General features: G+C 38.9%; 1 protein-coding gene and 1 long non-coding RNA gene across 4 annotated transcripts; both read right to left on the bottom strand.

The window, feature by feature from the left end:
* Nucleotides 1–60,363: 60,363 nt before the first annotated feature.
* Nucleotides 60,364–111,150, bottom strand: PPM1A (protein phosphatase, Mg2+/Mn2+ dependent 1A). Of its 3 annotated transcripts, XM_042943408.1 has the most exons (7): nucleotides 110,831–111,150; nucleotides 109,244–109,333; nucleotides 76,216–77,069; nucleotides 73,893–74,010; nucleotides 69,661–69,769; nucleotides 68,220–68,277; nucleotides 60,364–67,265 (listed from the first exon to the last, which is right to left on the bottom strand). In XM_042943408.1, the coding sequence occupies exons 1-7, from the start codon at nucleotides 111,120–111,122 to the stop codon at nucleotides 67,236–67,238; spliced, it is 1,551 nt and encodes a 516-aa protein (XP_042799342.1). In that variant the 5' UTR covers nucleotides 111,123–111,150; the 3' UTR covers nucleotides 60,364–67,235. The 3 variants fall into 3 exon arrangements, with proteins under 3 accessions (XP_042799342.1, XP_042799343.1, XP_042799344.1); XM_042943409.1 differs by lacking the exon at nucleotides 109,244–109,333; XM_042943410.1 differs by lacking the exons at nucleotides 109,244–109,333; nucleotides 110,831–111,150 and adding an exon at nucleotides 107,332–107,407.
* A 19,640-nt stretch (nucleotides 111,151–130,790) lies between these two features.
* Nucleotides 130,791–141,952, bottom strand: LOC122221354. Its single transcript, XR_006203164.1, has 4 exons — nucleotides 141,853–141,952; nucleotides 140,440–140,512; nucleotides 135,185–135,247; nucleotides 130,791–132,372 (listed from the first exon to the last, which is right to left on the bottom strand). It is a non-coding gene; the product is annotated as an uncharacterized LOC122221354 (long non-coding RNA).
* Between the last annotated feature and the right edge of the window lie 2,227 nt (nucleotides 141,953–144,179).

The following is a 144,179-nucleotide window of genomic DNA, read 5'->3' as shown; positions in this document are numbered from 1 at the left end:
TATTTCTCTAAAAAATCAGTCAAGGAACTCACAAAATAAAAGGATGTAAAGTATGACAACACAAACCAAAAATGTGGGGAGGAGAGGAGTAAAGAATGGGTTCAAACTTAAACAACCATCAACTTAATATAAACTGCTGTATGCAAAAGAGGTTATAAATAAGAATGAAATCTTGCCACTTGCAACAACATGGATGGAGCCAGAGAGTATAATGCAAAGCGAAAGAAGTCAGAGAAAACAAATACCATATGATTTCATTCATATGTGGAATTTAAGAAACAAAACAAATGAGCAAAGGGGGAAAATGAGAGAGACAAATTAAGAAACAGACTGTTAATTATAGAGAACAAACTGATGGTTACCAGAGGGGAGGGTAGTGGGGGGAGGGGGTTAAATAGGTGATGGAGATTAAGGAGTGCACTTGTGATGAGCACCAGGTGGTGTATGGAATTGTTGAATTGCTATATTGTACACCTGAAACTAATATAATTAACTGGAATTAAAAAGTTTAAAGAAGTCACTATGATTTTTCAGGGGCTTAAAACAAGCAATGGAAACTAGTCTTCAAGGTAATTTCTAAATTATCTCCTTTATGTCATTTTTCTGTATCGACCTAGTCAATAATGATGGCTTCCATTCAGAGGCAGATTTTTGGAAAACCTACCAAAACTTAAGCAGTTCTTTGACCCCTTCTGATGTTATGCTTTTGGAAAATTTGTAAGACTAAGGTATTTAACTGTAATCAGTTAAGGCCACCTGTGTGAAGTGGTGATGGAGTAGCCAGTGGCATGTTGGGGATTCAGATGAAGGACAAATGAAAGGAGGTACATCTTTTTTGAGTTTAATGGGGTCTATATAGGTAGCTTGCAGTTACTTGCATGTCTATTTAAGGCATTGTTAGATGTCAGAATAGTGTTGGAATGGCTTTCAGTATGCTCTCATGGCCCACTGAGCCTGCTTAGCCAGCAGCGTGACAGGAAGGTATAAGGCCAGAGTCCACAGTACCATATGAAGTTGTCCTATGGTGCTGTGACAGGCAGCTTATAGAATGATGCAACCTGGTATTCACACCCTGTGTAATTACTTTCTCTCGAGTGTGGGTGGGTCCTAGGGATTCCTTCCAACTGAATGGTGAAGGGATGACATTTCTGTGATTAGGTTACAAGAGACTGGCTTCTTGCTAGCTTGTTCTCTCTTGCTGCTGTGCTCTCTCTTGCCCTCTTGCCTGCATGCACTTCCTCTTGCATTGCTAATTGCCATGTTGTGAGATACTCAATGTAGACACATGCATGGAAAGGAACATTTTTTTTATAGTAACCACGTGAAATAGAATTTGTCAGACTCCTGTGTTTGTAACAAGCCTATAAGAAATGTACAAGCAACAAATACATTAAAAAAATTTTTTTTAATGCTTATTTGTGAGAGAGAGTGAGAGAGACAGAGCATGAGCAGGGGAGGGGTGGAGAGAAAAAGAGACACAGAATTCAAAGCAGGCTCCAGTCTCTAAGGTGTCATCACAGAGCTTGAACAAATACATCTTTTATAGCTGGTATTGGAAAGAAATTTGAAAGGAATTTTCAAAAATTTTCCTATAAAAATACTGGGTAAAATGTATTATACAGGCTTCTTAGGCAATTAATTAAAAAATTAACTTTTCTAGATTTTGTGATATTTGCAGTAGATATCTGTACTTTATTGTTAATTCCTCATTCTAAACATTCATTTTCTCACTTAAAAAAAAGTTTAAAAATTTGATACTCTGCCAAGGAATTTCGTTATTACATGTATTGTATCCAAAAATGGAATTACCACTTTTTTGAATGTTTTGGAAGAAGAGACATGAAAACAATAAATTTATTTCTTAAAAGAGATCCTCAGGAAAAAATATGAAGAGGCTCCTTTCTATTTAGAGAGAAACCTCAGAATTCAACACACCTGGCACAAATATTTGTGAGGGAGGAAGGTAAAAAATGAATGAATTATACTATCTGCACAGGACCACAATCTGTTTTATATCACACTAGATGCTTCATTATCACTACACTTTGTCTAACACAGTTAACACAGCACGTTGAGGAGTAAACAAAAAAGAAAATTTTAAAAGTTACTTTATTTGAATCTATTGATCAACATGCAAGGTTTTCTAAGAATTTTTGAGAAATTAGTAAAGTCTTTTAGGTATGAAATACCATCACACAAACAGAAAGAAAACAGAATTATACCTTTTAAAAATAACTTTCCAAAAGAAGCATTTTTACCAAGAGCAATTGAACTTTTGATTTGATTAGATGCTAGCATTTATGTACTGAAGGCTATAGAACAAGTTGGCATATCATTCTATTTGTAAAAAAGCTACATGAAGTCCCTTAATGCTGCACATATTCTTTTGAGTTGATATACCATTTGGTGAATCTAATTTGTTCAGTGATTTTCAAGTACTTTTAAAATTACATTGATTTACACCAAATCCTAGTGACTAGTGTTCATACTATAAGATGACATTAATCTAATTATAAGATATATTCCTTTTTAAAATGAAGACCATTATAAAACATCTTTCCTATTGACTGAAGTTTTTGTATTTAAACAATCTTTACCTATTAGGCATGGAATCACATTAATATTATAAGGTTAATACAAAACAGACACATAATGTGGGGAAAATAGCAAAATAGAAAGCTTATTCCACACAAATATTCATAAATTTCTGAAAAAACTGCAAAGAATTATTGCAGAAAAATAATAATTAGTGTTAGGTTTTTAACAGATGCAAAAGGAACATTAATATAAACATATTAGTGCATAGCTTTCATTATGCATACTTATGTCATTTAGCAGAACTTATTAACTAAGTTGAGTTTTTAGCACTCTGTGAAAAACAGACTCACTACTGCAAAATCAGAGATAATCACCAAATGTCAAAGTTTATTAATGAACTTTATTTGATGATAATTTTCTTTAACTATATTAGAATGACAAGCTAATTTAATAATGGCTCCTGATACATAAATATAACTATTTATTACATTTCTTAAAAAATTCATTAGATGGGGGGCCCCTGGATGGCTTAGTCAGTGTCTGGCTCTTGGTTTCTGCTCAGGTCATGATCTCGCGGCTTTGTGGCTTCAAGTCCTGCGTTGGTCTCTGTGCTGGCAGCGTGGGGCCTGCTTGGGATTCTCACTCTCTCCTCTCTCTCTGCCCCTCCCCCATGCACACTATCTTTCTCTCAAAATGGATAAATAAACTTAAAAAAATTCACTGGATGGAAAAGGAAAAGATATATAATTCCCATACTTTCAAATTTAAAATTTGAGCTTTTTATCCATTTTAAATTGTCACAACTCCCTAAATATTAGAGAGTAAGACTAAAATTATTTTATTATTTTTTACAATGTTTATTTATTTATGTTGAAAGAGAGAGCACAAGTGGGGTGGGGAGGGGCAGAGAGGACAGAAAGAGAGAGAGAGAGAGAGACAGAGACAGAGAGTCCCAAGCAGGCTCCATGCTGCCCAGCACAGAGCTGGACTTAGGGCCTGATCCCATGAACCATGAGATATGACCTGAGCTGAAGACAAGAATTGGACACTTAATCAACTGAGCCACCCAGGCGCCCCTAAAATTTTTTATTTTAAACATTTCAAAATTATAGTCACTTCTCAGGAAAAGGCAAAAGACAAAAAGGCTCTAAAATTACCTTTTTAATTTTTTCCATCTTTTTGGGGATATAGAAAAATTAAAATGATACACCATTGCTGAACTCATTTTACTCCATAATTTTAAACCAGTGACTAAGTCTACACACTCCACTGAAAAGCCAAGAATTTATTAAAAGGAGCAGAACAGGAATCAAAATGAGAACATTAAGTCAAGTTTAAAGTTCAAATTCATTTTAAAGGTTAGATTTTAATCATTTAAAAAAAACTGGGGAAACAATGAATTCCAGGCACTGAATGGTGGACACTAGCTTCTCCTTTTAAGTATATTTAAGTAATTCATTTGTTCACCAACTTATTGTTCAACAGATATGATACAAATATCTGCTATGTACTGAGCACTGTGTTAAATGCTGGGGATATAGTGGTGAACCCAGAGGACATGATCCCTGCCCTCATGGAGCTTCAGTTTCCAGGGATGCTTTATCTAGCAAACTAAGAAACTTGCTATGGAGCCTCAAATTGATTGCTGTTTTAAAGATAATTTTGTTGTTTTGGAGGGAAAATCTTATAAAAGTGTCAAAACTTGAAACAATTCTATACGTTCAATTATGATCATCATTTAGCCTTTTTGTAAAACAAGAAGAGGAACAACTTATTATTCTACCTACACCATATTTGAATCAGCAAAGACTAGCAGAGAAGCCACATGGAGCATAGCCTAAAGGAAAATGTATCTATGCTTCATTGCATTCCTGCTATAGACTCACTGAATGATCTTGGGCAGCTAAGTCTACACCTGGGCTTATGTTTTCTCATGTATGAAATGGGATCATCTAGGGGGCATCTGGGTGGCTAGTCGATTGAGTGTCCAACTTCGGCTCAGGTCAGTCAGTGGGTTCAAGTCCTGCATCAGGCTTTGTGCTGACAGTGCAGAGCCTGCTTTGGATTCTCTGTCTCCCTTTCTCTCTGCCCCCACCCATTCTCTCTGTCTCAAACATAAATAAACATTTTTTAAAAATGTTTTAAAAATGGGTTTATCTGTGAATATTTTTAAGATAAGTGAGATCATATATGAGTGCTCAGATGAGCCACTACTTGAAACTGTTATTGTACATTACAATACATTATCATTGATGGTCAAAAGGAAAGATGAGGAAGCAATATCCTGAAATAAAGTCAAATTCATTGTGTTGTGTAGGTTCAGGAACCCTTCATAAGAGACTGAAGCTTTTAGCTCACTCTCAAATATCAGAAATAAAAGTTTTCTAGCTGCCCCATTGTGTTTGGTGATGATCGAGAGTGCTGGTCTGGGCCTACTTTCCCCAACAATCTGATCTCATCTCCATCATCACACATGCAGGCAGCCACATTTCATAGACATGTATTAAAGAGAGTCAAAGGCAGAGAATTAACACCTGCATAAAGGATGCAAACTAGGCCATCACATTAAAGAGCATAAATTGATTAAATGAAAATGTAGTAAATGACATCCTAATGGTCCTTATTCTGGCTTCCTAATTCTCTGTGCACAAGATGCTTTTATGCACCACTGAAGTAGAGCCATCACAACTTCCAACTAGCCCTAGTTAGTCTAATTACAGCCTAATGCTCTCCAAATATGTCTGGCATAAAAGCCTCATAACCTGCCTTTTCTTAATTTAGAAGGGTCAGATTGAGCACTTTTTGAATCTGAACTATAGTATAACCCGATAGTACACACAAAATAAGCATTGTCTTTTTTTTCCAAAATATACATTCTTAAGGAAAATGTGCATTTAAACTATCTTTGGTAACCTGTCTCTGTACACAGATTGAGAATTTGTGAAACTGGAGGAGTTTGGGAGATCATGTGATTAAATTGCTATGAAAACCCTACAAGGCACCATGTCTTAATATTTTTATTCACTGTGGACATGCAGTTTTGTCTTAATTAGACATGTAAAATTAAATCATTGTTTTATCATATAATCAATATAATAATAATAGCTAATAAGTACTAATTGCTTTATAAGGGTTAATTCATTTAATCCTATAATAACCCTAATCAAAAGGTACTGTTATTATCACTATTTTAAAGATGAGAAAACCAAAGCATAGAGAGGTTAAGTTATCTCAGGCCACATGATCTGTACATGGTGGACCTGGGATTTGAACCCAGGCAGTCAGTCTGTCTCTAGGTCAGCTCTTTTAACTATTATAACAGAATGCCTATATGGGTGTAGAAATACAAGTCAAAGTCTATTGTATCAGGCAGGGTATCTTAGCTCACAGAATGTCCAGGAGGGTCATAGAGCCAGGTGTGGGGCCATCTGGTTTGGAACAGTACTGAAAATCATACCATTGACTTGGTTTCTTAAAACCACCTTAGTTCTCCTTCGGCACACAAGATCACACTTGAACCACGAACATCAGTCAAGCTGAATTCTGGGTGCTGCTGCCAGAATCTATTATAGCATCCCCCAGACAGTGGACATAGCCACCACTTCACCAGAATGACTGCCAAGTCCCCACTTCTTTGCATTCCTAGGTCCTGTTTCCAAGTCCAGGCTCTATGGCTGATGATAACTACAGAGAATACATCCTGCAAAGACATTGGAGGCAACACACTGTTTCAGTTGAAACAGTTATGTAAACCTTTGAGAAAGAAAGCAATTTTTAACTGTTGATACGTGTCACCATTGAGAGGAATTTAAAGTCACCAAGAACATTTCCATTAATTAGGCAGTCATCAGTAGAGATAATGGAAAACAGGAGTGTTTCCTCAAGAATGTATTTTCCATTTAGATTAGTAAAAAGTATCTGTGAAAATCCTTAGAGGAAGTGAGTAATCACACACAGTATCTACTGAGTCTGCATCTTTTTTGCCTGTAGAATGTTTCACCTCATATGACGCTAATGGAGAAAAAATAGTTTGTTGTTCGAGTGTAAAGACTAAATAATGATAAATTAGTTGCCTGAAGTGCAGTAAAAAAGAAACAAATGGATGTGTGGCATTAACAGAGTTAATTATAGATGCAGATTAAAAGGTAAGATTAAGTAGTGGAAGAAAAGCAGAGAGTCACCTTCGGCCCAGACCCGCCAAGCAGTAGCGGTCAGTCACCTAGCAACAAGTTTCCTATCCCTGCTGTGCTCTTTAATTCAGCAAATCTGCTCAGGATGGCAGGCTGTTCTCCTGACAAAACGCATTATGTAGGAGACGGAGGGATACAAAAATCCACTGTACACAGCACTCTGCTCCCTATTGACCACTGATCCTTTCTCTCAATCCACAAAAGAGGTTCACATAATGCCCTGAAAGGAGAAGAGTCTCCACAGAGAAAACATTTGCTTGTAATTGAGATTGACTACATAATGAAAATGATGTTCTTTTTAAAATTCTGCTTGTTGAGGCCACACTTTTGTCTCCTGGCACTCAAAACACATCCCTGCTGGGAAAAGGGGCAAACATTGTAAAAACTCAAAACTGTGATTTTTTTTTCTTTTCTTTGCATTGAAAATACCCATTCTATAACAAAATGGCCAGGTCTCTCTCTTAGAACTTAAACAAGTGATAAGAAGGTAAACAGGAAAACTTCTATTCAGAGTTGCTGTCACAAATGCTTGCTTTGCTGAAGGCACACAGGCAATGCATGCTCATTCATTTGCAAAACAACTGGACAAAAATAGAATTTTGATTTCTTGATCGTGCCCTCTGTGCAGACCCATTAAAATTTTAACCTGGCCCAGAGATAGGAGCAGAGACAAGCAGAGAGCAGAATAGCTCATCTTCTTAATCTAGAGGACACCATTAAAGTGACCTGTGTAGGGCTTAGGTTGATTTCCTATTAAAAGATTACATTGGGATCTTTAAGAGGACTGATCCAGCATAGTCACAGTTGTTTTAAAACCAGATCATTAAATTAATTAATTTTGAAATAATACTGAAATTATTTTAAAATAGATTAGTAAACATTAATATATCTGGCTTCCTATACTTCAAAGATTTTATCATGCAAAATATATAACTTTTACAAAACATAAATGATTTCCCACACATTAAAATGCTTTCACCAAAACATGCATTCAACAGACTTTTATAAAACACCTACCTAATGCCAGGCACTGTTCTAGATGCTGGGGTTTTAGACATGAAAAATACAGAGTACTAGCCTTCAAGAGAAACTGAGGAGTATTGTACAATTACAGCACGGTGTGAAGGATGTTGGGGTAGAGTTTGGCATGTAAGAGAATACCTTGAGTGATATATGGCCCAGAATGTAGGGTAATGTTGTCCATACTGGTTAGATATTCTGGAAGAATGATACCTATCCTAGATATTTATATAAGTGAAATCATACACTATTTGTCCATTTGTATTTGGCTTATTTCATTTAGCATAATGCTTCCAAGTTCCATCCATGTTCTAAGATGTATCAGAATTTCATTCCTGTTTACAGCTATTATCCCAACAATGCACATGCCACCGTTTGTTTACCCATTTGCCCATTGATGCACAGGGGTTTTCCACCTTTTGGCTACTGTGCATAATGCTGCTATGAACATAGGTATATACAAATTTGAGTCCCTGTTTTCAATTCTTTTTTTTAAATTTTTATTTATTTTTTTAATTTACATTTAAGTTAGCATATAGTGCAACAATGATTTCAGTGGTAGATTCCTTAATTCCCCTTACCCATTTAGCCCATTCCCCCTCCCACAATCCCTCTGGCAACTCTCTGTTCTCTGTATTTAAAAGTCTCTTATGTTTTGTCCCCTCCCTGTTTTTTTATTGTTTTTGCTTCCCTTCCCTTATATTTATCTGTTTAGTATCTTAAATTCCTCATATAAGTGAAGTCATATGATATTAGTCTTTCTCTGATTGTCTAATTTCACTTAGCATAATACCCTCCAGTTCCATCCACGTAGTTGCAAATGGCAAGATTTCATTCTTTTTGATTGCCAAGTAATACTTCATTATATATGTATATACCCCATCTTCTTTATCTATTCATCCATCAGTGGACATTGGGGCTCTTTCCATACTTTGGCTATTGTTGATAGTGCTGCTAAAAACATCGGGGTGCATGTGCCCCTTTGAAACAGCATACCTGTATCCCTTGGGTAAATACCTAGTAGTGCAATTGCTGGGTCGAGGGTAGTTCTATTTTTAATTTTTTGAGGAACCTCCATACTGTTTTCCAGAGTGGCTGCACCGGTTTGCATTCCCAGGTGTTAATTTTTCTTTAAATGTTTGCCAGAATTCACCAGTGAAGCCATCTGGTCCTGGGCTTTTCTTTTTGGGGAAACTTTTGATTACTAATTCAATTTCCTTACTAGTAATTGCTCTATTCAGATTTTCTGTATCTTCCTGTTCAGTCTTTGTAAGTTGTAGAATTTTGTCATTTCTTCTAGATTGTCCAGAAGTTGGTTGTTGGCGAATAGGTTGTTCATTATAACCTCTATGATACTTTGAATTTCTGTGGTATGGATGTAATGTCTCCTTTTTCATTTATAATTTTGTTGATTTGGGTCCTTTCTCTTTTTTTCCTTGGTTAGTCTAGTTAAGAGTTTGTCAACTTTTATCTTTTAAAAGAACCAACTCTGAGTTTGATTAATCTTTTGTTTTTCTGTTCTCTATTTCATTTATTTCTGCTCTGATCTTTACTATTTCTTTTCTTCTGCAAACTTTGGGCTCAGTTTGTTCCTCTTTTTTCTACTTCCTTAACACATAGAGTTAGGTCATTTATTTGAGTTCTTTCTTGCTTCTGAATGTAGGCATTTATTGCTATGAACTTCCCTCTTGGAATTGCTTTTGCTATATCCCATAAGTTCTGGTACATTACATTTCAGTTTTAATTTGTTTCAAGAAACTTTATTTCCCCTTTAATTTCTTTTTGATCCATTGGTTGTACAGGAAAATATTGTTTAATTTCCATATGTTCATGAATTTTCCAGTTTTCCTTTTGCTGTTGGTTTCTAGTTGTATGCCATTGTGGTCAGAGAAGATATTTGGTATGATTTCAATCATCTTGAATTTTCTAAGGCTCATTTTGTGGACTAACATATGGCCTATCCTAGAAAATGTTTTGTGTGCACTTGAGAAGAATGTATATTCTCCTGTTCTGTATATGTCTGTTAGATCCATTTAATCTATAATGTTATTCAAATCCACTGTTTCCTTATTGATTCTCTGTCTGGGTAACCTGTCCATTGCTGAGAGTAAGGTTATTAAAGTTTCCAATTATTATTGTATTACTGTTTATTTCTTTCTCCTTTTGGCGCTGTTAGTTTTAAATTTATATATTTTAGATGGTCCAATATTAAGCACATCAATATTTATAATTATATCTTAATTATTGACCCTTTTGTTATTATATAATGACCTTTGTCTTTTTATCAATTTTAGTTTAAAGTCTATTTTGTCTTAAGTATAGCTACTCTGGCTTTTTGTTTGTTTGTTTTGGTTACCATTTACTTGAAATCTGTTTTTCCCCCTTTACTCCCAGTGTATGTGTGTTTTCAAGGCTACCATGGGTCTCTTGTAGGCAGTGTATTGTTGGATCTTGGTTTTTTATCTATTCAACCATTCTGTGTCTTTTGATTGGAGAATTTAATCCATTTATGTTTAAAGTAATTATTAATAGGTAAGGACTTACTATTACCATTTTGTTAATTATTTTCTTATTTTGTAGGTGTTTTGTTCCTTGTTTCTCGTCCAGCTGTCTTTTCCTGTGCTTTGATGTGTTTTGGTATCAGTATGCTTTGACTTCTTTATCTTGTTCTTTTGTGTGTAATTACTATAAGATTTTCCCTTGTGGTTACCATGAGATTTACATAAAATATTTTAAATTTATAACACCCTATTTTAAACTGATAACAACTTAACTTCAATAGAATTTGTATATTTAATACTTTTACTTCTCACATTTTAGGTCATAGCTGTTACAGTTTATATGATTTTAATTGTGCAATAACCTAATAACAGGTTACCTCATTTATACTTATTTTTGATATATCCTTTTCTTTTAACTTTTAAACTACAATTGTGCGTTCAACACCACTATTACCATATTGTAGAATCTAACTATGAGTATGTATTTACCATTACCAGTGAGATTTACTCCACCTGTTTGTGTTTTTATGATGTTAATTAACATTCTTTTACTTCCACTTAGAGAACTCTCTTTAGCATTTATTGTAAGGCAGGTTTGATGGTAATGAACTGCCTCAGCTTTTGTTTTTTCAGGAAAGTATTTATTCCTCCTTTGTTTCTGAATGACAGCTTTGTCAGGTATAGAATTCTTGGTTGACAGTTATATTCTTTCAATATTCTGAATATGTCATCCCATTCTCTACTGGCATGAAAAGTGTCTGTTGAGAAACCTATTGATAGTATCATGGGGTTTCCCTTAAATGTAACTTCTTTTTTCTCTGGCTGCTCTTAAAATTCTTTCTTTGTCTTTGACTTTTGACAGATTTATTTAAAGTGCCTTGGTATGGCTTTGTTCAGGTTCAGCCCATTTTGAATACTTTGGGCCTCATGGATCTGGATATTCATTTCTTTTCCCAGGTTTCAGAAGTTTTCAACCTTTATTGCTTTAAATATACTCTCTGTCTCGTTCTCTTTCTTTCCCCCTTCTGGAATTCCTATTGGTTCCTCTCATTGTGTCCTGTAATTCCTGTTGATTTTCTTCACTCTTTCTTATTTTGTCTTTTTGGTTCTCTAACTGGGTAATTTCAATGTCCTATCCTCCAGATTACTGATTCTTTCTTCTGCATGGTCAAGTCTACTTTTCAAAATCTCTATTGAATTCTTCAGTTTAGTTATCACATTCTTCAACTCTAGGATTTCTTGGGTTTTTGTTTTTGATGATTGCTATTTCCTTGTCAAACTTCTTGTTTTATTTGTCTGTTTTTTTCTTAATTTCATTTAATTGTCTGTGTTTTCTTGTAGTACACTAAACTTCCTTAAGAGGATTATTCTGAATTCTTTGCCTGACAGTTCACAGATCTCCATTTCTTTAGGGCCAGTTATGATTAGCTTTATTAGTTTCCTTTGATGGTGTCATATTTTACCTGATTCTTTGTGATCTTTGATTCTTTACACTGTTATCTGTACATTTGGATAATGGGGCTCTTCTTAAAGGTTTGCTTTAGCAGAGATAGTTCTTCACTGGCCAGCTCAGTTTGGGTTTCTTGTTATGTCTGCTGATAATCTTTGGGCAGTTAAGACCCAGTATTATAGTCTACTTTTAGGTATGGCAATTGTTTGAACTTTGAGGACAGGGAACAGGGGTGTGCCACTGGCACAGAACAGTAGGAATGAACTGCAGGCTTGTTCCCTACTACTCAAATGAAGCTGTAGGATGGGCTCCACAGTTGTCTGAATTCTCTGGTCAGGCTTACTAGATGATCAGGACTGGGTACTATATTCAATAGTATGTAGGGCTATAAATTAGTTTCCCTGCCTGGCAGGGCAGCAGATGAGAGCCCAGGGCCTATAGAACTCATTGTTTAGGGGCCTGAAGCAGGCCTAACTATGCCCTGAATTCCCTGGTCTGGTGAAGTTTTGCTCTGCAGACAGGGGAATCCACAGACTGTGCTAGCTATTCAAGTGCTATTATGTGGAGAGCTGTTGAATGAGCTACACAGCTTCCTATGTGCTCTGGCTAGGTCTCCTGGTCAGACAGGCTCCAGCTATATTCAGCAATGAGCAGGGCTACAAATTAGACTCCTTGCTCAGATGCAACAGCAGAAGCAGCTCTAAAGCTTTTTGTTACTTTAACTCAAGCTGACCCACATCCCAAATTTTCTGGCCATACAGGACCATTGGCTCTGCCCTGCAAACTATCACTTCTGTCTGTACTTTTCTTAGCTGGAACACCACTAGGCCACATAGGTCCCAAGAGTTGTCACCAACCCTTCTAGTCAGATAAGACTAGAATACACTCCACAGAGAGTGGGGCTATGTTTCAGCCCTCTTTCCTGGGCAGAATGGATGGGGAATGTTGTAGGCCACTCTCGATTTCCCAAATAGGCTCTCCAGTTGGAAGGGACTAGGAGCTATCTTTAGCTTTGGCTAAGAATTGATCCCTCTGCCTGTTTTATAGCATTGGAAGCCTGCATTTTCAATATTGGCTTGGCTCTGGGGGTGATTAGCTATGCCCATCAACCTCTCAGCTCAAGCACCACTGGGCCACACAGCTTCCAGGAGTTGTTACCAACTTTCTGGTTAGATGGGGCTAGAAGAGACTCTTAACAGTAGATGGATCTGTGACTCAACATCTTGCTTGGGTGTGGACAAACTCTAGGGCCAGCAAAACTTCACATCTGAGGATCTCAAGCAGGCATATCTGTATCCCACTGAGTTCCTTGGTCAGAGTGTGCTCATTCCTGACTTGGTTCTGCAGATGAGCAAAGCTTCTGGTTGGGATTAATTCTTGGGCACTGCAGGTATGAATGCAGTCAGCGAAGATCCATGTGCTACTTATTGCAAGCCCCTTCTTGTCTCTGTCTCACAGTCAGATGCCCAGTAGCTTGGCCCCACAGATTTTCCTGCCATCCCCATATGTGAGATCAGAGTAGGGACTCCCACAAAGTGACCCACAAGGCTGGGAGAGGTTAGCTGTACCCCTGATTCTCTTTTCCCCTTGGAGGAACTAGTGCCTCAGGGGAGGCCTCTCCATGTGGTGCTGTGCTATTCTGAGGTAGAGGCAATGTGGTGTACATGTAGTCATTTTTCTTACCCTTTTAATGCAGTCTCTCTTGGTCTCTAAGGTGCAGGGGATTCCTTAGCCTCACCTTCATGTTCTAGAATTACATCAGCAGTGTCTTGTTCCTGAATAGGTGTTAGTTCTTGTGAGGGGGAGTGAGGTCAGGAATGACCTATGTTGCTATCTTGGAGATGTCACTCTCAGGACTTTTCTTGAAGGGAGTGAGGAAATACTGATAGACCTTAGTATGACTAGATTTGCAGTGACATAACCGGTGATTTTTATTTCCTCTTCCTGAGGAAAGCTCCCAGGTAATAAAAGAATGTATATCCCTCATTATAAGTTACCATTTAACTTAGATGGTAGAGTTCAGATTTTGCTGAAAACGCTAATGGAAAAAGAGGATTGTTGGTTTTATTGAGTGGTGAAAAATAATATTTCAATTTTCAGGGCATAATGAAGTTGTGAGTTCTTGATATTACTGAGGCTGCACCAAATTGGCACAGAGTGAAACAAAGCAAATTATGGTTGAGGCATTTGTGCATCGTTATTTTGCTGATTAATAAAATTGTGGTAGTGCCTAAATATGAATAATGCAACAAATAGGCTATTTTCTGACTTTCTAGCCTTAAGTGTATATACTATGCATCCGGGCAGGAAAATGGAAGATTATATGAAACACAAAACAGATCCCATCAGACCAGTATATTATCTAAACAGAGACATGATTAAAAACATGTCAATACAAAGTATAGCAATTGTCTAGTAGTTGTCATAGGAAGGTAGTACTATACTGTCTATAATCATGAACACCTGCCTGCCCTTTCTACCACATTTTCTCTTTCCACACCCTCAGAGTACAGATTTTTCTAGACAGGGCACAAGAGGGAGGGTCCAGTATTTATATCAGAACCAAATACGAACCAGTTCCAAATGATGACTTCATGTCTCTGCTAGATGGCACATTCCCATATTTTCCAGATTGCTGATGGCACCCAGTTTGAGGCCTTAGCACAAAGCAGTCCAAGCACAGCACTTCTTGGTTGGATGATTACCTAATTTTAAAAAGTCATCTCGGAACTCAAGAGGTAAAGAGATTATGAAAGGTGACAAAACTGAAATAGTGCTGTAAGGACAGGAACTACATTAACAATAGACCCGGGGCCCTTCTATTTTGCAGCACTTGTTAAACTGATGGCTGATAGGCTTAGCACACTTTAGTATTCCCTTCATCCTTCTCCCAAAGCATATCTTTGCCAAAGTTTCATAGTGGGTATTTCAAGGGTTACTTCACAGTAGCTTTCTTCTTTACTAAGCGGAATCTGTTGGGAAAATAGTATCACAATAATGCTGATCAGTTCTCTATAAAAGGTGACTTTAAACTCTCAAGTGAAAATGGGCCATATCAAGTCTGCATGATGAGCCACAGAGGATTTATGAGAATGTTGTCAAAGGTTGTGAAAATATAAGAGTTAGGGAGTCTCACTCCAATAGTTTCTTTCAGAGAACATGCTTAATAACTTTGCAAATATTACCTTCTCACATTTATGTCTAATCAGTTAAACCACATTATCTACCTTCTTAGCTTTCTCATAGAAGATTATCTGACATTTAGCATTCACCAGTTTTTCTGAAAAGGTTAATAGTTCACCAGCCAAAGTTAGAACTAAACAGAATTGATCATTCCTAAAACTCTTGGTTGAAATGTGAGGGCTTTGTGTTGACAGCCAAGGGATTGTAATGAGTCTTTCGTACATTCTTAAAGCTTGTTTCATTTGCCTTGTGAATGGAGAGAGTAAAATTATAGTCTCTAGGTGTTTTCCATGGTTCTTTCACATGCAGGCTTCCCGACACCAATTAAAGAGATTATGTCATCAAGTGAAAGGAAAGCTATAACTTGTATGTTAATGCTGTGATTACTTGAGACAGGGTCACAGGACCCAACAGCATAGCAGCTGACCTTCAAAAAATTAACTTTGAGCTCAATTCCTAATTAACCTTTTTCAATGTAAGAAAGTATAATTTCAGGCCATTGGCCCTCTAAAATACTCTTATACATGAATGTGTTACGAAAATCAGTTAGTAATTATCAAGATATTTTTTTTCCTTAATGATGTTATCTTTGAGGATGAATTTTTATTTCCACTCAAAGTATTCTATTTTCTCCATTAATAAAACTGCAAGAAACACACTTAAACCTACAAAAAATTTAGTGTTAAAATAAGTTCATGCTGATGCACAAAATGTCAAATAAGTATTGTATTCTGCCACTGCAGCAACAATGTGAGATTATCATCATTTGGACGTATGGAAAGATAGGTAAATTTAAAAAGTTATGTTGGATTCCAAAAATTTCCTCATTTTGAATTAATGTTCCCTGTAATTCTTAAAACCTTGCTCTACTATATAGTGTGTATTTTATTCCAGAAATTACTCTCTGATAAAGTACTCCAATTATATTAACTCTTATTTAGTCAGACTGAAGTTAATAGCTGGTGGACTTCACATTTCTTATAATCTCTGGTATCCTCTGGCTGAACAAAAGAGAAAGTTACTTTTAAAGTAGTGCTACATAATGGTTGAAAGGTTTGGTTCTGATATTCATGATTTGCCTCTGGAGATTATAAGGGTTCTCTGAATAAATAATTTTTACATCATTTGGTAATTATTCTCTTGTGATCTCCATATTAAAGTAGGATTTATCAAATTTAAGATCAAAATTAGCATTTTTGTGTTATAGATTTAGAAAATGCTTTAAATGTAACTTGAAATGTGGGTTCTACTAGCTCACTCCTTTGACTGCTTTGAATCCAGATTGTATATAATGCAGGCCAAAATATTGTTTTAGTAATAAATTATCAGAAACTATCCTAACAACATCTGTATTTTTCTATTTTGCATTTCCCCTAGTTTTGCCATAGCAGCATATTTTACTTGTAGAGTAGTGGACAATGCTCTACAAATTTCTGCAATATTATAATCAAAAGAATTAATAATTATTACCTTTCTGGTCAAAAGACCCCAGAGTTTAGATCTGAAGTGGCATTGTGGTAGAAATAGAGCAATAGACTTTTTTAAAGGGCCCCACAAAATGCCCTGAAATACACTGGCAAATATGAATTTCCCACTTACTCTTTGCCTCATGAACAATGTACAAAAGAATATACTGCTGTTTTGTTTATCAGTTGTATTTCTCTTGGAGCATTTATATATACCAGAATTGAAAAGAAGAGCTAGGACCAGTAATGAGATGCAATTAATGTCTTGCATAGGTTTCACTCAAATCAGAAAAATGACACCAAGAACACAGTAGTGAGCACAATAGAAAACAGTTGGAGCACAGCTGGAGAAGTTGCCTTGATATCTAAGTATGCAATTGGCATTGATCCTTAGGCTTTTAAGATGAAACAGGAAAAAAAATCTTCTAACTCGCAACCCAATCTGCAAAATAAAGAAACACATAATGTTGGAAACGCAAACAAAACATGTACATTCTTAAAGCAGATTTTATGTAGGTTTAGCATTGTTCCAAAATTAAAAAATAACCCTGGAGAGGAGAGTTCAGGATTCTTGTAAAATGTGTGTGTGTGTGTGTGTGTGTGTGTGTGTGTGTGTGTGTGTGTGTTTATCTATGTGCTTGGCATAGAAGGAGTTTAACATGGTTATGAAATAGAATTTTCCATTTCAGGGAAAGGCAAAGTGACTTATGAAGTCACCATCAACACATTTGTTCTACTCCTAATGGATTCTTTTGTTCTGTTTGATTCTCTTGAATTAATTTTAAAATGACAGGATTTGGGGTGTCTTGGTGGCTCACTCGGTTAAGCGTCCCACTTTGGCTGAGGTCATGATCTAGCAGCTCGTGAGTTCAAGCCCCATGTTGGGCTCTGCTGACAGCTCGGAGCCTGGAGCCTGCTTTGGATTCTGTGCCTCCCTCTGTCTCTGCCCCTCTCCCACTTGCGTTCTGTCTCTTTCTCTCTCTCAAAAGTAAATAAACATTAAAATAATTTTTTTAATGATAGGATATGAGGTATACTAAATAAGCCCCATTCTTCAATTGGTGACTAAAGTGACTTAGAGCACAACAAGTACATGGCTAATGCTGACTATTAATATTTACCTTTATTTGGTCAGCTTAAATACATATTAACTCACAGAAGGTATTGCGTAATTATAGAAAGGTCAGTTATTAATAAATTTTAATAGATCTTGGCAGATAAATATATTAAAATATTTGTAACACAAATGAAATAGTTACTGAATTTTTTTCCTCAGCTAGAATTATCTCCTTGATACATAAAGATAAAATGGAAGGATTCCTGTATTCTTTTTCCAGCCCTCATGGAACTCTATTTCATTCTCTAAAATGCTCTGGAATTGGGAGGAAGACCATTGCTCTCAAGTTTCCAAAGAGACTGCTTTCTTTTAAATATCCAGTAACAAGTATCACCATCAACAACTGTGCCTGCCCTCCACCAGCTATAGGTGCCACAAACATATACATTTCTACCTCTTCTCAAAAGTCTTTCTATTTTCTTGATTCCTGTAACAGCTGCTCACCTATTCACCAACACATCTTTTAAAGTCTCACTGAATTATTCTGCATCTTATTTAATTCACAAATGTTTAATGAACACCTCCTATCCCAGTCCCTTTTCAATATCTGGTTAGCTCTATGCCTTTGAGCAAAGCCCTTAACCATCCTTGGCTTTTCATCCTTAAGACAAAATCTCTAGTCCCTAGTGATTCTCTATGAACTCTCATATAACTCTGTAAGTCCTTTTGAAATCTTTTCTTCTGAAAAAAAAAAAAAGACAAAGCATATATAAATAGGTATTAACATGTGTATTTTCAATCTGCACTTTCTTGAATCAATTTGTACATCTGGCAAATCTCATGTAAAAAAATAAACTGCAGACAAAATATCTTCGAGTTCCCAAGTTATACATGATAGGAAGTAGGTGGTATCAGTCCCTATCACTTATAACCTAGTTCCTTTCATTTAGATAAAACATAGTTGAGGCATCAAAATTCCAATATGGGGAGTTGGGTAATCCAATGAAATTCACTGTGATGAGATCTGATATTTATACAAATATAAGCATATGTCTACATATGTGTGCAAGGGTAAATGCATGTATGTGTGGAAATGAGAATGTGTATGGGTACAGTACTTACATATGATTGTGTTTTATTCCTGAAAATGTTTGGATGTAAACCCCTTTTAATCATTATTGGTGCTTGCCAATAGTGATGAAAGCAGCTGAGGAAACTTCTTGACAAAGGAGTTTGGGGACTATGTGTGTTTTCAGCGTTTACAAGCCTTAGAATCATAGCACTATGGGGAAGACATTATGAAGGAGAGGAAGGCTCTGGTGGGGAGAGAGGCTTCTTCAATTCACCTGCCTGTGAGCAGCTCAGGATGCAGACAGGAGTGTAATGTAATTCTAGAAGTTCGTGTAGGCTAGGCTCCCATAGTGCCAGGGTAGGGGGAGCTGGGAAATGAGTGGTTAACAGTGAACACTTAATAAAGACATTCTTAAACCTAGACAGAGCTGTACTGTTTGGGAGAATCATGTCACATTTAGATAACCATATATAGATCTCTTAACACAGAAAATAAACTCGTATGAGTAATAAGCCATCATTTCTCTCCAACTCAGTAAGTAGTACAGTGAGAGGGAAGGAAAGAATTGTAATTTTTTAAAATGACTTTGCAATATGTTACAATGCTAAGGGAAAAAAATACCAGTGTCAGCATTTAGCTTGACAGTGGACTTAAGTATTTAGATTAAGTATTTTTATTGCTGTAATTTTAATGGAACCTTGAATGCTACATTTATTTGAGCTGGTATTGAATTTTTAATCCGTTAATTTTCAAATAACTTAAACATTGCTGGAATAGATTTGGGAACAGGGTTTACTCCGCCACCTGCTGGCCATTTAAAAATACTGCTGCTCTCAGGAGTTTGCCACATGAACAAGGAGACTAAACCCTGGTTTGTGAAAATGCTGTGCTATAGGGGAGAAGACTTCCTCTAGCCTGGGTGGTGATAGAAATAGCACTGGGGGGCAGGGGGGCACCGAGGTAGCGGGGGTGGTGCGTCTCATTTTTATCACTTATTCTATGGCCAGCTGCCTAAGGCTCCCTGAATAATAAGAGCTGCTCTCTTTCCCTCTCCATGGAAGGCCCTACCCATCCCTTTAATTTCCTCCTGCCTGGGATAGGTGTCATGAGACCCACCTTACATACCTCAAGTGGAAAAATGCTTTTAAAACTTTAAGGCATTATATAAATAAATGTATTGGTCAGAAGTAGGGGTTGAATTAACAGTATGCAGTAGTCCCTTGGCTTCCTATAATCTGTATGTCATGTGGACATTGTCAGAAAACTTTTAACATCCAACATCTAACTGAAGTCACTTTAAATCATATTTAGAAAAATGGAAAGTATAAATGTGTATGCATATTTCTATGTATACCAAACTAGTTTCCAACTTCAACAGATCCCTTACCTGTATCATCCCTCCATCTTCCAAAAATATCTATTCCAATTAAAATGCTAAAAGTTTCCAAAATTTGTGCTTCAAACAGAGATAGTACAATAATCATAAAAACAAAATTGCCTTCACGATCTTTTCTAGTTATGCCAAATAGTATTCAAGGATAGCCTTAATGGCACTCAAGGAAACAAAACCAAGATACACAAACCATAAAGGCCAAAATTGAATTGATTCAAATTGCCAAAATGAATTTTCTTTTTTTCCCCTAACAATCTCTTGATTTCCTAGCTATGGACAATTCCATTTTTTAAAGCCCCAATAAAATTCCCACAATTTATCTTTGTGAGGAACTCTGTGGTTGAGATTTAATATAAATTTGCAGGTATTCACAAAAGGCAGGTCAGGCAACATCACATCCTCCCCAATTGCTTTATTTCTTCACATAAATATCCCTTAAAATAGGCTTTTTCATGCTCCTGAACAGCATTGCAATCACCCTCACAAAACAAACATAGAATTCTGAACCTAAGCAAGCCACTTAGTCTGCTTGAGGGAGACAATGTCTTTCTTGTCACTTGATTTTGTTCGTTTTTTTTTTTTTTTTTTAAGAAGAGGAAAGTTTTTTCCCCTCCTGTTTTCAGACCACCCATGAATCTTTTTATTTTTCTCTTTTAATCTGAGAAAGGGGAGAAAAGGAGACTTGTTGCCCTTAGCAGTTCTTGGGCTTTTCTGCCAGTGGGGTAAGTTAATTATTTTAACCTACTGATGAGGGGTGGCCAGGGCAGTCAGCATGGGAGGGAGGGGGAAACAGGTGTTTCAAACACCTGCATTTCTAGGCTTAATTGCTGAAATCTTGTAGGCTCTCAACTGCATTCTCCTTTCTTTACAGAGGCTCAGGGGGAAGGTTTCATTTGTGGAGTTCTTAACTAATTGTAGCATAAATATGCAACCACTTTTGGCTGAACAAATTATTTTCTTTAAAATGAACTCCAGGTAAATTTAATTAGGAAAAAGGTGATTGACAGGTATTACTCTGAATGCAAGGATTAAAAGTCCTGTTGTTAAAAGCAAAAGTCAGAGTCAATTGCCAGCCATATTCTAGTTGTTTTCTTCTCACCGCAATAAGTTCAGGTAAAGAAAACGCAAATCAGTGATTCTGGAAATCTCCATGTCGTGTGGCATAACCACCACAATTAAGTACCAAGAAGTATTTTTTTTCACTGAGTGCATGGAAAAATCAGCTTTTAAAATATGTTGGGATAACCTATGCACCCAAATGAGTGTTTAATGTGGTATTTTACATTCAGCTTGAATGTTTTCATAAACACAGCTTATCATAATTGAGTGCTTACCACATGACAAACATTCTTTTTTCTATGTGTTGTCTTATTTAACCCACACACCAACCCTGGGAGAGATTACCTAGTATTTGCCTCATTTTACAGGTGCAGAAGCTGAGGCATTAGGAAATTAATTAACTTATCCAAAACCAGGTATTAAATGGTTGAGTAGGGATTCCAACTCAAGCAGCAAGGTCCAGAGTCTGCAGCTCCCACGAATTCATTAATTCACAAGAAGTCAATAGTTAGTAAGTCTCCCTACACTGAAGTGTTCTCTAGGAAATTTTCTTCATGATTCCTGAGGGTGGTAGAGGTAATATAGGGATTGGAACTTTCAATGCTGAGCAAAAAATTCAAGGAGTTCTGTTGCTGAGCCCTAAGTCATCAGAAGAGTCCTGGTCACACATAGTATTATTTAATAAATGGTATGGGAAGATTCTATAAAAGTACAGGACTCCAGGATAGCCTGGGTAGTCTGAAAGCAGGTAGTTTTTGAAAACCAATTATTTTGGAACTAATCCCCCTGCTCAATAAGTAATCTGTGGTCCAGAGAAATTAAGGGAGATTTCGTCAAGCTTTCACAGCAGGGCCAGAGTCTGGTGCAAGATTATAATCCAGAAATACTGCCTTACAGCCAGTACCCTTTTATTCCCATTTACGGATTTTTCTTCCTTAGGTGAGGATAATTAGACCAATCAATTAGACCAACAATTTAATGACCTAGCCATGTGACTTCTTGTGTATTGGTGAAAAGGCCACTGAAATGGAAATACAGTCTGTTACTGACTTAATGGTTCTCATCAGGCAGCAGCTAACACAGGCTCACTTGGCACAGGAAATCAGGTGTCAACACTGGCTGATTCTGGCCAGTAAATATGCTAGCCCCAGACAAGGGAGCCTTAGTTCTTTCTTCCACCTTCCCTTCTGCCTGCCCATTTTCACCTATGGGTTTTCAGGATGTGGAGGTGTGGAAATAGGAAAGCAAGAGATTCCTCGTTGGGAACTGCCTAAAACTCTCTGCTTCCTGATAAATCCCAGACACAGCCTTCCATTAGCCCTGAGTCTGCCTCTCCTTTCCCAGCCTCGTTTAAGTCACCTTTAAATGGAGGTCAGTGAGACATGTTAGCAGGAGACCTTGTTAAAGGTTCTGATGCAGGAGGGTTCAGGTGGGGCTGAGAGTCGGCATTTCTGGCCAATTCTTAGGGAACGTTCATGCTGCTGGTCTGTTGATCCTACTTTTGAGTAGCAAGGTGATAGAGTAAATTCAGCTCATTTAAGAAGGGCATTCTATTCCATTTTTTATGAATAAATTTACACTTTTAGGGAAGGTAGTTTAAAAAAATAATCACACTTTTGTGGATCAGTGAGTTCTGCTATCACAGTGTGGTCTGACCTGTGTTTTTCAGATATGTGAACAAGTTAAGAGAATTTCAAGTACACAATTGATAAGGGTAACTTACATGCTTAGGAATTTCTTGTTGATTTTGATGCTTAATTTTACATTTTAGATATTTGAAGTGTTTGAGAGAATCAGATATGCTGAATTTATAATCGTACTTTGAAATAGCTAAGGGAATTTGAATAACTATGTAAATGTTATTACAACTATATAAAAGTTGAGGGAAATTCGATCTTTTAAATTGAAATTAATTGACTGTTCATCAAAGAATAAGATAAAGGAAGAAACATACCTAATTCATGGATCAATAAAGAAATTATAATGAAAATGAGAAAATATTGAGGATGGAATAATAACAAAATACTAACAAAACTTTGGGGAAAAAACTAAATTGATAGTTAAAGAAAAAATCAGGTTTTTTAAAATTTACTTTGAGAGAAAGAGAGAGAGCACCAGCGGAGGAGGAAAGAGAGACAGAGAGAGAGAGAGAATCCCAAGCAGGCTTTGCACTGCCAGCACAGAGCCCCATGCGGGGCTTGAACTCATGAACCATGAGATCATGACCTAAGCCAAAATCCAGAGTTGGATACTTAAACAACTAAGCCACTCAGGCTCCCCCTGCAAAAATTCAGTTTTTAATACTTACATTAAAAAAGAAGAAAGGCTAAACATTAGAAATTACAAAAAAAAATTGTAGAAAAGATAAATTGAGAAAGAAGAGTAAGAAAATGATTAAGAGCATAAATTCGTGAAGTAGAAAATAGAGAATCAACAAAGTCCTAAATTAGCTATTTGAAAAGACATAAGTTACAAATTTACATAAAGATTGATCAAGTAAAAAGTAGAGGACATATATAAACCAAATCAGGAATGAAAAGGAAGCACAACTATAGATGCAGCAGAGATTTTTTTAAATTATAAGGATATTATGAACAACAGGTTGCAAATACATTTGAAAATTTAGAAGAAATGGACAGATTCTTTTTTTTAATGTTTATTTATTTTTGAGAGGGAGACAGACAGAGCATGAGCAGGGGAGGGGCAGAGAGAGAAGGAGACAGGATCTGGATCCCAAGCAGGATCCAGGCTCTGAGCTGTCAGCACAGAGCCCGAAGTGGAGCTCGAACCTATGAACTGTGAGATCATGACCTGAGCCGAAGTTGGACGTTTAACGACTGAGCCACCAAGGCACCCCTGGGCAAATTCTAAAAATATATCTATAAATCTTAAAACTGACTCAAGAAATAATAGGAAACCTGCATGGTTTTATAACCATTAAAGGAATTGAATTTAGTAGTTAAAAAATGTCACAGAGATTAAACACCAAACTCTTTCACTTTTAACAGTTTAACAAACATGGAAAGGAGCATAGGGGGGAAAAAAAGAAAACTCCCAAACACAGATCTAAATGGAAATTCCAGGTGGATTACAGACTTGAATGTGAAAGACAAAACTATCATGCTTTAAGAAGATGAATATATTTGTGGCCCGATAATGGAGAGCTATTTCTTAAGCCACTAAAAGCACAAACTGTGGAGGAAAAGACCAACAATAAAAAATGTCAGAATAACAGAACATTTGAGATAACATTTCATACTCCTCAAATCAGCAAAAATTTTAAAGTATGACCAAATCAAGTGTTGGAAAAAATGTGGAGGAAGAGAAACTCTTCTACACTGCTGGTGGGAGTGTAAATTATTACAATCACTTGGGAAAACAATTTGGCCTTATCTAAAAAACTTGAAGACATCCCTGCCATATGATGCAACCATTAACTATACATACCAGGAAACATGTACAAGAATATTCATAGCTGCAAAATTCATAATAGTCAAAAACCTGGAAATAACCCAAATCTTATCCATGTGAGAATAGATAAATAAATTGTGATACTAGTCATACAATAGAATATTATACAATATTGAAAATGAATGAACTAAAATGGCACACAACAACATAGATGAATGTCAGGAACACAGTGTCACAGAAGAATATAAAAGCAGCAAGAAGCTTTATATGCATTCCTCTGCCTGGCACTCATAGCATTCTATAATCCATAAAGCCCATTTAATCTATCCAATCTCATAACCTTCCCCAAAGCACATTAAGTCATTGAATCTGCTAGGCACTACTTCTTTCATAGTGCCTCATGTAGACCATGATCCTTCCTCCTCCCTTGTTTTCACTTACATTATCACCACTTCTAGCTCCACCCCTACAGGAGGCCATTTGAGACGGTTCAACCTCTATCTTCCAAATTTCCACTGAATTTACTATCAGGACTGTGACATTTCGTGATAAGTTGTTCTCCAGGTAAAGTTGATTTAACAGGTACATAGTGAGCCCCCATTATGTGATTCAGCCTGTGGGATGTGCTGCAAGAGGCACAGAGATGATAGTCCCCAGTCCCCAGTTCTAAGGAGTGATCTATCAAAACTGGATGGGAAGTTAGGCAAAACTTTACAGCCTCTCAAGAGGCTGCTCTTGAGAAAGTTGTGAAGCAGCAGGTGGTGAAGTGGTTTGAGCATGGAATTCACAGACCTGCCTTTGACTCCTGGCTCCATCGCATGCACTAGTGGTATGACTTGAAGCAAGTCATTTTACTTTTCATGTTTTAGATTCAGGTATTGTGTTATTACTCACTTCCTGGGTTGTGTTGGGGATTACCCCAGATGATGCACTATGGTGTGCTGAGGGCATTATCTGGAACATCATAAGCACAGGGAAAACAGTGCCTAGTAGCAATGAAGATGGCTAGGATTTCAACAGGTAGAGATGATGTAGACAGGAAAAGTTGCTTCTTGTGAGTAGTCCAGTTTGCTGGAGTACAAAGTTCAGGCAAGAGGAGTCCAGGTAAAGGGAATGGTTCGGATATGTTGTACAGAAAGTAGCTGCAGTTGAGAGTTGTGTGCTTAATCCTGTGGGAAAAGGTACTGGGGAAGTTGACCAAGAAGGCCATGCTTGTTTCTAAGAAGGCCCTGTGGAGAGGGTAGAAGCAGGGAAACTGATCAAAACCTTGCAAACTTTTACTGTTTGGGCTGTAGTACAAAAATAATAATGTCATTAATAGTTGAAAATTGTAATAATATTGAGTTTATATTTTGCTTCTGTGGAAACAGAAGAGAGTAAATAAAAAATGATATAGACTTTTACTCTATAGCTTAAATTTAATTCCATTACCACTTTCAAATGTTCCAATAAGGTTGATAATGATTTTTGTTGCTACAACTCTACTCTACAAACATACGAAAGATTTTTATCACCAAGGACACCATGAGAGTGACTCAGTGCTATCACTGGCAAATCTGGTTAGCGTTTCACGAACTCTCATCTATTCTGGGAGGTAGGCAGGGGGTTGGAAGCAGTTTTAAACAAGGGCTTGAGATGCTGCCTTGAATTGATAATTAGTTTTATTTTTAAATTATCATGGCAAATAGTTATCATGTAACAAATTATGGTTGTCCTCTAACAAAAACATAGGAAATTGATTTAAAAAGTGAGCTAAATCTTTCATAGTCTTTGCAAAATCTTTGAAATCTCTGAAACTCACCCAATCCACTTTTGTGCCCACACTAAACTAGAAAACCCCTAAAAGATCCTCTTAGCCTTATCAGTCAAAAAAGTAGAAGGATCTTTTTTCCATCCGATGTACTTTACTCTGGGCCTTTGAGTCGTTTTGTGACCCTGCCAAAAATAAAAATAATTAGAAATAAATATCATGAAATTTGTTTCCTTTGTTATTTTCTAGCAAGTGACATGGAGACCCCAAAGTTTCAATTCATGGCAGATTTGGTGGCAGATTCTTCATGCTGCGAATATAGGCAGTGGAGATGGAGGATTGTCTTTTTCATAACTAAGAAGTAAAAAGTCTATTCTCCCTTTCTCTGAATACCTGACTTTCCCTGCCAGCAATTCCCAAGATTATGGCTAAGTCTCCCTCACTGAATTTACCAGTCAAAAAATTTAGAAAGTGGATTGAATTATTCATTATGACCTAACCCACTTACAAATTAATTATAAAAGAGTAAATCTCTGTATAAGAAAGCCAACATTTTTCTTGCATTCTATTTCTGTGGACTACTTTTTAAAAAATATGTTTATTTTACTCCACTATAAGTTTGTTTTGAAAATCTGAAAGACTGAATTTTGGTAAATACGGATCTTGCTTATTTCCATTTCCTAGCTATTACCCAGAGAATGTACAAAGGAATATTTGTAGTTCATCAGTAAATGCTAGAAAACATGCCATGCCAGGAAGTCTGCAATAACATAAGGTATATAGCTTCACTGACAAAAAAAAATCCCTTCTTAAAAATGAGTTTCAAAAAAGAGTTCTTACTTTTACAATGCACCATAATGCTATAAAAAATAATCACCATGGTTTCCTTTCTTTAAAAGAAATAATTTATAGGCATTTCAATTTTCACCATCAACTGCCACAGCTTATGAGGTAGATCAAAATGCTATATGCAATTACCTGACTTCCACAAATGCTCCCTTGAAGTGGAAATAATGGGAGTTGATCATATTTCCTACTGAGGCAGGACTCCCAATGCCATAGATAGCAGCTGTCATGTGTATTTGAGAAGTGGGAGCCTAACAGGACCGTAGACAATGTGGAGACAGACCATTTGAGAAAGGCTCTATTACTTATGGCAGATACACTATTTGTTGCGTTAGCTTTAAAAAGCAGACACATATTACGAGCATATAAATGTATTATGAACCATGTAGTCAGTTAACAAGAATAGCGAGCATTTATTGGGAGTGTGCCTGGCACTGTTCTGAGTACTTTATGTGTTACAACTTTTCTCACTTCATCACAACAACCTGATAAAGGTGGTACTATCATCTCCACTTTACAGATGAAGAAACTGAGTCCTATGCAAGAGCATTGTCCAAGGTCACACAGTGCATAAGAGGCTCACTTAGGGGGGATCGAACCCAGGTTTGCTTCTCTGAGACCCGGACTCCTAAATACTGTGCAGCCTCACATCCTTGAAAGTTCAGGTGCAGTGACCTCTGCTATTGCCTATCATGGGCCTGAGGTGGGCCTTTGCCTACGGTGATGACCCAATGTCCGTGCGGGAGAACAAGACAAGCTCATTCCAGCCTGCTCCTCATTCTAGAGACACGAGGCACAAAACCGTGAAGTGGTGGAGGTAGGGCTCCATCTCCTGCTTTCCTCTCTGCCACACTCTGCTGTGTACCACACTCTTCTCACTTTTCACAAACTTGCTGGTTTTATGTGCAGCTATTCTAGCAGTTTTCCTATTGGCAAAGCTATTGTAAGGGGAGCTTTACTATTTAGTTGCAATAATAGGGCTTCCTAAGTCCAAGTCCCTCTATGTCAAGTATTATGTCTGTTTTCACAGTCAGGATTATCACACCACGATTAAGTAGCTGACAGACCTCCTGTTTTGCAGAACAAGATTGCATCACCAACCAGTTTCTCTGTCACTGATATTACTGTTGGGGACAAAGTGAATTGAATCATTTGGTAAAATGGTTCAGATTGGCCATATCACAGTTTGGTCAGTTTGAATATGACTTAGCCCAAAAGAAAATATCCTGCCCACATAGCTATTTCTCTCCTGTTTACCTTAGACACAGAAGGCTTCTGGAGAGTGGAGCTAAGCCATACTCAACAAATGCCAGTGATGTCTCTGTTGAAGTTGCTGGCCTCTTCATAGTTATAATCCCCTCCCTCACAGAATTAAGTCTTCCAGGGGAGAGACAATCAAACATGCAACTACAGTAAAGTGTAATAAGGGAAAGTTGGGAGGTTTCTGTGATAACAGTGGAAGGGCACCCAGTTCAGAATTTGGGGGCCTGGGGTCAATGAAGCTTTCATAGAGGAAAGATGTCAGACCCGAAGGAAGACTAGGAATTACTCAGAATGAGTGGCCTGAGAAAGGAGAGAGGAATAGGGAAAAGAGATAAAGGGAATAGCAAAGGCTGGGAATTTGGAGGGAATATGGCACATCCCTCGAACTGGCAGGGGTTCCCAGCACTATTTTTTATTTACTGATTTACATAAGGGCCAAGGAACCCCCTATAAAAAGATTTTATCCTTGTTTGCCTGGGGTTTGGAAATATGCAGCCATAATCAAAACCAAATAGTGGGAAATGCTTGCAGAAAATGAGGTGAGAGTCAGCTCTATTTACATCCCATGTCATAAGATGTAGGGTTCTGTGTGTGCACAGGAGGGGCTGTGACACTGTAGGTCTCAAGTTGACTTGCGGTAGAACATATTCCCCTCTACCCACAAACTGACTACAATCCAGAAGGTGCATTCTTCTTACTGTTCCTGAGTGATAACGTGGATCTGTGGCCTTATGGTATAACCCCACCTTGAAGGTCTATCAGTCTCAAGGAGACCACAGTCCTGTTCTGCTTGCATTGAGCCAATGAGGGTTTTCTGCTCTGTCCACATCCAGGCAGTGGTGACAGCAAAGAATGAGAATAAGTAACACTCGGGCAGCACCTCTGTGGAACCCTAGAGGCTGGAGGCAGCCGAGTCCTGAAACAGGCAGCAAAAGAAAGAAGGTAACACTCTGTACCTAATACTTGGGAGCTCAAGCAATCTTGCTTTGGGACTCCAAGTGGGCAAAAGTAAAAACAGATTCTTCTGGCTTCATGAGAACAGTGATGCCCCCCTGGTATTGGGGCATACCACATTTTCAGCCCTACTGTCACCTGGTGGAGGCAATGGCAACAAGTGCAGGTACCAGCCTATAGATTTGTTGATCCTGAGACTCAGTTGTGATTTGGCCTCCACCAGCAACAAGTGATGACTGGGACTATTTATGGATTCCTGTAAGGACCTTGGGAGTTTCTAGAAATACTTTAGTAAGAGGGGACTACATAAAAGGTGAGAGCGCCTGGCTGGCTCAGTCAGTAGAGGATGTGACTCTTGATCTCGGGGTTGAGCCTCATGTTGGGTGTAGAGATTAATTTACAAAAAAGCAAAGAAAAAATTAAAAACAAAAAGAAGGTGTTTTCTGTGGCCAAGTAGGGAGCATGGGATTTAAGGCCCCTAAAATTTGGGCATGAATGGGTTTACATCCCTCCTCACCAACTGGGGAGGTTGAGAGATGTGGGTCACATCCAGAAGACATCACTAGCATAGCTAAACGTGAAGTTTCATAGAAGTAACGTGTGGTTGAATCCCCTGTAGCACTTACTACATATCTTGCACATAATAAAATTTCATAAATACTTGACAATCTAATGACTGACTGCATGTTTTTCTACTGGATCTTTCTGGAAGGAAAACCTGTAACCATGAAGGCATAAGGATTATGGTGACACAGAATGAGGATGTGTGCCCCTAGGCATGTGCTTGGAGAGAAACGTGGTGAATACTCAGTGGCACACTGATTTTTCTAAAGAGTTTTTGGACAAACACTAAATGTTTGAACTGGTAAGTAATTTAAAACATTTTGTATTAAAACAGGCATGGCCATATTCAGGAATAGCATATTAAAAAGCACATTGAATCTGTTCTTGCTGTATAAGTGATGTTTGAAATAGAATATCAAACAAAGATAAAATAAGTGATTTCAAACAAACACCAGCCTTGCCTTAGACACTTAGAACCTCCTCCCTCCACCTTCCTCCCTGGAGTCTTCTGCATCTTCACTGCCTTTGGCCAATAGAGATACTTGAATAGAAAAGTCTGCAAAGCACTGCTAGGTGGAAGTGTGGGATGGTGATCAGGAGATACAAGTTTTAACTTTCTGCTTAATAAAAATAATAATCCATTTTTTACTTATTAATAGTAATAACAATAGTAGCAACAGGCTAGTGTTCGGCAAATGCTTACTAAGTGCCAAGTACTTTTAATGCCTTATTTCATTTAAAACACACACACACACACACACACACACACACACACACACACACATATCTTTTGAGGTCTGTACTATTAATGTGTCAATTTATGAGGCACAGACAGCTGAAGTGACACAGGCTATGGGATGGAGCTGGCTTTCAAACCCAGGAGTGGGTCTTCCAAATCTAATTAAGCAATGGAACCTCAAGATGCCCACTAGCTGTGCTGCCCCCAGCTGGGGACACAGGCTGCTGGTCCTAAGCCAAAGCAGTCAGCTTTGCGTTTCACCCGTGGCCTGTGGGGTAGCCGGACAAGAAAATATGGCCCCAAAGGCATGCCTGAGATTGTGATGTCCAATGATCCCATTTGTATTTTCTTGAGAAAAGTGTGAAGGTAAGACAATCACAAAGAGCGCACCAGGGCCAGAAGCAATAAAGGGGAAGCAAAGCAGGAAGAGAGGCAGAGGGTGATGCAGTTAGAAAGAGGCTGTGTCCCAGTGGCCTGAGTCCCTGGGAGAGATGACATGGTGGCCAAATCCCTCGAGCTTCCCTTGAAAAGCTATGTCTGCTCAATCTGTAACAGTGAGAAAACTTTGCTCTGCCTTTCTGTGGGGCCTGGTGAGCAACTTCCTGACATGTTTCCTAGGTTTCCTCACCTCCTGTGTAAACTTTCAGTCATCCTTCAGCATCCGAGGCCGAGTTTCTTCTTTTCAGTCTGGCAGCCCAACACAGTTCCAATTCAGTGTGGGTTCCAGGCAGGTCCCTTCTTCCTCCTGGGTCTCTGGTTTCGCTTCAGTCAGTTAGGCAGTTGTGTGCTTAAGTGAGGACGGTACTGCCCCACTGAGGACACTTGGGATGTGTGTGTATAGAGGGGGCAGTTTTGAAGGTCAAAAAAAGATGGAGGGGCATTTAGCACCCAGGAACCATCAATGCTAAACACTCTGCCAGGCCATTAGTACCCACGCTGAGAAACACTGGGTGATCTGGAATCTTTACAGTGGCTTCTTCCTATAGAAATATAAGTAAAGCCATTTTAAGTTTTGAAGTTCTGTTAAATGGGCTTCTTAGAGTTGAAAGTTAAAATGTTAAAGGGAAGTGAAAAATAGCTCATTATTTAGATGGAGATTTCCAAACAGACTTTTAAATACTGGGTGATTTTCTAAAGGAAACAGCTTTGCTGTGACTGGAGGATTTCTGGCATGTTTCTAATGCCCTTGAGCTCTAAAGATCTAAAGCCATGATCACATGAAACACAGATGTCCTATGAGCCAGAAGGTGTTCTGTTGATAAACTTTCATAGCAGAATTTCCTTAAATTGCAGGAAAAAAACCCCACCGTTTTTTTTTTTAAAGCCATTTGTACCTGATTTTATTTGTCTGCTAGTGAGGAATAATGGAATGTTTGGCAAAGTCAAACTGGAGCATACTTTGTTAAGGGACCTTTCTTTCTTTCTTTCTTTTTTAATGTTTATTTATTTTGAGAGAGAGCGAGAGAGCTGGGGAGGGGCAGAGAGAGAGGGAGACAGAGAATCCCAACCAGACTCCCTGCTGTCAGTGCAGAGCCTGATGTGGAGCTCGAACTCATGAACTGTGAGATCATGATGTGAGATGAAATTAAGAGCTGGATGCTTAACCGACTGAGCCACCCAGGTGCCCCAAGGGCCCTTTCTTTAGGGCCATGTGCAGTTGCCTTTTTTGGTCCTCCTAGATCATATATAAACCTATGACTTAAATATTTTAGGTGTTCCTTACTGCTTATGTTATTTTTGTTGTATCTGATTACCATGTGTTATAATTAACTGAATATTTTTTATCAGCTCACTTTTTAAAAACTTGTATTCATCCTAAGTAATTTCTGTGAGACAATGCTTTGATAAGCCATTTATATTTTTTTAATATACCCTAAAATGTACACATAACTTAAGAATTGTTTAAGTTCACGGGCACCTTGGTGGCTCAGTCGGCTAAGCGTCTGACTTGGGCTCAGGTCATGATCTCGCGGTCTATGAGTTTGAGCCCTGCCTTGGGCTCTGTGCTGACAGCTCAGAGCTTGGAGCCTGCTTCAGATTCTGTGTTTCCCTCTCTCTCTGCCCCTCCCCCACTCATGCTCTGTCTCTCTGTCTCTCTCTCTCAAAAATAAATAAATATTAAAAAAATATTTTTTTTTAATTTTTTTTTTCAACGTTTTTTATTTATTTTTGGGACAGAGAGAGACAGAGCATGAACGGGGGAGGGGCAGAGAGAGAGGGAGACACAGAATCGGAAACAGGCTCCAGGCTCCAAGCCATCAGCCCAGAGCCTGATGCAGGGCTCGAACTCACGGACCGCGAGATCGTGACCTGGCTGAAGTCGGACGTTTAACCGACTGCGCCACCCAGGCGCCCCTAAAAAATTTTTTTAAATAAAAAAATTGTCTAAGTTCATTCCATATATTACCTTAAATCACCTCCAGTAAGTATAACTATAGCCATAGCCATAACCTACACAATAGTACAGAGGAGCTTTAAAAATCCAGATCCTATATAGAAAACACAGGGATTAACAGAGAATAAATAAACCCATGTTTGTAACATGAGTACATATAAGTTTATGATAGAGCTGACTTAAGCATGAGTTGGAATGTGTGAGTGTGTGTGTGAGTGCAATCAGTTATATCTAATATTTTTTGTGGCCTTAAGTTGCACCCTGGTATTACCTTCCAAATACTCCTTAATAGGTAACTGGTAAAATAGTCAGTGTTACCACAATGAATTAAAAATGCTGTAGCCAAAAGCAAAGAAATTTGACATGTATGTTAGTCTGTCCTGGCTTTATGTAGGGTGGACATACAATATCTTTTGAGCTTTGGAAACCATTGAAACAGAACCTATGGCAGACACAAGGGAAAAGATATAATGCGTGATCATGGAATTGAAGGTGGGGTAGGAGGGAAATGAAGACAGGAAGAAGGGAGGGAGAGAAAGTTAAAACAGATGAATAGATCATGTCCCCTAAAGTTAGGTATCAACTTCACCAAATTCATAAGAAGGAATTAGACCTCTTTTCTATTCTTTAAAACATATGGATTCCTCCATCAGCGATGCCTTTTTCTTTGAAATCATTCAATAATCACAGTGATAGCTTCACATGAATGGAGGATGTTCAGTGTGTCAAAATTCTCACTAAGTCAAAAGGAAGGATTCTATTTATGGGAAATTAGTGCCACACCATTGTCAGTTTGATATTGTCCATAGATTTTATCAATTTCTCTAGTGTCTTGCCAGCTCCACGCTGACCAAGTTTCTTACCTGTTTTGTTCAGAGTCTGAGCATCTGGGCTCAACACATAGAAGGCACTTGAACAACATTTGTTGAATGAATGAATGAAACTTGGTCTTTCCCAGCTTCCGTGAAAAGCACTGCGGGCAACTGAGAAGAAAATAAGAAAGCCTCGTCCCTGACATTTGTTGATGGAGGAGACAAAAAGTCCATGAGGATTGAGGTGAGGAGGCTTTTCCATGCCACATGGGCCTGAGTGAAAGGCAGGAAATGCACCATGACCTCATTGGTCCTTCCTGAAGCCCATTTCAGACACTTAGAACCTTAGCTAGAAAGCTCAGTAGTTCCTCTGCTCCCTCACTGGGGACAGTTCCCACTTATTTAGAGATAAACTGTCTGATGGATACAATTCGTCTGACTTCAATTTTCAATGGTCTTTGCAGCTTGAAAATTATAGTGGTGCATGGCTATTCAGCCCTCAGAACTCTTAAATCCCTTTCCTTTTGCTCAGCACTCCCCCACCCCAGCGGTAACTCAGAAGCCCAACTCTCCTTCCCTGTGTTTCAGAAATCATCCCCAACTGCTAGTGCTGTCCAATTTTATCGTTTTCAATTAAAATATTTTTAATGTATCTCTAAAAGCAATTTAACTTGCCTAGCTTTGTAAGATTTTCCCCATCTGAATATCCAAGTCATAGAAAAAAGTCATTTGGGGCATCTGGGTGGCTCAGTCTGTTAAGGATTGGACTTTGGCTCGGGTAACGATCTCACGATTCCTGGGTTGGAGCCCCAGGTCAGGCTCTGTGCTGACAGCTCAGAGCCTGGAGCCTGCTTAGGATTCTGTGTCTCCCTCTCTCTCTGCCCCTCGCTTTCTCTCTCAAAAATAAATAAACATTAAAAAAAAATTTTAAGTCATTGACAGATATAAAGGGTAGCATATGGATGATTTGGGGTTTATGGATGATCGACTTGGGTTTGGAAAATAGGCTTACCACCTGGAAACCATGGCTATGACACTTTCACACAAAACTAACTCTCTCTCAGGCGTGGTTCAGTATCATCTTTAGTGTGTGCGTGCCAGCTACTTTACCAGCCACAGCCTGGCTTTTAAGGTTACACGAGGGCGACCATGTCTTTGCTCATCTGCACACACCTCCCAGGCGAGGAGCACCCGCAGGCCTGGATAAATGCTTGTACGCTTCATTAACATCCCCCTGAGAGCTGGAGCTGGGGGTATCCGTATCGGGGCGGGCGAGCCACCTGAGCGCCGCCTGAGGCCGGGCGCCCGCAGGTGCAGAGGGCAGATGAAGCCACGGAGAGGCCTCGCCTGGCCGGCGCAGCCCCCAGCCCAGGAGTTAGACCAAACTTGTAGTGTCTCAGAGTCGGGAGCCACGCTCAGCCCACTCCTGGGGCCTCGCGGACGGCGACCTCCTCCCGGGTGCTCCGCGGGCAGCGCCCTCTGAGCCTGGCGGCAGCTGCACCACGCCCGCCGCCCCCCTCGCGCAGCCGTGAGCGCAGTGGGGCCGTCCCGGGGATTTGTCAGTGCGCCCTAGATAGCCGCAGACAGCTGCCATCTGTTATGTTTAGTAACAACCCCACGCCGCTCCCCCTTCCCGGTGAATAAGCCTGCCTCGGTCATTAAGCCGGGAAGTTATTTTTTAACGGCTCCCACTCCCTCTCGCAAGCAGGTTTTGCCCATTAGGCAGCGGCTGCGGCTGTCTTCAGCGCCGCCGAATCCTCCTTTCTCCCCGCCTCCGGCTCAGGCCGGAGGCCGTTTTCACTGTCAGCCTAGGCCTACGGGCAGGTGCTTCACTGCAAAGGCGGAGAGAGCACCTCCCTCCACGAGTTCACTGAAGAGAAAAATCTGTGATGTGTGCACCATTTTAATGCATCGCATTTCAGGTCTGCAAATGCGAAGTGTAAATTGGACTAGAGTATGATTGTGAATCAGACCAGACGTCATGATTAATTTATCACCGTGCTCCAGATACATCAGCTAAAATAATATGAATTTCAAGTAACGGTTCCTCTTGCCTTTGTGTTGGCTGGTGAACTCTAAAGAATAGATCACTAAAGCAAGAAAGGAATTCACTTTCTTCTGGTATTGGCAAGGCATGGATGTAATTAAACATTCCCAACCAGGTTCCTAACACCACTTGAAACTGAATTTGCCCGTTGACATTTTATATCAGCCTATATCCAACTCTCAGTGATACACCCTAAGCGGCTGGAAAACACTGAAGTGGAGATGAGCTCTTTCATATTTCAGGCAATGTTTGAAATGCCTAAGGTTCTGGTTCTCCAACTGGCTGATTATTAGAATGTTTTAGGGCATTGCCACTCAGAGTGTGGTCCATGAAGCAGCAGCACCCCATCCCTTTCAAGATTATTAGTATGCAAAATCTCAGGCCCTACCTCAGACCTGTGGAGGCAGGTCCTGAGAATCTAACTTTTTAACAAGACCTCATATTAAAGTTTGAGAAGAAATGATTTAGTTTTTTTAAAACCACAAATATTTGCCCAAACGTCTAGATGCATTTAGTAAGCAGCCCAGATGATTCTTATAAGTAGAGTGGTTAGGTTTTGGAGGTCACTGTCACGAAAGTCTAAGGTTCAGGTGACTTTTATGCTCATGACATCAGCCGAATATTTGAATCAGTAGAACTGTCTTAAAGTTTGGCGCAAGTGGGTTTATCTCTTTGGGCATCCATGAATTACAAATGCAGTAAAGCTTATGAATTTTTTTTGGTTAAATCACAACACATTTATTGCTCCATTAGGAAAGCTCAAAACTGAGAAGGTGGGTTTTCTCCTTACATAACTGGCTTATTCACTTCCAGACTGAATGTAGGCATCAGAAAATCTTTTGCTTGGCCATTAAAACTGCCCCCTCCCCATCCAAATGGTCTGACTTTAGTTATAACGGTACCTTTCATTCAGAGGGACACAAGAAGTCCTTTATGCTGATGCTCAGTGCTGTTTAGGGTTATACTGGAAGACTGTGTCTCATTCTGGACTTTACAATAAAAGAAGGACGTGGAGACCTTGGCAAAGGGTTCAGAAGAAATTCCTAAAGATTATTTTTAAAATTCAAAGTGAATCTTCAAGTTGCACAGCATTTCTAGAAAGTAGACATCCATCCATTCACTGATATAAACAACATGAAATGAACTGTCACTGCAGCTTGAGAGCTTTTCACTTTTAGAGAAATTAATATTGTAGGAATAAGTAGAGGAAGAGGTAGGAATGTCTCTGGCACACCAGTTCTCCCCCTTGGTCGCACATTGCAATCACCTGGGGAGGTTTTAAAACTCCCAGTGCCAATTAAGTGGATGGTAAGGAGGCTTCAGTAGTGTCTAAAGTTCTCTAGGTGTTTCTGATTTGCAGCTAAAAACGAGAAGAGAGCAGTGCTTCTCCAACAGTAGCACACATCAGCACCACCTGGGGATTTTGTTAAAATGCAGATTCTGATGGAGCAGGTCTGGGGTGGGACTTCTGCGGCTCTAACAAGTGCTCAGGTGATGTCAAAGCTCCGGTCTGTACCCCAGGCTTGAGTGGCAAGGGGCTAGAGGCCTTTGATAGTAGACAAATCTCTCTCCCAGAAAGAGTTCAGGATCTTATTTTAGGACTATACCAAACTCCCTGTGGCTTTATTACATTTGTTAACAAGAAAAAGACATCCCTTCAGGCATCACCTAAACCAATGGAAAGAAAAAAGCAACATCAGGAACACTGCTTTGGATGAAAATATTTAACAATGATCAGTATCTCCTTGAATGGAGAAGTATTTACAGAATTTAAAGGACAGAGATATTCCTGGATTTTGGGGACAATATTGCCATCCCTAATATCATGCTACTCTTTCCTCAGAATGGTTTTATTTAGTAGCAGAGTCATCACAATGGTATCTGGTCAAGTTTAGGGGCAGCTGGGGGCGGGTGCTGCCACATCTATGTTGGGAACATCTGGTCCATCTCAGAACCGAGAGGATCCTCTGAGTTCTTGGCATAGGAGAGCCGGCCACTTTGTCATGAGACTCCATTCAGCTGTCAACATGGTGGGGCAATTAACTAAACACAGTTTTAAAAACTTCAAATTTAAACGTGTCCACAGTGAAAGGAATGGCTAGCCTAGATGACATGGCTTTAAGTGTGCTATCTCATTTAGATTCTCAACAACCTTATGGGGTGATTACTATTATTATCCATATTTTACAAATAACAGAGCTTAGAAACGATGAGAGACTTGTCCAAGACCACACAACTAGAAAGTAGCAGAACCAAGGTTGGACCCCACTTCCATTTGGCTCCAAAATTGCCACACTAAGCTCATCCGTGTGACAATAAATCTAGCTTGCTGTTTAGAGTTTTCTATGGCTATTTCTGCTGCTATAAGCAGTGTGTTCATGTTTTCCCTAGGCTGTGGTCTAAATATTTTTTAAAAAGCAGCCTTTTAATTTTTTAATTAGCCGGGTTCCCCAAAGATAAGGCTCTTTAAAGGTCAGATGTTAACTTAATCCTCTTTGGGTTATCATTGAAAAAGATCAGCTGTATTGACCTTGACAAAACCGCCTCAGAGGCTTGGGGACAGACAGGCCCTTCAGTATCAGTGAACACAGACAACTGCTGTTATGGGAAGGGGCATCTTCTGTGCTTTTGATAGCAGGCAGATTTGTTTTTCTTGACAAGACCCTGAGTAAAAAGACTTAATATCCATCTTCAGTGTGAATTGAATCGTGTCCTGCTGACATTAGATCCTCAGCCCCAAGGAACACCAGGCTGGCCACTGAGGGGCTGCGCTAGGCAGACTCAATGACCGCGAGAAGAAACAGAGCGTGACAGGGGCTGAATTGCATTGCCAAAAAGGGCAGGCTTGTCACATGCTTATCAGGCTGCCTCCACCGCAAAGCCTGACCAATGACACAAGACAACAGTGGCCCACAGCTTGTGGAACACTTTCCTAAGGAGAGTCAGGACTTCTAAGATATCAGCCTAAAATGCAGAGTTTGCCTGAAAAGAGAAAAACTCTATCAGCTTTGAGTCAACATGGTAACAGCTCTTCTACGTGACAGCCGTAACAAAGCATTGCTATCCTGGGTGTGTGCTGGGATAAAGATGGGGGCACGCTGACCCACCCCAAGCCTGCACAAGGCTAGAGGGGGAACCGCTAGGACCAGCATTGGCAGTTGAGACAATTGGAGTCCTTCCCTGGGATTGTTTAAACTGTAAGTAAAAGAAGGAATCTTCACCCTTCCAGGGGCAGCGGCGGAGGGATCAAAGTTTAGGAGTTGGCAGCAGCCTTTCTGGAGGCGCTGGTCTAACCTAGAGGAGGCAACTGGTCTAACCTAGAAGGTAAGAAAGGCTACAGAGAAAGCAGGGAGGGCCCTCAGGCTCCTGGGCCCAGTTGTTCCTGAGGCTCAGCTCCTCCTGACCAGCCACAATGTAGTTGTTCAACAGTAGATACTACAAAGTAATAAATTCCCTTTTTGCCTAACCTAGTTAAATTTCTATCAGTTGTCGGCAAGAAAGCCCTGACTCCTACAGAGGAAGTATGAAATGTGATCTTAGAAAATCTGCACTTCATTTTCAGTGTCCTCTCCTCTGAAGTGGACAAGCAGTGCATTCCTGCAGGGGACACTGTTTTTTCCCATTTCATAACCAGCAGGCTGATGGCCCCTTCCCAGAGGATCTGGCCATCGGCTTTCTGCCATGTGGTTTTAAAAAAAAGCTGAGAATTTCAAAATGTCTCCTCTGGGGTTTCTCTAAGAATGGAAGAAGGAATGCACTTTGGTAAGCTGAGGAGTGCAGGTACTTTAGGAGAGCAGGTCTCCCAGCTGGTGTTCACATGACATCATAATGTCAGAAATGGAAAGGGATGTGCATTTATGGAACGTGCCTCGCAACATATAAGGCACATTTTATAAAATAATCATTACATCACAGATAAGAACTGCTAGTCCATTTTGTAATGTAGCCGAAAATATTATGATTTTAACTACTTTCTAACCCCTTACCCATATCCTCTCTCTTATCATTCAAACATCCTTGGGGACTTTCTATATGGATAGGACTAAAATGCTAGCAGAAAAAAATTCTTGCTGTTTTAGTTCAAAGGTAGATTTTTAAAAAAAAATTTATAGCAGATACCAGATTTTCAAATGTAAGAGCCAAGCTCTTGAATAATTTTTGTCTTTTTAATTCTAAAATCTTGTTTCCAAATACTAAGGGCCAAAGATAAAAGGACCTAGAGTCTGGACTTTATTCTATAAACCAGGGGTCAGCAAGCTATGGCCTTCAGGGGTAAAGCTTTTGTAAATAAAGTTTTATGGAAATAGTCACACCCATTTCTTTATGAATTGTCTATAGCTACTTTTGCCCTAGAACAGCAGAGCTGGGTGGTTGCAACAGAGACTGTATGGAATGTAAAGCCTAAAATAGTTACTTACTATCTGGCCCTTTTCAGAAAGCTTGCTGACCTCTGCATAAATCATAGGAAGGAGGAAGTATATAATAAGAGGTGGTGTTTTCTTCCCCCAAAAGGGATAAGGGTTTGACCTGCAAGAGAGAGAAATTTAAGGATGGGTGACTAAAGCTTAGAGACTTCTGAGCTCTGAAGAATAGACATAGAGCCCACCATCCTGAACTAAGTCTAAAAGAGAGAGTGAGAAATAAAAACCACAGATTGACTTGGAAGTAGAGAGTAGAGAAACTTTTGCCTACAGGTGACCCTGTGAAGGGTCTAGGGGCAGCCTCAATACAGAGTGTTCTGTAGGAGTTTCCAGAAGATTCCTATGTCCCCTAATTGGGGCGCCTGGGTGGCGCAGTCGGTTAAGCGTCCGACTTCAGCTCAGGTCACGATCTCGCGGTCCGTGAGTTCGAGCCCCGCGTCAGGCTCTGGGCTGATGGCTCAGAGCCTGAAGCCTGCTTCCGATTCTGTGTCTCCCTCTCTCTCTGCCCCTCCCCCATTCATGCTCTGTCTCTCTCTGTCTCAAAAATAAATAAACATTTAAAAAAAAAAAAAAAAAAAAAAAGGACTGGAGGTGACTTAAAGGGCTGAAAGCCTGGATGAAGTCTCTCAGTTATGACGTGGGACTGCCACCAACAAATGAGCTGGACCATACATGTTGGAGACCCCAGAAGGACAAAAGCAGCATTAGAGAATGAGCCACTATCCAAAATGCTATCGAGGGCAGGGGATGTTACATGTCCTGGATGCCTCATTCCTAATGCCAGGATAAACTCTTGGAGCCCCTGATTCACCCTCAGAACTCCAATTACTCCTTGGACAGAAAGAGATAAAATATGGGATCCTTGTCTAAGTGGTTCCCAAAAAGTGCTGAGCAGGCTTCCTGGAAGATAGTGTGGTCTCACTGTTAGCAGTATCTTTTAGCTTATCCTTCAAAAGTTCCACCCCAATGAAGTGTCATCAGCATTAGGACAATAATATTGGTGTCTGAAACAGCACTGTCCACAGAACTTTCTGCTGGGGTGGAAATGTTCTATATCTTCACTGTTCAATATGGCATCCACTAACTGCATGTGGCTATTGTGCTTGAAGTATGGCTGTGCAACTGAAGGACTGATTTTTTTCACTTGCATTTAATCTTTATTAACTTATGTTATAATTTAAATAGCTACAGTACAGGTCTAAGAGATTAGATTATTTTCCAGGTAAAAATGAAAAGAAGTAACTGAAGAAATCCAGTTTGAGAGCTAGTGGACCTTGTGACATCTGTTTTGTAGTCTCTTCAGTTTTGTCTCCGGATTAAATTCCTAGAGTGTTCCTGGAATGTTCTCACACATATTACAGATTAGAGAACCCAAATGAAGAAGCAAAACACAGATCGTTTGACATGAGGATGCCTCAAGAACTTTTCTTTTGATCCCCGCAGGCCATCTGGAGCTAATGGACAAAGAGGTCTGAGATGAGGGGAAAAACACAGATCACAAAAGAAACCCAAGGTGAGGGGGCATCTGGGTGGCTCAGTCAGTTAAGCATCCAACTTCAGCTCAGGTCATGATCTCACGGTTCGTGGGTTCCAGCCCTGCGTCAGGCTCTGCGCTGCCAGCTCAGAGCCTGGAGCCTGCTTCGGATTTTGTGTCTCCCACTCTCTCTGCCCCTCCCCAACTTGTGTTCTATCTCTGTTTCTCAAAAATAAATAAACGTTAAAATTTTATTTATTTATTTATTTATTTATTTATTTATTTATTTATTTATGAGAGAGAGAGAGAGAGAGAGAGAGAGAGACAGAGAGAGAGACAGAGAGAGAGAGAGAGAGAAAGTGCGCGAGCGCCGAGCATGAGCAGGGGAGGGGCAGAGAGAGAGAGGGGGCCGGAGGATCCGAAGCAGGCTCCGTGCCGATAGGCTGACAGCAACTGCAAGCCGGATGTGGGGCTTGAACTCACAAACCGCGAGATCACGACCTGAGCCCAAGTCGGACGCTCAACCGACTGAGCCAGCCAGGCGCCCCTGCATTAAAAAATGTTGAAAGAAGAAAAGAAAGAAAGAAAGAAAGAAAGAAAGAAAGAAAGAAAGAGAGAGAGAGAGAGAGAGAGAGAGAAAGAAAGAAAGAAAGAAAGAAAGAAAGAAAGAAAGAAAGAAAGAAAGAAAGAAAGAAAGAAAAGAAAAGAAAGAAAGAAACCCAAGGTAAGAAGAGAAGGTGGAGGGGCACGGTTGGGGCGGGAGATGATGTAACTTCCTCAGCTGCCTGGTTTCTCATCCCCCAGTACTGTCAAAACCCCTCCTGAACCAGTCTCCACACCCAGCTGTATTTGGTCTGCTCTTATCCCTTCTTTCCTCCGTGTCCAAGCCTGTAATTATTGACACCAGGTGCACTGCTAACACTCATCTCCTGTGACTTTATCATTCACAGAACTGTGAGTGGTAATTTGCCAACTTCCATGGAAATTTCTTTTTAAAGGCAGAAAACGCTGGGTATAATGTTACATCACTAAAGAACCCTTAGACAATAGAAAAGGAAATGGAATTTATCCAGGGAACAAAGGAGTCTGCAGCTCACTTCTCTTCAGCTCTAGACAACACTGTGGAATTGACTGCAGGGCTCTGGGAGAACAGAGACGGTGCTCAGGACAGGAAGCGGCTTGTGGCAGGAGAAGCTCCTGGGTTTGGTGCTTAGTAACTCCAAGTGGGGCATTTGCCCTAATGTCAAGCTGAGATTGAAGTGAGGAAGCAAAAGACTGGTTTATCCACTCAATAGGTTGCCAGGGAAGACCACAAACTAGTTAGGAGGTTTTGAAGGCAGGCTTCCTGGTTTCAGACCCGGGCTTAACCAGTTAGTAGTGGTGCACCCCTGTACAAGTCAGGCACCCTTTCTAAGCCTCAGTTGTTCATCTGAGTAATAGGACAATTATCATGCCTAGGTCAGGGTGGTGTTTGAAGGATTTAAAGAAGATGCTGTGTGGAAAGCACTCAACCAACTACCTGACACAATACACACAGTGTCAACCGTGTGGCAGTGCTGGTTTGCTTTGCTTTGCTTTGCCCAGCCATGTGCAAAGTGGTCATAAGACAGAGTAACCGTGTACTTTGGGGCATACACCTGCAAATCTGTCATGTTTGGTATCTTTGGAAGAAGAATGTTCCATCTGCAGCTGGTTTTGTGTGTCTCTTGCTTCTGTTGGCCTCTGTGCAAGACTCTTTCCTTAGAAAGGCAGACTGACAAAGACTCCTTCCTCCCTTCAGGCCTTTACTTGGCTCAGGAGACCTACGGCTCCAGACTGAGAGGTTCGGAAGTCCCCTCCAGTGAGCTAAGAGATAAGAAGAGAGTAATTAGTAAATAACTTTCACCTTGGATGACAGACGGATGAACAAATTACACATTGTGACTCAAATACAGGGGACTCTAAACTATGTGTTCAGCGTGTCTCCCAGCTTTGGGGTTTCTCAGGGGTGGGAAAATGAGGTCCAAATCCCAAGGGTCCCTGGTAGGTTCTTCAGTCTCTTCAAGACCAGTGCAGTTTCTAAGGAGCCAGTTCTGGAGGATTTAAAATCTTATCTTAGTAACCAGATTTCCTTGCCACTCCTCCCCATCAGCTCTTCTGTGGACTACATTGCTGCTGAGGAATTTGTGTGAACGCCAGTTCCCCAGTCATGCTCCTTTCTCCGAGAGAGACTGAGGAAGAATTTAGCAAAGCAAGGAGTTAGGAATAAGGTGGAGTGATGATACGGGACACCTGGGAAGGAGAGGCCATGAGGAAGGATCAGACACCTGCCCACAGATGAGAAGCATGATGATAATTCCCCACAACCCCCTTCCTGAACTTGTCTGTGAGACTTCATCTTAACCCCTGGCAACAGGTGAAAACACTGCCTACCCTCCATTTAGAGAACAAATAATCGTGGTTCACAAGTTAGAAATTAGGCCAAATTTAGTCATAGGGATACAACCAATATTCACAGCCCTTGAAAAACTGCCCTGGCCATGGGGACAGGCACTTTGGATGGCCTCCAGCCCCCCTCCCCTTGCCCGTCAGGGCAGGAGACCACAGTGCTTGCTTCTGTGCTTCCCAAAGGCTGAGAGCCTGCCTGAAGATATCTCAAAGGTGAGTTTTTGAAAGTCATACTCATGGTGATCTTGACTTTTTGTGGTGAAAAGATTAATTGGCCAATTTGAATTTAAGACCCAAATGGACTTGACAGGCAGTGTCTGCAGTGCTGCATAAAATATTTTCTTGTTATTCATTCAGCTCAACTCACCCTGACCTTGAATATGGGGGAAGCATACATCTGAAACCAAGAGCTCACCCTGCTTGCAGAGTGGTGGGTGGGAGCCCCCATGGGAGCCTTCTTCCTGCCAATGGGGAACCACAAGCCTGACTCTGTAGGGGCAGTGGACACCCAGGGAAACAGTCACTTCCTGTTCAGAAGGAACCTCTAGTCTACTACTGTAGCTCATGGCCTTGAGGAAGTTGAAGGGGCCCCCAAAAACCTAGCAAAAATCTATCTGAATACACAAACTCCAAGACAGACTTCAGAGCTGTGCCCACAAAAGATGGTGCCAGCTCACCTGCTGACAAGCCAGGGGTAGGGTGTGGGGACTCAGGAACAGGGTGCACTCAAAATGACATATCAGAGAAAGGGTTAGTATCCAAAATCTATAAAGAGCTTATCAAAATCAACACCCAAAAAACAACCCAGTGAAGAAATGGGCAGAAGACAAGAACAGACATCCAGATGGCTAACAGACAGATGAAAAAAATGCTCAACATCACTCATCATCAGGGAAATACAAATCAAACCACAATGAGATACCACCTCATACCTGACAGAATGGCTAAAATGAACAACTCAGGCAACAACAGATGTTGGCAAGGATGTGGAGGAGAAACACTTTTGCACTGTTGGGAATGCAAACTGGTTCAGTTGCTCTGGAAAATGGTATGGAGGTTCCTCAAAAAATTAAAAATAGAGCTATCCTATGACCCAGTGATTGCACTACTAGGTATTTATCCAAAGGATACAGAAGTGCAGTTTCGAAGGGGCACATTTCACCCCAATGTTTTTGGTAGCACTATCAACAATAGCCAAAGTATGGAAAGAGCCCAAATGTCCATCAACTCGTGAATGGATAAAGAAGATGTGGCATATACATACACAATGGAATATTATTTGGCAATCAAAAAGAGTGAAATCTCGCCATTTGCAACAGTGTGGAAGGAACTAGAGTGTATTATGCTCAGCGAGATAAATCAATCAGAGAAAAACAAATATATGACTTCACTCATATGTGAAATTTAAGATACAAAAGAGATGAACATAAGGGAAGGAAAGCAAAAAGTATAAAAAGAAACAGGGAGATAAACCATAAGAGATTCTTAAATACAGAGAACAAACTGAGGATTGCTGGAGGGGTGTTGGGTGTGGGGGGGGGATGAGCTAAATGGGCAAGAGGCATTAAGGATGGCACTTGTTGAGATAAGCACTGGGTGTTATATGTAAGTGATGAATCACTAAATTCTATTCCTGAAATCATCATTACACTATATGTTAACTAACTTGGATTTAAATTAAAAAAGAACGCGGTACACTCAGAACTTAAGTCCCAGGTGAGCACCTCCCATTAGCCCCATCCAGGTGCCCCTTCCCCACCTCAGGGCAGCTCTGAAACAACAGGTAGGAGCTTTTCGGAATGACAGTGGCAGCCCGTGTGGTCTCTGCTCCCGTTCTGCTCTCTCCTGTTTGCAAAAGCAGCTGTACCACTACAGACTGGCTGTGCCTGCACCCCAGACTTTCTTGGTCTAGCAGAACTGGCACAAGCACATGCCTGGGAGGCTCCAGGATGGGGCTTTATCTGCTGTCTCCATAGCAACAACTATCACTTACTGAGTTGTTATTAGGGAGCGTCCCTGAGTTAAGCAATTGACCTACATGCTTGACTCAGGGGGCTGACATTCTGCATCAGCTGAATGCTGCCATTCTTCCACTCCCCTGTTCATTCACTGGCTTGTCTCATAAATGTGAACAGCATCTGTCACTGTTTCTCAAAGACCGGAATCCAGTCTTTCCCACATCTTCATCTCCTACAGAGAATTAGCTCAGGGGCTTGCATGTACTGTTGGAAATGTGAAGGAAAATCCTCCATGTATGTACTGGATGTCATCGACTGAATGCCTGCCATGCTCACAATTGATCTTGCCTTATCCCACGTGACTTTCCTGCCCTACGTCAGAGGTTGGCACCTGAGCTTCAGGCTCCTGTCTCAGGCTGGATGTGGTCTGTGAGATGGCTGGTCCAGAGAGGGAGCACCGTCGAATGAGACTCTTGAGAATGGATGTTGACTAGCCAGGCAATCAGATTCTCTCCCTTGGGGAATTTTGATTAAAGGCCTATGGAAGGAGTTCATCAGTTGGTGGCAGCAAAAGTAGAAGAAATAAGTTGAGTCACACATATGGTGGAATCCTGAAAGTGAACAGCAATGTCTGCCCACATATAAGAGGCTAGAGCCCTTATATCCTTGAATGATGTAACCCTGAGGCTCTATTTGTCTAACTAAAATTAAGTGCTATATTTAGGAACATGTTTCCTCTTCTACAGCCATCATCCAAATGTATAAATGCTGTAAAAGAATTTGGGAACATAAACCAAAATGAAAAACAGCCAAAGGGTTTCTCTTTGCTGAGCCCATTGTTTTCAAATTCAGGACAAGGCCAAGCACTGTCCATTGCCTGCACCTGCTTTCTTCCTCCCCTTCTTCAGCCGATTCCATGGTCTCACATGGCTAACTGGAATGGGGTCTCTGGCCACGCAGGCTGCTATACCTAGACAATGGGTCACTGCCGTGTTCTCCAGATGGTCTGTGGGTTGGGAAATCAGACTCTGCCTGACTGTTGTATTTCTGGTTGGCCAGGGAGGGGCATTCTCTGGACATGGTAGATCTAGCATGTGGTCTACTGTTCCCTGTAGTGCCAAATGGTAGGTGCTTTTTGTCAATTTCTAGGTAATTTAATTTTTTTCAGTGTACATTGTCTTTTTCTATCCTCATTATAGTTTGTCTCCAGATAATGGGGAATTGAGTATTCTCAGTAAATCTGCGTATCTCCATACAGAGCCATATAAGATGCAAACATGTTTACATGATGGGTATTGCCAGCAAATGTGACATGATAACCAAAAATAACTATACTGTAGAAAGTAAGTATTGGGTTCAGCTAATAACATGACCAGCTAATAACATAACAGGATTTTTTTTTTGCCATGAAATAAAATATATTGATCAAAATACATGCACATTGCAAATAGGTATTGCCAATTGTCCACAAAAATAATGGCTGTATTAATCTACATTCAAGAGCATATACGTTCATATGTTCTCATGCATTGACCAACACAGGATCGTATCATTTTTTAGTTTTTGCCCATCTGAGAGGTGAAGAATCATACCTACAAAGCAACCACTAGTTCTCCTTTTTCTAATGGGTGGTGGTTTTTATCAGTCACAGTCTAGTCAGGAAAACAGAAAATTTATTCCAGCTTTATGGTCCATCTCCTATAATTAGCATGAAGTAACTTAAAAAGGAAAAAAAAAAAAAATCAGCTGGCAAAGGAGAAATGTAGTTGAAGGGATCAGAGCCCCAGCATCACAAGGTGGAGTTGAGAATAACAGATCTGGAACTGAGATGTTAGCTTCAAGACCAGCGTATTTCCATGGTCACTGGAAGTTAATATTTCTTCTGCAATGCTTTTGCATTGTCTTTTTTTTAATTGAAGTATAGTTGACACACAATGTTACATTAGTTTCAGGTGTAAAACATAGTGATTTGGCCAGTCTATATAACATAAGATGATTTTGTAATACTACAAAATCCCCTTTCCTAACTCATTGTGGATATGAGGACATCCAACCTGAATGCAGTTAGAGGAAATAAAATGTCATAGAGTTTCTGTTTGGATATTTTTATATAAATGTTTCTTAGAAGACAGTGGTTCCTGAAAGTTCTGATCACAGGTCAATGCATCCAAGTTAGAACTTAACAGTGTGAGGTTGTCAAGAAACAAGGGACTTAAGATTCCAGTCAAGAAGGAGTATTGGGGACCAGATTTATCCTTCCACATGAAGCAATTAAGGACATAGACAAAATATATGAAACAAAGATTTTTAGGACATTGGACAACCAGGCAGTAAGGCACAGGGATCCCTGAGAGAAGAGAAACATAAAATATGAACCTGTGAATGCCCCAGCTTATTGCCTGGGGAGAGGCTACATCACAGGGGTGGGGGGGGATTACGTGGAGCCTTGTGACCCCTCCGCATTGGGTAGACAGAGTTTGGAGTCTGGGGAAGCTCAGGCACTAGAGTTCTCAGGAGAGCGTCTCTGAGAAAGCTTAAGAGGGCTCTAGAGAGCAGCAGAGGCTCCTGCAAGTCTCCAGCTGAGCTCCAGCCAGCACATGCATATGAGGAAACTACATAAGACCAGGTACAGGATCACCCAGTACTGGATAATGTATAAATATTCCACATATTCAGTAGCAAACTTTATGTGACCTCAATTTAGAGAATTTTAAAAAGTATCACCCCCCTTATGACTTAATTACCTCTTAAAGGTCCCACCGCCAAACACCATGACATTGGGGTTTAGGGTTTCAACATACTGATTTTTTTTAAGTTTATTTACTTTAAGAGAGAGAGAGAGAGAAAGCAGGGGAGGAACACAGAGAGAAGGAGAGAAGGAATCCCAAGCAGACTCCATGCTGTCAGTGCAGAGCCTGACATGGGGCTGTATCCCATGAACCATGAGATCTTGACCTGAGCTGAAATCAAGAGTTGGAGGCTTAACTGACTGAAGCACCTAAGTGCCCCTTGACATATGGATTTTTATATATGAACATATTAGACATTTGAACATTTAGCTCGTTGCATAGCTTAATCCCTATTCTCTCTCTTAAAGTCATTGGTATATTTTTGAAAACTACCTTTGAGAATAAGGTATAAACAAATAGTCAAATCAGGACTCCTGTTTTGCAAAGAAAAATTCTAGCTTTGACTTTTGGAAAAGCCAATCAGACAAAGATTAGCAATGAAAGTATGTCTAAAACTTTCAGGATTGATGGAATAGTTGAAATCTACCTCCTTAAAAGGAGGTGAAGATTGATGTAATGTTCTCTCTGAGATAAATGCTTTTGCTAGCACATTATCAATGTCCAGTCTACTCTCCAGGGCACATTATCCAGACTCAAGGCCAAAAATAGAGTGGGGTGAGGGAGCCAGGAAAGCTTGGGGATGGATGAAGCTCAGAGTTGGAGCAGGAGGCAGGCTGGGATGGCAGTCAGTCAAAGGCAAAGCTCAGGATTGGATCAGGAACCAATAGAGGGTTGAAGCTCAGGGCAGGGAATTCAAGGATGGAGTGAGAATATGCTAGGCACATGTATTAATTCTTAAAAAGTTAAAAGTTGGAAAGGAAAGGGAAAGCCTTTCTTTACAGTAGAATACAGAAAGTATGGAGTTACAAAATCAATTGATGCTAAAACTGGTAGGTGAGAGTTTGATGAGGAATAGACAACACAGTCTCAAAAAATCAAATTCCACATTAATTACAAGGTGAAAAACAGTGACTTCACAGTCAAGAAAACCAGCAGATATCACCTTAATTGAGTGATCAAAGATGACATAAACCACCAATAATGGGACAAATAGGTAACATGTGCCTCCTGGATGTGATGCACCAAGGAGGACATGACATCAGTTCTGTGGTGGTCCTGCCACAACTGCATCATCTGAACTAGTAATAAGAAAGCACTGGAAAAACCCAAACTGAGGGATAGTCTCAGAATAACTGGCTTCTTTTCCTCAAAAGTGGCACAGTCATTAAAGACAAAGGTGGGCCGAGGGACTGTTCCAGAATGAAGAAACTAGAGAGACACGACAGGTGATTGCAATGCATGATCCTGGGTTGACCTTGGAGTGGCAGAAAGGGCTATGAAAGGCATTTTGGTGTAATTGATGAAATTTGAATATGGACTGTAGATTAGGTGACTGTGTTTTATGAATGTTATCTTTCCTGGTTATGATAATTGGGCTGTGATTATGTAAGAAAACATCCTTGTTCTATGGAAATACACGTTGAAGTATTCAGAGGTGAAGAAGTACAGTGTTTCAACTCATTTTCAAATGGTTCAGAAAACAGTAACTGCTGATACAACCAATAGTGTACTTATTTAAATGTTTTAGATAATTTAGTGTTTGCCCACTCCTCCTATTGCCAGGAGTTGGTTAAATTCACCATCTAGTATGTAAGCTACTGAACGCAAGGACTAAAGAGTAGACATCACAGAGATGTCCGAGATGTCCTGGACTTGGAACAGTAATTGATGACACTTTGTATTGTCCCCTCTGGGAGGGGCTGATGGAGTTTTGAAAATTGCATTATGTGAGGCCAGGAGCATTTTGGGAAGCATTTGAATGAAAAAGACGTGGATGTAGATATTGGGAGACTTGCGAGATGATTTACAGAAGACAGTTGCCATAAATTGTTGCCCAGTATTCACCCCCTCTTCCTGTGCTCTGATCTCCTTTAGGACATCTTTTGTACAGCCTTATGTCTGGTCTCAGTGCATCACTAAATTTTGGCATCTGTCTTACAATGAAGCTAAGAGGATAGACCATTCCTCTGATTACCTTGGTTTTCACTCATTTCCAAGCCTGGTTTTCCAGCCTTCTTATAAGTCTGTGAGCTTCTAAGAGCCTTGCTATAAATTTCACTTTTTCCTTAAGTATTTCCTAGAGTCAAGATCTGTGGCCTGGAAAGGAAGAACCCTGACTGATCCATTCACTGTGTGGTGGGCACTGTGGTAGGTGTTTTGCATACACTGTCAACAATTCTCAGAGCCCTCCAGCCTCATGGAGAAGACAGGCATATAAAGTCTAATTGCTAGTAGCAAGAACCACAAATCCATTTGTCTCAGCTAATCGAGAGTTTTAAATAGGGATCCTAAGTACAGTTTTTACTGTGGGAATCGGAGTTGATCCTCACCAGCCAGATAAGAGGAAGGGGAAAAAGTGGTTTGCAAGCTCTGTGCCTCCAGCCTGTGCCCACGGCCAGGTGAGGCAGGAAGAGAAATCCATCCTCATAAAAAAAGTTGTTAATCTTTTAAACAAATGGTGCTGGGAAAACTGGATATCCATATGTGAAAGAATGAAGCTGGACCCTTACCTTACACCATATACAAAAATTAACTAAAAAATGGATCAAAGACCTAAATTTAAGAACTATATAGCCCTTGGAATAAAACACAGCTGAAAATCTTCATGACTTTGGGTTAGGCAATGATTTCTTAGTTATGACACCAAAAGCACAGGCAATAAAAATAAATAAATCAGACTTCACCAAAATTAAAAACTTTTGCACATCAAAAGACACTATCAACAGAGTAGAAAGACAACCCACAGAATGGGAGGAAATATTTGCAAATCATCTATCTGATAAGAAATTAATATCCAGAATATATAAAGAATCCCTACAAGTCAACACACCAACAAAACCAAGCAACCCAGTTAAAAATGGGCAAAAGTTAAACTAGATATTTCTCCAAAAAAGATACACAAATAGCCAATACACACATAAAAAGATGCTCAACATCATTAGTCATCAGGGAAATGCAAATCAAAACCAGTGAGAAACCACCATAGGATGGCTATTTTTCAAACAAACAAAGAGAAAAGTATTGGTGAGGATATGGGGAACTGGAACCTGCATCATTGCTCCTGGGAATGTAAAATGGTGCAGCTGCTGTGGGTGACAATCTGGCAGCTCCTCAATAAGTTGAACACAGAGTTACAATATGACCCAGCAATTCCACTCCTAGGTATATACCCAAAAGAATTGAAAACATGGACTTCAAGCTGTATTACAAAGATGTAATCATCAAGACAGTATGGTACTGGCACAAGAACACTCAGATCAATGGAACAGAATAGAGAACCCAGAAGTAGACCCACAAACGTATGGCCAACTAATTTTTGACAAAGCAGGAAAGAATATCCAATGGAATAAAGACAGTCTTTTCAGCAAGTTGTGCTGGGAAAACTGGACATAACATGCAGAAAAATGAACCTGGACCACTTTCTTACACCATACACAAAAATAAAAAAATGGATGAAAGACCTAAATGTAAGACAGGAAGCCATCAATATCCTCGAGGAGAAAGCAGACAAAAGCTTTGATCTTGGTTGCAGCAACTTCTTACTCAACACGTCTCCAGAGGCAAGGGAAATAAAAGCAAAAATGAACTATGGGGACCTCATCAAAATAAAAAGCTTCTGCACAGCAAAGGAAACAATCAGCAAAACTAAAAGGCAACCGACAGAATGGGAGAAGATATTTGCAGACGACATATCGGATAAAGGGTTAGTATCCAAAATCTATAAAGAACTTATCAAACTCAACACCCAAAAAACAAATAATCCAGTGAAGAAATGGGCAAAAGACATTAATAGATACTTCTCCAAAGAAGACATCCAGGTGGCCAACCAACACATGAAAAAATGCTCAACATCACTCATCATCAGGGAAAGACAAATCAAAACCACAATCACACCTGTCAGAATGGCTAACATTAACAACTCAGGCAACAACAGATGTTGGTGAGAATGCGGAGAAAGAGGATCTCCTTTGCACTGCTGGTGGGAATGCAAACTGGTGCAGCCACTCTGGAAAACAGTATGGAGGTTCCTCAAAAAATTAAAAATAGAGCTACCCTATGACCCAGCAATTGCACTACTAGGTATTTATCCAAGGGATACAGGTATGCCGTTTCCAAGGGGCACATGCACCCCAACATTTATAGCAGCACTATCAACAATAGCCAAGGTATGGAAAGAGCCCAAATGTACATCGATGAATGAATGGATAAAGATGTGGTGTGCGTGTGTGTGTGTGTGTGTGTGTATACACACATACACACATACATACAGTGGAGTATTACTTGGCAATCAAAACAAATGAAATCTTGCTGTTTGCAACTACATGGATGAAGCTAGAGGGTATTATGCTAAGTGAAGTTAGTCAGAGAAAGACAAATATCATATGACTTCACTCATACGAGGACTTTAAGACACAGAAGAGATGAACACAAGGGAAGGGAAACAAATAATATAAAAACAGGGAGGAGGACAAAACAGAAGAGACTCATAAATATGGAGAACAAACTGAGGGTTACTGGAGGGGTTGTGGGAGGGGGAATGGGCTAAATGGGTAAGGGGCATTAAGGAATCTACTCCTGAAATCACTGTTGCACTAGATACTAACTTAGATGTAAATTTATTTTTTTTTGCATTTCTTTTTTTTTTCAATATATGAAATTTATTGTCAAATTGGTTTCCATACAACACCCAGTGCTCATCCCAAAAGGTGCCCTCCTCAATACCCATCACCCACCCTCTCCTCCCTCCCACCCCCCATCAACCCTCAGTTTGTTCTCAGTTTTTAAGAGTCTCTTATGCTTTGGCTCTCTCCCACTCTAACCTCTTTTTTTTTTTTTTCCTTCCCCTCCCCCATGGGTTTCTGTTAAGTTTCTCAGGATCCACATAAGAGTGAAAACATATGGTATCTGACTTTCTCTGTATGGCTTATTTCACTTAGCATCACACTCTCCTAGATGTAAATTTAAAAAATAAAAATTAAAAAAAAAAAGAATTGAAAACAGGGACTCAAATTTGTATACCTATGTTCATAGCAGCATTATGCACAGTAGCCAAAAGGTGGAAAAACCCCTGTCCATCAATGGGCAAATGGGTAAACAAACTGTGGCATATGCACTGTTGGGATAATAGCTGTAAAAAGGAATGAAATTCTGATACATCTTAGAACATGGATGAAACTTGGAAGCATTATGCTAAGTGAAATAAGCCACATACAAATGGACAAATAGTGTATGATTTCACTTATATAAATATCTAGGATAGGTAAATTTCTCAAGATAGAAAGTAGACTAGAGGTTACCAAGGGCTGAGGGGAGGGGAAAATGGGAAGTGACTGCTTAATGGATACAGTTTCTGTTTTGGGTGATGAAAATGCTCTGGAACTAGACAGCAGTAATGGTTAAACAACATTGTGAATGTACCTAATGCCACTGAATTGTACACTTAAAATGGTAACTTTGTTATGTATCTCTTACAATAACAAAATTATGTGAAGAGATAATAAAGCTGGTGAGATTTTCTCTGAGAAGTTAATTTGGGTGGCTAATGATCAAAGATGTTTGAAAAAAATGTTGGGTTTTTGTTTTTCCCAGCTTGAGGTTATTTTTTTTACAGGTTATCTAAATCATGGATGGAGGTATATCTAGTATATTTTCATTACTAATATTCTTCAGCTTGCACAATAATCCATATACACTAGAATTTCTCTTTGTCTTTTCCCCCAGTCACAAGAAAATGATTGGAAAGACTGTCACCAAATTTGGAGGCTTAAGTTAGTCTAACTTCAAATAATAGGCTCTGTGGCAAACATCACATTCACTTTGATGCTCCCAGAAACACTGAGGGGTAAGATTATCTGCAGAAGACCAGACTGAGGGCCAACTGTCTGCGGGCACACAGGAGCAGTTGCAGGTGAGGATAGCAGTGGAGGGGCCTCTGACAGGGCGGCTTTAGCATATCTGAGGGTTAGTGACAGCAGGGCTTTCTTTAGTTAATACTGGTTAATAATTCTGCCCAGCAATGGGCAGCATGGCTGGGACAGCGGGAGGATGAAGTAGCCAGTAAGTGGGCAGAGCCCACGCTGGTGGGTTTTGCTTTTCGTTTTTTTTGTTTTTGCTCACCACTTATATTCAGAAAATTTCTACTCCAAAGAATTGCATTTACTAAGAAGAAAAACATATTATTGTTTTACCTCCTGTCCTGGCCACAACTGGCATAGGTTACTGGCTCAGAATGGAAGGAAGCGGAGCACAGTGTGAGGAGGGAAGCTTTCTGATAACACAGAGCTTCTGGCAGGGTTCACACCCAAACTGTCATATTCACGGTGAATGGACTTGGGTAGCGGCTTTAGAAGCAGCTCAAAAATAGGCGCATGATTATTGTACACCCGAAGAGAGTCACCTCAGAAATAAGTTGCTGATAAATTGTTTTTTGAATTGTGAAGTGTTTTTTGAATTGTGAAGTATTTGGTCCATTGTTGAAACTTGAAAAAAATGATACACTGTCAAATGCCGAACTGCTCTTAGCTGACTCTACGTTCTGAATGTTAGTGTTATTTTGTTTTGGCTGGGAGGGCGGTGGTGGCAGAGGGCAGCGGCAGCAGCGAGCTAGAGCAAACAGGAAACCTCAAACAGCATTTCATGTGGTCCCCGCCTGTCTGCTCCCACGCACTTGCCTCAAAGTACGCAGTTCAAATTAGACCACCGCTCCTGGGTCGTGCTGGCCAAGTAATAGCTAGGCCAGCTAAGTCGGGGCTCAGCTAAGGTCATGAACGTCTCCTTCATGGAGTCACAGTTCTGCCACAGATACTAAGGCTCTCTACAGCCCCTATCTCTTCCAGAAGCTTCAGAACACTCCTCAGGTGGAAGAAATAACAGATAAACTTTGTTGACTGGGTAATCAGCCCAACTTACTTAATGACTGTTAGGTTTGGGGCAGCACTGTTCTGGGTGGTGTATGAGAATAACACACAGCTCCTCTATGTGTTGTGGAAATGCCACTGAACTTGACAGTAAAGCTGATTTAACATAAGCAATGCCATATTCCTAACATAGACTTAGTGAAAAGCTCTCTTCAGGAAGCAAAGGACATAAAAAGCAGGCTTTCTTAGTGTTGTGCCTTTAAACCTCTCTCACTCCCCTTTGGGGATCTGAGTGTGGGAAGTTCCTGCTAAACCAGGCATTCTCACTGGCCTCAGCTGCCTTACCTTTTCCTTTGCTCATCTGTTTTCTCTGCTGGGAAAACATCCTGTTTAGCCCTGTCTATGCAAATCCAACCTCACCCTTAATGCCAGGTAGTCCGATTCAACACCCAAAGATGCAGAAACACTGACCTCTCATAATTAGGACCACTTGTGATACGAGATAATCCCATGTGGTCCCTGCATCTGCCATCAGCACTTATCTCAAAGCGCACAGTTCGAATAAGACCACATCTCCTGGAGTGTGTGTAACACCAATCTCATTTTTTGCAGGCACACACACATGCACAGGCTTATTTATCCAAACGCATACTATGCCCCCCTGGTAGCTATTAGGGTTATCCACAATTATTGTGGTTTGTTCCTTTCAGGTTTCCTGAAGTTAGATGTGACTTGTTTTGACCAGTGAAACAATCCAGGTGGAGTGAACAGTAAAGCAATTCCCATAAGACCCTAGGATCTGAAGGAGACAGGCATGTTTGGCGACAGCCAGGAGACCAGTGTGGCTGAAGCAAAAGCAAGGGAGGGGAGTCTGAGAGGTCTCAAGAACATCACATAGGGGGCTTTGTAGGCCACTGTTAAGGACTTTGGCTGTTAGTGAAATGGGAGCCACCTCAGGAATTTGAACAAAAGATCCCAGGAGGGGCAAGAGGGAATGTAGGCATCACTGGGATGGTGGTGGGGTAACCTTCCAGCTTAACCTTGATTGATGAAAGAGTTTTTAGTTTTCCAGGTCATTCTATCTTGCAGGCAGGTTCAGAATCACTGCTTCAGAGAAGACAGGGAAACGAATAGAAGGGAAACCTGCAATCCTTACCTTAAACTTCATTTTAATCACTTTCCTAATCGAACCTACAAGTGACAGTGACAAATGATATTGGGTTATCCCCTCCTTCCCTTTATACAAGGCCTTTGGAGGGACATACTGGAGGGAGAAGAAGACGACTAATCTACCGACCAGTGATGCATTATATTGACTGCTGTAAAACATAAGGAGGATTTATGGAGCCTAAATTGGTTGTTTTTAATTTCAGAAAAATAGAATTTTCTTAAGTTAAAAAAAAAATGATACCTTGTTTTTCCACTTTAGAACCTCTTCTTGCCCTTTTCTCCTTTTCTTCCCCTCCTCCACATTCTTTTCCTCTTCCTCCTTTACCAAAGAGAAAACTGCCAACTTCATCAAATGACTTCAAATTATTAAAGTCTAAGAAAGTCAAGATTCTAAGATTAAAAAGTACAATTATTTTCACATAAACATTCAAATTTTTATATCTGAACAAATGAGTTTTGAACAAAAGTGTTTGACTTTCAGTCCAAGAAACTAAAATATCAAAACAGTTCCAAGAGACTTAGAGAAGCAACTATGTGATCTTCAGAAACTGCTACTGCATTCTTCCTTATTTCAAATCATGGAGACTTGCCCTCCAGGAAGTTTCCTTCTTGGAGCCCTGCTCCTCCTGAGATGAAGCTTTTACTGACACTGTAGTTCTGTCAGATGCCAAATCCATCTGGTAGTGAAGCAGCAAACCTCTCTGAAGGTCAAGTTGAACCAGTAACACTAGTGACAGGCACCTGCAGTTGACCTTGAACAAGGATATTTATATATGCATATGTAACACACTTATAACCATATTGTCAGTAAACAGTCCAGCCTACCTATATTGTAGAAATCAGGACAGAGTACAACGATATCCAAGGATGCAGAATTCAACACCCTGAGACTTCCCTTAAAAAATGTTTACGCAAGTCCTAAAGTGAATGTAGTCTAGGAACTTACATATTAAAAACAAAGCCAAAGGACAAAAACAAGGCAAGCATTCTGATTTCAGACATAAAAGTAAATACTAAGGAAGGACACCCAAGCAAGCTTCCTTTCTGTGATCTTGGCACATTAGCAGTTTTGTTGCCCTTATTAAATGCTAAGACCTCTTTTTATTTTATTAAGGATCATTGCAGCAAAATCTGTCAAAATACGTCAAGAAAAGTGGACAGTTATAAAAGCTGAATTTATATAAGTAACATGAGGACTTTTTTTTTTTTCCATCTATCAACTAATTTATCTACTAGCATGAGGACTTTTATTTGCCTAATGCCAAGTTAAAAACTCACTTCCCATGTGATCCTACTGTATCAAATCACTAGAACATTTTACTTGTTTTGTTAGGAATGTTGTGGAGACTTTTATTTAATAAAAAAACTTTGTTTTGTTATAAGCAGTTAAAAGATCAATGGCTAAAATGACAGAATAACTCTGCTCTTATAATGATATATATAGTGAATCTTCATTTTCTTCATTAAATATGATCAAATACACATTGAAAATTGTTATATTGAAAATTTAAAAGACAATCTTTGGAATGGTTTCAGTATGCTAATGTGAGGTACATATATAAACCCATTTGACCTAGAACAGTCACAAACTCATCTAGCAAATCCTCTGATTTTTAAATATGAAACAATTTTAGTTGATAGCAAAACAAACACAAATAGCAAAATACAATACAAAAAAGATTTTTAGGAAGGACACAGCACGACTACAATCTAAGCCAGATTTGTCACCTAGTTAGAGCCTTCATCCACCTATAACAAAGAGACCACTTAAAAGAGTAATTTTCAGAGACTCGAGTGATGTCTCTGTCAGACTGAGTTGGATCCATAAATCTCTATGACCTTAATGTGTGAAAGTAACTCTGCTCACCTTACTTTTATGTTAATTCAAAATAAAACCGTAAAATCATTTTCCCATCTTATCTTTATGCTTTATTATAATCCAGCATTAATATTTAAACTCTAATTTCCTTTCCAGGTCAACTGCTGGAATAACATTTCTCATAGCAATGTCCAAGCAAGTTGATCTGATACCGGAGCATCTAGAGGGCTGGCTCTACGAGAAGCTGAAATGACAAAGAATAAGTTAGTGACTTAAAAACTGGAGATTTAATTTCAAGGTAGGAATCATAAACTTGGTATTGTCTGTTTTTACCAAACTTCATATATGCAAATTTTACATACGTATGGTTTTTCTTTAAACCTGTCATCCAGTTCTAAGGGTCAATTCCAAGGAGACACAACTAAATTGCAGTAATGAGAGAAGTACTGATTTGCAGTCTGATCATTCAAGAATAACTAACTTCAGGGGTGCCTGGATTACGCAGTCAGTTAAGCATCCCACTCTTGATCCTGGTTCAGGTCATGATCTCATGGTTCATAAGATCGAGTGCCGCGTTGGGCTCTACACTGACATTGTGGAACCTGCTTGGGATTTTCCCTCCCTCTACTGCCCCACTCATTCTCCCTCAAAATAAAAAAATAAACTTAAAAAAAAAAACCTTTAGAAACTACTAAATTGAACGAAAAAAACTGCCATTTTTATAGATCAAAGATGGCCAAATATCAGAAATTTCACTGACTCAAACTGACATCTGAAAAAATGTACCTTATGTACTCTTGCGTACCTGTAAGGAAAGCCACAGAGAAAATGCTTTGGTCTAGGAGACCCAAGCCTCTACTAAACTATAGCAGAGGACACATACGCAGTATGTTGAGGTAAGCCACTATCTAGGTAACAGTACAACTATTAAACAATCTTATAAAAAGCTTTCTAGATACTCTGAATCACCTTGTACAAGGTATCAGAGAAATTAATATGAATTTCACTAGACAACATGTAGCAGCTGAGTCCAAATCGCTTACCCATGTCTGGCAAGTGGCTGGTTTTGAGACAAGTAAACAAAATGCTGTAGAGGGCATGCAAGCTAAGCTTGTCTGGGGCAGTTCGCCTAAGAATAGATTTTTCAACTTGAATCAAAATTTCTGTGATTTGATGGGAATTTCAATCTAAGCAATTAAGTGATAGCAAGGAAAGAGCACCCTAATATTCGTTGCTCGGTAAATAATAGCTTAAAGGGAAAAAAAATAATTGAAATAAACAATTTTTACTTAAAAAAAAAAAACCACAACAAACCCTACCTTCAATGTTTAAAAGAATTACAAAAAAACCAAAACCCCAGGACACAAAACTGCACTTTGACACGTGAACATGTACTCATTACATGTGAGCCAAATAAACTTATTTGCCTCAACCCTCATTTCCAAGACTTCCCACCTTTAATTAATTAACGTGTTTTCATTATACATTTCACAATGAAAATAGGTTTTGCAGTTCCTGGAACTTCACTTACATCACTAATTCGGTGTACTTTAAAATCCCTCTAATTATGCAAGCCTATAAAGTAAGTCACACTTTCAGACATGAACACAGGTAATACAAAATACCAGAATTAGCAGAAGCATCAAAGCACACAGACACGCACACACACTGCTGCTATGACGTGAGCACTACATCAGGGATACTCAATGGGTAAGGCCTTTTCCAGACCACTTCCAATTCCTAATCTCAACTCTTCAAGAGAGTAAGAAATATTTATCATCTGTAAGAAGACAAATGTAAATGTTCTTGCCAAAGAACTTCTTTGTTTCTGGAATGTTTTTATGAAAACCATCATTTCAAACTTGCTTTCAGTACTCTTCCTAAAATCAAGAAGGCACAAGACTATCAGTTCCATCTTCTTTAGCCAATTAACCAAATTCAGTTGAACAAAAATTCTCTTAATTTGTCCTAATAACTTCGAATTTTCCACATTTCTAGGCAGAACAAAAATGCTGCTTGCAATATCAAACAATCATAAATACACACACATTATGCAATTGCCTGTTTATTTAGTGGCACCAGTTTTGCAAACTAGAAATTATTTCTACTTTTCATCTCACATACAATCTGCAACCATTCACAGGCTGAATGCAATTTCTTCAACAGACTTGAAAACAAAAAGTACATTCTTAAAATTAGGACTGAATTCACATGTCTTCTTTGGACCAAGAAAATGGTACATAATACAAAATATACATTTATGGAATTTCTTTAAAAGTTTGGATCACATAAACAGCAAACAGTGGGTGAGTTAACTGTGGAGAATTTCATTATACACTGTTTAGGAAAAGTATTTCTGCAGTTGTATTAGTTTTACATTTATAGATTTTTAAAAAATGAATCTATGTATAATACAACATGCTTTTAACATGTACATGGACTCTCCACTTGTAACATTTATACAAATTAAGTGAAATAAACCATTTCAAGAGTGAAACCAACTACTATTGGGGCATATTACTACAAACAAGATACTTCCTGCGGATATGCTGATGTCTTCGTGAAGGGCTAACCAAGCAAGACAATGGTTTCTGTTTCAAAATTCCCACACATGGGAATTAAATAAGCTGTAACTGAACATCCAACTTGGGCAACAAATGAGACAAGCTAATCAATTTTTTCATGGTCGTTACATTTTAGTAGAAATCCCATTAATCCTGTACATTGATGGCCATATGTTACATCCTATTTTAACATTCTATATCAGTAAGTAAATACCTAATACCCTAGAATCTGAAGTGAATTAAACATTTAATGAACTCTAAAACTAGGAAGCTCAAAATTTTAAAACCTGAGTGCGATCAGACAGTTAAATGTCTTGTGAATATACTATATTTGCACTATGCAGGTCAGAAACATTCCAAACTTTCAATCTCCATCTTACCTCTTTTGAATTTCAAAAGTGGCAAACTTAGAGTGATGTTATCCTCCAAAACTGGTCCAAATAAGATTATTTTATTCACCTTTAATTACTCTTTCCCCCAAAATACCACCTTTAAAAAGGGTATTTTAATATCAGATTCTAGCCTAGGCTCCCATCCACCTCCTCTCTCTCAAAAAGTTAAACACTTCCTTAAATTACTCAAATTATTTTGACACCTTTGAAATATTTTTTACGGGCTTTTTGCAGGAAAAAAAGGCTGATGAACCCCTTCAATATTGTAAACTTTGGGGAGTTAGGTACATTATATGAATTTTCCTGGGTAAGGAAGTTCCTAGGATTCATCATTTTCAAAGGGCCTGGGAACCTAAAAAGTTAAGAATTGTTCCTAAAATGGATTTGTAGCACTCACTATACCTAATTGAAATATTACTAATTTTGTCCTGTGTCTACAATCTCCTACACCAATCTTACTTCAGGTAGTACAATACAAACACAAATGTTACTCAATGTCTTCTACTGGACCAGGACGACTATGGAAAAGAAAGGAAAAACATTAAATTTTTCTGAATATTTAATTCGATGAGAAAGCTAATAGAAACCGAGGTTTGGAGCAATTAAAAGACCGAAAGGATTGGGTTTTGTGGTGAATAAACATTTGCATTTATTTTTTCTGTTTTTAAGTTGAAGCAGCAGTATTTTTGTTTATCATTATCTCCCTTGATGGAAAATCAAATGATCTGAAGAAGCAAAGGTTGGTTCTTGCCGGTTTATGTAACAGTTCTTAATAGACAGCCTGGCTAGAGGAAGATCTCTCTATGGCTTTTACAACAATTAAGAGTAATCCTCTCTGTCCTCCTCACTGGCATCTCCCAAATTTTCTTTTTTTCGGCCCAGTTTTATACAGTAGAAATTGGCCTTGGTGAAGTAATGCCCTAAACTCTTGCTCAAGAAAATGGAATCAGCCTGCTTACGTTTGAAAAAGAGACAGAGAGACAACCACCACAAAGAGGGCAGTAGAGGAAATAAAGCAACATTTCGTGCTGGATAAGGGAGGGAAAAAAGTCACTTCTTTGTTACATCAATCCAAACAACATTTTCCCCCATCTAATAAAATGCAAGTTAGTCAACTATAATTTCAATACATCTGAGTGTTTCTAGTTGGCGCACTCCTACCTGCTGGTAATATAACCAGAAAAATACGAGAGCAGAGGCCACTAGGTTAATACATAAAGCAGGTAAAAGGGAAAGAATGAGTGAAGGTGAACAAATGGAGAAATGTTCATTTGACAATCAAGTGGAACCAAATGCCTCTCATCATTTCTGATGGCATTCTGATTATCAGTAATAACTAACACTTGAGACTTAACTATTCTGACCTACAAAACAATACAGTATTATACTCGCAACATTTAGAAAATGTATCCTTAAATATTTCAAGCATATTCTAAAGTAATATAGAATTTAAAAATACAATCCAAAACTCATGGCACATTATTGAAGAAAATAAAGTAAAATTATGCTTCTAAAGTTTTAAACTATAAAGAACTCCTCCTAATGCCTAAAAGAAAAACTAATGAGAGGACTAGATCACTCAGTTACAAAATGGTCATCTCACCGGCAGTATCTGCAAGCAAAAGTATGAAACTCTTTAAGGTTCCTTCAAAGAAAAACCTCAAAAGAGAAACATTTATGTACTGAAATATTTACATATTTTCTACTACCAAATCCTAATATAATACTGTACAAATAACAAAACATTATAGGCTTATACCTCTAATTCAAATTTTATGAATTAAAAGTATACATCATGAAATTCAAAATTAAAAAAGAAAACCTATAACCAATTTTGTCACTTCTTTCAGAAATCACAAATTGAATTCACATATGAACTTGTCCAGTAAAGATGGGCAGTGAAATTATTTTTAAAAATTAACACATATAATCATTTGGCTAAAACTAGATATTAATGGCAGTGTGTTTCAAAGAAACAGAATTTTTCTTAAATTTAGCTGTCTGTATATAGCAGGAAACTAATTTTATAGCAGGAGTAGTAAAAGGCCATTTGTTAAAGGTAGTCAAGCATACTGAATAGATTTGAGCCTCATCAGTCCTATATTATTACTATGCTGAGCAAAATTTTCTTTTGAATGAGATTTTAACTTTGGGGAGAGGAAAACAAATGGAAGTTTTCAAGTGAATAATGGAAGCATAAATGAGCTCTTTAGGACAGAGACCTGCCTTATTCAGGAAAATTATCTGGCAGACAGTAGGAGGGTGACAGCTATTTTTTTTTTTTTTTTTGGATGAGTGATTCAGTTATAATATTAACATATGTTAGATTATAAATTCTACTCAAATGTAAACTCCTTGAGGGCAAGGATCTAGTCATTTCTTTATAGTTCCAAGCTACTTCGCCTAGAACAGTGTTTTGCAGATAACACTCAATATGTTTTGTGAGAAAGCTGATTAGTGGAATTAATATGTGGTCAGATGGATGATCACTAAAAATGCTAGTATAACTCAGATTATTTGAATTACATAATTTATTCTTTAATCTAAATTTCTTAATGTAGTAATAAAAAATAAGTGGCTGGAGCAGTATACTAATTGCATAGTACTCTAGAAGCAAGCATTATAATTAAAAATGTTTGAAATAGTTCTAAAGCTAAATAAGAAAAATACCATTTGGATTTTGTAAAGTTAATGCTAATATTGAGAACTGCTTCTGTTATCTATAAAAGTATATTCCTTAACAAAGTGGAAATTAAGAGAGCTTACTGCTACGACAGTAAGAGACCAGTGAAATTTTTTAATGTTAGGGTTAAGAGTCTGCTACACAAAATGAATTTCCTATTACAAGCAGCAAAATGAGTTCATCCTAAGAAAACACTTAAATGAAAGTACATTTTGAATGGTATATTATCATCACAAAAGAACTTTCACCCTCCAAAGAAAATAACATACAACACATTGAAAAATTTTGAGGCATTGCCCTGAGATGCTAATTAGCACACAAAAGGGGGTTGGGAGGGCAAGAACTTAAGTGGTACAAAAATGAAGTGCACCATAGAGGTGCAAAAGTGCCTTTTAAACGTGTGGTCGGTTCCCACCACCACCATTACCCCCAGGAATCAAGAACACACACAGTCTGCTATAATAATGGATACTTCCTTTTTTATAATGAAAGGTTATATCTAGTATGGCAATGCTGACTCATGTGGAAAAGATTTAGTCTTCTCAGAGAACATTTAATAGTTTTCTCTCACTTCCAAGCTTCATTTCAGTACTAATAATTTTAACAGAGGAATAGCTTAACTTCCTCTTTTTTATTTAAAAACTCTCAAAAAAAAAAGCTCTAAATATGCTGTTATGGTTTGAAATATAGCTCTCCATCACATATTTTAACTTGTGATTTATGATTTTGCAGATCAAAATCCAATTCAAAGTTTTGCAATTTCTAGAACTAAAAAATACAGTTTACTTAAAAAATTAAGAACCTGGCTTCTTATAATAGGAATTTAGTTTTCAGTACTAGTATGTCTGGTAATCACTCTATACTAGAAGCATTGTATTCATTAAATGCACACTGAGATGCTTGCAAAGCCATAACTTAGAACATTATCATACTTCGCACTCTACCACAGATTTAGACACTGAGCATTTATTTGTAAGTATGGAATTGGTTCTGTAATTCCAACTTATGAATTTCTAAATATAAATAGTACTTGTTTTTCTTCATTCATGCTGGATTGAGATATAAATTAAATACAATTAAATTACATTTAATCGCCTCACAAATAAGGGGGATAATGAAAAGATTTTGCTGGTATGTAACTACTTAAATCTGAGACATTTCACATTACTTTTCCCACTACTCCCCTAACTTTACATTAGTTTTAAGGCTATATATACAAATATGTATATTTCCAAGTTAGGGAAAAAACAAATGTAACAAAGTTGATTATACTACCTTTTATACACAGAGTTTTGATTTTGTATTCAATGTTGTATTGTAATCTTACATTTTAATAATTTCTAGTGGGGAATCTGCCTACTGAATGATTAAATTACACGGCAATAAATACAATATTCAACCTAAAGAGACAAAAATACAGAAGGGCACAAAACAGTAGTCTTTTCAACGTGACAGATTTTAAAACTTACTTTCACATGCTTAATCAGAGGAATTTAAGCCTAAATTAAATTAGGTTATTTTTATATCTACAATTCCTTAAGCTTCGAATGTTATTTTTAAAGGCCAACAGCTAAATATTAGCAACATGCTCTATTTCAAATCACAAATACATCTTAACTACTTGGATTCTAAAGACATGAGTCCATTAAAAATCACAGGCAAACACACGCACGTGCACACACGCGCACACCCACCCACCCACCCACACACACGCACACCCCTACTATAGAGTGTTAGATTGTCAAGCTCTGACAATTATTTTAATTAAACAGTAGGCAAATTCAAGCTGATACACATAGAATGAAAAATAAGCAGCCAGAAAGAAACCCATTAAAAAACAGATCAAGAAACAACAGAGATTTAAATCTTTTAGTCTTTCTAATGGAAGGGAAACAGTTCCATCTGTGCCGTGAGTAACATTATTTCCCAATTAAAAGAGACAAACATCTTTCCCCACGAGAAACTTCTCACTTACAATGGCATGGTGTTTTAAAAGGGCGGGGTAAAGGAGGAATTACACATACATGATTAAATTTCTTGTTTGTTAAATCAAGCTTTATTGATAAAATGGAATTCAGAATACCTTACTAGGAACAGCAGCAGGCCCAGCCAATCATGATAGCAAAAATGTGGCAGTCTCCTACTATACGTAGGAAGCTGCTGCTTATCAATTAGTAATTCAATGTAAGGACTTGGAAAAGAGGTGCAAAGAATCAAGGCATTTCAGCCCCAAGATTGATATTCTTATGAATATACTGTATTACCTGCAATACTCCTGGCAACAAGGAGAGAACCACCTAGACGACAGTTAAATGAAGGGACCAGCTTTATCAACAGTGCCAACCCCACTGCCAAAACATGAAGACAGTTTTCAGTTAACTCCCTGGATGTCCGGCTTTGTAAGATTTGGGAATTCTTCTCCATAGTCATGTGCACATTTGAGTGCCTAGCTGACATGGCTGCTGCTCTCCCTGTCCCAACCCCAAGTCCAAACACAACATGACTTGAAAGGGCTATATATCTGTTGCATCACACAACAAGCCAAACATTTGTTTGTAACTCTGATAGTGATTTAAAGCAGTTCATAATTAAATATGAGCATTTTGTACAAGGACAATTACACTTTACAAAAAACAAAATCATACAACAAAAATTGCTGGAGTCTGATTTACAACATGAATTATGGTTTGAAATCACGTTTACATAAGTCTCAAATTTACAAAAAAAAAAAAAAAAAAACAATCAGTTCTGGGCTAGCTGTTGTACTGCTGAAGTTCTCTGGTGTGATCCACTCTCACCCATGACACATGTCCTTCTTTAAAGTTGAGGAGGGATGTTTAAAAGGTTCAAGGAAGTTGAGCTGTACTCTCCTTTGGAGGTGAAGGTAAACTCCATGGCTAGATGAGCAGTTTTACCACATATCATCAGTCGATGTAGAATCCTTTATAAAAGGAAACAAAGCAAAAGAAGGAACTACATTAAAGCTGAGAGGTGCCAAAGCACATTACTCTCGGGATAATGCAGCAAGATAAGGTTTTGTAAAGTTGACATTCAGTCTATAAATGCTTTCAAAGTATGTAAGTGTGTGTGTGTCTAATATGAAGTATCAGTATTCAAGTTGTTCAAAAAATCTGTTTTGGAGTAAAATATTTAAAATATGATTTTACCATGAGGTGGACCAAATGTATTTCTAAACCATATAATAAAAATTTCTTATTTTCTTCAATTAAAACCCAATTTATTTTTAGACCACTTTTATAAACTTTTATTACACAAGAAGAGATTAAGACCTCAAGTCATAAGAGATGTAAGGAATACAGATGTGAGCAGTATATATTTTTGAGCTGTGCCCAAATGATTTTTAAGTTACCACTTTTCTGTAAACACCATACTGCAACAGAATCCTAACAGGAAACTGGAGAATAGGGCATTCTTTTCACGTAAGTAGAATTCTCTACTTTAGTATTTAAATGAAGTATATACTTCAGGGTTTTCAGACAAGGTATTTCCAAACATAAAAACTATTCAGTGGAGCTGGGCAATCTGAAGTACTATTGTAGCTCCGTATAAAACTCAGAATAATTCAAGATTCTGAGCAACTTCAAAAAAAAACATTTAGTGGAGACAAACCTTCTGAAGTTGATTGCTTGCCGAGGCTTAAAAAACCAGCAATAATTCAAAGGGACTTTCTTCTTTTTTGAGAGAGGTGGCCACTCACCATGACTATGTCCTCAATCACGAGAACTTTGGTGCACCCAGAGTTCAGAACAATCAATCAGGGGTGTGTGTAAGGGCAAATGGGTACAGTGAACAGCTCTGCAAAATACAGGTACGAGGGTGTGCACATTTAGAGTGGAGGGGAAGGAGAAGCAGAGGGAGCGAAAATGCTACTTACAGTGTCATCATTTTTGTAAGGATTCAGTCTATTGTAAACGGCTTCAATTACATTCCGCCTAAATTCAAAAAAATGCAGAAAGTTAATTCTTTAGAGCACAGAACTGCTTAATAACTCATAGGTGCTCATTAAAATGTCAGATAATCTTACACTTAGAAATTATTTTAATTCTATTTCTTACTGTCAATAAGTGATCCACTTTAAGATATTTGAACCCCAATGTTAAACTAGATGTGAATTTATTCTAAAATGTAACATTCCACCAACCCAATTAATAGAAGACTGAAAGTCATGGTTTAAAGAAAAAAATCAGTCAGTAGGGTTAACTTCACTTGAACTGGCTTATGTGGTTATGACTCAGCAGTGATGCTAGTCTTAAGATATAATAGTAACACATTCTGGTTAAGAGTTGAACGTTAGTTTTGAAATAGAAGTAACGTCAACATCTGCTGTGGTAAAATAATTTGGATAAATTTTTACATTTGAATTTCTGCTTTTTGTAATGCCCCCTTTAAAAAGCTCTATAAAACAGAAATGTCAAATATGACATTTTCCCTGCAAAGTCTAGGAATTAATTTTTGAATAATATTTTGTTAAAAAATCTGTAGTGGTATTATAAGTTATAGCCTCCCTACTTCCAAAATTGATTTGAAGCAATTTTATAGACAGTCATTTCACAGAAGGTCCCATTGGAAGAAAAGAAATAAAAGCTTCAAACAGGAATTTTTACAATTTCTATTTAGACAAATGATCATAAGGAACCTGGCTTCATTTCTATAACACAGTAGAAAATCAAGGAAATTGTCAATATATCTTTGTAGGTCAATTATATGGATAGTTAAGGTACAAATGCTTGATTTATAAAATTTCCTACAAAGATGTAAGCTTAATATTTAACACAAATTAGTCCAGTTCTGTGAACTGAGGTGCACATAGAAGAAGGCAAGAAATGCTTCCTCCTATCTTCCCTCACAACAAAATCCACCCAACCAGGAATCAACAACCAAAAACACTGGGAAAATCAGAGATACAGAAAAATGGCCCAGATGGAGGAAGAGAAAAATGCTTATCCCTGGGGTGCTAAATTATCCAGGGATCAACAAAATCAAATTACAATAGCAGCAATAAAAATGAAAATTGTAGTGCTATGTAATTTAGCTTAAAAAATTCTTTCACTATATTATACTTATGCTACATGAGGAAGTCAATGTAACCCACGTCTCCACTAAAGACGGCCTTCAGTGTAATAAGTTACAAACAATGACATCCTGACACCTGTTCTGAACAAGCACCATGTGCCATTAATAATGAAAAACACTGAACTGCGGTTAAACATCCTGAAGATCACTTCAGAAATTAGGTAAATACACATTTGATCAATGAACACCTAATATTTTTATGTACTGAGACAAATTTTAAGAGTGTGCAGAATGTAACTTACTTGCTTGCCAATTCACCCCCCGGTGGGAGGCTGGGGATGTTCTCACTTGCTAATGTGCGCATCACATGGACTAAGTCAGGGACGCCTTCCCCCTGCTTCTTTATGATTTCTGGGAATCAGAAGTACTTTTTTTGTAAGTGTTATTCAAATTTAATTAAAAAAAAAAAAACGAAACAAAGATAACTTAGGTTTTTAAAGATGGCATTTACCACATCTGAGATTTTCTAAGCTGGTATTAGAAAAAAAATTAAGTTGACTTTTGAAAATTTATGACAAAGGGATGCACAAAATGACACACAAAAATGAGATACTTTCCAGATTAACTTGAAAGAATGAAAATGAACAAGATAAACATGTGAAAAAATTTTCATGTTAAAATCAATGCATTACCTAATCAAGGATATAGGTATAAAAATGAAATGCCAACTAGTTTACTTTGGAGGAGGTCAACTCCTCTCTTTACACTAGAAACATGTTTCCTGAATTTTACACAGATTTAAAAAAATAATTTCAAAATTTGAAAGGAAAAAAACCCTTTAAGTATAGGGGAATTTATTGATTATATACTAACCCAAATCATTTTTACATGTTTACATTTGCAAAACGATACTTAAGTAGCATGTGCAGATTAGGTTATATAACTGAATACCACTCACAGCTTAGTTTTTGTCTGAAGTAACTTTAGGCAATAAACAGATATATAATACCATTTCTTTAGTTGATTATTTGAACAAGGCATACAGAATGGAAAAAAGTCTAAATTTCATAACTTTTAATTTGATAAACCATACAACTGCATTTTAAATTGTTAATTTCAAAACATCCAGTTACTAAATGGGTATAGTGATATGATCTGCAGTGTTGCCATGTAGATGCATACTGTTCCTCATACCACAGAATACCAACAGTTACGTACAAAAGTCTTAACTCTCAGACTAAATCTTTACATGGGAGTTTCAGCGTATTTACTCTAAACGCAAGATCATACCAAACGTATCTGTAAATTAAAGGTTCAAGTTTTATTCAATTTTCTGTTTTTAAATGTTTATCCTAAGAGATTCTCTTTGTCATCATTAGGGCAATAAAATTATCATTCTAGTTCTCAATTTGTAAATACCCTTGAAAGTCACAATGCATATAAAGATCTTCTGTCTTCTGATCAGGTTTTAAAATACTATTTCCTCATTAAAGCCGCATATTAAAAGACAGACATTGCTACCCGTATTTCTTTAAATGGCTCAAATTGTCCTTTTGGAATTAAGGCCAAATTTTACCGTGTATTAATTTTTTGCCTTTTTTTTTTTTTTTTTTTTAACCAGTCTTAAATCTGAACAAAAAGCAAGGATCTCAGATTTGGTTTGCCAAGTTCCTTTATTGTATAATCTTTAACATCTAGTATATTTATTCTACATAGTTCTAATGCTGGAAATCTGCCGTACAAAAATAAAGGGTTTTGATGTTTACCTAAGCTGCACAATTTCACAATCTAAAGCTGTAATACACTTAACATACAGTCTCTGCTAAGCCAACACAATTATTGGATAGATAACTAAATACAATAGAAATGAACACTGATGATAAATTCAATCAATGATAGTTTCAGGTCTAAAAAACATTACCTTAATTCATCTATATTTGATGTACCTTACATCTCCTCTGTTAAAATATATATTTGGGTATTTTAATTGTGAAGAAAATTACAGGAAGACAAATTCTTTAAAAAAAAATGAATGTAAGTCTTTAAAAACAGTTAATATCTCCTATTCCACATGGGACAGTAATACATTTAAACTGTCTTACCATTAATACTATACTAGCATTGCCTCTTCTGCTTTTAAAAAGGAAAACAAAATGAATCTTAAGAAATATTCCTTTAATTGCTGTTGGACTATACATTTTAATTAGAACTGTAAAAAGACTGAATGTTTACTAAAGAATATATATGTATAGAAGATGTCTCTCACACTCACATATAAACACATTCTACTCTTCCCCACTCCACTTCACACCAAGTTTGAGGGATTCTAGTATTTATCTCCAAATTAGCAACTTTAAAGCTTGGGCAGTCAGCAGCAAAGATTTAAAAAATATATGTGTAGAAGAAGAACAATCTTACATTGGCTTAAAAGGACCACAACCTTAAGTAATGTGGTTTAAATTATGAGCTGAATCTTTTCACAACCCTACAGAGTCAAGTATTTAGAAGGACACAGATAACAGGAGAGCTGAAAAGCCTTTTCTCTTTTCTACGGTGTGGACAGAGAAGCCAAAAGTATTCAAAGCAAATAAAATGAGGTTTGATAGGTCACAGCAATTTTGAAGGCATGTATTTAAAAAAATAAAGAAAAAAGAAGAGAATATTCAGTGCCTGTTCTGGAAGCTGAATGCAGTCTTTTTTTCTTAGAACAACTTTTGCAATTTAAATAGTTACATTCTGTGTTTTAAAATATAGTAGCAATTTTAATGTAATATATTTATTCTCTAGTTGTAGTCTTATCAAATCTATCTCAATAAGGAATATAAAATTTAACTTCTGACACAATAATCTTAAATTGAATGGTACAAGTATAACACTTCAACATATCAAAAATATTGAGTATTGATGTAAACTCTGTTCAGGTGGCAATCCTTGCTGGATAAAAAGCAATATAAAACTTAATATTGTAACATAAAATTATGTATCTAAAGCAATTATTTAGAATTGCACCAAAAACTTAAAGAGTGCATACTAAAAGTTGTATTTCAAAAATGTGACCCTATTTCATAGCAAATAAAACTGAAGTATTTATTCTTTATATCAATAAGAAAACATGTACACCCAAGTTAAAGTGCCAATAAATCAAATACCAATTTATCCCAATACAGATTCTTACGGTTTCATTTTTCCACTAACCAGCAGTTTGAATCAATGTGAAATAACTTGGTAGCATTCTAAATATTTTATTTTACTGTATTATATATATAAATAACATATCAAAATGACTCATTTAAAATATAAAAAATTCCAAGATCCTTGGATAATAGTGAGAAAACAAAGTCATTGAATAAGTAGGTCCAATGAATGAAATAGTAAATAGTACATACATACACTAGATATATCGCTATCAAGTGGGGGGAGAGCAATAAAAACAAAACAGCAGCTCCAGATAGTACTGAAAATCAAAACCAATCATGATTCTAGTATCAGACTGATAATTGATATCAAACAGTAAAAAGGGAGAAAACAAAATTAAAGTGCATATTAATTTTAATAATGCAGGCACAGCAGGATATAATAGTGTGTAGGTCAATGCTTACATGCTCTTAGATCTTTAACGTGCAAATTCATAACATTAGGAGCCCAAAATGTATTTTAACGCTTTTATAGGCATGTTAAGTTTTTCTTCTTAAAGAAACTGCATAATATACATGCTTACTGCATATATGCAGTGAAATGCAATTCTCTGGGGAGACTTAGCATTTATATCAAGTAGTAGCTGAGTAAAAGGTTATATATTTTCAAATGTTTAAAGCCATTACACTTGACAGTTACAGACATCTTTCTAATTGTCTCAAAATAATTTGCAGAATTATGACAAATCCACTGCTGGAACTCCCAATAAAATGCTGATTTTATTCTATTCAGCATTTGCATTTCTGCCAAGTAGAGACCTAGCATATCTTCTATTCAGGTCTATGTTATCTCGATGAGGCAGTTTATGTCTTATGTCTTCAAGTCTTTAAACTTGAAACAGTTTAAAATAAATTTTTAAAAGCTGTGGCACATGAAAGTTGCTAATAACCAGGCTGTGATCTTCAAGTTATTGAAAAAAAAAAGTCCTAAAAATCTTAAATTCATATACATAGCTTTACACAAAAAGATGGTATTCAAATTATCACCATCATAAACAATCTGTTCATCATTAAATAAATCACAAATCAGACTTTCCTGGCATAAAATTACTCATGCCAGTGAATTCATCAAGAATTTTAAAGCACACAGTTTTTAGCCTTTTTAAACAAAAGTATCCTGAACAGAACGCACAGCGCCACATTAGTTCTTATTTCTATTATAACTGTGATAGGACAATCAAAAACATCTGAACAGTGACTACAGAAATGCCCTTTCCCACCTTTGTACACTAAACACTAAATGTCAAAGGCATGTAAGGTCTAAAAGCTAAAATATTAAAGTTTGATTGTGTTGAGGTTTTTCTTTAAGAAAGCTACTTATTTTTTGTTAAATGATCCACCTTCTACTCTGCTTTCCAGGTACTTGTCCAATTCTGCCTCCTTCTTCACTGCTTCTGGTGATACTTTGGGTGCATTTGGGAAACAGATCAATATCACACTCATGTTGTCTCGACTTCCCTAGGAAGAAAAAAGTTTGAGAAATATTATGCTTTCTTCTTGCTCTTTAAAGCTTTGAGAATCTTTATAGCCACGACAATTTTAATTATACTTGTTCTAGTAAAAAATATACACCTATGGTTTTTAAGGAGAAAAAAATACGCATACGTGGAGAGGCACCCCCCCGCCATACACATAATAGTACGTATGGTATACAGTATACCTAACACTCCAAAACACAGAAGAAACACTACAGGCTAACCTCCACTGCAACAATCATTTTTTTAAATGCTATAAAAAAAAATATTGCCGAACATTTACTACTGGTGGCCTACTTAACTTGCAGTGATACCTAACCCGAATACATGTACATACTCACTCAACAAAACAGAAAATTCTAGTGGTATTCCTTACAAGAGGATTTGATCTGTAGTTACATGTATGCTTGACAAATTTATATTTAAAATGAATCATAATAAATTATGGGGCTAATTAACTTGCTTCATAATAGAAACATGAAATTAAAAGTAAAAATACATGTATATAGTTTATAAAACAGTTTTTAACTTTCGTAAGTTAAAAACAACTGACTTTTTAGGAAGTACATTAACTTTTAAAGACACCTAGGTATTCAAAATGTTATAATTAAAATACTCGAATCAATGGTAGCCTCCCCATACTCCTCTTCCTATTGGGAACTGGAGTTAACTTTTACATGTTAAGTATTTGATGCCTCTGTATGGGAAAACTGACCTTATAACATTAGTTTAAGCAAACCATACAAAGAATTTAATATTAAAAAGAATCTTGGAGAAAAACAGTATAAAATGTGGCAAATGATAAGGTACTGAATAATTTTTAAAATGGAGTGGAATGCAGAAGAAATAAAGTGGAAGTTGAGTCATAATTTACTAGTTTCTGAATGCGATAATTCTCTCAAGAAAACAGCTTTGAATTTAGCTAACAACTACTTAATTCTCAAGAGCTACAGAATAAGACCAACAAATGGATACTACTTTTATGCATACTAAAAGGGACAAAAAAACACAAGCATCACTGTTCATCATTGTTCGCCTCTCATCAAATTCAGAAATTAACAGTGTGCACTATTAAGTTGTTGCTCTACTGATTTTTTGTAACATGTGTTGGATGTTACATAAACTTGATTTGTATTGGATGTTACATAAACCTGATTACTAAGTATGATCAGATTTTAATTAAGATTTTAGGTAGAGCTGACTGTATGCTTATAAAACTACACAGAACATTAGATGACTTTCATTTTCTGCACGTTGAAAGAAAATCATATAAGTAGCCTCAGAGAGTTTTATAAAATCAACATTTGCTGGGGGGAAAAACAAAATCAAAGAATTAGTTAATGAACACTACTGACAAAAAATTTAATTCCTCAATAGCCCTGTGAGTTAGATACTATGGTCTCCGTTCAAAAGCTGAGAAAGGTTGAACACTTTGTCCAAGACTGTAGAGTACAAAAGTAACAGAGGTAAGCCTGATTCAAGGCCTGACTCTTAAGTATGCTTCCTCTTGCTTCAGCTTCCTCACCTGTAAAATAAAGGGGCTGACCTGGCTCATCTGTATATATTACCCCTTTGGATCCTCCCCAACAACCCCAGTGACAGTATAATAATCTCTCTTACCTTTTTTACAATGATAGAAACTGATTTTTTCCACACAGCTTAAATAGCTTACCTGAAGTCATAGTCTCAGACCAAGTTCTTCTGACTCCATGTCCAAGGCTATTCTTATTACATCACACCAATGATCACTAAATTCTTTGCTGGTGCTACAGATTCATTACACCATAGTCTCAAAGTACATCCATGAATATACTGAGATATCACATGATAAAAATAAAATATTAAAATTCTAAAATGCTTTTCAATTATAGACAAAGGCCTAACCCTCCCTTTCCTTTTAAAACATGCACTTCTGATGTGATCTTTTTGCCTTTGATAATCTTCCACAATACTGAAAGACTCAAGTAGTAATGGTTAGTAAAAGACCATTCAGATCATAACTCTTGCATATTTGGTAATTTATTTCTAAAAAATGTTCCTAAATTTTCCTAATTGGTAAAGAGTATCCTGCAGTTTTTGTGCCAAAAACTTATTTCGGAGAACTATAGTTTCTAAAATGATTAAATACTAGAGTAATAATTAAGATGACATAAAATCATTTTTATCTTTTAAAAGAAAGTCTAGCTACCTTATACAAACAGGTGTCGACTACTTCATTGCAAACTTTCTCAAGGTCATCAGTGACTTCAAGTCTGGATCTTACAAAATCACAGAGCTCTTCATTTCCCATAACATCCCAAATACCATCACATGCAAGGATAATGAACTGATCATCTTCTTCAGATCTTTCAATATCATGGACTTCGGGCTCTGGTGAGACAAGCTGCTCTGTAGGACCTTTTCCATGGACACATTTGTAATCAAAGTCCCCAAGGGCCCTCGATACAGCCAGAGAGCCATTCACACGCTGAATCATTACAGAACCACCTGCATTCTGAATTCGTTCTTTTTCCAGCGGATTACTTGGTTTGTGATCTTGTGTGAAGAAGTGAACTTTCCTGTTCCTACAAAGTAAACCTCTCGAGTCTCCACAGTTAATGAAATAAGTATGTTGAGGAGAAATTAAGACACCCACAGCTGTTGACCCACTTCTATCTGCACCATGTTTCTTCTCTGACATAACTCTCATGTGTTCATCAATCTCCAGAAAACCTGTTCTGATTCCATTCTTTACATTTTCCACAGAAGGTGCTCCTGCAGACCCTTTAAAATCCTGGTTATTGGTGATGTGATCTAGCAAATGCTCACAGCAGTATTTGGCAACCTGAGAACCAGCATGCCCATCATACACAGCAAAGAATGACCATGTTTCAAGTCCACTTGGCAAACCGATCACAGCCGTATGTGCATCCTCCATTTCAACTCGCCAACCTTGCATGCTGCTTAGCCCATATCGCAACCCATTACCCTGCCCCTGGGCATTATGTTTTTCCATCTTTGGCTTGTCTAAAAATGCTCCCATTATGTCTTGATATTCTAGGTCTGCAAAGGAAGAGAAACAGGAAAGTTAATAACTATCTCACACACAAAATACATATCCAACAACCTTTTTAAGAGTGAAGGAGACAAAAAAACCTTTAAATAAGAAATCAAAATTTTTTAAAATGAGAGAGACAGCATGAGCAGGGGAGGGGCAGAGAGAGAGAGGGAGAGAAAGAATCCCAAGCAGGCTTTGCACTGTCAGCACAGAGGACTGGGGCTCGAACCGCATTGGTGTTCGAACTCACAGACCTCAACATCATGACCTGAGCCAAAACCAAGAATGGGACACTTAATCAAATGAGCCACCCAGGCACCCAGGAAATCACAACTCTTAGATGCCTGGCTGATTGGCTCAGTCACTGGGTCGTGAGTTCAAGCCGTATGTTGGGCGTAGGGTTTACTTAAAAAAAGAGAGAGATTTAGAAATCACAACTCTTATAAGCAGACATTGTGTTGCTGATGTGGAACCTGGAGATTAACAGGAAAGAGTTGGGGGAAAGGCTGATCAGGCACAGCTTAGAACCAGGCAAATAGAACTAAAGCATCAGATTAAAGGTAGCTGACCTGACACTGCCCCCATGAGGCACAACCATATGAGGTAGCAAGGAGATCTGGCAGTAGTCATCAGCTTATTAGAACCAGGCCAAGTGTTTACGAATGCAATAAACAGGTGAATCTCTTAGGAAATCTCAGACCTAAGTTGTATGTGTATATTAATCAAGAAAAAGCCAAATGAATTCACAACATACCAAAAGCCTACTAATTCAAACATCTTGGTTGAAGATTCAGGATTTTCCAGTTTAATTCTGAACTACCTATAGTTTTATTGCTACTACATGAACTCTCTGAAAAAGTAAAAAATGATCTACTCACAATGGTCCAAATTTGCACACTCCTTCAAGCCTTTGCTCATGTTAGTTCCCCTAACTGGAATCTCCTTCCCCTCCTCCCTACTTATTGAGAAAAGTACATCCATCTTTTAAAGTTTAGTGCAAATTCTACCATTTCCATAGGTTTTTCAGTCTTTGACAAAGCCATTAAGTTATTAAATTACTATAAGTAGTACAGCCTCAACCATCAAAGTGCAAAGGAATTATAATACATATAGCAAAGCTTGTTACACAGAACAAAATCAACCTACTATAATCTACTGATGTATTAATTTAATGGTAATAACATGTATCATTATTATTATACTCTATGACCCTTAGTTATAAATAGTAAAGGAGATTAGAGGGTCTAGAAACAGCCATGTGGACAAGCCTGAAGGCTTAGCTAATCTAATCCTTTCCCAAGAACCAGTAACTACAAACCCTGGTCTGGAATGGGCCCAGACAACACAGGGAGACAGTTGGTTAGAATTTAGGTCGACCTCTACTTGAGTAATAGCCTAGGAATGCAGAGACTTGGGGTGCAAGTCATCAAATAAGTCACAACTCAAATCAAACCAATCTGAACAAAGGATAGAATGAAATTTAATAGAGGTAAAGGGGGGAGGGGAAGTAGGGGGAAGGGAAAAGTACCTAGGTACATCAGGATGCAGTTATGAGACTAAAGGATTGATGATGCCAGTGATGCTAAGCTTTCAGAAGAAGATGGGAGAGAAAGGGAAAGAAAAACTCCTCAGGAAGGTAGTAGTTTCCAGTAACCTTTTTCCCCTTCTTTCCCTATCAGGGCCAAAGTAATACACAAGAGAGAAGTATGACTGATTGGTGTGATAAAACAATCTCCTGCCTACTCCTCTGTCCCTTATTACAATTCCGCTAATGAAGGTAAATAATGAAAACTAGCCATCATTTATTCCTTATGCTCATATTCATCAGATTACCAGATACCAACTTGATACATATCATGACAAGGGTGAGTGTTTTGACTGGACAAAGGATAACATAACGATGACACCTTAATAGCAGACAACGTTTAAGAATCACGCAATCATTCTCAACAACTCTCTAAAGTGAGTAATAATACCTTCCTTTATAGATGAATCTTAATGAGACTAAAGGACTTGGCCAAGGTCACTCAACTGATTAAGTTTAGAGGAATCAGGACTCTAATTCAAGCCTGACTCTGAAGTACCATTTTACTAAGGCAATGGTCTTGACAATAGATGTACAAAAGAATTACCTGTGGACCTTCTGAAAAATAACAATTAACAAATCAGAATTTCCAGGGTAGGGTTGGAACCTAGGCATCTGCGTATCCATAGAAAAGATTAGATGGGACGCCTACATAGGTATGTGATTAGATGATGATTGAGTCATCATAAAGTTATCTGCTGAAAGTCAACAGCAATTTGCCTCATTTCTGTACCTCAATTCTTTTAGCTAAGCTAAAGGGGAGGAGGGAGATATAGTTAAGATGTTTGATATTTACTAATCTAGCATTTCTTCTCTATACAATGGACACATTTATACTTACCTCTGAATGTTGCTTTGAGGTTTAAATGAGGCACTCAGCAAACAAGTATTTAATTATTACTACATTCTGACATACACAGTCACATCTAGATTCTGATATTACCTAAAAGGGAACTTACTCTTTTATAGAAAAGTCCAGTAGTTATTTTCCAGATATATATGTATGAAATTACAAAGTAAATAATTTTTTGAAGACAAATAGGGTAAAAGTTCTAAAAACAAAACCCAAACTTTTGAAATATATATGTTAGAATATATATTCTAACATATATATGTTGAAATATATATATGTTTGAAATATACATGTTAGAAATGTAAAAATGTAACAAACTAAGTCAACCATCTGATAAAATTTTAGGTCCTGCTCAATCATAAATATAAAAATATGGGTCAAGGACACATTCAAAGTTTTGTGGTTGGACTTTCACATAGCAAAAACAGGCAATTTAGAAATCTTACCTCCTGGAATTTTGAGTAATTTGTAGAATCCTAGTGAAGCAGCTAACAGTAGCTACATAAATACAGCAGATGGTTATGTAAATTAATACCAGAAATATATTTTCTTATAAATACTATGTTTACATAATCATCTTCCAGAAATGGACTACTTACTAATTATGTAGTCAAATTATTAAAATGGCATAAATCTAGAAATAGTAAATTCCAAGGGGATTCAATATGCCAATGAAAGCTTAAGCTAGTTTCTGAGAGAAATTCTACTTCTCACCTCATCTTTTTTTTATGTTTATTTATTTGAGAGAGAGCACTAGTGAGTGTGGGGGAGGGGCAGAGAGACAAGGAGAGAATCCCAAGCAGGTTCAATGCTCAAAGCAGAGTCCAAGGAGGGGCTTGATCTCACTAACTGTGAGATCATGGCCTGAGCCAAAAATCAAGAGTCAGATGCTCACCTGACTGAGCCACCCAGGTGCCCCTCACCTCATCTTAAATCTACTCTGCACACATGCTGAACAGATCTCACCACAACACTAGCTTATCAGTTGATCTGAACTTTTCAAAACAAAGTACTATGACAATCACAAGACTGTATTCATCTTTGATATAATCAGAAAATTCGGTGAATATTTTTTGTCTTTTTAAAAACTAACTCCTAAACTGAAAAATTCTAAGGCCGAGCCAGGAAATAATTCATTAAAGTCCATCCATTGGCTTTTATTAAGAAAAACTGATCTCATAATGACAGCATAAACTCTTAATAAACCTTGTCATTTGGTTTAATCTGCTCATAAATCCTCCCCTCCTCCCCATAAAAGCTCTATATATTCAACTGTTAAGATCCTCAAGCAACATATTAGTCCAGAAACAAGAGTTTTTCAAGTGACCGTTTGGGTAGTCTTTTAATAAAAAAACTGTGGTTTTTTTGTTTACCTATGGACACATAGTAAGTGGGCTCCATACACAGAGGTCAAAATACACATATGTAAACAATGTGAAGAAATTATATTTTAAAGATTAGGGGGGATCCAGAGGGATTATATACGAGAAAGATTAGAAGCTCCCTGGGGGAAGAGGGAAAAAATGGAACACTAACTGGTAGCAGTGTATAAAACATGGCAAAATTCAAGTCATTTGCAGTGAGATATGGGAAATAAACCCTCTACCACTGCCAAATATTTAGCATATTCTACATTGCCCACTAATGCTCATATATAGATTTTGTCAAAGAAGATGACAAATGCTCAGCTGACCCTGGAAATGCACATTTACTAAATAACAGAATATTAAGCAATATATTCCACAGCTGGGGTTCAATAAAGAAACACAGATTCCTTGTGGACGTATATCTGCTATAAAGGATAATTTAGGGTACACAAACTACTTTTAACTTCCTACACTATGAGACATGGTAATTCATAAATTATATTTTGTAATACAAGGCAGTCACCTCAAAATTATCTATGGTAATGATAAATAAGTGCATGAGGGGTGCCTGAGTGGCTCAGTGGGGTAAGTGGCCAACTCTTGATTTTGGCTCAGGTCAGGATCTCACGGTCATGAGATTGAGCCCTGGGTAGAGTTCCATGTTGTTGGGTTCCATGCTGGGCATGGAGCCCGTAGAAGATTCTCTCTCCTTCTCCCTCTCTCTCTGCCCCTCTCCTGCTCTCTCTCTCTCCCCCTCTCCTGCTCTCTCTCTCTCTCAAAAGTAATAAATAAATAAATAAACGCATGAAAAAACTTTTTACCAATTTGAGGGAAAAAAGTTAATCTTTGGATAATTTTTCTCTCATTGGGAGTCTGAAATTTCTCATCTCATTTACTTTAAAAAATGATCACACATATTTATATTTACAAATTTGATTTTGATTAACTTGTATAACTCATCAGAGCCAAAAGGTAGAAATTATCTGTCCAAACCTATTTTACAAATGAGAAGGCACCAAGAAATAGAATGATTTGCTCAAGGTCACAAAGCTAGTTCTGCAGTAAAGGCTGAGAAATAGGACCTAGGTTTTGGACTTTTACTCCAATTCTACACATGCTATCCTGTGTACTTGCAAATGAAGTAATGGAAACCTAAAAACATAGACTTTTTATTTTTATTAATGTTTATTTTTTTTAGAGAGAGAGAAAGAGAGTTTGAGGAGGGAAGGAGCAGAAAGGGAGACACAGAATCTGAAGCAGGCTCCAGGCTCCGAGCTGTCAACACAGAGCCCCACATGGGGCTCGAACTCACGAACCATGAGATCATGACCTGAGCAGAAGTCGGACACTTAACTGACTAAGCCACACAGGCGCCAAAGAAACATAAGCTTTTTAAAGACAAAACACAAAGCACATAGGCAGGGGAGGCTGTCAGAGAATAAAGCTGAAACTTCCTTAAGTGCCATTTCTTCCTCTGCCTATTTTAACTTGTTTTCTAACCTTCTATCCTACCAAAGATAAATGACCAAAACAAACAAACAAACAAACAAAAGGAAAGGTAAAGAGAAAAGGAAAAAAGGCAAGAAATCTAAACTTCGGGGTTTTTTTGTCTGGGACAGAGAGAAAACAACAGAGAACAATTAAATTTCTGGCAAAGCAAATCTCAAATACTCAGGCTAAATAAAATATGAGCAAAGAAAAGTTAGGGGATATATTTTTAAAGATTCACAAGTTACAGGGAGAATGGGAGTACCTCAATATTCATTAGCTCCAAACTGGAAACTACCCATCAACATACAAGGTATGAGAGGTCACTGAATGAATAAAAACTGCAGGCTGTCAATTAAAAAAACAAACAAAAAAACAAAAGGCACTCTGAAAGTAGGTTCATGGAAATGAAAAACTATTATTGAACTAAAAATTTCAATGAATAGCCAATCAGAGACTACAGAAAAAACAAACCTATACATGAGATCACCTCAAGAAATTCTTTTAGAACTCAGGTCTTTCCTCATCTTGTTAATTCCAAACATACAAACCCACCCATATCTATACCCATCCTATCCTCATACCTTTCTGTTACAAAAGAGGACTCTATGCTCTCACTTAACATAAATCCCTCTACTAGAGCTTTAAAGCCCATGCTTCAAAGGAATCTTACACTACTTACATGTCTTCTCTGGAACCTTACACTATTATCCTCTTTATATTCAACCTCTCTCTTTCAATTGGAGTACAACTTTTTTTTTTTTAACGTTTATTTATTTTTGAGAGAGAGACAGTGTGTGAGTCGGGGAGAGGCAGAGAGAGACACAGACACACAGCATCTGAAGCAGGCTCCAGGCTCTGAACTGTCAGCACAAAGTCTGACGCGGGGCTCGAACCCACAAACCGCGAGATCATGACCTGAACCAAAGTCAGACGCTTAACTGACTGAGCCACCCAGGTGCGCCCCTGGATTACAACTTTTAAAGATACTCAAATGCCACCCATTACTAATAAGTCTTTACGTGACTCCTGCCCCTCTAGCTACTCGTCTGCCTTTTTCTTCCCTTTGCAGTTCATCTTCTTAAAAACAAGTATTGATGCTCTCTACACTGTTGTCTGACCATTCCACCAAAATAAACTTCTCCAAGTTGCTTATTACAATGGACATTTTTAGTCCTCATTTGATTGATTTCTTACAAAAGCTTTCAACACTCCCTCTTCCAATTTCCCACTGGTTTTTCAAGAGGCTACACACTCCCAGCTTTCCTCCTGCCCCTAGCTTTTCCATCCTTGTTCCCTTTGCAGACCCATCTTCATCTTCCAAGCCATTAAATGTTGACATTCAAGGCTTAAACCTAAGCCCTTTTCTCATTTTATGCTGGCTTCGAAACTATTATTAATGTATACAGGAGGAAAGGGAAACAGAACAGATACACAAGGACTCAAAGTATACACTCATACTTTATTAATGAAAAACCCAGCCACGCAAACATATACTTTCTATGGTTTAAAATTAAGTTCATCTCTATGACTTGTCATTATTTATCTCTTAAGTAATCTCCTTCTTAAAAATAATCTAGGAAAACAAAATCCTGTACATAAAGTAAAAAGAACTTGAGAAATTGCCCACTTATCCAATTTAATAATAAGGAGACACCCGTTTTATGTCTGTAAATTACATGGAAATACCTTTCATAAGATTAACTGAAAAGTTATGGATGTATCCAATATGTGACTTTGGACAAATCCTTTCACTTAATTTCTAACTCTCTTCATTGATAAATACACACTGATAAATTAAGTGAAAGATAAACCATTCTCAGAACAAGGTAATTCTACATTGAGAAATGTAGAAGTGAGAAGCCTAAAGTTTTAGGAATACTTAGGTAAATGGCATTAGTAAATTAATACTTCAATCTAAAACCATGCTGATGAATCCTATTTAAAAATTTTTATTCTCAATACCAAGATGAAGGTTATGAGACAAAGATTATTTTATAACAGAAAAATCAACTTGTAGAGAATGAAAAAAAAACACACAAAAACCAAAACCAAATTCAAACAAAAGACAAAAAAAGAAAAAAGAGAAAAACAGTCACCAACAGTTGTAGGACTACAAGCTGGTAGCCTGAATTTGACCTTCACATTTATGGTTAGCCCCTTCCCTGAACAACATGCATTCTTCAGAGTCCCTACTACTTTTTATTGACCACACGGCATCTGAGCTTGTATCATTTGATAAAGAGGACAATATCTACTATGATGGTAACAGCATATAATTCATGAGGATGAACTCTAATCTGTTATTTCATGAGTGGTCACCTCATCTCAATGTAGCAAAACAAAATGATATCTGTAATAGGCTGAATAATGGCTTCCAACGATACCAGGTCCAAATCCTACAAATATTACGTTATTTGGAAAATCTTTGCAGGTGTGTTAAGAAACTTGCAATGGGGTAATTATTTTGGATTATACTGGGGTCCCTAAATGCAATCACAAGGGTCCTTGTAAGAGAAAGACAGTGGAAGAATTGTCACAGAGAAGTGATGTGAAGATAGAGCAAAGAGAGATTTGAAGATGCTGGCACTGAAGATTACAGTGATATATGGCTACAATCCAAGGAATGCTGCATTCTTCCCTAAAGCCTCCAGAGTGAACACATTCCTGCCAACACCTTGACTCTGGCCCACTGCAAATGATTTTGGACTTGTGCCCTCTAGATCGGTAAGAGAACAAACGTGTATGAAAAATAAGAAACTAGCGGTAAGAGAACAAACATGTATGAAAAATAAGAAACTAGAGTATAAAAAGTATTAATAGAGCTAAGGAAAGAAATTTAAGAGGCAAAAATTATTGTAGTATTTTAAATGGCATGAAAAACAATAATGAGCAGAAAACCTATAGAAAACAACCTGCAAGGGGTAAAATTCAAAACAGGAGAAAAATCATCCTGTATGCAGATAAGAATAAAGAGATGAAAGTGGGTAGATTAAAGATACAAAGAATGTAGATCCAGCAATTGAATTAGTACATTATAAAAAGAAAATCAAATACTGGAGAATAAATTAAACTTCAAAGAAAAGAGAAATTAATCCTAAACTGAGGGAAAATTTGATGATTTAAGATGTTCATCAAATACTAGATAATTTTAGTAGAAATGACCAACACCAAAGTATAATTTGATAATGAATTTCAAGAATATACAAATTCAGAAAAGTGAAACATACCAAAAAACAAAAGCAAATCAGGCTGGCCTCAAACTTGTCACATGATATGCAATAATGAAGTCATGCCTATACATGTTGAGAGTAAAGGGGAATATTCCCAGAATTCTATACCCAGCAAAGCTGGCATTTATATGTGAAGGTAATAGAAAAGGTATCATCAACTATGACAGCACTAAACAAGTATCATCCATGTACCATTCATGAACAACCTATTTAAAGCCAAAATGATGCCACCAAGAGATTAATCAAAACCAGAAACTCAGTAATGGAGATGTCATAATATAGAGGACTTTGGGGTGGGCAAAATATGCTAAGCAAATATAGGTGACCCTTGAAAAACATGGGTTTGATCTGCACAGGTCCACTTATACACAGATTTCCTTTTTTTAAAATACAGTACAGTACTATAAATGTATTTTCTCTTTCTTATGAGTTTTTTAACATTTTTATTTAGCTTATTTTATTATAAGAATATGGTATACAACGCATAACATGCAAAATATGCACTAATCAACTGTTTATGTTTTCAGTAAGGCTTCTAATCAACAGTAAGCTATCAGTAGTTTTGGGGGAGACAAAAGTTATATGTGAATTTTTGGCCACGTGGAGAGTTGGTACCCCTAACCTCCATGTTGTTCAAGGGTCAACTGCGTAACAAAAGTCAAGGGCTGAGATTTTAATTTCAGACAAAGAAAAGCATAAGACTAAGTCAATAAATACGATTGTCTTTTTTTAATTGATGAGAGTGTACTCTAAAATTATAACTTCCAAATTTTATGGGCTAAATATTTTTATGCCAGATAATACAGAACAATCCTTCAAATATACTATATATTGAAATCAAGACTATATGTTCTGTTCAAACATGCTTAAAACATTAGTTAAAAACCAAGCATTTACTTGATTGTATACTGGAAAACGAAAGGGGTAAAGTTTCCTAACATACTCCCACCCATCCTACCCCAGGACCCCTCTCCCCTCCAAAAAAGAGAAAGAAAAACAAATGACACAGACCATACTATCTGACTTTACTACAATAACAGTAGATGCTGGTAGCAGTAAAGAAAGAAGAACACTTCTGAGACCTGGATATTGCTTTAAATAAGGCATGCTTCTAATAAACCTTGCATTGAGTTTGTATATTTTTAGAATTATAGGATATTTAGAAACAATAATGAGATGTCTCATTAAAATTATCAATTTTAATGAGATGTGACCAAACATTACTCAGGAAAACTCACACTTCCTTAGTAAAAAAGTAAAAATCAGCATACTAAACATCAACTCAATAAGTAAAAAGAACAACCACACACACCTACACAAGACCTATGGAGAGAAATATATTAAGGAATATATTAAGAAAAATTAAGGTAAGGGGTGCCTGGGTGGCTCAGGCGGTAAGACTTCAGCTCAGGTCATGATCTCGCGGTTCATGAGTTTGAGCCCTGCATCAGGCTCGGTGCTGATAGCTCAGAGCCTGGAGTATGCTTCAGATTCTGTGTCTCCCTCTCTCTGTTCCTCCCTCTCTCACACTCTGTCTCTGTCTCTCTCTTTCTCTCTCTCTCAAAAATAAATAAACATTAAAAAAAAAGAAAGAAAAAGTAAAGTAAATATGATGTTATAGGAGGAAAATACAAGTAAAAATAGGTTAAACCACTAGTCTGAGAAAAAATATTATACAAAATTAGAAATCAAACGACTGTACTTGCCTCTCGGATAGGTGTTTTGTTTTTTTTTTTAATAAAAACACACTGTACAATTCTTTGCCAATAAATTTGAAAATATGGAGGAAACAGACAATGTTCTTAAAAATAAATTATCAAAATTTTTTCAAGCAGTTATGAAATAGAGACCAGTAACTCTGGAACAAAATGAGAAAGTTATCAAAGAACTAAAGAGCTCTAGGGTTCATGAAAAATAAAATAAAAAAAACATAAGAACCATTCCAGGGTAAAGAAGACCAAAGAGATATAAGTGTAATGTATAATAGTGCACTGGCTTATACATATTTGTGTGTGCAAAAAGAACATGCATGAGTATACACACAAAAGGAAAAAAATAAAATTTGTAAAACAAATGTGGCAAATGTTAATTAGTCATTCAGGTTAATATTAAAGTTCGCTGTACTTTTTTTCTTAAAATTTTGTTAATTTAAATTGTTTTCAAAATAAAGTTATTAAAAACAAAAGTGTATCAGATTTCACAATCAATATCTTACAAGCCTTAAAAGAAATAGTAATAATACCCAATTTACCTAAATTACCTAAAGAACAGAGAAAAAAGCTTCCCATTTCTTTTTACAACCCTACCATAATCCTGATTAAAAACTGAAAAAGACAGCGCCCAAAAATACAACTACAGTCTGAACATATTAATACAGAAGCAAAAAACCCTAAGTAAAATATGAATATATATTACAAATCAACAAGTAGAGCTCATTTTAAGAATTTAACTATGAGCCAACATTTAACAACCTATTAAGATGTCATCTTCTTAAAAAAAGTTCAAAGAAAAGAAAACACATGATCATCTCTTCATATGATAAAAGAGATCTGATAAAATTAATTCCATAATATAACATATATTTGAAGCCAAAGAGGACACACAGTGATTAGGACAATTCCCAGGAAAAAAACGAATACAGGATACCTGCTCTTATCCTTTAGCAATGTCTAGAAACGGTGATCAATACAGTTAACATTTTTTTAAAGGTGTAAAATTATGAGACGAGATAAAATTGCTATTTGCAAATAATAATTATGTCATGACAAACTCAAAATCTAAAACATTATTAGGAAAAAAAGTTCAGTAAGGTTATCTGCTTACAGAAAATCATATAAGAAAACTATTAATAACCACTTACAAAATAAAGAAAAAATGCCAACAAAAGTATATCTGAATATATATTCAAAGAAATATTCAGGACCTTTAAGAAGAGAGCCTCAGGGGCGCCTGGGTGGCTCAGTCAGTTAAGCGTCTGACTCTTGATTTTGGCTCATGGCATGATCTCACACATTTCTGAGATCCAGCCCTGCGTGGAGTCTGCTTGGGATTCACTCTCTCCCTCTCTGTCTGTCCTTCCCCCAATCACATGCATGCCCAAGTGCTTTCTCTCTATATAAATAAACTTAAACCCCCCTCCCCCCACAAAAAAAGAAAAGAGCCTCAGAATAAAAGACACTTCTATTTCTGAGACAGGAAGATTCAATATTACAAAGACAGTTACCCTCACTTTATTAATCGATAAATTCAGTGTAACCACAACTGGGTCCTTTTGTTCCCAGACCTTGATGAAATGATTCCAAAATTCTTATGAAACAATAAATGTTTGAGAATATCCAAAACATTCTAAAAAACATTAGCACTTGCCATACGTAATATTAAACAATTTCAAATTATGGTAATTAAGAGGGAATACTATTGCAGGAATGAACTGATCGGTGGAATAGAACTGAGACTCCAGAAAGACAACTGTGCAAACAAAAATTCAAAAAATGGTGTTAAAACAGCTGGCCTATTCTAATCCTCCCCTCTCCCATGGCAAGTAACTGAATCCCTATCACATAGCTTAAAATAAATATCAGGTAATTAAAGATTTAAGCTTGAAATACTAATAATAAAACAATACAAGTGCATCTAGGCAAATATTTCTATAATCTTATAGTAGGAAAGGACTTTCTGAGTATGACATTTTTTTGCCATTGTGGCAAAAAGACTCTAAAGGAATAAAAAGCAACTCCAGAGGAATAAAACTCCTACACTATAAAACCAGGCTTATAAAGTTGAAAGGCAAGTATCTTTGAAATAACTATTTGCAGGGGTGCCTGGGTGGCTCAGTCAGTGAGCACCCGACTTTGGCTCAGGTCATGATCTCACGGTTCATGGGTTCAAGCCCCGCATCAGGCTCTGTGCAGACAAGCTCAGAGCTTGGAGCCTGCTCTGGATTCTCTGTTTCCCTCTCTCTCTTTGCCCTCCTCTGCTTGTGCTTTGTCTCGCTCACTCTCAAAAATAAAATAAAATGAAAAATAAATTAAAAAAAAATTGTCCATACAAATGGACAATACATGGAGTAATAAGCAAGCTCGCTAGCCATTAAACATAAATTCCTTTCTTACACATTATTAAAGATTAACAATGTATAATGTCCACTATTGGCAAAGGAATACAAAAAATATGCTTCTCCTAGATAAAGAGTAAACAGCCATCTTTCTAAAGGATATATACGACACACATTAATTTTAAATGTTGATTGCCCTATAAATGTTTTTGTATATTCACACTCTGAAGTGCCCTTCTACTCCAGAAGTATTTTTAAATAAATGAACTATAAAACAAAATTAAGAAGACCAAGCCACTTGCTAACGATAAATTCTTGAAATACAAAGCTCTTTGTGAAGCTGAAACTATGAGCCTCCTGGGTTCAACTCCCAGAGATGGACAAGAGTCTACATCCTGTAGAGATAGTAACAGAGATTAAAAATGCCCTGTGCAAGGCTGAAACAGAATTCTACCTCACTGAAACTAATGCCTGGGATGGAAGGGCTCTGCTGCCTATAAAAGGAGCTGGAAAAGGCTACTTACTAATCCTTACCTGGGGCTATACTTTGAATGAAGTTAGGTGCCCAGTGAGCAGAAGTATAGAAATCTTTTAGTCTGTCTTTTCTTGGGAGAGATAAGGCTGATTCTGATGCTATTGAGAATCAGGAACCACACCTCCAATATAAGACATGGTTTCAGACTGGACACCCTAGGGCCAAGATGTGGGCACATACAAAAACACTGGATAAGGGCGAAAACAAAAAACTTCTAACATGAGAATGCAAAACCGAATTCCAAAACACATGAGGGAAAAAAAAAACCAACTAACATGGACAAACAAAACAATAGACATGAAGAGGAAAAAATTTTAAACAGAAACCAAATCAGAATAGGTGGCTATTAGAGACAGAGATCCTGAAAAGGAAAAAATACTCACTGAAAATTAAAACAACTTGAGGCCACGTAAACTCTAGCTGAATAAAGTCAAGAGGGTAATTAGTAAATTGAAAACTGATACTTAGGTAGTATCTGGAACATAACACAGAGATTAAAACGAACACCACAAAAGCAATATTCAAAAATTTAGGGGCGCCTGGCTGACTAAGTCAGTAAAGCATGTGACTCTTGATCTCAGGAATGTAAGTTCAAGTCTCATGTTAGGTGTAGAAATTACTTAAAAATAAATTTTTTAAAAAGACGGGGCGCCTGGGTGGCTCAGTCTGTTAAGCGTCTGACTTCGGCTCAGGTCATGATGTCACAGCTCGTGGGTTCGAGCCCCGCACCGGGCTCTGTGCTGACAGCTCAGAGCCTGGAGCCTGCTTCTGATTCCGTGTCTCCCTCTCTCTCTGCCCCAACCCACTCGCATTCTGTCTCTTTCTCTCTCAAAAATAAACATTAAAAATTTTTTAAAAAGAAAAATATAAAGGTTAAAGAATTTCCTAGAATTGAAAGATACTTGTCTTTAGATCAACAATGCACATCAACCACGTATTTCAAGGAATACTTACAGCACAGCATACACATATCTAGGCATATGAGAATGTGTTTAGAATAGTAATATTTATATCACACTTAAAAACAGGACTCTGTCCTACATACATTTTACACAGATTAATGTAATCACTGCTACAACCCCCCCACAATACAGATAATATCTCATTATCTCTGTTTGCAACTTGCCAAAGGTCACACAGTGGTGACAGATACAGAAAAGGAATCTTTTTAAAACTATCAGAGAGAAGACCCTCCCCTGTTCATGCTCTGTCTCTCCCTGTCTCAAAAATAAATAAAACGTTAAAAAAAAATTAAAAAAAAAAAACTATCAGAGAGAAAAATTATATACAAAAGCCTAACAGCTAGGTAGAAACCAGACTTCTCAGGGAGTAAAGTTTCATGATACAATGAAATAATACCTTAAGGGTACTAATAGGAAAGGGGGGTACCTATTAGCGAAAAAGTCTTTATTTGCTAAAAGAGAAAGAAATGTATAAAATATACTTTCAGACAAAAACTACAGATGTCTACAGGCCACACTCTGTTATTAACAATATTACTAAAGGATATACTTTAGCAAGAAAGGTAAATCCAGGAATGAGATATAAGGAACAGTTAAGCATAATAAAATATATTGGCTGATTACATTAGGTGTTAAATATAAAAAAGAAAATGACTTTTTTATGCTACAAAAAGAGGAAATAAAATTATAGACAGTTATACAGAAGATAAAGGAATGTTGTGTTTAATCAAATATGAGCTCACAGAAAAAAAAACCTCACCAAATATACAAGGAAACAGGCTGCCATGAGTAGGAGTTAACATGACAAATATAAGATATAAAATAACTACGTAAGGAGTATTTAACAAGATTTTCCTCTCTCTCACACACACACAAACACACACACACACACGAAAATGAGAAGAAATTATTTAAAAATTACCAGGCAAATTGGGAAAGAATTAAATGCCACTTTTGGAACTTAAGAATTAAAAATTTATTTACTTATTTTTAATGTTTATTTATATTTGAGAGAGAGAGACAGCACGCGCACAAGCGGGGTGGGGGCAGAGAGAGAGAGAGGGAGACACAGAATCAGGAGCAGGCTCCAGGCTCTGAGCTGTCAGCACACAGTCTGACACGGGGCTTTAACTCATGAGTGCCGTGAGATCATGACCAGAGCTGAAGTCAGATGCCCGACTGACTGAGCCACCCAGGTGCCCCAAGAATTAAAAATTTTTTAAAAGAATTAAAAATTTGTTGATGACAAAATTTCAAAGGATGACAACAGACTAAAAACGAATGCAATAAATGTAGTTGACTGATTTGAAGAAATAAATAAATAAAATTATGTTCACTTCAAAAAAACCTACAACCAAGGATGAAGGAAAGGGGAAGGAGAAATAGAAAATCAAATTCTCCATAAACAGAAAGTAGCATAAATAGTCCACATAAGTAGGTTCTTAGAAATTTAAGACTTGGACATTGTAGGACCCCTGAAAGCCCAGGAATTATGAACTAACCTCTCTCTGTTGATGTCAACTCCCTAGAACATGGTAGTAGTAGCAGAGTTCTTTATACTCTATAATCAATATTTATTCCACTATGAAATCAGAAAACACCAGTAAAATAATGGTACCTTACTCTACACATACATACAGCTTAATCTCATTTAACAAACGCTCCTCTAGTATCTCATATTTATTTTTAATTGTGTATGTGAGAGAGAGAGAGCACAGGCAAGCAGGGGAGAGGGGCAGAGGGAGATAGAGAATCTTAAGCAGGCTCCACACTCAGCACGGAGCCTAACATGGGGCTCAATCCCACAACACTGGGATCATCACCTGAGCCAAAAATCAAGAGTCAGATGCTCAACCAAGCCATCCAGGTGACCCATTATCTATTTTCTAAACATACATAAATCATAGTCTCTAACTTTGTACATCTTTATTTTTATTTAATTTTTATTTATTTTTGAGAGAGAGAGTGCAAGCAGAAGAGGGGCAGAGAGAGAGGGAGACCCAGAATGCGAAGCAGGCTACAGGCTCTGAGCTGTCAGCCCCCCCACCCCCCATGTGGGGCTCAAACTCACAGACCACAGATCATGACCGGAGTTGAAGTCAGACTCTTAACCAACTGAGCCACCCAGGCAGCCCCATCTTGCTTCAGTTAGAAGTTTCTTATAGGGTCCATTAGTTTGCAGCTCATAGGGCTAAGACCTCCGGAATGTTGCTCCAATCTCCCTCAGGCCTAAAATATTTTCACAGGTTTCTTATTAAATATTCTTTTAGGGACGCCTGGGTGGCTCAGTCAGTTAAGCGTCCGGCTTCCACTAAGGTCATGATCTCATGGTTCGTGAGTTTGAGCCCCATGTGGGGCTCTGTGATGACAGCTCAGAGCCTGGAGCCTGCTTTAGATTCTGTCTCCCTCTTTAGATTCTGTCTGCCCCTCCCCTGCTCATGCTCTGTCTCTCTCTCTCTCCTTCAAAAATAAACATTAAAAAAATAAAATTTAACTATTCTTTTAATAAAGCTCAATCTGATAGTCAGTTAAATCAACAAATAACTGTACTCTTAAGTTTCTCCTACAATATAACCTATAAAAGAATTATGCAGATTTATAATAGAGTTCTTTTGAAAAGAAACACGTCCTTGTTATTAAAAAAATTATTTACACATTTTATAAACTTAGGGTTCCAATACTAAAAACATTTAAATCATGTAACATATTTCATGTTAAATAATGAATCTCAATTGTTCTAAAGAAACTATCTTCATCACCTGCTCCTTTAAAAAGTTATATACAAATACAGTACGCAATATTTTTTTTGAGAGAGAGAGTGGGAACAAGCACGAGTTGGGGAAGGGCAGAGAGAGGAGAGGGAAAGAGAGAATCCTAAGCAGGCTCCACACCCAGCATGGAACCTGATGCAGGGCTGGATCTCACCACTGTGAGATCATGACCTGAGTGGAAATCAAGAGTTGGATGCTTAACCGACTGAGCCACCCAAGCACCCTGGCAGTATTTCTGATAAGGAACTGAATATAGGGTTTTAAATATGTCATCCAAAATGTAAAATACACGCACAAACAGTTCCCATCAGTTTTGTACTCCCCTCCTCCCAAATTTTGACTTTGCTTATTACAGGAATTTACTCCTTTAACACTTGATGTAGGACTGTGGCTCTTTGGGGGCACTTTTAGCAAATGGTCTTAAAATCCTACTGACAATTCTAATCCAACCAGAAGGCCTCTGATCTATCAAATCAAATCTTCTTTGGCAGAAGCAACCTCTCAATTAGCATGATTCTGCCCCTCCAATTTGAAATTCTAGGGGGGACAGTGCCATTTAATTTTCTGTGGAATATCTCTGAACAATAATCCCAAGCTAATAAGGGTTTCCCATGCTGCACTGGTTCAAACCTGAAGATCTTCAAACAACCCCCCAAAAACAAAAAACATACAAACAAACAAACAAAAAAAACCATGACTATAGTTAAGCTTCAAAGTTCCTATACAAAGTTCTGGAAAGAAAATATATGAAGGGCATTAAATCTCATCAGAAAATGGAATTATCATTTGTGTCTCACTGACATTATGACTAAAATTCAACATTCAGAACTGAGAACTTAAAAAAATTCTTTTCTTCTACTACATTATAACATCTTTGCCTTTTCTTCCCTCTAGGTCTTATTCTCTCCTACACAGCCTCCAAGTTTTATTCTTGTATCTACAAATTCAGTCTCCTTGCAAACTTTATACCATTTCTGTTCCTGTTCTTACAACCTTGATCACAATCTGTTCTATTTTCCTGTTCTTGCCTTTAATTGTTTCTCATTCTTGGGTTTAGGGGAGTAAGAAGGTAGAGTTCAGGCAAGTCAGCTGCAAGGGGAAACATTTCAGTGAACTCATCAAGACTGAGTTTACAAGGTAGAAGAGAAATGGCTACTACACACACTTCAGGGAAAGCTGAGGGGCTACTGAGCAACCCACAGTACTGGAGATGAGGACTAATGGTACATGTTCTTTGAAGTTTTAATACTAGTGAAGAGCCTGATTCTTGGTCTAAATTTGGATACAGTCTTCCAATTACTGAATAATTTTTCCTGGTCAGAGGACAAGGAAACCACCATTATTCAAGCTATAAAAGGAGGCTACATTATTCATCACTGGTTATCTCATAACATATACAACATGCTTATAAACTGATCAAAAAGTTATCTAAGATTGCATTTATATGAAATATGAAAAAAAATCTATAGAGACAAGAAAGTAGATGAGTGGTTGACAAGGGCTGGAGGAGAGGAGAATGGGGAGTGACTGCTAATGAGTATAAAGTTTCTGTGGGGGAGATATAAATGTGCTAAAATTAAATTGTGGTTAATGGTTGCACAATTCTGCGAATACGCTAAAAACTACTGAGATACAAACTTTAAATGGGTCAATTTTATGCTATGTGAGTTATATCTCAATAAAGCCATTTAAAAAGATGGTCTTACACGGTTTTCTGTATATTTTATTTTCATAAAAAGATTATTATTTTTATTTTTTTCCAAGTTTATTTATTTATTTTTGAAAGCAGGGGAGAGAACGAGTGGGGGGAGGGACAAAGAGATGGGGAGAGAGAGAATCCCAAGCAGGCTCTGAGCTGTCACGGCAGAACCGGATGTGGGGCTCATCTCACAAACCCTGAGACCTTGACCTGAGCCAAAATCAAGAGTCCAGCGCTTAACTGACTGAGCAACGCAGGTGTTCCTGCATTAAAAGATTTTTAAAGATGACTATAGATTATATGGGACAACATGGAAAATACTACATTAAATTTTTTCAAAGATTATCTGAAAACTTCCTTGGCTGCCCAATATTTCATCTTACAGCTTCAATTAAATATTGACTTCACTCTTTGATTTAAATATTTCTTCCAAAAAACCAAATTTCATCCAAAGGAATTATAATGCAAAAAGACTGTTACAGAGTTAAATAATACCTAAATTTAAATGTCCTAAATTAAAACCTTAAAAATGAAATTTCAAAAAGCAAACCAAAAGTGACCAAGCAAACCAAGCAAAATAAGTCAAATACAGCTCTTCTATGCTAAATAGCATTTCCATGAAGTCCATGACACAGGTCATTTTTTTCTGACCAAAAATTATTCAAAAATAATCAGTCTTCGCTGAATTAGGGAAAAATATACAACTACCTTGGGGGTGCCTGGGTGGCTGAGTTGGTTAAGTGTCTGACTCTAGATTTTGGCTCAGGTCATGACCTCATGGTCCGAGATCTAGCCCCATGTCAGGCTCTGCACTGAGCAGGGAAACTATTTGGGATTCTCTCTCACCTTCTGCCCCTCCCTTGCTAATGCACACACGTGCTCAATGGCTCTCTCCCTATCAAAATAAATAAATAAACTTAAAGAAAAATGTACAACTACCCAAACCATAGTTACTTTGTGCAGGTTATGAGCAGCAGTCTCAATTTCACATGGTATGTGCAAGTCAGAGCTTGTTGCTTTTGATGTTTCCTCCATGTTTTCTCACAATTTATTTACTTTATTTTTAAATTTTTATTTATTTATGGGGGGGGGGGTGGAGAGCAAGGTGCAGGGGGAGAAAAAGAATCCCAAGCAGGCTCCATGATCCAACGTGGGGCTCGATCCCAGGACCCTGGGATCATGACCTGAGCTGTAATCAAGAGTCAGTTGCTCAACCCAGTGAGCCATTCAGGTGCCCCATATTTCATGATTTTTTAATGTGTCAATATCTTCTAGACATGTGCTGTGATATGAACTACATGCTCCATAAGGTAGTCTTACTAAACTTCTAGGTATGTACTAGCAGTACATACAAAGGTATGTACTGCATAATTTTTAAAAGTAAACTTTAGAAGTACATAATTACCTGAAAAATATCTAAGCTCAATTTAGTTTGAGGTTTCTAGTGACTATAAAAATTAGATACTGACCTATTTTCACTAACAGCTATAGTATGAGCAAAACATTGAAAAGATGTGGAAAACATGGAGCTATTTAAAGTTTTCTAAGAATGTTCTATAGTATTCACAATTTCAATTTGCCTCATCTGTCAACTATTTCAAATTTCTCAGTTTTGAATAACTGTCTACAGAAGTGGATTCAATTTCCAGTCTGTTATTTTTTAATCCTTGCATATTTGAGGATTCAGACTCAGACTGACCTAGAAAATAACTGACTCCCTTAGCCAATCCATCCTTTTTCCTTTTGCTTAAAATAAACAAACCCCCGTGTGACTGAGCATTTATATGTTTGCTGATAACCTGAAAGAAGTGGAAATAAAACTTACTAAATATTTAAGACAATGAAAGATTTATTGTCTTAACAATATGTAGCAATTCTAAGTATTTTACACAAAATACAGAAAAGAGGACCAAAAAATATTTGCCTCTAAGAGAAAGACTTCGGTCCATACATTTCAAAACAGATTCATTCACTGAGTCCACAAGTTTTGATGAGATGTTTTGTGTATGGAAAAGGGTGTTGGGGAAGAGAAAACATTTGTTTTTTTTTTAAGTGAAGATTCTATCTTTCTAAGAGCTTAAAAAATATATATATCCAACTACCTCCTATACTTGATTAGCCACACCTCAAATGACATGACCTAAAGTGAATTTTTCAATGCCCTGCCACTTCTCCTACTCAGTTCCCTGTCTCAGGAAATAGATCTACCATTAGTCATAAGCTCACAGAATCCTGTATTCTACCCTTATCATAGCACAGAAGACCCTGTGAATTCTCACTCATTTTAGATTGTAAGATCCATGAGGGAAGGGATTATGTCTTTTTTATTCATAGTACGTTGCGTACAGTCAGACACTTGTTTAATATGTAGGACAAAGGAGTGACAGCCATTATCATGACTTCTCTCCTGTCAACAGAGTTAGGAATTCTTTTCTACCCAGGAAAGGTATTCCCGGACGATGACCTCTGCAAACAAACTATATCCTACCATTTCCATCTTGTTATTCTACAAAATGCATAATCTAATTTTTAAAATCTCTACAGAAATTTAATTGATTTCTAGTAAGAAAATATTGGACCCTAAAACAAATGTGCAGCCTATTAATCAAAAATCTGATTTTCAGATTAGTGTTCATTAATGACTTTTAAAAGTTTCTTGACATCGTTAGTTACATACTCTTATTGTTGAAAAATGCCACAGAAGATATACCAGAGGAAACAAAAGAGAAAGATGTAGTTTTGACTGTAAGTTAGAGCCTATACAGTCTCTTTCCCTGTGCTATTTATCTGCTCAATCAATAGTCATGAATGGGTAAAATTTTAAAAGTCTTTTCTATATGAGAAGCAAAGTATAAGGTAATTAAAAAAAATTTTTTTAATGTTTATTTTTGAGAAAGAGAGAGAGACAGAGCATGAATGGGGGAGGGTCAGAGAGAGAGGGAGACACAGAATCTGAAGCAGGCTCCAGGCTCTGAGCTGTCAGCACAGAGCCAGACGCGGGGCTCGAACTCGCGGACCGTGATATCATGACCTGAGCCGAAGTAGGATGCTTAACCGACTGAGCCACCCAGGCACCCCAAGTACAAGGTAATTTAGACACAAAGGAATAATTTCTGAGAGCTAAGAAATCCACTTTCAATGTATTTTAGACAAAAGTATCTTTAACTTAGTCTGGGAGTTTTACTGTATAAAATGAATTAATCTCATTTGCACTTAAGGAGCTCCTTATTCTATTGACTATAGCAAACCATTACACTAGATCACACTAGACCGCTGACTAGTAGAAGTACTTACTTATACTATCAGGAAGCATTTACATAGATAGAGAAAAATGAAGATGACAGATACGGAGTAATTAATACAGGGTTAAGTTGTGGATTGACAGCAAAACAAAATCTGCTATTTCTAAGATCAGCCCCTAACATCCCAAACAGGCTTACACACTCTCAGCAAGGATAATAACTACTGTTTTAAATAGTGAAAATTTTATTTACTATCTATTTACATTCTAAAGCATAATGGCATACTGCAAAGATGTTTTTCTAAAGCCTGGTAAGCAATCTGTAAACAGTTGTAAACCTTGTAAACAATCCTGTTTGCAAAACAAGAGAAGAACCAATATATAGCCACTCATTGCTTACCCTTAATATTTTCATTTCTGAAATTTGGTAACAAAGGTAAGTAAGCAAGTTGCATCTCCTATAGATATAATGTCAAATTAGATGCACTTTTCTACCACTCACACTAAAGAAAAGGAGCAATACTTAAAAAACAAAAACAAACAAACAAAAAAAGCCAAGGCCTTTATTCAGTCAGTAATGAATTACATTCTTAAAACACCAGAATAGTTCTTGAATAACATATTAAGAGAAATAATTAAGCTACATATAGCATGACTCAACACACACAAAAAAACCATTTATCTATCTACATCCCTGCCTGAGATAGTCATAACACACATTTGAATAAAAAGAACGAGCCTAAATTTAAAATGGATTGTATGTGACCTATGCTCTCATAGTTTGCTATATTTCTGGCTCACAATCAATTTTCTTTGTCATGTGTTCATCAGAAAGTAAGCAAGGAGACTACAAGGATTAAACAATCCAATATTGAACATCTACTTAAAACAAATGAAACCTGGTCCTTGCTTTCAAAGATTTATTTTTAAAAAATCTTAATAATGAAATATTCCATTTATAGTATAACTTTTACTGTAAGCCCAATTAGGTAGCTTGTGCTTAAGACTATATTCTTCTTAAATTCACTAAGAATTTCATTTGAATAAAGGAATGATGAAATCATGTCAGTGGGTTGCAAAGTAGTGAACATAAGTAAGGTAAAATTGCATGTGGCTTGTGGTACCAGTTATATTATGCCTTTATCTTATATTCTTTTTATATAACAAAGTTTAATAGTTCTTGGTAAAAAGCTCCTTTTTAAAAAAAAGATTTTATTTTTAAGTAATCTTCACATCCAACAGTGGGGCTCAAACTCACAATCCAGACATCAAAGGTCACATACTCCATGGACGTGAGCCAGCCAGTGGCCCAAGTACTTGGTAAAAAGCTCTAAAGAGAGCTGACATGATGTGACATATGACACTATACTTTTCAAATTTAGTGTACACGTCTACCTCAGATCCCAGCTCAATCACAAGGTCCACTCACTGAGTATGATGGAAATGTAGTTATAAGCTTCAAAATCAAAGACTTTCTTTGTATCTATTTATTTAGAGAGAAAAAGAGAGAGCGCGTGCATGAGCAGGGGAAGAGCAGATAGAGAAGGAAAGAGAGAATCCCAAGCAGGCTCAGCCCTGTTAGTGCAGAGCCCGATGTGGGGCTCGATCCCGCGAACTGTGAGATCATGACCTGAGCTGAAATCAAGAGTTGGATGCTTAATGAGGGCACGTAGGTGGCTCAGTTGGTTAAACATCTGACTTCAGCTCAGGTCATGATCTCACAGCTTGTGAGTTCGAGCCCCACGTCGGGCTGTGTGCTGACAGCCTGGAGCCAGGAGCCTGTTTCAGGTTCTGTTTCTCCCTCTCTCTGCCTCTCCTCCCCCACTCCCCCAGCAACGCTGTCTCTCTCTCAAAAATAAATGAACGTCAAAAAAAAAAATTTTTTTTAAGAACTGGATGCTTAACCGACTGAGCCGCTCAGGCACCCCAGTATAATCAAAGATTTTCTAAACCATCACAACTGCCAACAATTTCTTTTAGCAGAAGCAATAAAACTGCATATATATAACAACTATGAGAAGTCCAAGGACATGTGTTTAGCTTCTGTTACTAGCTGTGAAACTGAACAAGTAACTTAACCTGTCTCAATTTCCTCATCTGTTAAGATACAACTAACAGTAGTATCTACCTCATATACAGAAATATGAAGATTTAATGAGATAGTAATTAAAAATTTTCTATGATAATGCCTGGCATACTGCCCAATAATATTAGCTATCATTGTTAGTAGCTAATGTTAAAGCTAGAAAAACCTAAAAGGCACACAAAGAATCAAATTTATGATTCTGGTCTCATTAGTATCATACCTCAATAAAGGAGTCTAAGCAGCCACAGACTGTCTATATAAAATTATTCATTTTAAAATTCAATAAAGGAAATTTTACTGTGCATTTTTCAAATACTGGAAATAGTTTAACAGTTTGATATGGTTTAAAGTTCAGCTTTAAGGTTCATATGAACAGACTATTCATAATGTTAGACATTTATTTTGGTTTAAATTAAATCAGTTGAGTTATCTCCCATCTTTAACTAATACATCATCTAATTACTGTGATTCCACCACTCCGGTTAAAAGGTTGCCTAGGTCATAATATCTGCAAATATAACTCTGGAAAGAGATGCAAGATTATGAATGTCCTATTAACCCTTAACTGGAAATTAAAATGAAACCATTAGGTCTAGAATCAATCAACCTAATTTTCTACACCAACGTAAGAACTCTCCCACATTTCTGATTTGTATGATCTTCACACTTAAATATCCAGGTTCAATGAAAATAATACATAGGAAGAAAAGCAGCAATGTCCACTACTTGAAAGCTCTTAACTTTTTCCACCACCTCCAAAGCAATCACTCCCACTCTCAGGTAGATTGTGCCTAATATTTACAAAATATCTGAGTATCTACTATCCACAAGGTCCTGTGGTAGGCCTCAGGGATAATAAAAAGCTATTGTATTTTCCCCGTCAGAATTTGTAATTAAATTGAACAATTATAATTACAACACAGACACCTAGCAGTATACTATTAAAGCCACACAAATAATACAATAGATACTACTATAGAAGTACAGAGAAATGAGAGATGAAACACTGTGATCAGAGAAGGCTTTGTGGGAGAGGAAATACTAGAAAAGAGCTTTGATACAGAGGAAAGCAAAAGCTGGAAAAGGAAGGGCAAGAATTCCAAGCTACCACTTAGCATGAGTGACAGACAATCCACTGAGAGAAAAGTACAGGGTGTGTTCTAGAGATGGAAAGCGTACCAGTTTGGCTGAAATAGATCAGTCCTGAGGTTCAGTCATGGAAAGTGTCAAAAGCGCAACAAAGATTTCTAAACCTTATTCTGGAGGAAAAGGGAATCACTGAGTATGCTGAGCAAAGAAATAATATGGTGCAAATAGTTTATTAGGACGGGGTTTGTAATGGTTTATAGAATGGGGGAGGGAGATGCAGCACAAGATGAAAGTGGGAAAGACCAGCTGGAGTGCTGAAACCATGGTCTGGGTATGAAGTGACAAGACCTGTAGTATTTCAACACAATTTTTCAACCTTAAAGGACACAGGAGCCACCTGAAAACCTTAATATATTTATGTAAAGACTCCCTATTTTTTTTTTTTTACAAGAACTGGTTAATTAGAATAATTTAGTTTTCTCACTCTCTCACATTTTTTTCCTGTAGCAGTATCTTCTTGCTCATTTCTAATCATAGACTGTAACTCCTCTTCAAAATAGCAACCCTTGTCTTTCCTCACTTACTGATCACTCTAGTCTAAACATTCACGGTTGCTTTATTACTCTTATTCTTTATCCTCTGTTTAACTGTCTATTCCCACCTAACCACTAACTCCAAACCCATGACCTCTCCAGCTTCATATAATCAAATAGATCTAATCATACTCTCTTCCGTTACCTCTTAACTTTTTCACTTTTATAGATATATATAAGTTCTATATGCCTACAATCTTTACAACTTCTTCTAAAGTCTCTACTCGATCTCTTATAGTATGGCTTTCAGGTTCACTGCTAAAACTGTGCTCAAAGAATCAGTAAGTCTCTATTCCTGTATCTCAAGATTTCACAAACTCAATAGCAGCTACTATTTATCTAGTACTTTCTTCATGGTAGAAGAAGTCAAGTATTTTACACAATCATCTCATTTAATCTTCAAGAATATCTTATGAGAAAGACTTTTCCATATGACAAATAAAGAAAACTAAGACTTAGAGAAATCAAGTGGCTTGCTCCAAATAACCCCACTAGGAAATTCTACCACCTTCTCCCCTCTAAAGCCTTTAATGTGGTTGTATTGACTGTATGTACATAGAAACATTCCCCTTAATCCTTCATTAAGGATACCAACCATTTGAGAATTTAATATTGATTCCATTCCTCAATCTGAACAATGATAGGTGAAGACATAAAACCGTCTAGCTCTGTTGACTTCTGAAACTTGGGGAATGACAAAATGAATTTAACTTCTGAATGTTTTCAGAAGACACTCTTGTAATGGATGACTTAATCTGAATCATAGTGTTAACATTCAGCTTTTCAATTTTTGATTCCTAGGAACAAGAAGGCTCATTTAATTGGGACAAATTCACTTAGGAAGATTTGGAAAATACTTTTATATCTACATAGTTCTGATTCTGGCATGTTACTTAGATTCTGAGTCTATTTCTTCATTTGTAAAACAGAGATAACATCATATATGTTAGAGGGTTGTGGTGAAAATTAAAGCTTGACAAATAATAAACTATGGCTTTTATTATTCACTTTATCTAGAAGTAGTTTGGTCTCATAGGATTTTAATTTAAATCATACCAGTGACAAAAACTCTAATGACTTTCAATCCAGATCCTACATAAACTGAGTCAATGGATTCCAAATAAACATATTAAGAATTATAAAAGCTCAAGCTCCCTTCTTCATCACACATTCAAGGAATGTTTAAAACATCTCTTATTTTATAAACACATGTATCAATAGTCTACTTTATTAATACACATTAACATCTAGTACTTTTCCCTCAGTCTCTTTAAAAAATTCTAAAGTCTATTAGATTTTAGATAAAGGTACACAGAAGCTCACCTCTCTTAAACCTTTACTTTCTCTAGCTCCTCCTACCTGCCTCAGCAAAAGAAAAGCTAGGTAAAGAGATTATCTAGGTAGTATATAGATAGTAGCTAGGACTTGCAAAGGTCAAAATCATCAAGGAATATATTCTGGAGACTCAATCAAATACAAAATCTTTACTCATGTAATATGAAGTACATTAGAAAGAGCAAAAGAAGAATACAATCAACCTTTTGATTTTTATATCATTTAACCCAAGCTCCTTTCATATTAGGGCAGTTCGTCATCCCAGATAGAAATTCACTGAATTTCTTGGTTAATAATGCAATAATAGATGAAGCAACTGAATTTTAAAAATTTTGCCACCAACATTATTTGAAATGTAAGAACACATTCTGGCATAAAATTACTACCCAAGGTACAAGAAGAAACAAACTTTTGCCCAGTTGCCTCACACCTTCCCTTCACCCATCGTCCACATATTTCACAGGGCCATACCTTGTTTTATCTTCTTGCTTAACTCTTATAGGACTCCACTTGAGCCAATTTTCTTACATGGCTGCCTCACTTCTCTGATCTAAGGATGGAAAGTAATCAGTACCACTCAGAGGCAGGTGCTCAGGCAAGAGTTCGATAATCATGGGGGGGGGGAGAAGGAGGAGGAGGGGGATCATCAAAATATCACCCTATAATTAATTATTTCTACATGATCATAGACTTACACCTTAAGAAATTAATCCAGCTCTCATGCGTGAGCACTTCAAGGATAATAAGCTCTCTGTGGACATGGCAGTCTTTAAATTATTAAATAAACATTCATAGTTAAACCAGAATCAGCTACACATTCTGTTGGCCATTATACAGTCTAGGCATAATGTGAACAAATTCAAAGACTGTAAGTTTTTGGTAACTGTTTAGCAATGTTTACAATGTGACAACATGATGTTGCTATAGATTCCTTTGAAAAAAAGTTAGGTATTAGGAAACAAATTTTCACACAAAGGTTTATTAACAAGTCAAGATAGCAAGACCCAGCCTGAACCCACAGAAAGATATAATGTGTTCTTATAATGCCCTTCACATCAAACTACCCAGGGTCCTGTGCTTGTTCAAGCCTATAGTCTCAACCACCCTGTCTCCAACCTAAGAGTTCTTCCTTCCTCTTTCTCCTAAGAGTTTTTCTAGACTTCCCAATCCCAACAGAAAAATCAATAAAGCCTACCTACAGGACTATCTTCCCTAAAGAAGAATCACAAATTTAAAATTATTTTAATTAAGACACTTATTTCTAAGTAACACACATCTTTAGAACACTGAAACATCTAAATGCCTGGTATGGTCAAGGCATACTGAATAGACAATGTTAACAGAATAAAAAAATTTAACAACTGGGCATGCATTTGACAATACGGTATACCACTTTAGCTTTACCAATATGCAAAAGCTGAGACTCAAAAGGTTAAAGGATTTGTCCATGGACACAGGTATTTTGGAGCACAGCCATGACTAAACATTTCTTATCTCCCAGCGCAGTGTTCCCTTCAACAGGTTATATTGTAATTATGATCATCACTTCAGCCCTCCAATCTAAAATATAAAAAAATACAACCTGTGTTTTAAAAAAGAATGTGAAAACAAATTTATGTAAATTTCCACCAAAAAAGAAATTTTGATGACGCCAGCATTTAACACAGTTATTTCTCAAATACAATCTGAGACAGCTAGCCAAACCTTACTGGTCTTAATATACCCCTCCCATAATAAAATTACTTCACTGAGGTGAAAAATGTTTGAGGATATCCAATCAAAAATGTCTTAAGCAACTTCCATGTGAAGTTCTCATTAATGGCTGCAACTTGCAACTTAAAAGTAATCATCCCTACATGACTGAATGTTTATTCAGATATATGTGAGTTATACATAAGAACAGAACTACAACACGAGGCCAGGGATGTGACTTTGGGCTTCAATTTTTTGACAAAAGAAACATTAAATCAAAGGTAACATCTAGGATTAGAAAATAGGCAGTGGGGTGGGTCACCATCTCTCTAATCAGTTTTCTACTCTGTAAAGAGTTACAGAAATGCAGTATTTGTAAAAGGCCCAATATGTTAAAAAGATAAAAGCTGTTAAAGTGAAGTTGTTCCAATTAGAGAGGAATTGGGGAGTAAGCCCCGTTGGACTCCTGTGAGCTCTGGACCTCAGAAGGCTCAGCAGAGCACAGTTTAAATAAATAAATCCTCTGACTCTTCAGAGCTCTTTGCATCTTTAAAAAAAAAAAAAAGTGGTTGTGTTTAAAATCCCAACGTGCGAGTTTGAAAAGATTAAGCCTTTTTCCTCAGAACCATTTTTTTAATTTCGAATTTCTAATACCTATATCCCATTGATTTTTACACCTCCCATTACTCTTCCAATCACTTCTTACAGTTCATTCGGCTCATTATTCCAATTAGCAGAAAATTCAGTGGGGAGGGCAGGGGCGGCACAGATTTCTTTGGACAACTTAAGAACGACCTTTGTGGATTTGTAAGTCCCATGCGGTGCTTGAGAAGAGAGAAGGAAAAAGACCTCAGGTGGGTGATGAAATGTTCAAAACGTATCTAAACTGCGGTTGCTAAAAGGCTCTCCACAGTCAGCTGTCTTTCAAGAAAATATTTAAAATCTACAGGCAGAACAGAACCATACCTCAACCATCAAACTCTGACGTTAAGAACTTTTACCAATTTACACAGTTAAAATACGAGAAGAAATCAGTGTGATTTACTCCAATGCATTTGTTCGATGCCTTAATAATGAATGAACTGGAGGCATCACAGACTGGAGTTCAGAAAGAGCCTCACTCTCAGCTCAGCCCCCCTATAAACCTGAAGCAAACCGTCCAGAATTTGGTGCCTCGAGGCTAAGTCCGGTCCAGAGGAAGCCAACCCCCTTCTTTCTCCCGGCCTCCCTCCCAGGGGTTGGAGCCCTGGGCGGCCCGGCGGGCAGGGGCAGGGGGGGGAGGGGGCGGGCGCCGCGACGCCCCACTCCTCGCCCCGGAAAAAAAGTTCCGCCCGCCGCTCTCGAGCCAGGATGGCCTGCGGCCCTCGCCCGCGTCGCGGCCACGAACACCCGCCCGGCCTCGGCGGCGGGAGGGTCGCGCCCCCTCCCCGCGCCGCCGCCACCAACACTCCGCCCCCGCCTCCCTGCCGCCACCGCCCTCGCGGAGCGTTAACCCCTCGCCGCCCGCCGCCCGGCTTCGGGGAGGAGGCCGGGCCAGGGGGTGGAGTTGTCGTGTCTCCTCCCGGGAGCGCCCGGGCAGACGCCCGGCTTGTTTACAGGCCCCAGGCCCAGGCCTGGCCGCCACCGCCGCCGCGCAGGCCCGCGCCGTCCGCCCGCCCGCCCTCGGCCCAAGCGTCGCGCTTACCCGGAGCAGCCGCGGGCGGGCAGGTCCCTGGTCGGCCAAGGCAGCGGCGGCGACGGCGGCCGGGGAGGGGGCTGGAAGGGGGTCACCGCGGCGGCCGCCGGCCAGGTCAGGCCGGGGAGGGGGCGGAGGAGGGGAGGAGCCGGGCTGCGTCCGGGCCCCCGGCTCTCGGCGCCCTCGCGACTCAGATCATCCGGGCGTTGGAGCGGGAGGCGGAGAGCGGGTCCCGGAGGAGGAGGAGGAAGAGCCAAAGATTCATCGCTTTCGCGCCCCACCTGCCTGGCGCCCCCCCACCCCCCCTCCCCAACCACCCGTTCTGGCGCTGCAGCCGCCCGAGCACCCGAAGCTGCGGGCCGGGCCGGCGCCGAGACCACTGCTCCCTCGCTCCCGCGCGCGCTCCCGTCCCTAGCGCCGCCGCCACCGCCGCCTCGAGCGCGTCCCCGCGCAGGCGCGCTCACGACGGCGCCGTGCGGCCCCTCCCCGACTCCTCTGTCAGCCCCGCCCCGGCGGCTCAGCGGCCGCTACAGCTGCGGCGCGGCGGAGCAGCTGGAGAGACCCGGATGTCGTTGGGCAGGAACTGCGGCGAGGGCCGGCAGGCGGGGGAGGGGCGGCCGCAGATGACATCACTGCCCTACCCTGCTTCTCTCGCCGCAGCCCTCTCGCGGCCAGGGCCCCAGGCGAAGGCCGAACGGAGCATCCGAATGCCGGATCAGAACCGGCACTGGGGTCGTTATGCCCCCGGCGTTGGGGGCTGGACAGAGTGTGTGAGTGTAAGGCGCCCCGGCCGTCGAGAGCTTCTCCAAGCCCGACAGTCTGTCCAGCCGGGACTCGGGAAGCTCCCCCTTAGGGCGTCGGCTCCTCCCGCCCCGGCGCTTCCACTTGTCTTAAATACACACCCCACTCCCTGCAGAGACGCCGTTCTCTGAGCACCGAGGACCGACCTCTTTCCGGCGCAGTCGCGGCCTGGTTGCCGCCTCGCTGCTGTGGTTTAAACGCACTGTTGGATACAGGCTGCGGCCAGACCCCCTCCCCCTGGGCTCTAAGCCACCCTCACCAGTGACCCTGGGAGCCCCACGCAGGTGCTTCTGCTACAACACACCTCGAGTCCCGAAGGGCAGCAACACCCTACAACCACCCATTCACACGCGAATGCAACCGATACACGGGGCACATGCTCTGAGTTTCTGGCAGGTTTTGCATCTGTAGGTCATCAGATTCCACATTGTATTTATTTGCACATGTTAGACAGTCACGTGATTCTGTCACAGGGGACCTCCTACGACCTCCAGCGAGGTTTAAGGAACTAAAGATTTTTCAAAATCTGGAGGATAATCAGAAACGTAACAGCTGTTTCTGTTAAGAGTTAGAGATCAACTGAACCTAATTGAAACTGCACATGCAGGCGGCCACAATCCAGTTTAGCTAGCTGGCCTACGGAAAACCGACCCACGCTGTTTGCAGACGCCGGGATAGAATGACAAACCCTAGGCGGCCAATGAATCAGAACTGGGAGCAGTACATCACCAGCACGAGTTCCCATTGGCTGGGGTGCCTTTCCCTTTCTTGTCAGAGGCTTAACCTGTTCAGGGATTTGACCTATACCACATTTGCTGGAAGAGAAGTTTAAAAGCAAGATCCGCGTTTTTAAAAGATGCTCTTGTATATACAAAGAAAAACCAAATAGTTCAGTGTAGGAGGCAGGTACTTTAAAAAGAACACCTGAAAATATTAACCAAATTGTGTTCTGGCCAATAAAAAGGTTAGTAGGTGATGAGTCCTATCCGTTTTTATCTGAGGAACTCACTGTAGCAATTTTTACATTGCTGCTTACTATCTCCTAAAACCACTTTGCCCCACACCTCCTAGATCAAAAAGCAATCTATTTTTTCTTTTTGTCATTCAACGAACACTTAGCTGTTTTTGAAGCTGTGAAAGGCATTTCCAATTTTTTCTACATGACTTTTTTTGAGGAAGTTTCTGTTCCTTTCACGTTTAGGCCTGGAACCTGACAACAGGATAAAACAGTATCACCAAATAGTCCCTGGGAGGCCCATTCTTCAAGGAACCCAAAAGTCACTCTACCCAATATCTATGGTGTTCGAATTTCTTAGAATAAGATGACAATGGATCTTTTCCAGGTATACAACGTGAAAATAAAATTCACTTATGCATTTGGTCCCAGTATCATCTGAGGACACATTTCCTAATTGCTTCTCCATACACTTGCCAAAAAAAAAAAAAAAGGAAATTAGATCAAAGATCTTTGAAACTGTTCTGTATTGAAATCCTTAATACTTCAGACAAGTAACAGCATGATTTGCATGCTAGTGGACTCATTACCATTCTGAAACTGAAAAGCCCATGTGGCAACCACCATTTGAAGTGCCCTTGGAAAACAAATTTTCTTATTCATAAGGCAGAGCCCGGACAGCCAATGGCAGTAGTGGACCACAGTGAACTTGAAGGGCTTTCCTATCTTTCTGCTTCCTTCGTTCAGGCTCCCATATCTTTCTTCTCTCTGTTCTACACTTGGAGGAGAATCTGGGTCAATTATAGCAGAAGAGGCAGAAAAATAGAAAATATGAGCATAAAGAGATTTTGAAGAAGGCTGCACAGTGTACCACAGACTGCTGATAAAGTTGTACCTTCCTACTATTTCTTATTTCTGGATACAGCCTGCAGGGACATTTTGGTATGAACTAGGAAACTCATGGTTTATAAGCTAACATTATAAAGTTTGGAACAAAGATATCTTAGTATTGTCTGAATAAATATGCTCGATCTTATAATATCCCCCTCCTTATTATTATACTAAATATTATGTTTCCTAAATATGCTATGGGCAAAACCCAACTATTTAGAAGGGAGGAAAGGACATTGAAAAAAGAGAGTTAAAAGTTTTCTTTTTGTTTGAACTACAAGGCTTTGCTTGGGCCTCCTACACATATTTGGGATGTTCATAGTGAGTTTCTGTGAAACATCAGTGAGCATATATTCCCATAATTGTTTTTTAGTAATTTTTATAGGTACAACACAATCCTACTCTGCGTCAGAAATCTGTTTACATTACAATTACCAAAGAGGAAGGTTTTCTGAAAGATTGGCTTTCAAGTCCTGAATTTAACTGTATGTGATTGGCCTAGTAATTGGGAGGCATGCGGTGAGGATGGGGGTGGGGGCCGAGGTGAGGAGTCTGAAGCTCAATCTGGTTAACAATAACACTCTCTCTTCTTTCCCTCCACAATCGTAATTTAAAGTGAAGGTTAAATCACTTGTTCCCAAATTACTATTGTGAATCCACCCAGGAGAGTCACCCATGAGACATCCTGGCTTGGGCCTCTCAAAATAAGGGTCGCCCTTTAAGTGACCCCTCTAGGAAGCACCTGAGAATTCCCCTCGCCTCAGCCATCCATCCTTTCCCACTGAAGTCAGTCACTCACTACTCAAGAGTCACAAAGTCGAGCAGAATGAGATCCAACTCTTCCTCCTCCACCTTCATTACCTGTTCCGTGTTTCTTTCTCACATATATCCTCTTCATATGTCTTCCTCTTCTCTCTTTTCTCATCACTCTTCTCCCTTTCTTCTGTTCTTTTTTGATCCCCTTTGCCCTTCTTTTCCCCATTCTTCTCTTCTCACTTTTTCTTATCTTAGCCCGAATTACAGCCTCTGCTACGCACTTCCTCCTGAAGCAGTACAAATCAGTGGATAGAGCCCCTAAACTAATTTTGTTGGTGGGGGGTGTACCCCCCCCCCTGGTCCTATTTTCTCCATCGTCCCCCTCCCCTTGCACCATGTCAAGTCATGAAACACTTAGGTCTTTAAAGGACTGTCACAGAATGAGAAGGATTAGAGAATCCTGCCCTGTGTGACATCACTGAGGCAGCTCCATTAGGGTGGAGCAGACTGGAGCCAGCAGTCTTGTGTTGCCACTGTGACTCCTCCTAGGCCTTTTGAGGGAAGTGCAGGCCGCCATGAACACCACAGGCCAAGCCTTGGAGAGTCTTTAGAGGAGGCTATCACCTCCAGAGAACTGTATATGGCCACAGCTCCACAACATTGGTGTGGATCCTTTCAGACAAATTCATTTGTTCAACAGATAGTTATGGTATGCTAGGCTGGAAGTAGATAAGGATATGAATGGGCAAAGTCCTAGCCCTCAAAGATCTGATATTATAATCAGGGATATAGACACAAAAGCAAACAAATAAGGAAATTAAGATTGTGATCAGTGCTATGAAGAAAACAGATTGGGGAGATGATTTGAAACAGGTCTTCAGAGAAGACCTTTGTAAGAAGGTAGCATTTGAGCTAAAGGATGAGGAGGAGTTAACTTTGCAAAGAATCAGGGGAAAGCTTTCTTGGCAGAGGGGTCAGCATAGGCAAAGGGCCTGATGTGGGAAGACTCTGGCAGAAAAGTTGTCTACAGGCCAAAGAGAAGTTCAGCAAGCGTAAGGTATACATTTTTTATAAAGGCAATTAAGTTTAGAATTTCAACTTGGGATATTTGGGATACTTAATCAAATTCACGTAGAAACCACCTTCAGCAGAGGGTCATGATCCATACAAAATAACTTAGTGAATTTGTGTGGCCCCAAAAGGAAAGCAGCTTGAAAAATCAAAATTACAAAATCAAAAGATCTTTATTCAATAATTAAAAATAAGAAGCATTCTATACCCCCAGGGAGAGATCCCCTCAGACAATCCAACAACAGCTAGAAATGAGTAAAAAGAATCTCTTTTCTCCCAATATAGATAGCTACTCTCAGTAAGTGAAGACTAGCAAAAATTTGGACTTCTCAGAAACAGTTTTTCTGGGTTTACTGTCTATGGTAGGCATTACAGAGGATCTCAAACCATATCTTTGAAAGCTGCAACACATTTTGCATCCTTCTTTTTTTTTTTTTCATGTTTATTTTTGAGAGAACACACATGCGAGCAGAGAGAATCCCGAGCAGGATCTCTACACTGTCAGCACAGAGGCTGATGTGGGGGTTTGAACTCACAAACCATGAGATCATGACCTAAGCCAAAATTAAGAGTCAGATGCTTAACCATCTGAGCCACCAAGGTGCCCCCCTCCCTCCATTTTGTATCCTTACTGATGGTGGCCTGGTTGAACACCAGTGATGAAATGACAAGCATAATAAAGACTTTTTTCTGTATCTGGCTCTGCAGTTTTCAAAGCACTCTCACTTAGACCAACCAGTTTAATCCTCACAACATCCCTTGTGCGTAGGCAGGGCAAGGACTGTTGTTCTCATCCTTTTCCATAGGAGAAAACGAAGTGTCCAGTAGCAGCAATACAGGGGCACCAGAAGTAATGGCTGGTACCCAGATTTTCCCCTGCATCCTACAGATCATCTCTAGCTTTTACATGCCAGTAATAAAGGCAGCAAGGAGACTCAGTGGAAAGTGTATGGGCTTAGAGTCAACAGCGGTGTGTGGAGCTGGCTTATACTAGCATTGAGAGCACACTTAGATTTTCAAGGAGTTTGCCAGTAGTTTGTTAAATAAAGCCACTATTAAAAATTAAATTATATAAAACTTCAAAGTAAATAAAATTTAAGCAAAGATAATGTGTATTAAAAACTCACCACTTCCAAATTATTTTAATATAGCTTATTATTATCTGTGCTCTTGAGGTTACCTGTCTTGTGTCTGTGTGGTGAAAATTCTCTGTAATGTGTTACTGCACATCTCTTCTCACTGCTCTATTCAGTGACTTCACTTTAGTGGCTTGAAATTGGCTATGAAAGGAGTATTTACACCATGGAAATCAGCAAGTGCCACCATTCAGGACTTAACTTATCACTTTGTTGATTGTCTAGACTTAAGTGACAGAGAAACTGTCAATGCAGATTAAACTTTAAAAAGCATGTTGTGGGCACCTGGGCAGCTCACTTGGTTAAGTGTCTGGCTCTTGATTTCAGCTCAGGTCATGATCTCATGGATTGTGAGATTGAGCTCCATGTGGGGCTCTGAGCTGGGAGTAGAACACTCTTAAGGTTCTCTCTTAAGGGTCTCCCTCTGTCCCTCCCCTGATTGTGTGTGGGAGCATTCTCTCTCTCACTCAGTAACTAACTAACTAACTAAATAATAAATAAATAAATAAATAAATAAATAAATAAATAAATAAATAAAGACAAATACAAAGCATATTATGTCTATAGCTGTTACATGGTGACTGGTACACAACATCCAGTTCTGTACTAGAGCTACTCAGATCATTGACAAAGTAAGTCCCCATACACGTTTGCTGTTTCAGTTTTATCTTAAATATTAACCAACAGGCATGTCAGAACTACATTTGGAAAAGCTGATTGTTACACATTTACCAGCATTCCACTGGTTCTCATCCACTGTGCCAACTGGGCCACTTACTGGCTCTGTGACCTTAAGCAAGTCATTTAAATTATTAGCCTCAATTTCATTCTCCATGTTCAAACCCCTTGGACATGGCAGGGATTTAGGGATGCTGACCCCTTGTACAATTGAGAATCTGCCTATAACTTTTGATTCACCAAAAACTCAACTAATAGCCTACAGTTGATCAGAAGCCTTACCAATAACACAAAACACATATTAACACATATTTTGTATATTATATATATTATATACTGTATCATTACAATAAGCCAGAGAAAAGAAAATGTTAGTAAGAAAATCGTAAGGAAGGGGAAATACATTTATAGTACTGTACTGTAAAAATTCTGCGAAAAAGTGGACACACGCAGTTCAATCCCGTGTTGTTCAAAGGTCAAGTACACTTCTTCTCATTGTATTGTAAGATTTAGAATAGATGAGGCACCCTTGACCACCATGTCCTTTTTCCTTCTCACTGGTAGATCCTTCTCCCACTACAGTTTGTGTATGGATAATGCTCTCTCACTCTGTCTTGTAGTCTAGAGCACAGTGTCCCAATCTATGTGCCAGCACACACTGGTATGTATTGAATGGGTTAGAGATGTGACACAGTATTGATCCCTTATGCCTTTGGAATATTCCAGTAAGGGTCAACTACTGAAACCTGAGACTGTCTTGTCTGGCCACAAGCAACCTCACTCAGGTACCCCTGTATGTCATAAAAACCATAATCTTCCAGGGCACCTGGGTGGCTCAGTCGGTTAAGTGTCCGACTTCGGCTCAGGTCATGATCTCACGGTTTGTGACCTTGAGCCCTGTATTGGGCTCTGCACTGACAGCTCAGAGCCTGGAGCCTGCTTCAGATTCTGTCTGTCTGTCTGTCTCTCTCTCTGCCCCTCCCTTACTCACACTCTGTCTCTGTCTCTGTCTCTCTCTCTAAAATAAACATTAAAAAAATAAAAAAAATAAGTAAAACATTAAAACAAACAAACCATTATCTTTCTTATTTGTGTCATGATGTGAAAAAATTGGGAAGCACTGGCTTAAGGCATGGGTATGTGACGCAATTCTAACCAACGGAACCCAGGGAAAAGGCTTGGGAGATGGATCTGGGAAAGATTACTCTCCCTAATAATAAGAGTCACCCAAGAGAAAATGCCTTCTTCAACCATAAGCTGTTACGTTTATGTCTGAGCCTGGAACTTCTGAGCCATCTTGCAAAGAACCAGTGTAACAGGGAGGAGGTGAATGATGACAAAGGTTGGGTCCTGCACATTGTTGAGCCATTGAGCTCTCCCTGCAATTGCCTACCTTGGGAATCTATTTGGGGACAGGGGTGGATAATAAATATTTCTCATTGTTTAAGCCACTCTTATTTTTGTATTCAGTTATTTGTAGTTAAGAGCAGCTCAATACTGCAGAAGACCTGGACATCCTTGACACCTAGTAAGTACTTAATAAGGTGCTTGCTACCAAAATACATCCTTTGCCTTTAGAAAAGCTACAAGATGAGATGTATACTTATTTTTTAATAGTTGAAGGATTTGTTCAGTATGTTGATTCATTTTTCATCTCTTTCTTGTTTCATAAAAGTGTTTCTAATTGGGTAGTAAAAGCAGTAATTGAAAAGTTAAGTCATTTAAAGCTTGAGAGGGATTGATGCAGAGATGTTGCTATGCCTTTTCTTGAAAGCTCTAGATAAACTAGAGCTTTATTTCTTAGAGTTTTGCTTCCAACTGTCACCAATTCCATTCTCCTGCTCTTTCCATTCAAGGAAAACTTCTCTCTTCCCTTCGTGGAAGACTCTCTCCTTTCTTTTTGGCTGATTATTTATAAAACCCACTTAATAAGATAAAAGCCAGCATAACGGCCTTTGACCCCCACTCAGGGGGTCCTTGGAGAACATTCTCAACCTGTTATTGGTACAAACATGGCAGAGGCCTCTTTGTAGAGAAGCAGCCCATAGAAGGAAGAATTCAGATTAGCATCAGAGACTGAAAACTCTAGGGGTGCCTGGGTGGCTCAGTCTTCAACTTTGGCTTAGGTCATGATCTTGCAGTTTGTGAGTTCTGGCCCCACGTCAGGCTCTGTGCATGAAAAAAAAAAAAAAAAGAGATAGAGATAGAGAGAGACATACAGAGAAAGAGGGAGAGAGAGAGAGAGAGAGAGAGAGAGAGAGAACTCTAGAGTCTATGGTAGAGGCCAGACAGATCCATTAAGTGTGAGATCAGGCTGGGTATGACCCAACAGACCATGGTGAAAACTGTGGAGGAGGAGAGCATATTTATTCATTTTGAAGATATTCAAAACAATCATTTTTAAATACTTTAAACATATTACAGCCAAAGAGGATATCCCAAAGTCTATCTCTGCTCTATCTTGTGGACAAGTTATTAACCTCTCTTAGTCTTGGTTTCTTCATCAGGACATGGAATAATCGCCTTGCAGAAACAGATGAGATCTTGCACAGAAAGAACCTACCACATTGCCTGATACCATGGTGTGCAGACACACAAGAAAATGTAACTGTTACTTTAAAGCACATAATGTGATATTTTTAATAATAATACATTGTAAATGATTTGACACCTGCTGTGCAATATTTTATCTCTTCCATAGGCCTAGTTAGGTTCATATAGACTTGTCCCTTGCAGGGCTAAAACTGTTCTCTTGAAGGCTTGTTTTGACTTCTAGCCCTTTGGCTTACGGAGGCCTGCTGGAGTGTTCTGCCAATCCCACCACTGCTGACCCTTTTTATGTGAGTTTCACTTCATGTCATCTATACCAGAGGTAACCATGTGGTTCCGAACCTAAACCCTGGATTGTTCTTCTTATATTGCTTTAAAAGACTGACTCCAAACCCTAGATTTTATGTATGTGTGTGTGTGTGTGTATGTGTGTATGAAACTATATATGTTATATATATAAAACTATATGTATATATATAGAATATATAACATATATTATGTTATGGTATTTGTAATTTTTATACTATAGACTTGAGTCACCATGCATTTTATTTAATCAATAGATATTGAGTACCTTGAAAATGCCAGCTACTGCTCTAGAGGCTAGGGATCTTTTTTTTTTTTTTTTCGACTGAACCCCCAGGCACCCACCTAGAGGGATCTTATGGTGAAGAGGAGGGGCAGTTTTCATAGACCTTACTTGGGATTAATAGAAAACAAACAAGATCATTACAGAGGAATAAATAATGGATGTGGAGCAAAGTATGATGTAGGCAAGTAGTATGGGAGAGGGGGCAAAGGAGAGGTTACTTTATACCAATTGGTGAAAGAAATCCTGTTAGAGGAGGTGGCAGCTGGGCAGGCCTGAATCACAGAGGAAGCCACCATGTAAAAATCTAAGGGAAGACCCAAGCAAGAGCAAAGGCCCTGGGGTGGGGGTGATCTTGACATGTCAAGGAACAGACAGAACTCAGGGATGTCTGGGGCACAGTCAAGGCGGGAAAGAGTGCTATGTAGTCAGGGTACCTATAGGCCACAATTAAGGATTTTGATTTTATTTTAAGTGTGATGGAAAACCGCTGGAGGTTTTTATGCAGGGGGATGATGTGATCTGATTTGCGTTTTGCTCTGGTTGCAATATGGAGAAGAGATTTTAGAAAAGCAAAAGTGGAAGTAGAAAAATCCTTTCATGTCAGTTTCATAAATCCTTAAAGAGGAAGTGAAATTAGTTTCAGCTTTAAATGGCATAGAATGATTACATTTTGGTGATAGGAATATGGTCTTTTAGAGAGCTCTTGTTACTGGAGCTTATGTTTTCATTTTCTGAGAACTATACTTAGATATTTTTGCCAATGACTCATCATGTAACCTTTCTTGGTAAGTATAGTGAAATGTTGCAAGAAGTACCTTGTAGGAAAGGCCAAATTAAGAGTAGGTAAGACAGACACCCATTTAAGTGGTTCAATTTCAGGTGAATACTTAGTGCCCTCAAAAATATTCTCCAAGAACCTCATTACCCTCTCTCTCTCCCCTTGATACTTTCCCAACACACATCTGAAGGCTGAAGACTAAAATTCGACTAATTATTTATACCTTGTGCTATCCAGTGAGAATGATAGTTTAGGTGTCCTTACCTATGGCGGACATTTACATCTTAATATGAAAGTTTTTAGATCTTTTGAATAGTCAAATTTTAATACTTGGGAAGCAAGTTCCATGGACATGCATTAGTGGGATAGGGGAAAAGAAATTTACAAAGGAATTTGGCAAAGACCTCAATAAAATTAAAGATGAATTCTACTTCTTCCATAGCCATACCTAGTTTCAGTCTTGCTCATGGACCAATGAAAGAAATACAAACACTTCACATGCTTAATCTTATTTACTACAGTTTTCTTCCTTTAATTTAATGGTCATATATAGGTAGTTTTCAAAGTAAACCTAGAATAGGCCCTTGGAAAAGGATCATGACTAATTTTACGCTTAATAATCTTATAACTTGTACATTATAGATACCCAAGAAATATTTCATAATAAAAATTATTATGGCTATTATATTACAATTGTAGAATCTGTAGTCTCTGCATTGATGACCAAACAACAATTTCTGCCTATAGTGCCAAATTCAGCCTGTGCACTAGATGGTATAAATCATAAGCATCTACTATTGGGAAAATAATCCATCATTCCAAACTAAGTACAGATGAAGATCCTATGTGTCAAATCCATTAAAAATGGAAAAGGATGCAAATAATAGTTGATGTAATGTAGCGCAAACCTCCAATTTACCAGACTCTGATATATGTCATATCCATTCTATTAGAAATACCTGTTAGAAATAATTTGTTATTTAAATTATATTTTATAGAAATCATAAGTTCTTGAAATAAATATTTAATAAAATATGTGAATGAATCTTTAGCTCTAAAGAGCCACATGTACGTGTCCTGGGGAGGGGTCAGTAAAATTACTGACCTTTATCCAAGTAGGCAAGACATACAAAACTCTTTTGTGTTGTCAATCACAACAAAAGCATGGAAAGGTTAAAGGGAACAATGTGAGTACTTGAAACATGGGATGCCAAAAAAAAATCTTGGCCTGATATAAAATACCAGTGATTTATATGGCCTGGTGAGTCATGTGTATCATATCTGGGTTATGTACCCATAAACATTGCCTTAAAGGCAGTTAGACTATTTGGATTGTCATCACTAAAGTCATCATCACATGTCAGTCCTGCGTGAATTCAAAAGCAAAAGCTAAAATACAGAAACACATGGAACTGATAACAAATAAAATTTCTGCTTCCTACGCCTAGATTCCCAAAAGCAATGTTACAAAAGGGTGTTTAAAAGTCCATGATATGCTCTTTGTAATTCTATCTAAGTTGGATTAGATACATCCTTTTTGGTTATTAATATTTGTCGGAAGGCTGTTAAGGACAAGAACTTTCACTGACTGGATAAAATGCTCTAGAAGACATAAATCACAACCCCCACACCTATGGAAAGAATTGTTAGTCAAACACCAAGTTCAAAATAAAAAACACAGTATGTGTCAAATCCCATTAAACATAGCAAGAGATAAAAATAATGACTACCATTTATTGGGCACTTCCTTTTTTGCTAGAATCTTTATCTCTGCACTATCTAATTGAATCTCAACAATATTCCTTCAAAGTAGCTGTCATTACTGTATTTCACAGATGAGAAATGGAAGCTCAGAAGGCTTAAGTCACTTGTCCAAATTCACAGAGCAAGTGAGTGGATAGAATGTGAATCCCATGTGACTCCAACTTTTGCTGTTTTTTATAACATGAAACTACAGTTTAAAATATAATCTTGGCATCTATTAAGACATCAGGTTATACAAGGACCCTCTGGCCTGGGGAATCAGAACCCAGGGTTTCAGTCTTGGCTCTGATGCTATGCCACCAAGTGCAACTTAGGCAAGTCATTTCATCTTTTTTGAATTTCAAATTTTCACATATGTAAAAGGAAGGTGTTGAATCAAATAATCTTTACAGTTCCTTCCATCTTTAACATTCCACTACTCTAGCAATGAAATTGGAACTGGACTCTGGAATTGGGCTTCTATCTCTTCCATATTCTGGTAACAGTAATGCACATTTCTTAAGAAGGAACTGCTTCTTCCTCACAGTATAATTCCTTTATTTGACCCCAGAATCTGGTGAAGGGTTGGACACATGACCTACGTGGACAAATTGGAGTAAATCCTAGGAATTGTTTGGGAGTCCTTAGAGGAAAGCCATCCTGTTCCTCTATGATTGTTAGCAGGAAGAATGATGAGAGTTTAGAGCTTCTAGGGGCATGTACAGAGATAGCCCCTTCTCTGGATTGTTTAGTATCTAGAGGCAATGAATTCTCTGTTTTGTTAAACTGATTTAAATGGGAATTTTCTCTGGCTCCTAGAGTCACAATAGGGCTACTCCTTGAAGGATAGGTTGGATTTGCATTTGGAGGGGACTTTTCAGAGGGGAAAGTTTTGAGATGGGCATGACTGTCTTAACTGGATTGGAAGCTAAGTGTGAAGAGGCAATTAGATACCAGGAATGAAAAGTATGAGACTGAATTGTCAAAGACATTGTAAGCCTCCGGGAGGACTTTAGCCTTGGACGGTTAGGTCAGATTTTATTTTTCAAAAAAGACCCTTATCAGGGGCACCTGGGTGGCTCAGTTGGTTAAGCATCCAACTTTGCTCGGGTCATGATCTCGTGGTTCATGGGTTTGAGCTCTGCATCAGACTCTGTGCTGACAGTGGGGAGCCTGCTTGGGATATTCTCTCTCTCTCTCTCTCTCTCTCTCTCTCTCTCTCTCTCCCCCTCTCAAAATAAATACCCCCCTCCAAAAGGACCCTTATCATATTTCTAGGTCTAGGTCTACCTCTCCTCTTCCAAACCTTGCCATTCTTCCATCAAAAGATGGGAGACAATTTATATCTTTTCCCATTGATCTTAGGTAAGTCTTTATTTTTTCTATTTTTATTTATTTTTTATGTTTATTTATTTTTGAGAGAGAGAGAGACAGAGTGTGAGCGGGGTGTTGCAGGATTTTTTACCACAATACCCGGGATTCATTGTCTTGCCGCTTCAGAGAATGAAGAGGTGGACACAAAATGAGCAGTAGGCAAAAGTTTATTAAGAGTATAAGATTAAAAAGGAAGAATAGTAGGAAAGCTCTCTGTATAGAAAGGGCACATTCAAAAGTGAATGCCCAAGACTATAGGCAAGGGTCCTTGCTTTATAAGGTTCTGGTCAGCCCCCCTTGTTCCTTCTCAGGATCCACTCTTATTGCCTTGATAGCTCTAAGTGCTGGGCTGTCCATTCCTGATTGGCTCATTTTCATTGTATGAGGAGTGGTCTATGGCCACACTTAGGTCTTTCTCAAATTCCTGAGGGAAACCTGAGGGGGAGTAGGTGGGATCTGTTACATTCTTAAGAGGAACCTTAAGCCTGAGGGAGTTTGGTGTGGTCCAACACTCCCAGCATTGTTCCAAAATATGTGTTTTTTCCCCACCCAGGGACCTCAGGTTCTAATCCTTCCCTCTCTGCCTATTTTATCCTCTTTTCCTATTACAGGGAGAGGGGCAAACAGAGAAGGAGACATAGAATCTGAAGCAGGCTCCAAGTTCTGAGCTGTCAGCACAGAGCCCAATGCAGGGCCTGAACTCACAAACTGTGAGATCGTGACCTGAGCCAAAGTCAGATACTTAACCGACTGAGCCACCCAGGCACCCCTGATCTTAGGTAAGTCTTTAAAACTGCCTCAACCAATAGAATATGACACAACACCGCATCACTCCCACAGCTAGGTCTTAAAAGGCAATATGGTTTCCATATGGTTTTCTCTCTTTCAGAACATTTGCCCTTGAAACCATACTACCATGTTGTGAGTAGAAGCCATGTGTAGGTGTTTTAGTTGACAACCTGTGCAATAAAGAATTTGGCCTTTCTCCCCAGTTCCTGGGAAGCAGCCCTTAAAACCTTGGAATGTCCCAAGTGATAGGAGTATCTTTGTTATTCATCCTGTTCCCTGATAGTTTATGCTGATAGGCTGACTAATGTGGGACCTTAGGTAATTCAAACAAATGTGATGACTCAAGATAGAAGATGCCTATGCCTGAAAGACCAGTCATGTGACTAGAAGTTGGGGTTTTGAATTGGGTGATATTAACCCAACTTATGAGATGGGGGTGGGGGTGGGGGTGCGCCAGCTGGAGACTGAGTCACATGGTCAGCGATTTAGTCAATTATGTCTATGTAATGGAACCCTAATTAAAACTCTGGACACTGTGGGGCACCTGGGTAGCTCTGTCAGTTAAGCATCCAACTTTGGCTCAGGTCATGAACTTTCAGTTCGTGATTTCGCGTCCCCCATCAGGCTCTGTGCTGACAGCTCAGAGCCTGGAACCTGCTTCCAAATCTGTGTCTCCCTCGCTCTCTGCCCCTCCCCCGCTGGCGCTCTGTCTCTCTGTCTCTCTGTCTCTCTCAAAAATAAATAAAAACTTAACAAAAATAAAAACACAACACAAAACAAAAAAACCTCAGGACACTGAAGTTTGGGTAAGCTTCCATGGTGGACAATATTCTGTATATTATCATATATCGATGTGCTAGGAGAGTGACATGCTATAGCTCCACAGGGAAAGGACAAAGGAAGCTTCATATCCGGAACCCTCCCAGACCTCACCTCATTTGTCTCTCCCTTTGGTTAGTTCTGATTTGTACCCTTTAAATTAATCATAAGAATAGCACTTTCCTGAGTTCTATAAGTTATACAAATCAATGATTTAACCTGAGGAGTACTGAGAACCTCTGAATTTAGACAGCTGGTCAGAAGTGAAGGTGGCCTAAAGACCCCAAACATGTGGCTGGTGTCTGAGGTGAGGGAAATCTTGTGGATGACTGTGCACTTAACCTGTGCATTTTGGCCCAACTCTGGGTAGTTGGTGTCAGAAGTCATTGCACAGCCCCAGCTAAGGTCCAAGCTAACTGCAAGCATCAGCCATCAGTCATGAATAAGACTTCATCTGACTTCAGTACACAGTCATCAAGTTATCCCTAGACTTTGGGTCTTCCAGTTGATGCCCTAGACAATGTGGGCCAGAGAGAAATCATCCCCACTCCATCTGGCCCAAATTCCTGTCCCACAGATCCATTAACATAATAAATAATTATTTTATACTACTACATATTAAGGAGATTTATTACAGAGTGAATGACAACTGGAATGTATTTTTGTACCTGGGAGTGGGATGGAATTGTAACAATATGTAAAACATGAGGCAGTGGCTTTCTGACCAAGTGGAAGACAGAAGGTGAAAAGTTGAGGAGAGTTAGTGAAGAAAGTTGTTTGTAGTGTGAAGGGGCAGGGACAGAGGATAGATTTCAGGCAGAAATGACATTAAAAAAAATTTTTTTTTTTCATTTTTAGAGAGAGACAGAGAGCATGTGTGAGTGAGGGAAGGGCAGAGGGAGAGAGAGAAAGAGAGAGATAGGGAAAGAGAATCCTAAGCAGGCTCCTCACTCAGCACAGAGCCCAATGCAGGGCTCAATCCCACAACCCTGGGATCATGACCTGGGCCAAAATTAAGAGTCAGACACTCAACTGACTGAGCCACCCAAGCACGCCAAGCAGAAATAACATTTTGCACACAATATTGGGCAAAAACATATGAAGTTATCAAGCAATTTCAAATAATTTAACAGTGCCTGGTTATTTTGTTTGGAAAGGAGAGTAATGCAGTAAAAAATTATGGGGGAGAGGGGCGCCTGGGTGGCGCAGTCGGTTAAGCGTCCGACTTCAGCCAGGTCACGATCTCGCGGTCCGTGAGTTCGAGCCCCGCGTCGGGCTCTGGGCTGATGGCTCAGAGCCTGGAGCCTGTTTCCGATTCTGTGTCTCCTTCTCTCTGCCCCTCCCCCGTTCATGCTCTGTCTGTCTCTCTCTGTCCCAAAAATAAATAAAAAACGTTGAAAAAAAAAAAATTAAAAAAAAAAAATTATGGGGGAGAGGTGGGCCTCAGCTTAGGAACTGAGGTGCCTATATGCTATATTGAAGTTTTATAGAAGGACACCGGTAAGCCATGCAAGATTCAATAGGGAAATGATAGGATTTGATAAGCCTTTTGGAAGGATGAGCTGGAGGAAGTTTGGAATCTGGGCTGGAAGGCAGTGATCTCAGAGGTTTAACATTATGCACACAGTTGGAAGTCGCTGTAGGGTTTATCGACATCTAAAAACATATTAGAAACGACAGGGTCATTTTGAAAAGCTAGTTGCATCCATTCCTGTAGTAATCATGACAAACCCAGTGTGACTGGCAGCCAGAATAAGGGAAAAGGGGGTAGGTGGTCATAAAGCAATAGAACAGGAGGATCCATAGCATCTAAAGTAGACAGCCTTCTAAGATGGCCACAATGATCCCCACCTCCTGCTATCCACATCACATTGTAATTCCTTCCCCTTGAGTGTGGGCTGGACCTAGTGAGTCCTTTCTAACAAACAGAATGTGGCAAAAGTAATGATGTTACCTCCAAGATTAAGTTGCAAATGACTGTGGTTTCTGTCTTGCTGGAACTCTCTCTTTCCATTCCAGCTTGTTTGTGCTGATGAAGGAAGCTGGCATGATGTGAGCTGTCTTCTCCACAGAGAGGTCCATTTGGCTGGGACCTAGAGGCTGCCTCCAGCCAAGAGCAAGTGAGGAACTGAGGCCCTTGGTCCAACAGCCTGGGAGAAACTGAATCCTGCCAACAAGAGCATGAATGAGCTTGGAAGGGGATCCATCCCCAGTTGAGCCTTCAGGTCACAGCAGCTCTGGCCAACACTTTGATTGTACACTGTGCCAGAGGACCCTTGAGGAACCTTGAGCCAGAAAACCCAGCTAAGCCACCCCCAGATAACTGACCAGAAATTGTGAGGTATCATGTGTTTGTTGCTTTAAGCCACAAAGGTTTGGGGGTAATTTGAAAGCAACAATAGATAACTAATATAGCATTGAAGCCCATGATTTCTACTCTACCCCTAGCAATATTACAATGATACTTAAAAATTTTTTTGCAACATTGTTCTTTATACATCCCTAAATATATATGGTACATTTGCTTCAAGTTATGGTGAGTAAAAACAAGTTTCATCTTGAAATATTTTTGAAAATTTAACATCTTAAAGAAATTTTTTTAAATGTTTACTTATTTTTGAGAGAGAGAGAAACAGAGTACAAGCAGGGGAGGGGCAGAGAGAGAGGCAAACACAGAATCCAAAGCAGGCTCCAGGCTCTGAGCTGTCAGCACAGAGCCCGACATGGGGCTCAAACTCAGGAACTGTGAGATCATGACCTGAGCCGTAGTCCTAGCTTAACCGACTGAGCCACCCAAACGCCCCTAAAATTTAACATCTTTTGGAGTGATTAGAGAAATCCTGTAATGTCCCAAGCCCAGGAAGTCTACAATTTTGGAAACTGGAATGGGTTAGGAAAGATTATATTCTCTTGTTTTCCAAAGACATTCAAATACTAGCAAGTTTATTCCAAATGTGTTACTAATAATTTTCTTAATTGAAAACTAGAGTGTACAGAGGGCAGTCTGCAAGCTGCAATAGGCCTAAAGAGTCCAGAATTGTAAATAGGGAGGGTGTGGACCATTAACATCTTACAATTATAATTCTTTAATTCTGTGTGTGTGTGTGTGTGTGTGTGTGTGTGTGTGTGTGTGTTTTAAAGCAAATACTCTCACAGTGTGGTGAACAGAATAATGGCTCCACCAAAATGTTGTTCACCTCTAATCCCTGGAACGTGCAAATATGTTACGTTACATGGCAAAAGGAACTTTGCAAATGTTATTAAATTAAGAATATTGAGAGGGCGCCTGGGTGGCTCAGTCGGTTGAGCCACCGTCATGACCTCGCGGTCTGTAAGTTTGAGCCCCGAGTGGGGCTCTGTGCTGACAGCTCAGAGCCTGGAGCCTGATTCTGATTCTGTGTCTCCCTCTCTCTCTCTCTGCCCCTCCCCCACTCATGCTCTGTCTCTCTCTGTCAAAAATAAATAAACATTAAAAAAAAAAAAGAATATGGAGGTGGGGGGGGGGGTGCCTGTGTTGCTCAGTTGGCTGAGCGTCTGACTCTTGATTTTGGCTCAGGCTATGATCTCACAGTTCGTGGATTCGAGCTCTACATAGGACTCCTCACTGGCAATGCAAGTCTGATCAGGATTCTCTCTCTGCTCCCCACCCCAATTCAACAGATAAACTTTAAAAAAAAAAAAAAAAGGATATTGAGATAGGAAGATTATCATGGATAGCCTGAGGTCTAGTGTAATCATAAGTGTCCTTGTAGGAGTGAATCAGGAGGAGCAGAGTCAGAGAAGGATGTGATGATGGAAGCAGAAGTCAGAATGATATGAAGAAAGGGTCACGCGTATCTCTAGAAGAGGGAAAAGGCAAGCAAACGGATTCCTCCCTAGAGCTTCCAGAAGGAACATGGTGCTGTAGGGAGATCTTACAATTTCTGATCTCCAGAACTGTAAGATAATACATTTACACTGTTTGAAGCCATTGAGTTTCTGATAACTTGCAATAGTAAAGCAAATTTGCAATTTGTAAAGCAGCAACAGGAAGCTAGTGCATATACTTTACTTCTTTCGGATCTAAATTTGCTTCTTATTGTAATCAGGCTATATTTTCAAATCTAATTAAATAATGGCATTTTATTACAGAAAACCAGCTGACTATCAAAATCATTTGGAAAACTTTTCAAAAATACATTTCCCTAAGCGTCATCCCCAGGGATTCTAAGGTGGGAATTATTGCTACAGAATGAGTATGGCTAGAAGGGAGAGCCCCCTCTAATGGGGTGGGTGGTTAAAGTGTAAATGGCAACTTTAAGCCCATTTATGGTTAAGATATATTTTTAGTGAGACTTTTACGATCAGACTATTTTTTAAACCTATTTTTTAATCCTAGGTTTCCTTTTCCAGCATTCAAAGATTTCCCTTCTGATGATCTCCGATGAATGAACTTGGCTGCAAGCATTGCAGAGAGAACCTGATTGCAATCCAGTGATGGTAAAACAAAACAAAAACCAAAACCAAAAACCCTTTATGGGACTGAATAGGTACTGACACAGATATACCAGCACCACAGTGGGTAGAAGATTGTATTAGTGCCCTGGGGCTCCCATAATAAAGTACCACAAACTGGCTGGCTTATTGTATTACAGTTTGAGGGCCACAGTCCAAAATCAAGATGTCAGCAGGACCATGCTCCCTCTGAAAGCACGAGGGAGGCATCTGTTCTGGGTCTCTTTCCTAGCTTTGACAGCTTGGTTTGTGGCAGCATAGCTAAAATCTTCACATGGCATTCTCCCTGTGTGTGTCTGTCTCCAAATTCCCCCTCTTTATAAGGACACCAGTCATACTGGAATAGGAGCCCACCCTACTTCAGCATGACCTCAACTTAAGTCCTTACATCTGCAAAGACCCTATTTCCATAGAAGGTCACATTTTACAGTACTGAGGGCTAGGACTTCAACATATGAATTTGGGCAGGACACAATTTGACTCAAAACAGGGATGTAGGTCCTGGGAGACTGAAAACAAGGCTTGTCAAGGAGATGGTGGGGTAGTAACAGCTGCCTTTTTTTCTCACAGAGACTCTCAGAGTAGGTGCTCTTCTCTCTCGCTCAGAGATGATGAAACAGAAACTGAGGAGGACTAGGCAATTTCCCTGAGTTCGCACAGTTAGGGGCAGAGCTGGGTGCCTGCCCAGGTTTATCTGGCTCCAGAGCCCAAGCTTTCAATCACTCTGCCACCTCCAGGAATAATCACGAGAGCAAAAGCCCTGGTTTGTAGGCCTAGTCCTGCCACAAAATAACATGAGACATGTAATGAATCATTTAACTTCTCTAGGGCTTAATTTTCTCTCCTGTAAAATGAGCCTAATAATAATATATGGGGAAGTACAAGTGCTTCATAAACTGTAAAGCACCCTGCCATTGTAATAAGTGTTATTAAGAGCAGCATCAGCATAAGGCAAAGACAATTAACATGTTCTCAGTGGAGAATGAGGATAGATTTCTCTTCCCTGGGTTTTTAGACTCTGTATTGCTTTTATGACCCTCCACCTTTCCTATGTGGGCCTCTCCCTCAGTCCATATACCTATCGTCTCATCTTTCTCTTAATTCAGACCTCCTGCCTTGAGTGAACAAATGAATTCCAGGCTCCTTTTTGTTTTGTTTTAATGAAGTTTCCTAAATTAAAATCATTGTTTCATTGAGACAGTTCTTTGGGTAGCTGAGAAAAAAATATAGTGTCTCAGTTCAGGCTGTTAAAACAAAAGTACCATGGACCCAGTGGCTAATAAACAACAGAAATTTATTACTCACAGTCCAGGAGGTTGGGAAGTCCAAGATCAAGGTGCCAGCAGATTAGGTATCTGGTGAGGCCTGCTTCCTGGTTCATAGATGGCTGGCTTATTCCTGTTTCCTCACATGGTAGAAAGGATGGGGGAGCTCTCTGGAGTCCCATTTATAGGGGCAATAATCCCATTCATAAAGCTTCCACTTTCATGAGCTAATCTCTTCCTAATACCATTACTTTGGGGCTTAGGATTTCAAAATATGAATTTGAGGGGGATACAAGCATTCAGTCTATAGCCTACAGAAAATGGGGTATTGGATCTCTTCAGAAGCTTGTTAAATTCTCCCCCATTCTTTGCCAGTTGAATATCTACTATCAAACTGCAAAAGGGAAACACAACTAAACAAAAGACCAATTTACCCATTTGATAATTTCAGGTAAATCTATTTTGTTTCCTTATTTAGCTTTTGTTCACTTTTTTGGATATCAGCAAAACAATACATGTTCATTATTAGAAGGATTAGAAGTTACCCAAAATAGGAGTGCCTGGGTAGCTCAGTCAGTTGAGCATACAACTCTTGATTTCAGCTCAGGTCATGATCCCAGAATCATGGGATCTGGCCCCACTGCATCCATGCTGAGCGTGGGACCTGTTTAAGATTCTCTCTCCCCCTCTGCTCTACTGCCCTGCTCTCTCTCTCTCTAAAATAAAAAAAAAATAATGAAATATAAATTAAAAAAAAGAAGTTACCCAATACATACAAAGAAGAGAAAACTTAACCAATAATCTTATATCCAAAAGAAAGAAGCCATTAACATTGTGGTTATTTGTGAAAAACTGGACTTTTACTGAACATTTTGCTTTTTAAACTTAGTATTATGAGTATTTATACATCTGTTAATATTCTTTAAGAACACAATTTTTAATCACTATATAATATTCCACACGTATTTTCCCTATTGTAGAGAGATTGTATTCAGATTGTTTCCATGTTTTTGCTCCTCTCAACAGGGCATAGAAGGAAATCCTTTACTTAAATGTGCACATCTAGTTATTTACCTAAGATATGTCCTGAAAGTGAAATGATAAGGTGGGAAAGCTTTCTGTATATAACACTGTATCAGTCAAACAACAGACACTACTGTGAGATTTGATTACAAGGTGTTGGGCAGCCCACAGATTTGTCAGGAAAGTTAGAACCTAAGGCTTAGGTAATGGGCAGCAATGGAGGAAGGCTGGGCAGCCAGAGCCCCAGCCAATGGCTCACTATTGACCCAGTGCAGCAAGAATTCCTCTGCTACTGCCACTGAGGCAGAATAGGAGCCTGCACTTGCTGCCACTACTGGCCCTGGGCCTGGACATCAGACACCATGCTGGCATCACTACCTCGGCAGCTCCCGGAAACTGGATGTTGCTGTAGCAGCCAGAAAGAGTTCTGCTCTCTTCCAGTTTCTAGGCATGACAAGCAATAGATGCACAATCTTGGGTCATTGCATCTGAGTGCCCAAGCCTAGAGGCTGGGAATGAGAGTAGCTGGTGTGTGTACCTCTCATAGGAAGGGATGAGCCCTGCCTTCCAAGACTCACAAGATGGGAGAGCCCACTCACTGCCGGTTTGATAGACAAAAATTAGTATCTTCGTCTTAACTTTAATTTGTAGTTATTTGTTTGCTAGAGATGATGGATCTTTTGGATAGAACTACTGGTGGTTTGTATTTTTCTTTTGTTAACTCCTTAATCATACCTTTTGATGCTTTTTCTGTAAGAATATTTCTATTGGGGTATATATATCTGTCTTTTTTGTGAGTACTACTTTTAGTGGTAAGACCATGAACACATTGACAGCCAAATCTGTTTTATCTTTTCCCCAATTTGACCTTTCACTTCACTTAGGAATTTATAATTTTAGAAAAAGTTACATCTACCACCTTTTCTCATTAGGGTTTCTTACTTTGCTTTTAAACTTAGGCCTTCCCTAATCAGGAGTTAGGTAAATATTCACCTATATCTTCTGGCTAATGCAAATACATCTAATTTTTAAATCTTCAGGTGAACTGGTCAGACTGCCGTAAAGTTGCAGAAGGGAGATCTACATCCTAGAATAGGGGAGGAATCCCCCAATATTCAGTAGAGGTAACACAGGAGGGGTGTTCTTTTTCCCTTCTGACTCCTGAGGGCATGTGAAAGCCTACTGTACAAACTGTAGTTAGAAGTAGATAGGTTAGTTAATAGTGCATTCTACCATGACCTTACTTTGGTGAGTTTCCATGTTGTTAGAAAGTGAAAAAATGAAGTGGCTTCTTATTCAGAGTAGTGGAGTTTTATTTTTTTTAAGGTATACTATTGTATAACTATCTGACATTTGAGTCTCCATAGCAGAAACTCCCTTTATCCCCAGACTATATGTGTATGCCCTCAGCATGGTGGGATGGATGTAGGAAAATACTGAAGAAGATTTGGAGAACATCAATGCTGCCAGACAAAGACAGTGAAATATTTAATAATTACTTGTTATTGACTGGAAGAAGTGGCTCCTGAATCCTTTCCATGTTGTTGTTGGTATTGCAAGAGCCAGTAACTGGCTCAGTGTGAAGAACTGAGGGTGGGTAAGTCTGGGGAAATGCAGCAGAGAGCCCTCCAGAAGGGCAGCAGAAGAATCCAAAACTCCACAGGGAACAGGTGCAACTTTAGAGTTCTGAGAAACAGGCACAAGAACTAATAGCCAGAGGATTCACTTCAGGAACGGGGTGGGCGTAGCTGTTTTAATCGCCTCCACTTCACCCCATCAGTAAGGGGAGGATTCCCGCCCTGGGATTATGGGCATGGCTGTGACACCTGACACTGAACAGACGAGATCAACAGCAGTTTATTGGTCATATATACTTAGCTTGGGGGAGGAGGACACTCCATGCCACACAGAGTCACATGAGGGTTGCATTTGAGGTCAGGGTGAACAAGTGGGGGCTGTGGGAAGCAAACTTTGTAGTATCAAGACAGTGAGGTGCCCCTGGCTCCCAAGGAAGGATGTGATTGGCTTGTTTGAGTAATTCTGTTGGCTGACAGGGAACTGAATCCTGCACACGATGAATGATAAACAGGTGGTGTGTCTGGTCCCCATGATGAGGAGGGCTGTTTGGCTAAGAGACATCCGCATGAAGAGACAAGGGACGGGAACTTGCAGTTAGGCCACCGGGGAGCCTCTGGACTTTATAACATCTTAAAGCAGCAAACAATATTGAGCCTCCATTTCAAGCCTGACACAATAGCGCTTCAGGAGATTGGTTGGTGTGGGCTCTAGTGGTTAGAAGGAGAGAAAGTCAAATCCTGGGCAAAAGTTACTTTATGCCTTCAGAAATCAGGGATCTCAACACCAAATGGCACAAGCAAGACAGATTATTAGGACAGGTTGGGAGTCAAAGCTTTGAGCTATGAAGGATCCCACCCATGGTGGCAGTCAAGAGACTGCTTGTTGTCCCAAAGCAGTGCCTGGTGCTGTGAGTAGTGAAGACAATGCCTATGTGTAACCTAATCTGCTCTCCATAAAACATACGTATCCTTCAGCCAACAGTGAGCATGTTGCTCTGTGAGAAAAGGAGAAGGCAAAGTCTCTCTCTGGAGACCCACATGTCACTCAAGTGATGGCAACAACAGAAGGCAACCAAACAAACTTCTGGGGGCTTCCCAGGGATATTTTGTCATAGTCTGACATAAGGTGCTGGGGTGGTACTTTCCACAGAAGCCAGCCGTATCTTGGACCTGGAGTTAGCAGCATAAAGTACAAGGTCCACAATATTCAATGTTCCATGAAGTATTTGATGAGCACTTACCAAACACCCAGAATTCCACATCGGTTGTATAGGATAGAATCCCTTCCCTCAAGGAGCTCCTAATCTGCTCGGCGGCATAACAAAATTTTTATATGAAATGACAACATTAAAAAGCATATAAATATGTTGAAGAGCATGGGGCAAAATGTTATAATAAAAGTCAGAAAATTTTCCTTATAATTGTATTGCTTGTATTCTATACTTTAAATAGCTTACCATACAAAAGACATCATATGGTGAAACACTTTCTTGACCTGTGAGCTGAATCTCTTATGTACCTACAAACTAATAGTGGCTAAAGTTTCTTCATGCCTTAGAATGTGTCCGTTTTACTCCAATTATTTACAGGCACCAGTTAAGTAGGGTTCGGTAGAGAAGTCTCCTCACTCACTTTGCACTTTGTTCCAAGTACACTGTTTGACAGCCCTTAAGCCTGACAGTGTTCAGTCTCTCCAACCTTTCAGCCAACCTTGCTGTGGCCATTTTTCTTGCTCCCACTGAGACACTTCGGAGATACCTAGGGGAGACAATTAGAAGAATACATTGAGATTTGGTCATTTGGATGTTAAGTTGGATAAATCTAGAAGGTATAAGTCACTTGGAGACTTTCCTAATATATTGTTTCTTGTTCCAGACAAATTCCTATCCACAAGGGTAGAGTTTGAGTCAGACTGGGTGGGGTTCTGTCCTTGCCATCCATAGACCTTGATCATATCAATAGCCCCAGAGAATTCTGCCCCAACTCCAGGTCATTCTTGATCCTTAGGTCAGTGGTGAGCAGTCTTGCCTGTCCTGCAGTCACCTGTGGGCCTGTAAATAATATAAGCCCAGCTCCTATCCTCAGAGATTCTGATTTAATCTGGGACTTGTGCTACGAAATCCATGTGTCAGGGTTGAGACGAAGACCAGGCATCTGCTTTAATGTAAAGGGAAAACTTCAAACAGCTATAACTGATCAATAATGTGATCCTTTCTGTGAACTCATTGTTACTGGAAGTTTCCCAGCAGAGGCCAAATTTATGAACAATTACTTCTCTGTCTCCATCATAAAACATAACTATACCCTAAAGCACCTTTTTACATTGTCTCATTAATCTGCACAAATGCACTGTGGGAGAGGTGTCATCATTATTCTCATTTTACAAATGAGAAAAGTGAGATGCAGGGAGCGTAAATTATTTTTAATATCATGAAGGCAGAACTATTGTGAAGATAATTCCTGATCTACTACCCCTCGTGGCCTCAATTCTGAAGACACACCCTGGCTCAGGGAGATGGCTGATAACCCAGACCACCTGTCAACCCATTCAGGAACCCTTAGGTCTAACTGGAGGTTAGAGTGGGTAGAGGTAGGGTCACCAGAGCCAGAGATTACACAGCTGCAGACTTTCTTTGCTAGATCCTTCTGCTTACCCATCTGGGGCCCTTGATTTCTTCTGCTTGGTAGTCACTGAGGAAATAATTACCACCATTTATTAAGGACTTACCATGTATCCAGGATTTTGTGAGCTGATTTATATGTGCTCATTTAATCATTGCAACAGTCCCAGCAGGAAGGTATTAGATCCATTTTAAGATGTAGAAACTGAGGCTGAATGTCTTGCCCAGGATCACATAGCAAGACCATGAATCAAATTCAGATCTATTTGTTGTGAAAGACTGTGCCCTACAAAGAGGTCCCTCTTTGGGTGGCAAGGTTCCGAAGGGCAGTAGGATCTACAGGAGTTAGCTGCACCTTTAGAGTCTCCCACTATCTCCCTATGGAAGCCAATGGGTATTCACATGGCTAGCCCAAGGGAGCATCCTGAAGGCTAGCTTCAAAGATGACATTTCATTGGGATATCTCCAACTGGGACCATTATTAGATTTAAGGAGCTCTAGGATTCCTGGAATTTAACTGCCTTTAGGGTTATAGCTGGTACAAGGCACAATGTACTCAGTTGGAAAGCATAGTGTATGTGTGCACACCCAAGCACGTGCATGCACACACACGATTACATGATATAGAGGATGTCAGGAGCATGGGGTTCTGGCCCTGTCTGCCACTGTACATTTAAGAAAGTCCAGAGAGAGGGGCGCCTGGGTGGCGCAGTCGGTTAAGCGTCCGACTTCAGCCAGGTCACGATCTCGCGGTCCGTGAGTTCGAGCCCCGCGTCAGGCTCTGGGCTGATGGCTCGGAGCCTGGAGCCTGTTTCCGATTCTGTGTCTCCCTCTCTCTCTGACCCTCCCCCGTTCATGCTCTGTCTCTCTCTGTCCCAAAAATAAATAAAAAACGTTGAAAAAAAAATTAAAAAAAAAAAAAAAAAAAAAAAAAGAAAGTCCAGAGAGGAAGTAGATCGGACCTAGGGATTTTTGAGGACATGGTTTTACTTATCAGATAAAGCTTTAAGTCTAAAAATCCTAAAACCAACTCCTCCTTGCCTCACCATCCAACCTCAAGCACTTTTTGGCAGCCATGAATCTCCTCGGGCATATTCACATCACCAAAAACTTTCTCTAAGGGCTCTGGGGCTTCCCAGAGGGGGTCTGGGGTCTGCAGCACTGGCATGGAGGTCCGTGAGATGACACAAGGCTTCTGCTCCTGGGGCATTTAAAGGCCACTGCCACCTTTCAGGGTCAGAGCCACGGGAGCATCAAGACCTCCGAAGGGCACCCTGGTCTTCCTTTCCGAGCTTGGGTGTACAGCCTACTTTAAAGCATTAAATGGAAAATTGTGTCCACTTTTGGCACTCATAATTATACTCTGAGTCCTGAAAGGTGCCTTTTGGTGTCCCACTCCAGTGCTAACACTTAATGTGACATGTGTGTGTCATATCCTCGGGCTGTGCCCTCCCCAGGGCACAGAAGCATTTAGGAACTAGGTGCTCTGGAGAGGCTATGCATGACGGTACAGGCAGCTGTCTCCAGGGCGTTATATTAGCACAAGGCTTTGGACTCAGACAGACTTGAGTTTAAATCCTGACTCTGACCCAAATGACTGTATGTTCTTGGGAAAGTCACATGCTTCTCTGACCTTTGTTTCCTCCTCTGGAAAACGAGGGCATTGATGCCTGTTGTGCAGTTACCTGACAGAGCCTCTGCCTGGAACCTGGCAAGTGCCGAGTGGCACAGAGGTAGTGTGATTTTAGTGGCACTGGGAAGGACCCTCAGGCCAAAACAAATCTTTTCCCAACCAACTTCCTGACTATATCTGGCCTCCACCCCCTCCACCTCCAACAGGGGGAAAGCTCTCACTCTGCTTCTTGAATGGCACCATGCTTTCTCCTAATGCCAGATATTTGTCCCTGTGTTCCCTGTTCCTAGAACCTTGTTCTTCTTGTACTTCCTACCTGTTCATCTGGTTAGTATCTTCCTTCAGATGTCTTCAGTCATTGGCTCAGCCACATCCTCACCTGAGTGATTATATTAGTAAGGTGGGAGAAGACATACATTGTTTAAAGAATATAAGCTTCATAACGGTGCCTGTTTTACTCACTGGTGCCCAGCATACACTGTGCCTCAGTGACTGTTGGCTGAAAGAATGACAGAGGTATTTGTTTAACCTAAAGAAACACGTTTCTCACAAGGCTAGTTCCCTCTAAAATGATGTTATTCAGAGGGCACAAAAAAGACCATGGTCAGATAAGTTGGGACACTGTGGACAAAACAAAGTTAGACAGGTTCCTTCTCTGTGGGACTTCTCAATACTCCAATATGATAATGTGTATTGTGAATTTCTGTTAGGAGAAGGGTCAAAACCAAACAAGGAGCTACATTTGTCATTTACACCCCACTGTGAATGAGTTTAATCAAAACCTGGCCTGGGAGTGAGTGAGTAAGTGATGAAGTAGAAGTTGTGGACTCTGAAGATGAGGAACTCTGCCTCTCTGCCGCCTGCTCCCAAAGTCAGAGCCCATGGGCTCCTGGGAGCAAAATCAAGTCAAGTCTTATACATCAGAGGTAAGGGAACTATTCACAACTCCCCCTTCACATCTGAATCTTGGCCCAGCAATCTCAGCCAGGACCCGAGTTCTCTTTATTTCTGTTCTTACCAAAAGACTTCTTTCTTACATCAGCTATGGAGGGATTTTATCTGTTTGTCATCTTCAATAAAAAGTGACTCCGGCAACGTGGTGTAAGGTTGATGTGTCCCAAGAAACAGACCTGTTCTCTGTCTGGTTTTGTTTTCTTTTATTGCTTTTGAAATCTCGCATTCCTCTTTTCATTGCTGGCTTGGGCTACAGGGCAGTACTGGTTTCACTCAAATGGAATATCTATTTGGAGCTGATTGAAAAAACAAAGCTGGCTAAAAGAAGGGTCAGGCCAGTCCTAAAGACAATTGCAAAAGAAATAAAAGGGCGACATATAAACCAGATGGGTATCCAAAACTTGGTTGGTTTCTATATTCCCAATACTGACTTCTGGGAAACTGTGTTTGAGCACGAGCATGGGGCCAGGCCTGAAACCTCACAATGGAGGCAGCGTGTGAATGAGGTTGAATAGAACAGAGCTGAAGTGCCTGCTCTGACTCCTAGTGCTCCCAACATGTCCCCACAGTGACAGGAACAGTATTGAGAGGCACAGCAAAACTGCTAGTAGGAAGGGTTTGTCTCCAGCCCTTCTTTTCCACATCTAGCTGGGGGACTCAGCCTGCTTCCTCACTAAAGGTTCCATTGCTGCTTCCTACCCCAGCCAGCTGGAGGATCCCACTTATTTCCATCCCATTCATTCAAGGTCCTGGTCCTGCTTTTAAAACTAATGGTTTAAAAATGTGACTTCCTCCTATGTAAAGTAGTTGGATTTTAACAAGGGTCTTCTGGCTGACACCAGACAGTGGGAAGTCAGGCACTGGGTGGATCCTTCAGGGTAGATTGTCCTTCAGTTCCCTTCGAGGGCTGCACCGAGGCAGCTGTCTGCTCTGGCTTGGTAAACCTGGCACAGTGACAGGTCTCTGCTGTGCGGCAAAGGTGGGTGAAAGGGCGGCAGTGCACCAAGTGGGACCGAGAATAGAAAACAGCGCATGGAGGTGGTATTTTGTCCATGGATTGGGGATTACTATCCTAAGCAGCCAGGATTTTTCCAGTAGGGTTTTACACAATAAAATAAACGTGTTCTGCACTTTTAGTGTTTAAATAAACATGAAGGATTTATTTCTAGCCATAATGTAAATTGGTGATGTGGAAAGTTATGGAAAGAGAATGCATGCTAAAACTTCAGACCTCCTGGTTTCTGTCACTGCTCTGTGTGCTTAAACAACACTGATTTCTACATAAATAACTTACCTCTTATATAATATCTGTAAGATATTTTATTCTAAGAATTTATCCCTTTTTTAAAAAAGATACTGTTAATGTGAACAAAGTTTATGGAAACTAGCATGAGTAAACCAAGGGCAAAGTGCAATATCTATCTATCTATCTATCTATCTATCTATCTATCTATCTATCTATCTAATTTTTTCCTGCCACTGGAGTTTCTGATTTCCTATAATTTGTGTTTAAAATTATAATTGGACACTGTGACCCAAGATATACATTCCTAAAATATACCCTGGAATAGTGGCTTTCTAACCATTTTTTACTTTGACCTGCAATAATAAATCTATTTTAACTTGTAATCCAACACACACACACACACACACACACACACACACACACACTAAAAGTTTAATGAAACAAAGCTTACATTTACTTGTTACATGCAATGTACTCTAGTATTTTATTCTATTCTCTTCTATTTATTTTTCTTTCTTCTTTTAAAAAAAATATTATTACTACCCACCAGCAGATTGGGACCCCCAGTTTGAAAACACTGCCTTAGAGAAACTCTTGCATACATATGTAAAAATGTTCATAGGAGGACAGTTCAAAGTAGCAAAAAATGTAAGAAAAGTAATCCGGCTGATGATGAACATTGTGGATAGAGTAGTGAAAGGGGTAAAACTTGGGTTGTGGCATTAGGAAAAGACTTTCTGAGGAAATGACATTTAAATTTAGACTAGAAGGCAAAGCCTGGAAAAGAGCATTATACACTGAGCAGGCCTTGAATAGCAAAGAACTTGGCACTCTCAAGGAACTCTGTCAAGCAGAGACAGAGGCTAATGTGGTTGGGTCACAGTGAGCCAAGTGGAGAGACATATGATGAGATTGGAATGGTAGGAGGGAGATAAATTAGGTAGTGCTTTATAGGCAACATCAAAGGTAGCAGACTCTTTTACAGAGAACAAACTGATGGTTGCCAAAGTGGGGTAGGGAGTGGGAGGTTGGGCAAAACGGGTGACAGAAAAGGGAGATACAGGCTTCCAGTTATGGAATCACTAAGTCACAGGAATAAAAGGCATACCATAAGGAATACAGTGATATCGTAATAACGATGTAACTGGACAGATGGTAGCTATGCTTGTGGTGAACATAGCATAATGTATAAACTTGCCAAATCACTATGTTGTACACCTGAAACTAATGTCACATTGTGTATCAACTATACTAAAAATAAATACCTTTATGGTGATGAGCACTGAGTAATGTATAAGATTGCTGAATCATTATATTGCACACCTGAGACTAACATAACTCTGTATATTAGTTATACTTGAGTAAAAAATAAAGAAAAAAGAAACAAACATAGCAGAGTTTTATCCAAGTACAATAGGTAGCCATTGAAGGGCTATTTCAAAATGGGAAATGACATGATTAACTTTATCTCTTCAGTCATTGCCTGGCTCTTTTGTGAAGAATGGATTAGAGAAAAGATTAAGGAAAACCAGGTAAGAAGCTATAGTAAAAGTCTTTGGTGGTTTAGATTGTTGCTAAAGTGGAAACAACTAGAAGTGAATTGATACAGGGGCTATTTTAGAGGTAAAATTGATAGGACTTGATGATGGCTTATTTGGGATTGAAATTGGGGTTGAAGGAGAAAGAGGTGAGATAGGATTAGGGCTATGTCAGGGATGATGCACTCAGTATTCTAGCAAGACCATCTGCAGAAATGAAGATGTCATTTATTGATGTTTACATCAATACCAAAGGGGGAAGCACATTTGAGTGAGTAAAGATTAAGAGTCTGATTTTGTAAATCATAAGTCTGAGGTGCCTGCGAGCCGCCCAAATAGAGAGTCAAGTTAGCAATCACTTATGCAAAGGTGGAGCTCAGCAAAAAGATCGGACTGGAGATACACATTTGAACGTCAACTGCCTATACACATGAGATCATTCTGGGCTGACAGAACAGACCACAAGAAGAGGAGAAAGACAGGGAGAGAGCCACAAGGAGGGCCAATATTCAGAAGCAGTTTGAGAAGGAGGAATCAGAACAGGAGTCTGAGATGCCATGGCCACAGGGTGCAGGAAGCCAGGAGGGTGTGGCCTGATAGGAGACAAATGAGAATGGTTTAAGAACTGGTCAGTAATCAACAGTGTCGAATGCTGCTAAGAAGTTAAATATGATAAGACTGAGAAGTATCTGTTGGATTTAGTGACATAATTGTCACAACTGTAAGAGTTGCTTTTATAGATTGGTGGTGTCGAAGAAGAAAAGGAAGCAGAGATGGTGAGTGCAGTAAGTCTTGTGAGGCTTGGCTGGAAAGAAGAGCAATACAAAGAATACAGGCAGGGGAGCTGGTGTCATCAAGGGAGGTAATTTTTTGTTTGTTGTTTGCTTGAGGTGGAACATAGAAGAATGCTGTTTGGAAAGTTTGGGTGCAGAGTAAGAGGCTAAAGATGCAAAACAGAGAGGGTAACTACCAGGGCAAGGTCCTCAGTTGGCAGGCAAACCACATGTGGCTGAATGGCCTTCACTCAGAGGAAAGACATCTCTTCCACAGTGGGAAAAGGAGAGAAAGAGTGTGTGGGGGTCCAGGAAATTCTGTGGGATTGACGGTTGGGAGGCACAGTCTGATGAATGCAATATTCTCTGTGAGAAATGAATTAAGAGGGCGAGTCAGTTTGGGACACTTTGGTTGCAAATGACAGAATACCCAACCAAAAGCCGCTTCAACAAATAAAGGTTTAGTTTTCTCCCTTCACATAAAGTCCAGGGCTGAGCAGTTAGAATTGTTTGAAATGAATACCTTAATCTGAGAGGATGGAGATAGCTTTACATCCTCATTTGCATTTAATGAACTTACTGTCCTAAACTTGTACCTAAATAGAAATTCTACTTTCCACAGTACAGTTAAATCTGTTTTGTGCAAATTTACAGAAAATAAGAGAGAAAGAGGAGCAGAAGATAATGGGCCCTTGTACATTCAGGCTTACAAAGGATCAGTAATGATTATTGTCAACAGGACTGCCTAGGAATGGCGCTCTCCGGGATTGTACAATGTTGTAGCAATAGGTGTGAAGTGCATACTAGAATCCACTGCATGTTTCTGTTGGGATAGTCCAAAACATGTGCAATGATGGTAGGTCTAAATAAACTAGTAAGTAAGTGTTTGATGCTGACAGCCAGTTGGAGATGTTCACTTAAGGAAAAAATGAATGCGGATTTACAACACTCAATAATCTTTGGGTAAATAGTAGTGAAGATGTTTTCCTACTAGTCTGGACAGATATATAAAACATTAACTTTGATTCCTGTTTCTTTTACTCTAAGCTGTATTGCTTACCTGTGAGAGGTCAGTATAGAACTTTTCACCTCTTCCTCCTTGAAATCCAACAAAATATACAACTGAGGACCATCTGTAGACACAGATAAAGGAAAGTATTCATCTGATGCTTTTTCACTACTGTGAATGGTGAAGATTCAGAGACTAGCTTTCCTGCAGATTGGTACTGGCCAGCATGCTTTTTTACAATCTTGAATACATGAATCCAAGATAGAGAAATCCTGGAATCTTGCCACAGATAGAACAAGGTACACCACCTTCAACATTTCTTATACGTTATTAAATGAAAATTGTCATCCCTCCAACTGTCACACTCTATATCACAATTCAGAATATTTTGATATGGGTCAAATGCCCCATTTCTAAACTTATGCATCACTTCTAATGGAAATATGTTATAAAGACATGAATTCCTATCATGAGTTTATGATGCCTTAATTAAAGAAAGCTTCTCTGATAACATTTCAGACTTACTGCATCAGAGCTTGCAGCACTGTACAATGTCTCAAAGTAAGACTTTAAAACAGTGAAATGCATGAATTTCTTTATTTCTTTTTATTTCTTTTTTCAAATTTTTTAATGTTTATTTATTTTTGAGAGAGAGAGAGACAGACAGAGCACGAACAGAGGAGGAGCAGAGAGAGAGGGAGACACACAATCTGAAATAGGCTCCAGGCTCTGAGCTGTCAGCACAGAGCCCGACGTGGGGCTCAAACTCACAAACTGTGAGATCATGACCTGAGCCGAAGCCAGACGCTCAACCAATTGAGGCACCCAGGCGCCCCTAAAAAAATTTTAACGTTTATTTTTATTTTTGACAGGGAGAGAGAGAGCATGAGCAGGGGAGGGGCAGAGAGAGAGGGACACACAGAATCCAAAGCAGGCTCCAGATTCTGAGCCGTCAGCACAGAGCCTGACACGGGGCTCGAACTCACAAACTGTGAGATCATGACCTGAGCCAAAGTCGGACGCTCAAACAACTGAGCCACCCAGGCGCCCCATGAGTTTCTTTTATAAAGTCAAAGAAGGAATTGCCAGAGGGAGGTAAGAATAGAGGACCAACAGGACATTTTCAGGTGGATCAGTGCAGAGAAATTTACACAAGGTAATTGAGGATCAAAGCTCATCTTCCCTCGGAAAGGCTTTGTGTTCCCCTGAAGGTTCACATAACAGGCTAAAAACTGCTGGCTTAGCCCAAATGTGATTCCATGTCACTGAAACAAAACCAGGATTTCATAAATAAGGACAAATCAACAATGTTTGCAACAGGTGATCTTCTGAGACTGAGGGAGTCAGAGAAATAGTAGTTGGGAAGAACAGGAACTCAAACTTTCTAGAGAACAAAAGTAAGATTGCTGGGCCATGTAGACTACCCACTGAAATCTGTAATTGAGATTTTACTGTGATACTAACCTGAATTGGTTTTTTGACTTTTGTGACAATACTCAGTTGCTCAGGCATCGACACAGGGGAGGTGGATGGTGAAGTTCATCCAGGACTGGGGGCCTGTAAGTAGATTCTATGAAAGAAGAGGTTGAGTAAACCTAGCATATTTGCAACAGGGTAATTATGAGCCGGTAATGATGAGCCCAGGAATCTAAGCCGGTATGGGGGAAGGGAGGCCAAAAGTACAAACAAAAACAAAACAAAACACCCCAAAAAACCAAGGCGCAAGGATCCATGGATCTAAAAGCTCAATAAGGCCAAGCGAGAAAGCTGGAGGGGTGAGATCATGAATAAGAAATGGGATGTTTGAAACTGTGATTTGTGAGGTGATGAATGTTTGGCGGTAGCAAGTGCAGAGTGTAACCAAGGGTGGCTGTGGAGGAATGGAGATAATCAGGAAGCAGGAGGTAAAGGAACTGAGATGTAGGGATGCTGGGTAGGTCATGCCCTTGCATAATGAGATCTTCAAGGGTAATGGTGGGAGCCATGGAGACAGGAAATTCCTTCAGTTGGTGGGAGCAAGAAGCAAAAAGGTGATCAGCAGAGTGTTATTACAAGGTGGGTAGGGCATGTCTGTACAGTGTGAACCAAAGAGCAGAGGTGTGTGTTTTTTTCACTTATTCATTTTGAGAAAGAGAGAGAGAGAGAGAGAGGAAGAGGCAGAGAGAGAGAGGGAGAGAGAGAATCCCAAGCAGGCTTCTCACTGTCAGCACATGAGATCATGACCTGAGTCAAAACCAAGAGTTGGATGCTCAACCAACTGAGCCACCAGGCACCCTGAGAGGTTTTTGTAAGAGTGTAGGATGAAGGGGAATAGTGTGAAAGTGTCTCTGGAGAGCGAGAATACTTCCACTTCCTAACTCTGAGGGGTCTGGTGTTCATCAGATCGCATGAGCTCTTTGTATGCTAACCAGGATTCCACTTGCTCTCCTACAGTTGAAGCAACTTTGTGATTGTTTATAGTTCTCCTGAGTGCTCTCATGGGGTTAACCCTGAAACTTTGCATACCCAACATTGAGAAATAAAACCAAAGTGGAAAAGATGCAGTTAATCCTTGAAAAACACAGGATGCTTGAACTGCAGGGTCCACTTATATGCAGATATTTTTCAGTAAATATATGTACAGTACTGTAAATATATTTTCTCTTCCTTATGATTTTTTTTTCATTATTTTCACAGTTTATTTATTTATTTTGAGACAGAGAGAGAGCATGAAAGAGCAGGGGAAGGGCAGAGAGAGAGGAAGAGAGAATCCCAAGCAGGCTCTGCATTGTCAGCGCACAGCCTGATTCTGGGCTCAGTCCCACGAACCATGAGATCATGACCTGAGCTGAGATCAAGAGTCAGACGCTTAACTGATTAAGCCACCCAGGCACCTCCCCGCCTTATGAATTTCTTAATAATATTTTCTTTTCTCTACTTTACTTTTTTGTAACAAAAGAGTATATAACATACAAAATAAGTATTAATTGGTTATTGTTATTGGTATTGGTAAGGCTTCCAATCAACAGTAGGCTGTTAGTAGTTATGTTTTGGGGAGTCAAAAGTTATATGTGGATTTTCTGCTATGCAGGGATCGGTGTCCTTAACCCCTGTGTTCAAGAGTTGACTATATTTAAAAATTCATATTTTCCAAATGCATGGTTGCTTATTTTATAGAGAAAACAATGAGAAGTTCCCAACATTTTTCAATTTTCAGCCACTGTTTTGATACCCCTTTTTCCTGGGTTTAGGTAAGATGTAGACCTTCTCACTCTGTAGAAAAATATTGAAATATATGTATTTTCTCAAATTCTACCAACAGAATAATTTTGGATTCCATGGCCCATACTTACTTTTCCTGTACTTACATGAACATAGTGCCAGGCACAGAGTCAATGGCTAACAAAATATAGTCCTTCTCCCTCCAAGGAGATTAATATGAAAAGAAAGATAGTGTAAACTGCCATTAGATACCACATTCATTTGTTTATCCATCCATACATTGACTTATCCATCATTTATCTATTTATCCACTCATTAGCAAACATTTATTAAGCATCCAATTTGGGTGTAACCCTGCCTTAGCAACTTTGACCATGGTGTACCTGTGGAGATCCATAAACTATAATTATGGGTCTGATCAGTAATTTCTGGTATTCTTTAAAGTAAAAAGTACATTTTATTAATACTTGACATTTGATAAGAGGCATGCATGTGACCACAAAAATGCTCTAAGAGGCAGTGTAATGTGGCTAACAGCTGAATTTTGAAGTCAGATAGATTTGGATTCAATTAGACTTCAGGCAAGTTTA

Source organism: Panthera leo, chromosome B3, assembly GCF_018350215.1.
Source record: "Panthera leo isolate Ple1 chromosome B3, P.leo_Ple1_pat1.1, whole genome shotgun sequence".
NCBI classification, from domain to species: Eukaryota; Metazoa; Chordata; class Mammalia; order Carnivora; family Felidae; genus Panthera; species Panthera leo.
The sequence above is the reverse complement of the archived record's forward strand: the minus strand, read 5'-3'. Positions and strand labels throughout refer to the sequence as shown.

Excerpts from the sequence above, each read along its gene's own strand:
- PPM1A (XM_042943408.1), bottom strand. The coding sequence starts at position 111,122 with ATGGTGCAAGGGGAGGGGGACGATGGAGAAAATAGGACCAGGGGGGGG. Across the intron at positions 109,334-110,830 it reads GAGAAAGAAACACGGAACAG|GTTCCAGGCCTAAACGTGAA; the intron begins GTAATGAAGGTG and ends TCCTGTTGTCAG. Across the intron at positions 77,070-109,243 it reads CTTTCACAGCTTCAAAAACA|ACCTAGAATATCAAGACATA; the intron begins GCTAAGTGTTCG and ends CTTCCTTTGCAG.